The sequence below is a fragment of the Diadema setosum genome, chromosome 7 (assembly GCF_964275005.1).
Source record: "Diadema setosum chromosome 7, eeDiaSeto1, whole genome shotgun sequence".
NCBI lineage: Eukaryota > Metazoa > Echinodermata > Echinoidea > Diadematoida > Diadematidae > Diadema > Diadema setosum.
Window position 1 is genome coordinate 5,878,797 of NC_092691.1, and position 144,179 is coordinate 6,022,975.

A 144,179-nucleotide genomic window follows, 5' to 3' on the forward strand; every position below is an offset into this window, starting at 1 on the left:
TGCTGTTTGCTGCGGTTCTTTGGTTGACGTTAATGCGACGGTCGAAGATGAACAAAGACTTTTCCTTGTATCAACATGTGCGACACTGCTATAATCTTGCAAGCAGCATGCTGATATTGAAATTTCAAAATGATCTCGCAGATACCTTATATTCAAGGACAACGCGTACGTAAAGTTGGACCTCATAACCAGTTCGGCGATATCAGAGGGAATGAATTTTCCGTTGCTTTTAGCTGCACACATCAGAATTGCTTTCTCAGAAATCATACGCGTCTGCAGAACAAACGACTGTCTTTCTTCCTCCAGAATCAATACGCCCGTGTCCTTCGAATACCATAACAGCACATTTTCCCCATCGATCAAATCACAATTAACTCTAAAGTTAATATTTTCTGCTTCGTGAATCAGCTGAGTTGTGACTCGAGAGAGAGCTTGGAATTCACACGATACGGAGTCTTCCTCTTGATAGGTGACAACGCATCGCTTGGTTGTCGTACTGTCTGCGACAAATAGTTCGCCTACAGGTAGATTTGTGCTCAAAGAGTGATTCGGAACTGATGACCCATCGGTGGTAAAGTGACTGGATGTATAAGCAAAGAGAGTTACGTCTCCAGACAGGAAACTCACGCGATTAGCGTTCTGCGTCCAGTGACAAGACAGAAGCATTTGTCCACTTTTCTGCAGCAAATTCGTTTCACATGTTGGCGCAGGATATTGAACTTTAACAGTTACCTTAAGAAACACGCAGACAGGCTCAGCATGCACTTCAAAAGAGTAGATACCAGAATCACGTAGAGACGTGTCTTTGATTTCCATGGAGACCTCATCTTCTCCTCTCCCAATATGGAGATGGAAACGTTCATATCCTGGGTTTGATTCCTCGCAGTTCTGTCCCATACAGCGCGTTATTCTGTCTTGGTTATTAGCTATCCACAAGAGTGCATGATTGGCGTAATTTCTGGGAAGTGATGACTGTAACTTTACTGTGTTGCCGATGATACCGGTAATCGATTCTTCTCTTCGATGGCATTCCTCGTTCTGTTGAGAAAATGCTTCGTTACAAAAGGCTGTTAGATAGAAGACAGTTGTTACCAGAATCGACAATGAGCTGTGGCTCCGATCCATCTTGTTTAATCTCCTTGGTCTGTACTATGCAACCGGGAATAAGTAGACTTTTACCGACTCGCGCTCGAAGTTTATAAGCGTTGTTAGCGAGTGCGATGCACACGTGACTATCGCTGAATTGAGTAATCAGATTTATGGCTTAGGCCCTACAGAGCGGTCATTTCATATTTCCTGGAACTGTCAAGAAGACTGTGTTGAAAGGAAATAGATGACAACGTGGGTGGCGATTTATTTCTTTCAGTTCCCACATTGTTTCAATGCTGAAAGGACTTGTAAAATTCATAACGTCCGGTGCAGAATTTCATGCTGGGTTTATTTATTCTCATAACATTATTACCCACTTAATCTCTCTACAGAGCCTACTGTTATGATTTGTAACGTCTTCATGCACCATCATGCACCGATTGACGTTCCTAACATATATAATTAGGGTAATTTTATTCAGCGTGAACGAGGTAAGTCAAGCGCTCTTTATTAATGCAGGAGAAATGAAAATAAGTTAAATTCTAATCATATTTTCTTCTCATCACTTCCCTACCGTGAGGTAAAAAGAAAATAAAGATGTTCTTTCTTAATATCCAGTTACGGCGGCACCGAAACTAAACTTAGAAAATCTTTACTTTTGAAATGATTTTCCTCAAACTTCGCAGATGTATTCTATTGATGCATACATTCCTTTCATCCACTTTTGATGTAATCATGTCTTTGCAAACTGGTTGCTTTCTTGAGAAAATAAAAGATACAGTAGCCCAAGTCCTGTTATAATATTATAAGGCGACAAGTCACAGTGTGAAAAGTACAGGCTCATTTTTTTTTTTACCAATTTTAGGAAAGGTATCTGAGAAGCTTGTGTATGCTATGTCAATGTCTGTTATTCATGAATATGATATACTTTATAATAAACGATTTGAATTTCGATCTAGACACTCAACATAATCATATGGCTTTACTTAAATTTATTCATAATCTGAACATATTGTTCGAAGCTGGTTATGTGGGTATTGGATTTTTTTTTTTAGATCTGTCGAAAGCTTTTGAAACTTTGGATGATTCTACTTTGTTCCAAAAATTACAGTTTAATGGTATATGCGGATTCTTGTTTTAATGGATTAAGCGTTATTTGAGTAACAGAAAACAATTTGATTTTATTTATGGCAATAGCTCCACATTTTAAAGAATTACTACAGGTTTTCCCCAGGATCAATGCTATTATAGTCCTTTACTATTTTTACTGTACATAAATGATGTACAAAATGTGAGTAGCAAAGTGAGTTCAATTATTTTTGCAGATGATACAAATTTTATGTATTTATATCTGGTAGTAACACCATCGAAACAACATGTGTTTTAATAGATAAAGTACCTAAACTAAACAAGGGTTTCTAGCATATACTTTCGTAATCAATATGAAGAAAACAAATTGTTTAGTATTTAAACAGAAAAAGAATAGAATACCAGCAATCATATTTGATATTGGCATTTGTAACCAACAGTCATGAAAGTATTGCGGGACTCTTGTACATCATAATTTCTTTGGCATTACATTTTATAGATTAACATCTTAACTGGGCGCCACAGATGTTCCAATGGAAATCTCTCGTGCAACGGGCGTAATCTATGGGATAAGACATTTTATTTCATATTTGTATTGCCACTTTATTGCCGTGTTCATCTTAGTACTCCTGTTGTACACGGTCTGGGGCCAATGTGCAAGTCTTTCTTTTAAATTGTGCATACACACTCAAGAAAAGGTCACTATACATGCAATAACAAACTATCACCTTTCAACACCTCAAAATGTTTAAAACCTCCAGTTTCTTTGTATGTGACATAATTATGTAAGATACAAACAGCCTTATTTATGTATGTGTATATTTGTAATGCATTACCCTCTGTCTTTGATAATGTTGTTGTGTTAAGGGAATTACGTTTATATGATACTAGACAAACTGATGACTTACACTAAGTATTATTATACATCGCAAAGATACTAAGGACAGTGAAGGAGTACGTGTTTGGAATTTTGTGGCTGATGACATGAAGTTATGTCGATCCCTTGTCTGGTAATATAAGATATATTTGTTGAATGAAATACAGCTAAAATGAATATCTATGTAATGTCTACAATATTTTTCATCATCCGGTCTTAGTTTGCCTGTTCTATTTTCTATTCAGTCCCTTTCTCCTTCTTAATCGCATCTTATAATGTACACAAAATATCGAGTGGGAGCCCAGCCGTAGAAAGGCCAATGGTCTCTGCTAGCTCCTTCATTTTTTCTCTTAAAATATATTTTGTACACTTTCGTTTCTCTCTCTCTCTCCTTCTCAATGTGTAGTATTTTTTGTATGTTTATTGTAATATAATGTAATGTTATTATTCCCACCTTGTTCTTTGCTTTAAAATGAGAATTTGGAAATAAATGAAATGAAATGAAATAAACTGCAATTTAAGGTGTTAGTCTCCTTTGATTGCTTCTATTGCTGCCCCCACGCCAAATTCCAATTAAACACTAGCATCAAAAATGATAAATAGCTTTTGAAAAGTAGCAAAACCTTCCTTGACAAAGTGCTTGATGCTCTTTATTTTACCCCACAAAGTAACTGAGGGGAATCTATGGTTAAGAGAGGCAATTGATCATCACAACATGTAGGATATGATTAGATGTATGTAGGCATTTCGCAGAAATCTCATTTCGAGCTTATAGTACTACCCACGCTGGTGATTCCATAATTATTGTCACATGTTTCACATGTTGTGCACACATGACAGTGAACACCGAAACAATGTGGTGAGGTAAATTCTAATCAGATATTATGTCTGTTCGTAAGAAAAGATAAATCAAACCAGACAGTATGCTACAATGAAATTTTTTTTGAAAATATCAGCCATAAAGATAAAGCTATGAATGAGGAATTGGCAACTCTGTATCTGGGAAGCTGTCCATTAGGATGATAAACAAAAATCAACCAAATTTCATCTTCCTGTCGAGATTTTTTTTTTCTCGGACCTGTTCTCGGCAAAGTTTAGAAAACTTCGTTTTCGCGTGTCCTCCTCAACGGGTAAATTTTCGGTTTGTACCAACTGTATATATATATATATATATATATATATATATATATATATATACATATATACTGACATCAAAGGACTTAACCACAACATGGCGGGGCGGTGCAAGGACAGTAAATTTATTGACAGCTCGATGATTAAAGGGGTGCTACCCAACACCAGCCACGTCTATATGTGCAAGATTTGCTGTCAATATATATATATATATATATATATATATATATATATATATATTTGAAGAGTTTGTTTGCAAAAACCGATAAGTCCATTTTTGAAGATTTTTAAGTACGGTCTCTGTCATAAAGTGCAAAATAATACCTTTTAAATGATATATTGGTCACTACACATAAAGGTACATTTTTGAAGTTATGGTCAAAAGAAGCTAAATTTTTCTTATTATTCTCTTTATTTTTCTTGACCTTTAATCGCAAATATCTCCATTTGACAAATATGGACTTATCGGTTTTTGCAAACAAACTCTTCATTTATTCTTAAGTAGTGAATTATTCTCTGATTTGATTCGTTTGTTTTCATATAATCCAGAATAATTCCTAGATAGAATACCCCTTTAATATTTTCGCGTGCCAGCTAGCTATTATAGTCCGGTGCAGATATGAAAATGAAAGTGGGGTGAGTTTCGATTTGGTAAGCAGTGAAATTTGGTAAGCGGTGTTTTGAGATGCCTCTTTAGTGCTTCCGTAGGTATCCGCTTTATGGTTTTGGTGTGTATAGCTCTCTTTAACTCAAGTGATATTAATGAATGACTCCAGACGATTTGAATGCTCAAAGAATTAAATGAGCAATGTGAGTATAGATGGATATGAAAAGACTTCTATAGGGCTTTTTACACTTGTGTTTCTTAACCCCGGACTTTCTCTGACCCAGGACTATCGTTAGTCCCGTACCAATTTTTTCAGCTTTTTACACTCGCCAATTAGTCCCGTACTATCTCTTGTCCGGGGCTAAGGAGAAAACTGACCTTTTTACACTCGTCTTTCTTAGCCCCGGACTTTCCAAACCACATGAATATTCATAATTACGCTGTGTACTGTACACGTACACGCACGCACCAGCAGCACTTGATTACCTCGTTTCTGATTGGTCAGTGAGGGTCGCACTTCGTCTCCGTCGCTTAGCCCAGGATTATTTTTTCGTTCTGTTTACACTCACTTGCTTGGCACCGCAATTGCGGTGCTAGCACCGCAATTGCGGTGCTAACCCCTGCTATTTTGCAGGGCCAGATAGTACCGTACTATCGGTGGGGCTAGCCCACTTTGGCAAAAACGAGTGTAAACAGAAAGTGGGCTAAGGATAGTCCCGTACTATCGGTGGGGCTAAGGCCCCCCCTTAGCCCCACCGATAGTCCGGGGCTAAGCAAAAATTTACAAGTGTAAAAAGCCCTTATGATGGCCTAAGAACAAATTCAAAAAATAATGTCTGATTGCACACACTATACTACTTTCATCCAATAACACCATCACGCCAATATATAGAAATATAGACAAACAGATAATAGATATACAAATATTTAGATACAAAGATTATACATGTATAGATAAAAATATAGATATGCAAGGATTGCCTCTCCAAAATGAGGGAGAATTTTCGTTTTTAGAATTTAATTTAAGCGATTTTACGCTCAGTTTTGGATAAATATCTTGTAAGTTTTGTAGCGGTACAAAAAAAATGATATGCAGGAACGGTAAATCAACGCAAATAATAAACGGCGCTGTTCAACTGTACTCCCACTTTAATGTTTCTCTCCCTTATTTGACTCGACTTTCGTTTCTATACCATGTTACTCTAAGATTCGTGTAACAAAGACCGGTGAACAGTTTTATTTTGGATCAAATAGCAAGTTAGGACTACTTTTTGTGAGTTTCAGAATGTACTTTCAGTGTTATTTGACCGCGCCTTTTTTTTTTCTTCTGCTGGTTCTCATGTTGTCGCTAAAGGTCCCTACGTATCGTAGTTATGGGACCTAGCTTCCTGCAGATGGGGGTTGTCAGCAGTGCCCTACAGTTTGTTGATTGATTGATTGACTGATTGACTGATTGATCATTGATTGATTGATTGTTCGATTGATTGATTGATTGATTGATTGATTGATTGATTGATTGATTGATTGATTGATTGATTGATTGATTGATTGATTGACATAGGGTGCGTTTGTAAGATTTTTCTTCTGGCCACAAACAGTGGGGTGTTGCATGACAAAGGGTGTGCAAGAAGACCCAGTGGGTGTGGTATGACAAAGGGTGTGCCAGATGATCAGGTGGTGTTGTGTGACAAAGGGTGTGCCATGATACCCAAGAGGTGTGGTGTAAGAAAGGATGTGCCAGAAGAACCAGGGGTGTTCTGTGAGATAGGGTGTGCCAGAAGACCCAGGGGGTGTGGTGTGAAAAAGCCTGTGCCAGAAGACCCAGCGAGTGTGGTATGACAGAGGGTGTGCCAACAGACTATAGTGGTGTGGTGGGAGAAAGGGTGTGCCAGAAGACCCAAAGGGTGTAGTGTGAGATAGGGTGTGCCAGAAGACCCAGGGGGTGTGGTGTGAAAAAGCCTGTGCCAGAAGACCCAGCAAGTGCGGTTGACAAAGGGTGTGTCACCAGACCCTCGAAGTGTGGTGGGAGAAAGAGTGTGCCAGAAGACCCAAGGGGTGTAGTGGGAGATAGGGTGTGCCAGAAGACCCAGGGGGTGTGGTGTGAAAAAGCCTGTGCCAGAAGACCCAGCGAGTGTGGTATGCAGGGGCGGATCCAGGAATTCTGTAAAGGGGGGGGGGGGGGGGTGACTAATATTTCTGGTGCCACTTCCGGGTTTCATTTCATTTTTTTTTTCTTTTTATTTCCTTTGCTCTTAACGAAAATAAAGGGGGGGGGCGTGCGCCGGTTGCGCCCCCCTCTGGATCCGCCAATGGTATGACAAAGGGTGTGCCAACAGACCCTCGGAGTGTGGTGGGAGAAAGGGTGTGCCAGAAGACCCAAGGGGTGTAGTGGGAGATAGGGTGTTCCAGAAGACCCAGGGGGTGTGGTGTGAAAAAGCCTGTGCCAGAAGACCCAGGCTGTAATGCCAAACCGACTGGTCTCCTTCTTTCTCCTTTCTTTGTTAATCCACCCCTTTCTTTCTTTCTCTCTCTCTCTCTCTCTCTCTCTCCCTTTCCCTTGAACCCTTCCCCTTTCTGGTGCCACTTCCGGGTTTCATTTCATTTTTTTTTCTTTTTATTTCCTTTGCTCTTAACGAAAATAAAGGGGGGCGTGCGCCGGTTGCGCCCCCCTCTGGATCCGCCAATGGTATGACAAAGGGTGTGCCAACAGACCCTCGGAGTGTAGTGGGAGATAGGGTGTACCAGAAGACCCAGGGGGTGTGGTGTGAAAAAGCCTGTGCCAGAAGACCCAGCGAGTGTGGTATGCAGGGGCGGATCCAGGAATTCTGTAAAGGGGGGGGGGGGTGACTAATATTTCTGGTGCCACTTCCGGGTTTCATTTCATTTTTTTTTCTTTTTATTTCCTTTGCTCTTAACGAAAATAAAGGGGGGCGTGCGCCGGTTGCGCCCCCCTCTGGATCCGCCAATGGTATGACAAAGGGTGTGCCAACAGACCCTCGGAGTGTGGTGGGAGAAAGGGTGTGCCAGAAGACCCAAGGGGTGTAGTGGGAGATAGGGTGTTCCAGAAGACCCAGGGGGTGTGGTGTGAAAAAGCCTGTGCCAGAAGACCCAGGCTGTAATGCCAAACCGACTGGTCTCCTTCTTTCTCCTTTCTTTGTTAATCCACCCCTTTCTTTCTTTCTCTCTCTCTCTCTCTCTCCCTTCCCCTTGAACTTATTTATCTTCCCTCTCCTTATTTCTTTTCCTCTTCCCCTTCCCTTTCTATTAATTTTCTGCTCCTCTATCGTTCTCTTTCTTCTCCATGTTAAATTTTCTTTCATGTCACAATATAGGACAGCAAGCTTTCAAATAAGAGAACTCTTTCTTTCACTATTCATCTGCGTATTAAAGGGATCGTATAGTTTTGGTTGAGACCTAATTTCAGGTTTCTAACATTTTTTTTTTTTTTTTTTTTTGGTGAGATGACGAGAAACCTCTTATGAAATATGAAAGAGCAAGTAATTCTATGAGGAATTCAACGTTTATTTGATAAAAATTGGTTTTGAAATGGCTGAGATATCAAAAAAGAGCGATTCTACTAAAGTGTGGGACCCATACACTTTATCACGATCGCTTTGTTTTACTTTGTTTTTGGATGTTTCAGTCATTCCAAACCCGATTTTCATCAAATAAGCTTTGAATTCCTCTTAAAATGGTATGCTCTGTACTATATAATAAGTGTTTTCTCCGTATCTCGCAAAAAGTTAAAAGCCCATCAATTCTCATCTCCACCAATACTCTACTATCCCTTTAAGAATGATTATATTTTCTTTCATTTCCATTACTATAGAGGACTTTAGGAACTAGATTCACGGTCATCTATCGAAACTATCTTCTCAATCTAATTTTAGCGTGTACATCTGTTAATAGCTGAAGGCTACACACTCTCGCGGATGGCATTGCCTTTGCCTGTCTCGAATAACACGAGCGATGTGGAATAGTAAACTCGGGATTTGAAACCACTACATGTGCAGCTTTTATTGAATTCTATATAAGCAGAGGGGAGTGTGCACGATTGTTCAATTAGATCATAGCTGTGGAATCGGGACTCATTCGCGAGGTGGAGATGAATAATGAATCAGGAAGTCGAAAAAGCTTGTAATTGGTGGAGAAAACAAGTAATGAACTCCAGTTACTGACAATTTTTTTTTTAGCTCCAGCATCTCTCACTGTGACGATAATAACGGACAACGTGGACAAAACGGAATGTGTGTTGTTTCCTTTGCCAAATAACAGTTGGAAATCGGAGTGTAGTTCATGACAGGAATGTATAGACTTACAATGTACGAGTGATATTTCATCAGTGTCACTAAATCATGTGTTCGCAAATAACCTCCTAATGAAGCTCATTTGCCTGTGAAGTAGTAGAAACTAAAGTCTGCATTACCCTTTACATTTCATTCTTTTTTTTAAAGAAGAAAGTACAGACAATGACTTTAAGCGGAAAATGATATGCATCCATAGACCATAGCAATAGCAATACCTTCAATAGAAGGAGGAAATAAGATTCTCAACAAAAACAGACAAAAAGACGAGCGGTCAACACAAAATGCGTTTCCGTCATTTGTTTCTTCGGAATGAACATGTTTCATCGTCGACGCTTTTTGTGAAAAGTGTACATGGTAACGGCCTTTGAAAACAGTCAGACTTCAACGCGCTTATTCTGGTGTCACACATTTGGCTTTGTGGAGTGAAAACTATTGTGGAACGAAGAGTAACATCGAATTGTTACAAGAGGGATTGAACTTGAGCATTAACCTTAGTGATACATATTGAATATGGAGCTTGATATCCTAAGCGAGCAAGGTAGTGGCCACCATCGCAATATATCGCTGCTGTCTTCGACTGCACAGCCTGCCTCGTCGGGCTTCGAGTTCACCGACTACCGTCAGCGCATCGCTGTCTCCGTGATGCTCCTTGCTATCTTTTTGATTGGAGTAGTCGGTAACTCTTTAGTCTTGGTGGCAGTCGCAGTGTCTCAGAAGCTTCGAACCTCTACCAACGCTTTTGTTGTGAGTCTGAGTGTCACCGATCTCTTTTCCTGTCTTGGATTGCCATTTCACGTCGTAAATGTTCTAAGCACCACAGGACCACTGCTCCCTGATGCTCTCTGCAGCATCATCGGTGGAATCGCTATTTCTTCCGCCATCGCCAGCGTGATCACGTTGGCGCTCATAGCAATCAATCGCTGCGTTATTATCACCACCGAGCGCAGGACGTATGAGAGAATCTTTTCTACTGGAAACATGACGGCCATGATCCTGTTTTCTTGGGTTTTCCCTCTCACCACAATGGTGTTACCTCAAGTTGCAGGTTTTGGGAGAATTGGTTACACCAAGAAATACAAATTGTGCCTTATGGATGGAGACAACAGGTACGCTTTCATTTATGAATATCTCTCCGCTTTCATTCAACTCGCCTGTTTCATTATCATAGTTGTTGCATACGGTAAGATATATATGTGTTTACGACAGAAAATGTTCTTTGCACGTAGAACTTTCCACATTTCAAATGACGGGAACACGGACGGCAGCATAGCAACAACAACAACAACTTTCACCGATCAGCATTCCACGTCGCAGACCACCCCAAGGCATGGGAGAAGTAGTGACGCGTGGGAAGGGAATGGCCTGAAGATTCCGTCGAAGAGAGAGATACAGATCACGCGAAATCTGTTCTACGTCATTTGCGGGTTCTTCGTTTCGATCGTTCCGTATGCGATTACCATGACAATCCCGAACAGCGGTAGGGTGCTTGTGTACATTGCGTTGCTCTTGTGTGCATCGAGCATCATCAACCCAATCATCTACGGCTTCAACCACCCACATTTCCGTATCGTTTTCCGCTCGCTCCTCGGATGCGATTTCGACCGGATACCGGAACCGTCTCCATTCTTCCGTGCATTGCGAAAATGAAAACAATGTGTACGATGTCCTGTCCTCACTGGTTTATTATGTTTTTAAATGCGATTAATCAAGTTGTTTGTGTCTCCTGTCACTTTTGCTCTTCGTGACCAAACGTCTGGCTTTAAGAGGAATTCCAAAATTAAACTGCGTGTTTAAATTGCAGAATATTGTCTTTTTGCTTGAGATGGTAATCTATTCTGTCACAACTTCTTGGAATAAATTTTCGGTCATAGGACTCTATAGCTACTGCCATCTGACAAGTCAAAAAAAATTCTTTAAACAGTTATTGTAACCGTCGTGGTCAACGACTGGCGTGATGTCTGTCATCATCCCATTGCTTTACTTGTACCTCTCCTTCTTATACCTTCTGAGGAGTTAAGCCCATTCGTTCATTATTGTACGCACGTATGCTAAGATTCTTATGTTTCTTTTTATTTTTCTAATTATTCAGGGTCTGCTTTTTGTGCAAGTTTCCTCCATATTTAGTCCTTCATATTCCTTATTAGTGCGGGCTTCTTCAGCTCATAATAATGAATTCATGATGATCAACTACACCATGTAAATCACGTGTATCTAAAGTTACTTAAAGACGGTGATCCCTAACCTCGGAGATAGCTATCTTCGAGGATAGACTCGTAACAGGGAGGTGGCCACCTCCCTGCTCGTGTAGTTAGGCACCGTGTAGACGAACTCGTTGACAGTTCTTTTGATGTTAACTCGAAGATAGCCATTTAAGAATTTATCTTGGGGTAGCGCTCTGTCAACGAGCTGCGAGGGGTCCCTACCCGTATCAAAGGGTGTGTGCAGTTGTGGTCGAAGTGAGGATCTAGCTTTTAACATTTTGCGAGATATTCAGAAACCACTCTATGAGATGTCAAAGAGCATGCAATTCTAAGAGGTATCAAAGGTTCATTTGATGAAAATCGGTTTTGAAGTGGCCGAGATATCCAAAAACAAGGTGAAAAAAGAGATTCTAATAAAGTTGTGGCCAGTAGTCTTTTATTATTATTATCACTTTTTTTTTGATATCTCATCCATTTGAAAACCAATATTCATCAAATGAACGTTGAATCCTTCTTAAAATTACATGCTCTTTCATATTTCATAAGAGGTTTCTCATTATCTCACTTAGGAATGTAAAAAAAAAAAAAAAAAACATGAATCCCCACCTCAACTAGTACTGTACAGCCCCTTTAAGCATCGTGTGGACATAACTTGTTCATATGAACTTGTAGATAAGCGTAGTTATACGGGAATCAGTGTGCCTATAATATCCTCGAGGATGGATCATCCCTTCGAGGATAAGATTCGTCGTGTGAACGCGCGTCGTAGTTAGGGTACCAGAGCTGCTTATGCTTGTACATAGCTATCCTCGAGGTTATAGGGATCATCGTCTGAACATAATTTATACGTGTTTGTATATGTGCAACATGCACTATTATCATTGTCTGCATTTGTATCAGTGTTTCATGACATTTTACATTCTTGAACAAGTCGACTATGCTACTTTTCAATAATATTATTTTGCATTATTTGGATATGGAAACAATCGAAATGAAATGAAATATCTATAGGGCAGGACAAACTGCTGTGACAACCTACTGATGGTCCACACTTGCTTATTTATACGTCCACTTCAATCCTTCAGTAGCGACTAGTATTGCAGATAATACCGCTGTGAGATTTTAATAGTCGTGTATATAAATGGTGGCTATGTCTGCAACTATTTTTTTGTTACCACGAGTATGGAGAAAAGAATATCCAACCACAATTAATGGACCTATAATACAAAGGCTACAACTTTCGGTCAGTTCGTCCTCAAGGGCTTTCTATCCCTATAGCACATACACCACTGGAGTGCGGATGATGATTCATTGTCAATGTCTTGAATAACCATAATCAGGAGAATATACTGGGATGAGAGCAATGTTATCAAGCACGCTTTGATAGAAAACATCGGAGTTTCTTATAGTGAAAAGTAGTCGTGAAAATATTAATCGCTATATTTGAGTATGCTCAGGACCTGTCACTATATTTGTTTCAAGTCTTGCTCCTGAAATATTTTGCACAAATAAACTGGAAGGACGAATAGCAATTTGATAATTATACTTTTTTTTGAAAGTGGTTCCTGTTCAGTTAATCGCTTTAACCTTACACATATAAAAAACAACAAGCTACACAAATACTGTAAATATGGTTGCAGTCCTATGTCATTTTCCAGCAGCTGCTAGACTAGTAAGTTTACAAATTTTACTCTGCGAAGTAAATGTATAATAACCTTATGTTTTGGTTTATTTCTATTCTTAAGCCCTTTTCACACTTGTGTTTCTTAACCCCGGACTTTCTCTGACCTAGGACTATTGTTAGTCCCGTACCAATTTTTTCCAGCTTTTTACACGGGCCAATTAGTCCCGTACTATCTCTTGTCCGGGGCTAAGGAGAAAACTGACCTTTTTACACTCGTATTTCTTAGCCCCGGACTTTCCAAACCACATGAATATCCATGATTACGCTGTGCACTGTAACACGCACGCACCGGCAGCAATTGATTACCTCGTTCCTGATTGGTCAGTGGGGGTCGGACTTCGTCTCCGTCGCTTAGCCCCGGATTATTTTTTTTTTCGTTCTGTTTACACTTACTTCCTTGGCACCGCAATTGCGGTGCTAACCCTGCTACATGTATTTTGCAGGGCCAGATAGTACCGGACTATCGGTGGGGCTAGCCCACTTTGGCAAAAACGAGTGTAAACAGAAAGTGGCCTAAGGATAGTCCCGTACCAACGGTGGGGCTAAGCCCCCCCCCCCCCCCCCCCTTGGCCCCACCGTTGGTACGGGACTAAGCAAAAATTTACAAGTGTAAAAAGCCCTTATGTGTGGGAGACCAATTCAAAATACGTACGCAAAATAGATGGACATTGAAGTAAGCTTGCATTGCAGCAGGAAGGTAAACATGTCACAAACAGCAGATATACACCTTAGGCTACATACATTTATAGACAGAAAAAAAGCAAATAGCCACATGGGGAAGAGTAGTTTGCATTATGTTCCCGATATAAAAGTACTAAGTGTTACAAAAAAAACAACAACAACAAAAACATTTCCCACCTTTGATCCTTAATAGTTCGAAAATTATGCATCATATAAGACTGTCATTGATATGAGTAATGGCTTAATAGTGTACAATTTTGTTGGATGTGATTTTAATATGAGAGCATGAATCAATTTTATTAAATCCATGATTAATCTTAAAGTTAAGTTACAGATTTTGGTCAAATTTGGACCCTCAGTAATAAAGTACTGTACAAAATTGAACTTTAAACAGGAACCAGTGATGTGTATGTGCGTAATAGTGCGCTTATACAATGACCCTGAACAATAGAAATGAATACCACGAATACTATATATATACCTTTTCAGAGCTCTGCCGACTAGCAGAAGGCGTCTTAGGCGTTTTCACATCAGCCCGATAAAATTCCAAGCTCCAGATATTTTTCGCAGAAAATAGTCAGCAAAATAGCGCGCTATTTCGAAACATCGGGCTGATGTGAAAACGCCTCTTGTCTCTTGCGCCAAGCATGCCAAGGCTCATGAATTCTTTATTAATAATTCATGATGAATTGCCCTGGGAAAATCTGAATTCATGGTAAAGGTAAAATGTATGCACATGAAAAAACAAACAAACAAACTAAGCACGTGTTTTATGTGCTTGCATAACTATACATTACAGGATGAATAAAGAGTAACTGTGATAGTGGAATTTCTCATGAATATGTTGTGATAGAGCGTTAAAACCCTGGCCATTGTTCAGGACCTTTGTCTGGGTGTTAACCACACACTTGACCCCTGTGCAAAACTGAAGTTTTATACAGAGGGTTAAAGATAGAATACGAAACCCAACTTAAAAATAAATCTTGAATTAAATGAAACTGATTTTATAGGGCTTACTTACATTTTTAAATTACCTCAAACAAAACTGTACACTATTCAGCTATTGCTCATATCAATGTGTTTCCTGATATGTAATTTTTTTTAGCTATTAATGATCAAGCGTTGGAAATGTGTGTGTTTTTTTTGTAACACCTAGTATATCAATGACATGGCCTCGACACAGGCCTCTCTCTCTCTCTCTCTCTCTCTCTCTCTCTCTCTCTTTTCAGTGATTTCTCTTTGTCTCACTTTTCATCATGGGAATTACGGGAAGTGCATCTTCTCGTACTTCACCTAGCTAACATACAATGTCAGCATTTTAAGAGTTTTATGCATAATTATAATTTATAGGCACACGCAACTGCCTTAGGTAGACCCAATGCCTCGTACATTGTAGTAAGCCACAGTTGCCAACTACGCTTTCAAAGTGGTCCTTGTCTCTACCAGGAAATTGATTCGCAGAGTTGATTCCTTTTTTTTTTTCAGAAATTATTTTGTGGGTTTTTCCGTGTTTAGTGACGTAGTCTTTTTTTTTTTTTGTTGTTGGTGTAACCATTTTCGTTTTCTATATTGTGATAGCTGTGTAATGTATACGCATTACTACTCGTGTTTATTTCAACAAAATCTATGTGTAATGTATGCTCATACTATACTCGTGTTTATTTCAACACAATGTTGGATGATATCACACTGCAAAAAGTCCGGTGTTAAATAGTGAACACCGAGCTGGTGTTAAATTTTCGGTGCTCATTTATGGTGTTAAATTAACACCCCCGGGTGTCATTTCCAAATTTTAAACTGTTTTTTGAAGAGTTTCTTAGTAACTGCACTTCTTGTTGATTTTTAATTTAAACAAGACGATCAAGAATTTTACATTAAAATACTAGATTTTTGAAAAAATGTGAAAATAAATTTACACCAAAGTAACACCAGCTGGTGTGGTCCCTTATTGAAGCTGGACGGGTGTTAAACCATTGATATTAACACCAACAAATATCAAATCAACACCATGTGGTGTCATTTTTGAATTAACACCAGTACAGTGTCAAAATAACACCAGATACAGTGTCAAATTAACACCACGAAGTGTCAGGTGAACACTTTTCAACACCATCACAGTGCATTTTTAACACCTGTGGGTGTGGTCCTTTATTGAAGTTTGATCGGTGTTAGATTTAACACCCGTGGTGTTAAATCTAACACCCATGTTTTACAGTGTACAATGGCAGCGTGTTGAGATTATTATGTTTTGTTTGTTTTTCTTATGTCATGAGGAAATGAGCGCTGTTACAGAAGAACAAAGACAAAATCACTCCAAAAAAAAGAAAGAAAACGAAACCGATAGGACTTATCAAAAGGTCCTATTTATCTTTGAGAGCAGCGATTTAAAAAAAAAATCAAGACATCACTTTTGATGCATATGTGTAGGTCAGTTGTATCATAAAACATCCTATACCCATATAAAAAGTTTGCAATATAGCCTAAAATATAAGGAGATATCACTATTTTTCTCATTAAACCATAACTATAGACGGTTTAGTCGGGAAGCATTGTTTATTATAACTATTGTTCACATTTTACAGCGATTATAATGATGGTGAAAATTTTTAATTGGATGTTTCTATCCCTAACTCACATTTTAGAACTATTTTTGAAGCACTAATGCTGGTTTTTTGTTTTAGCTGCAAATGGTAAATTATGTCTTTAAACTCTTGTAGAAGTGCCTACTGCACTTTTGGGTATAAAGAGAAAATCTTTAAATCTGTGCAGATTGGTCCATCACTTGATGCTCAGCGTTATTCGCATTCAGGGGCGGATCCAGGAATTCCATAAAGGGAAGGCGCCTTTACAAAGTTACTAACGGTGCACGTGCCCCCCCCCCCCATCATTTTACTTTGTATTTCTTTTGTTTTAACAAAAAAGAGATAATAAAGAGGGGTACGGGCCCGGTGCGCCCCCTTCTGGATCCGTCACTGGCATTGCTTGATGTTGTTGAATATAACTATGTAGGCCTTGTAAAATGTTTGCTGTTGTTGCATTTTCGTTGGAAATGAAATTAAGCGAGTGAAATCAAATTCTTATATCAAATCGCATCGTCACATCGCTGAAATCGTGAATTTCAGCAAGGAGGTACAAGGCGAACTTTCCAGATTTTATTGAATCATTTCTTAATTCAAGAAAGTGTATAACATACATAATTATGTCAATTATCCATCTATAGATAATTGCAGACGTATACTATACAGAACGGGATGACACCCGTGAAATTAATGCGCCGATATCAACAATCGTTGTATTTAAAATTAACAATCATTAATTACAACAATTATATCACTTCTATAAACCAAAAGAATATAAAATTATCATTATATTCAAGGAAACATGCAAACTTTAAAACATTCGGAGGTCATAGCCGTCTGTCATATAGTGTCTAATACATCGAGATGTGATTTATTCAGTGTATGGGCACCCATCATGAATCTCATTGCAGGCAACAGATACCGAGCATTTGTTATGGGAACTTTGTACTCCGGATGGAACAATAATCCGTCGATGATCTCCATGATTTCTGTAAGTCTGCAAGTGTATATTAACCACGTTTTGTTGTCATGATTACAATGTATGACAAGCCATAAGTAAAAATGCATATTGCTGTCTTTAAACTTTGCACCTAATTTAGAAATCTAAGACATAATACGCAACAATCATGCACAATAATGGGCCTATAGGGGATAAAGACCACAATGTCCTAGAATGCGTTCACATTCAAATACACTCGGAGCAGTCAATCGTTGAGTAGACCCTATGTCAAAACGCTCTAATGTTGTCGTTGTTGGCTTTTTTTCCTTTTTATTAAGAGATTTCACACTGCGTTTCACATTGGACAGTTTCACATTGTAGGACACTGAGTAGGCCCCTACTTTCCAGCAGGGCCACTTAGTATAAATGGGAAGAGAGACGTCAATCTGTTTTCAAGGGGAGGGGAGTGGGCATGGCCGTACACAGGCACATTTTTTTTTTTCGGAGTACGTGCGTTAATGTTTGAATGGAACATTCAAGAGAAGGGGGGGGGGTGGGTGGGGAGGGACCTCCTTTTGATGGAATATTTGGGAAATTGTCAATCAAACGGCAAGAAAAGTAGTATTCATGGAGAACGTAACAGCTACAATGGTATCTATCACCTCTTCCCTTCCCTCTGATTTATGCTGAATCAATCATTTTCATGATTTTCCTTTTTTCAGAAAAATATTTTAAAATGAGTTTTTTCCTTAAAATCTCAATCCAGTTATTACAATAACCCACAAAAATGGTATCAACTTGTAGAAAATTTAATTCTCTTTCATATGACATCACATTTGTTGAAATCTGATGTTTCTATCGAATTCTATCTTCCAATTAACAAATTCAGTAAATATGGCGACCATCTTGGACGCCATCTTGGATTTGGAGGCTTTCGCAACAAAATTTTTGAGGTAGACCAGTGGAATGTTGTTTGTTACAATAAAAACTTGAAAATAAGCATGGTTTACTTAGTTTGTAGAGAGAGTGGAACTCTCTCGTTAAGTAAGCGAGTTTTGGGGGTTTGGCCCTCCGGTTAAATGTATCTATGAGATGCAAGAGGCGGAGGGAGGGTGTGCATGAGGAGGTATCCACCCTCCCACACGAGGGAGCTTTTGCACTTCAGAACTGGCATTCAGCGAACCTGTGAACACTTTTGGAGGACTCATTTGATATTTGGAAAATAGTCGGATAAATTAAGAAAAACTAATATTCAAAAAGAATGTGAATGTCTAGTGTACGTGGTACCTGTCACCTCTTCTCCGCGTGTGTGATGTCTTCATTTACTGTGTGCTAAATCTGTGGCGATACTCGCGGGAGGGACAAGTGCCGTCCTCTTAGGAGCTTTTGCATTTTTAGAACTGAAATTCAACGATCTAGACACGTATCCTTTTTGTATAATTTTTAAGAAAATCTTCAATCAGTAAAGGAAGAAAAATATGGGGAAAATTGTTTGGATATTGAAATCGTCGAAATCTTCACGTATTGTTCCATGTGTGTCACACTGTGTATTAAAGGTACTGTTTACCAACTGGGAGCAGTGATTTTAATGTTCGAGAAAAAAACATTTGATGCAATAATAAGGTCAGTTGTATCACAAAACATCCTACCATAATGAATTTCGCAGTAAAGCTTAGAACATAAGGAGATGTCACTATTTGTCTCAATTAACCATTAGTGTAGACGGTTTAGTCTAGAAACATTTTTTATAATATTAACACTATTGTTCACATTTTGTGTATTACATTTTAACAATGCTTAACATCAATAATACAGATTCAAACTTTTACATTGGTTGTTTCTATCCTAAACTCGCATTTTTAGAACTACTTTGAAGCACTGAAGCTGAGTTTTTGCTTCATTATCTGCAATGGCGAATTTATATCGCTCACGGGCAATGATGGCAGTAAATGATATAACGATAAGGCCATGTGTCAAACCAGCCTAACGAGGTGCGAAAAATGTAATGACAAACACAAGAAATAAACAAGGACAAAAATTAATACTTTAATGTTTGCGTGATTTTTTTTTTGTTATAACTCATATAATCATTGCAAATTTTACATCCGAAATGAAAGCAAAAAAAAAAAAAAGGGGGGGGGGGGAGTCAATGGGCTCTTCGGGAGGGGGGGGGGGGGGAGGCAAGAAAGGAGAACAGGGCCTACTCACTATGCGAGAGAACTCTGCTCAGTCCCAATTGAAGGCGTCATTTTCCCCGAGGGTGCATGCTTCTTGTGGTGCTGGAATACGTCCTGGATAAGCGTTTACGATCATCCAAATCACAGGATTAGGCTTTGAAGTCCACTCTGACAGTGAGGGCGAAAATGTTACCCTTTCACAGTTCGTGGACTGGACAAACACTCTCCCCCACTCCCGTTCCTCTTCCTTCCCTCTTTCTTATATTTCTCTGCATTTTTTTCTTCGATCAATCACATACAAAAATCTGCATAACATACAGGGCCTTATAGAACCTGTAATATTTTCGGGGGAAAAAAATGATTAATGTAAAGGGGCCCGCCGCCCCCCCCCCCCCCAAAAAAAAAAAAAAACCAAAAAAAAAAAAAACACCAAAACAATTAAAACATGTATACACACACACACACACACACACACACACACACAACCCTGGTCGAAAACTCTTATCACTGTAGTGTTCACCCGTGGGAGTTTATACATAATTTTTGCAAATTATTTGGATATTAAAGTAAAGACCGTGTGGACGGCGGACAATGATTATAGTTTAGTGAGGAGGAGAAAAGCAACTTCAACTTGTCGGAAGGACGCCCTCTCGTGTGGGCAGCTTTCGCAAATATGGCAGCGCCCGATGACAGACAGAAATGCACTCTACTGATCGTAAGATTAAGAGACAGCCGAGTTGCCATCTCGTTGACAGATAGAACATAACGAGACCGCCGCGTTGCCACCCCAGTTTGCCCGACATGAAAAAAGAAAAATGCACTGTGAGTATTTAAAGAAAACGACTGGTTCACAGATCTAAGCTTCGTGTGTGTTATATACGTACGTACTAACGTGTGTGTGGCGAAGTACGGAGACCGACTGATGGTTTCATGCTGAGAATTATCTTTTAACATTCTGTTAGCATATGATTGCGACCGTGGTTGAAAGAAGAGATTGATGAAAATTGATTCCTTGGGAATGATACAGTAATATTTGAACTTTATAATCGTTTTCATATCAAGTTGACCCTAATGACGTTGCGTTAAGCGTTAGATAAACGAAGTGATTGCTACGGCTCTACACCGATGATCTCCGTTCAGTCTACCGCGCACACGTGCTGCGCACGTCCTTAACGGACCAATGAACGGATGGCAACACGGCTGGCGCTAGCCGACAGTTGTATATCTGTGCTAGCAAACCACTAACGTTACAGGCCAAAGGGGGCATTTCATCAACGAGTTCGTCGGAGTTTTCACCGACAAATTTGCTATCAGCCAATCAGACGCAAGGATTTCGTTAGCTTTTAACAGTTGTCAGTGTAAATCCTTGCGTCTGATTGGCTGATAGTAAATTTGTCGGTGAAAACCTCCGACTCGACGAACTCGTTGATGAAACGCCCCCTAGCGTTAGGCCATTGTGCACGCACGTAAGAAGTGGCGGTCAAATTCAACTGTGTAAACTTAATTCCCTTCGAACCGACCACCGACAGGAGTAAGTAAAATTATGCAGTGGCATTTCTTTTCTTTTTAAGAAAGATTATTTTCTTTTTCACGATGATTTAGATTAAAGAGACTGTAAATTTACCGTATTGGTTGAGGTAGGAATTCATGTTTTGAACTAACTATACACAGCCCAGTCGCTGCACATGGTATAGTAAGGGTACTAGGTCTCGCGCAGGGACGTAATGATCGCGCATAGCGTAACTGCGTATAGCAAGCAATATTACGCGTAGGACTAAGCGCAAAATTTGCCGATACGCCCATGGAATAAAAATACCTGACAACCGCTAAACATGAGAAGAAAGCAGGTAAGAAATTTTGATTTCAAACAAATTTTGCACCAAATTTCCAATTTTTTGGAACAAAATTTTCACTAAATTTCCAATTTTTTACCTTATAATTTACCTACCTTAGCTTAAAATCTTTTTTTAAGGATGTTGTAGCCTACACGTGTCGTCTCGCTTGTCTCGTTCGTATGATCATAGCCGGTAGAATTTGTAATTTGTTCGATCGATCGTTGATAATATTCTACGAAAGCCGAAGCACGCTACAGCCGCAGAGAGGGGCAGACACTTTCACGCATGAAACTACATAGGGCAGCTGCGCGATCTTTACATACCCCGAGAAGGTGAACGCATAAAAAAAAATCCGACATACAAACGGCGACAGCGCACTACTCCGTCATCGTATCATCAGGAAATTCTGGGAGGTGATTTTTCTGCATTTTCGTGATATTCATTGAGAAATTCAGGTACGATTATGGAATAACTTCTATTATAAGAGCATTTAAAATTTTCGTGCGCGATATCTAGACCCCTCAACCATACAAAATGTACGTCGCGACAATAGCGTAACCGGTATTAGCGGTAACAGCGTCTGGTCGGGCTAGTTTTGAACATCCCTACGTTAAGTGAGATAATGGAAAGCCTCCTAAAAAAAGATTAAGTCCTGTGAATATGAAACTGAAAGAGCATGTCATTTTAAGAACGATTCAACGTTTATTTGATGAAAATTGGTTTTCAAATGGCTGAGATATCCCAAAAAGTGCTAATAATAAAAGGCGACATGCCACAACTTTATTAGGCCTAATGTTAGGATCTCTTTGACTTTACTAGGCCTACTACCCGCGGATTTTGTTACTAGGCCTACTACCAAACGATTTTTATTTAATTTCTCAAAATATGCAATTAACAGTAGAGACTTTAATTCGGCCAGATTATGATATCGGTCCTCTCTCGTTCTGCGTGTGCGTCTCCACTAGATACCTACCCCTAGTATTAATAATAGGGGTAGGTACAGACTGTATGTCTGATCTATGTTGTGCAAAGTCTAAGGAGGTTGAAAGAAGTCCCCGGCTGTACGTGACAAATTGAATGGCGGTGAATGGAGTTGGAACCTATTTTGCGATAATGCCATTCATTCAGCTAAATAAAGATTTCCTAGCAGATAATTGAGTATCTGAATAAAAGAACGACCCAAGTCCATGGAAGGTCATCTCAACTCTAGTAAACTTGAAAAAAAAACTTCATATCTTTTTTATTTGTCCAATATAGTTGTCATGGGAAGGCAACATTGTGTATACAAATTAGTATGGTAACCCTACTACAAATCGACCGCCCTTATTGAAACCGACCGCGTAGTATTGGCGCACACAACGCTTCGTACGCACTTCACTGCGCGGAGACCACACAAAAATGGATTGGCTGTGACTGTTGATGAGGATGCTTGGGAAAACGCGAAAATTCACTGTTCATTAATGGTTTTAATCAAGGACAAAATTTCGAATGACTATTTTCACCAAATAGTCACCGGAATGCGATGACTGGGGTCAGCAAACCCAGATACACACACATCTATGGTGATCAGCTTTGATCGCCAATGTGTATGTTCGCACGAGTTTTGTAGCTGAGCAAGGGCAACTAAATCAAAACAAAGGTAAAAAATACTGTTATTATACAAATTTTCCAACAGAAAGAGAACAAGTGCTGATATACTCTAACCCTTTTATCAAACCCATTTTGGGGGAGTTTATAAGACAAAGAAGCATGAATTTAGGCCATGAAAGCAGGTATTCTTGTCTTCACTTTGGGAACCTGGTATATACCAGGTTCCCGTATCGGTTGCTCCCACAGGAACCTGGTATACCAGGTTCCCATAAGGAATGGGTTCGCGTGGAAATGCCTTCCATACTGTCTCTTATGAGGAATAATATGTGGACGATATACAAGTGTAACTAAGGAACCATAGAGGTACCCAGCTGAATATTTGCACACACATGCATAAATACACACGTAAGTGGATAAAGTTGTCCCCATCAACCCATGGTTGCACATACAGGTCAGGGGTCAAAGGTCATTGGTCAGGTTTAGTTCGCAAAATGTCACAATTTTCACCGTGTCTGCAGTGCAGGAGAGTAACTTCATAAAGTTATAATACACACGTGTTACTAGACATCAATTCTCTGAATCTGGCCATTTGTTCAAAGGTAAGGTAAAAATGCTGTCATTTCACTAGTTTCCCCATCTGGGCAATTCTACGAAAAATGTTACCTGTCCTACAAATCATAAATCTGCAACAATTTGAAAAATAGGGTCTATATGAGCTACAAGGACAAATTTAGTACCAAATGCTAGAACTTGTCTAGTTCTTTCATTTGAGTGGTATTTTGCTACACTTAAGGTGTATTTTAATAGGCATTCTTTTCTTTAAAAAAAAACATTTTGGGGCAAAATTTTTGATAATTTTGGTAAAAACACACAATCTTTGACTCGCATTATTCCATATTATTCAGAAACACTTCAGCACTTGTTTCAAAGTAGTTCATGGTTAAGAATGAACCAAAAAACACTAATATTAGCCTTGTCTGAGATATAGAATGTGTTAAAGTAAAAATAGTGGGACTTTAAAAAGTGGACAAAGTTGTTATGTCCGTAACGCTACATTTGTGAACCTGTAGAGTAAATGCTGAATGTGTTGCACACCATTATCAATTTACAATGTACAACTTAAACTGGACCAGAGCACTCATTTCAGAAGAATATTCCTTTTATTCAATGCTCTGAATCATAAATTTCTCAATATATCCACATGGATGTAAATAATCATGTCCAAAAAATGTTATGTACGTAACGGCAAACGTTTTGTGTAATATGTACCAAATGATTTATATTAACTGATCAAAATTCAGACTGTTGACCTTTCAGGATGACTGGGTTAGAATAAACCATGAACGGATTAGGAATTATTTTGCTAAGTTGTGGAAACAAGCCCACAAAGTCACCAGAAATTCTCTAAATGTAATGTCCGTAACGCTGGAGTTGCCCATCTTCTAAAATGGTTTGATAGCTACATTTTTAGTTACTCCTAAATTCAGACCATACATACATGTAGGCCTATTACTAACATGCTCACTGAAAACATGAATTTCTCCATTTCCCCCAATAATTTTGTGTTATTCAAATGGCAGGACCTTGGTTCTTTTGCATTTTTTTTTTTTTACCTTTCCCCAACTGCTCTAAAGTCTTTTGCTCTTATTTTGCTTCCATTCTAACTAATTCCTTTCTTTTTTCCCAACCTAACTCCTCATCACTGTCCAGCAAGTCATGTTCATTTTGTGTATACATGAATAGGCTTGGACAAGGAATGATGAGAGAAGGCGCTATAGTATGAATGTAAGCATTCATATAAGATTTCACTATATCATATTAAATAGTAACTTCCAAGGTAATTAGGGCTTATCATTTATACACATGTCAAACTGAATTTGGCCAAAAATTGGACTTGGGTCGTTCTTATATATTCAAGTATTCAATTGCAATGCTGATGAGTTTAGCTGTAACAGTATTAAAATCTACTTGAAAACTAAGCCACACACTAAACAAAATCATTATTTCAAAGAACCCTTCCACAAAAGCCGTCTCTTTTTCTACTGATGCAAATGATATTGTATATGGGGAAATTTATGTATTATATTTTCAATCAATGTTATTAGTGCAGAATAACAAACATTGAAATTTTAGCGATTATTGCTAAAATTTGTTGCAAGGTAAATTTGAATAGAGGGTCTAGTATTAAGTCAATTATTTGTACTCATCGACCACCTATTTTTAGATCAACCACTCTCGTGCAATTGGCTTTCTCGCGTATAAGATCAAAAATATGTGTGGGACGAGGCGCTGGAACATTCGAACATGAATACAAATCAAGAAAAAATTGGGGAGATACAGATGAATAACCTGAGGAAACAGGAGGAGAAAAAAAAAAGAAAATCCTCACATTTAATTGTTGGTAACACATATTTGCCCATTCACTGGATTTACATGCTTTTCAATGGGAAAACGGACGGTCGATTAAAATGATGAGCTTGCGCCAGTGTACAGTGAAAAATGTCAATTGTGTTTGTGGCCAAGAACTCCCACGTACGGTACGAGTCAACAATTTGAGCCCGGGGTATGAATCTGCAGTAGTTTCTGCCTCAAGTGGAATGAAATTACGGTGAAAATGAGGGATATTTTCTAAGATACAAGGTATTCATTCAAAAAGCGGTCGATGAGTAGTAGGTCTAACTTCTTGCTGCAGTTTAGCAATTTTCTGCACTGGCTTTCCTTGTGAGATAACACTTAACAGCGTGTAGTGCAATGAATGCATACATCCAGCTGTACGCATCAGGCTTCCGCTTCCATACGTGTTCGGTAATAGGATATTGTTTGGTAATAGGCTACCTGACTAAAATAATACTTTATGGAGGAGAGCGATAATGTCAAAAAAAAAACAAAAACAAACGAACAAACTAAGACTCTTCCGGACAGACGGATCTTTCTGTCTAATGTGAGGTCACCATGTGCACAATTGCTGTAATACAGTGTATGAACCTTTATGTGATCAGCAGTAGTAGCTCACCAAACGTTAGACAGAAAGATCTGTCTGTCGGGAGGAGTCTTTTAGTTTTTTGACGTTATCACTCACCTCAGGAGGGGATCCTCCGGCTTCAACTAGCAGCCCTAGCGCTGTACACCAAGTGGTAATCATGACTACCAACCGAACCACATAGACATACAGTTTTTGTATCACCACCAGTTATTATCTAGGGCGATGATATGTAAATTTTCTTTGTATGTTGTATAGAGGATCTAAACTATAGCTTGATTACTGTAACTTTACATGAGTGATCTTTTATGTTATTGTTGTTGTTGTTGTTTTTTACTGTATTTTTTATTCATGCCCAGTTGACTGCCCATAGGGCCTACTGCGGGGATGTACTACCAGTAGACGCTCAAGTTCCAGGAGCAGGTCAAGAAGTCTTTCCTACGTGTACATACAGTACATGACCCTAAGGCTCTGGCACAGTGTATAGATATCAACATGGCAACACTCCCCTCTCAGGAAGAGAAGGATGCCCAGCTAGAGGATTTGACTGATGTAACATTCTCCCCACCTCTGTATGTGCAACGCTACGAAGAGATAACAAGGATTACCAAAGAGTGGCAGCCCAAGAAGGTATTTTAAAGGGGCAGTCTTTTAACTTTATAATGCATGATCATATGAAAATACTGTGTCAATACTATTAGAAATCGCATATGCTTTTCTTCAACGAGATCTGTGAACTTCAAAAAACTCAGTTGAAATCGCCTAAATCGCTCATTTTTCGGGTAGTCGGGAACGCCCCCAGAAAAAGCAAGGACCGGTCACGTGCCTTGTCAGGTGACACTTTGACGTACGAGGGGGTATTCATAGTGCCGACTGTCTCGCCGTATACCGTACTTCACAGTGCAGTGAGTCTTGTGTATTTGTAGGAAAGTTAGAGAAAATATTTCAAGAAAATGCCGTGGAGGTGTGTCGTCACCGCAGCAAAGACACAAAAGATGGGTGTAAGTCTGCACAACTTCCCTAGGCTAAAGATGACGCCATTCGAAAGAATTGGATCTTGAGACTCATTTCATTTGCTGAAGCGAGCCCAGCAGTGCAGTGCAGTGCAGTGGGATGCATGCAATGAATGGTTCTTCTAACGTTATAGTCGTCAGGTTGTACAGCCTCGTATGCAGTGATCGCTTGGAGGAGTGGAGCCAAGTACATGTAAACTATAGTAGAGGAGGGGCTGTATACTCGGCTAGGATTTGTGCCCAAAAAGAGGATCCTGCAGCCCATAGCTATCCCTGTCATCAAGCTGGGAACTGGAAGCCAATCCCATCGTCAGAGAGCTGAAAAACAAAGCGGATCAGCAGTTCTGAAGCTGGAGAGAAAGCGGGTATGTTCTGTATAGCGTCTAGACGACTCTATAGAGTCGAGATAGAAACACGAGACCAATGTATACAGAGACTCTAAATCTCTAGATCTATAGAGTCGGGTATGTTCTGTATAGACGACTCTCTACCTCTAGCTATCGATGAGTATCGTAACTAGATGTAGATCTATACACAGCCCAGTTGCTGTATAAATCGGGACGGGGTTCGCACGGCGTCTGGTTATGGCCTCGGCCTATTGCTAATATTCTACTAGTATCATATTATTTACTAACAGTTTCATGGTTTAGATAGGTTGATAAGCTCTGTCTGGCGTTCCGAGTGGGACTGCCTTGCTTCCCTAATAAAGCTCTAAAGAGTTGTATGTACGTAGTAACCGAATGGTTGGATGGTATGTTCCAAAACAAATTATTAGATTGAATTGATCTAGGACTGGGCATTATTGTTTGTCTTCACTTGCCCATTTGTCATTAGGCAAGTGAAATCTTCAATATCCTTTTTTTTTTCTTGCCCCAAAATGTTTCCCATATATTAGTTGGCTAATGTAATGTGATTTCATAGTTTACATGTACAAAAAAAAAAGTCACTTTCCAATCAGACAAGGAACTTTCTGCAGTCGTTTATTTTCAGTTGTCGTCATTACAATTTCACTTGCCCTGGTTACAATGTTGAATGTGGGGAAGTACTAATGGCAGTTATTACTTGTGATTAACAGTATTTGTTTCTCCCAGGAGTTCCTACATGCATCTAGTTAACCATGTTCTTACAGGCATACATAGACATTTTTTTTTATTCAATCCTCTCTATGCTATTGCTAATTACAGGGTTCAGCTGGCAGCATTGCATTACAGTGTACAACACAAATCGAGACCGGAGGCAAGCTCGAGGTGCAACAGGTGATCTGCTCTACCAGATTGTGAAGCCAAAATACAAGGCTGGGTCTTCTAGTGTGAAGGTTCGTGAAGAATGGCGTAGATATTTTATGCAATATTGGAAGAAAATGAATTCACGTTACAAGACCAATTACAATGAAGAGAAAAATATTAGAATGGCACAATTTGTCAACTACACATTTTATTATTTGTTTGTCTTTGTAGAAGCATGGCTTTCTTGACCACTGAGTACACATAAAATGATCAATTTTAAAAGGTCCCAAAATGTTTCCCATATTAGTTGACTGATGTAATGTGATTTCATAGTTTACATGTACAAAAAAAAAGTCACTTTCCAATCAGACAAGGAACTTTCTGCAGTCGTTTATTTTCAGTTGTCGTCATTACAATTTCACTTGCCCTGGTTACAATGTTGAATGTGGGGAAGTACTAATGGCAGTTATTATTTGTGATTAACAGTATTTGTTTCTCCCAAGAGTTCCTACATGCATCTAGTTAACCATGTTCTTACAGGCATACATAGACATCTTTTTTTTATTCAATCCTCTCTATGCTATTACTAATTACAGGGTTCAGCTGGCAGCATTGCATTACAGTGTACAACACAAATCGAGACCGGAGGCAAGCTCGAGGTGCAACAGGTGATCTGCTCTACCAGATTGTGAAGCCGAAATACAAGGCTGGGTCTTCTAGTGTGAAGGTTCGTAAAGAATGGTGTAGATATTTTATGCAATATTGGAAGAAAATGAATTCACGTTACAAGACCAATTACAATGAAGAGAAAAATATTAGAATGGCACAATTTGTCAACTACACATTTTATTATTTGTTTGTCTTTGTAGAAGCATGGCTTTCTTGACCACTGAGTACACATAAAATGATCAATTTTAAAAGGTCAAGATATACATTTTCTCTTTTTTTGGGGGGGGGGGGGTGTGGAGGGGCAGGTCTTATGCCTGTTCCACTAATCAGAAGTCATAGAAGGGAGGCAGTCAGTTTTCCATTCCCGAAGACCAACACTCCACATTCCATGACCAATGGCTACTTTGGCATCCTCAAATCAAGTCTTTGCATTGAGGAGGACAAACCCCAATTTTGATATGAATTTGCAAAGATTTTTTTAATGTCATTATCAAAATGGTGGTTTCTGTTCATGACACCTCAAGGACTTTGTTGCTAATAACCAATGCAAACATCTTAATTCCATCTATTTTGTGTGTCCCTTTGTTTCTTTCTGTTGAATTTTCTACAGCACATGTTGATGATGTCCTTTCTGCTGTTGTGGAGTACGATGACAAAACTCCTGCATCCTGCCAGCCTTCAACGCCTCCCCTTGTGAGTGCCATCGTGTGTCATCCAAGGGAGGAAGTTATTGAATATCACAGGAGACAATTTGCACCTGAGAAATGATGTGATGGTTTCAGGAATCCTTGCAATTGAGATTGAAGTTCATATTATGTACAATATGATACAAATTTTTTGTGGAATGATTTTTTCATCTGTTCTTCTGTCAGATGTTGGATACAAACACTCAAAATTTTGTTATGCATAAGCATTCTTATGCGCTCTATTCATGAGTGATCATCTAAAGACAAGATAAGATCACCTTGGTTACTGTCGTGTCCCGTCTGTATAACATGTATGTAGCATTTCATCACAAACAATATGATGCCAACTTGATATAGTGTTTCAAGGACCATTTCTTTGCCAATTGAATATTGTCCTTTTAATAGCAAAATCATAATTCATTTGCAATACAGGAGTCATGTGGATACAAAAGGAAAACTGTATTCTTTTGTTGATGTTTAAAGCATAAATGACCATATTTATGGACAGATGAGCTTGCATTCTTAACACTATTCTGTAGAGATATTTAGTGTTGTATTAAAATGGTAAGTTTAGAAGATTTCTACATGAATGCTGTCCCTTACTATGGTTTTATCATAGCATGTTTGCTGTTATAGATTAGAGCTCATCACTCTTATGATCAAATATTGATATTTTTGACAAGATAATTTAGAATCAGATGTGCATGCATTATAGAACACAACACACTCAAAAGGGATTGAAAAAAAAAATTGTATATACATGTAGTTTTGAGAAGAAATGCAATAATTTACTCTTGGTATATGATTCACAGATTTATGAAAAAGGAGAACAAGATGTGTTCTAAGCATTAGCATTTTACATAATCTTCATCTGTGTTTAAGCAGACTTAGGCCCAGTTACTCAAGTTCGGAGACCTGGAATGCATCCACAGGGAGAATCCGAATTCGTAATGCGATGCTAAGTCTAGTTGGGGAATTATTCTGTTGATATCTATTATACATGTAGTTCTCCATCCATAATCATTGAAGTCAAGCATTAAAAGTTAAGCATTGTTTTTTCTTATGAATATGGTGTCAGGGGTCTTATGAAAGAACAATTGCTAGGTCACTCAGACTCAGACATTCATAATTATTCATGCAGATAGGTACTTCTGAAAATGTGCACACAAGCAAACACCCACATGCACATACCATGTATGCTCACATACATTCACACATTTGTACACATTTTTAAATGTGTGAAAGATTGAATAACATCACTCACCTGTATTGTTTTGTATATGTACACTTGCAATACATATATTATTTCTATCCTAAATTTGAGTTCTGTAGAGATTTCTGTATAGTGAAGAAGAAATCACAAAGCTTTTGATTCAATGTTACATGAGAATGTCTCATAATATTGATATGAAATATACAGTATGTATGTGGAAAAGATAACTCTTCCGGACTGATTTGATGTCAAATGTGGATGTCACTCATGCGTGCTTGACTGACCAGCTGCCATTGATCCAGTGGAATAAATCCCATTTTGTTCCAACATTAGGATATGGAGATAACACACTGGTAGGGTTTTACAATCTCACTCCTGTAAGTACAATACCCCTCCCCTACTTTTCCTCACTCCCTTTTACTAATTTTCTTTGGTCTCCTATCTATACACACATCAACACACACACACACACACACACACACACACACACACCCTTTGCCATACTACACACATACCCACAAACACCTTCAAACAGGCATCACTTGAACACTCCCACCAACATGCAAATCGCATACATATGTACAATGCCATACAAATCTTACCTGTACATATATCTATGAGGGGAATATTTCTATTCATTCCATGAGGGGGAACATCAGACAAACATAGGGCAAATATATCAATGATATATTCATCCTATGTGTGTCTGATGTTGGTGTGTGTTTGTGCGTGTTTGTATCTGATATGCATGAGTGTACCGAGGGTGTGTGTATACACTTGTATGTGTATGTTTGTGCATTTTCATGTGTATGAAGCTAATCTTTTTTTGTTAATAAGGATGAATTTATACTGCATGTATTGTATTACTACAACCGCTACAACTACATATAGAAAACACAACACACTTTTTTTTCCATTTGCTTACAAAATATAATTGGTGTAATCAGCTGGAAGGAATGTTTGACAAATGAATACTGGTTCATGACAGAATACTACTATATGAGCCAGCTACATTCCAGTTCAATGAGTTCGTAACTAGACTTGGTCCTGTTCTCTAAATACAGTGTAGAGGCAGTGAAGCTATTGCCGGAAAGGCTACAGCATCTTAATTGTATTAGAACGTTATTTGTTTTTTGTGACCATGATTGACAACATAGCTGTTCAACATGTCAATTCTACACAATCAAAATTACCTTCAGTTGTATGGTTGTGAAAGTGTCATTTTCCAATTGCTAAAACATGCAGTAGATCTACATTACAAAAGAGAGAGGGGGAGCATAGTAAGAGTAAGAATTGAGACAAGAGTGCATTTGACATACAGTCAAATCTTGTTATAATGAGGTACATTATGGGACCAGAGATATCACTCCTGTATATCAAGATCTTGTTATAACTACAGTTTGTCATATCACTGCTTATAATATTGAGGTTCCACTGAACATGCATCAATAAATTACAATAAAATACAATGTACTGTAGATCATTTGTACAGAGAGGCTGAAGTCCAACAGCATGTTTCTCAGCTGTGTGCCTTGATGAGTTGGTGTTGGACGCTGCATATCATCAGTATACCCAACATACCGGTAATGGACAAGGTGCCTGACAAAGTATACATGTGACATTTCGCAATGTACAAACTTATCTGATGCATTTCTACACTGTGACCACATTCCCGTTAAGCAGATCGCAATGTGACAAGTTGTCACATTCTACACCCAATATCAGTGCTGCATATACAGTCTTATTACAACCTATGAAAAATGAAAGCCTGTCACTATTTTTGATGGATGAGTTTATCAGATTTTTCTAACAGCAGAAGATGGCAATAGGACTCTCACATTTTGGCCCAGAAATGTCCAGCATCATCTCACCAGTTACCGGTATGCAACATGTCTTGATCGCCTGATATTGAAACAAAAGTGAAACAAAATGGAATGCAAAAGGAGTAAAATTTGATAATCCTATTATATGACATCATGTGTTCATCTAGGAATTTATCTTGAGAATAGGATTTAAATTAGACAATGTAAATGGGACCCATGGGGTATGGTAGTCATTATTTTGGGGACGACTGTATAATGGCAGGATAAAATACATGTATAAAAACATGTATTGACTGCCTGAAATTGAAACAAAAATGAAATGAAATGGAATGCAATGGAATGCAAAGGGACTAAAATTTGATAATATATTACATAAGTGTTACTCTAGAAATCGTGAGAACAGGAATAAAATTACACAATGTGAATGGATCTTTCATATGTAGACTTGTATAATGACACCATAAAATTCATTAGGAAATTATCAGGGATATGAAAAAAGCCTAATCTTTATTGCAACATTTGGAAAATAAAATAGGGAATTAAATGTGCCTAACAAACTCACTTGTTATCTGCAGCATTTGTTCAAGCACCTTCTCCATAGGCCTACTGTTGGGTGTCCTGGTAGCTTCCAGTTTCTTTCACCCATTCATCGAGGCCCACAGTTGAGAAACCTGGATGTGCTATAATACAGCGCAGTGGAGCATCGAAATGTCTTTCGTTGTACCGTAATTCTCAATCTTGTCCATTATGTGCTCTGTCTCTTTGCAGCAAACGGATTCCCTGGCAGTGGTCATGTGGGAACACAGCTGCGACAGAGGCACCTGAAAACAAAGAAAAAATGAAAAAAAAAAAAAAGAAGAAACATAACGAACAACACATTCCTATTTCCTTCTTTGTGTTTATTAGTTGGTGTTTTGAAGTAGTACTGCACTGTCACACAATGAGATTAGACTATAGGCCTATTAGTCATTAGTGAAATCATTGTTTGAGTTCTAGGCAAGTGTGAACAAAATATCGTTCATGACTAGGCCTGTAGGAACCCCTACTGCCAGAGAGGTTACCACTGATACCAGACTCTTCAAACCACTGCTTAGCCCAGCCACATACGGTAATTGAAATTGCAGTTATGGTATGGCCGGCAAACACTTGTACCTTATTGCAAACAGCAGTTTTTCACTTATCCTTTCATAACTTGTCTCGTGCTCGGCAATTTACATGTGAAACTGTAGTAGGAGGGCCTAGTGGAAACAAACTTGGTTGGAATTTACCAGTCGATTACCTCATGATAGGAAGGTCCTTGGGGCCAGAGAAATGACCTCCTTATATACCGGGTACATGCGTATACAGGTACAGTACTATGAATTACATCAAAGTTTATACCAGGACTCAAGTAAGATACTGTTAAATGCGGGAAAAAAAATCGGGATCTGAAAAATCAGTTTGTCCTTGTGACATTATGAATGAGATCGAGAGATATGAGAGCTCAAGTATGACATCTGCCTCGCCAGCTCAGTGCATAGCCTTTCAATTCATACCGTCGTTTACCGATGTCCCTCTTCCACTCCAGTTTCACGTTCATGTTGTATTGTAAACAAAATTCTGTTTTGATTTTTCCAACCCCAATCGACCTGCATTCTGTAAAAATTAACGTTAGGCCTAACGTTAGAGTGAACTATCTAGACTCTCAGCGTACTTGATACTAATGATAGTTACCAATTATTATCTTTCAAGTCCCAACCTCGTCGCAGGCTCGTTGCCATCACCCTGTTCCTCGAGCAGCATCCTCACGGGCCACTGCCCCGGGGGGCGATTTTTTTTTCCGTAACCCTAACGCGTCGAAATTGCCAATTGTGGCACTTGAGCAAAGACTATCAGAGTACTAGTTGGTTGCGATACTTGTGTTGCTTTCTTGTATACAGTACCATGGTCGTCTGCTAACCACAGAATCAGATTAGAATGCGAGAATGGCACGCCGCCTTGTGAACTGTCATAACAACGGCTTCGTGCGTGTGTGTGTGTGTGTGTGTGTGTGTGTGTGTGTGTGTATGTTGTGTGTGTGCGTGTTTCCACTTCGCCATCGGCATCGCGTTCTGCTTTGCCGTCTGCTTACACTACTGGTATTCCTGTGGTTTTGTTCGCCGTCTGCTGACACTTTTTCTTTTGTCTCGCAAGACTTGCGTTGTTAATGATAATAATAAATATCATTTATAAAGCGCTTATTACAATGTTTCTAAGCGCTGAGCGTCTCGATGAAAACATTAGAAAAGAGAAATTCAGTCATGGAGTACAAGATGCAAACTCGAAGTTTTCATCAATATCTTGCAAAAGTAAATTGGAAATCTTAGCTTGGAATGAATTATGATATAAGTATTATATAGGTCTATATAGGCGTACAACTGCAGCAATTGCTATTGTTAAAGGGACTGTACAGTACTGGTTGAGGTGGGGATTCATGTTTTGAACATTCCTAAGTGAGATAATGAAAAGCCTCTTATGAAATATGAAAGAGCATGCAATTTCAAGAAGGATTCAACGTTTATTTGATGAAAATTGGTTTTCAAATGGCTGAGATATCCAAAAAAGTGCTAATAATAAAAGGCGACATGCCACAACTTTATTAGGATCTCTTTGTTTCACCTTGTTTTTTGGATATCTCAGCCATTTCAAAACCGATTTTCATCGAATAAACTTTTGATACCCCTTAGAACCGCATGCTCTTTGACATCTCATAGAGTGGTTTCTGAATATCTCGCAAAACGTTAAAAGTTAAATCCTCACCTCGACCAGAACTGTACACACCCTTTAACATTGATCATGTTTATTAGCCACGCAGAATCAGATTCGAAGTGGGCATTATGTCTAATTGGGTAACATGAATACACTATACTTGGTTAATTTGGGTTTATACTTCTCCAACCTCACGATGATTGTGCTTTAAAAAAAAAAATGATTCAGAAAGGCGTAGTAGGCTCCTTTTTAGTTCAGGTTCATGTATATAGATCAAGTAATTCTCATGCACTAACATCCAAGATGAAGATGGGGGAGGGAAGAGAAGCTGGGGGAGAGTAATCATTGATTTCGATCGATATACATTTATAAAGGCATTTTGAAACAGCATTTATAAAGCAAACAGCAACTCATTTTCATCTAAAATTCTAATATCACGTACGGTTTGAATTGATCTATCAATATAAATATATAGGTCTATATTTTTGGATGTTCACTTTATCATTGCCAACCCTATAGTTCTCCTCATCAAGTGCCTCGTTACCTCTACCAAAACGACCATCAGTGAAGGAAACCCAAACCCAAAGAGAAATGTGGATTGAGTGAAAGCAGCAACATTAGTAAAACACATCAGTGACAGTTAAAAGAAAATCGCACAATATTGTAAAAGATGCAAAAGATATGCATTTTTAACGTTTTGATGTTGGTACAACTGGATAAGGGGATACTTGAGTTCATGATATCATGTGTGGACAACAACATGAAGAAAATATAAAGAAAATCATAAAACATGTTTTCACTTTTCTTGCGTAATGAAAGAACATTTGACTATAAAAACCGCTTTCAGAAAGTAGGGGGAATGATTGCTGCCTTTAACATAACTTATGTCAGTATCAATTAAGTTGATGGAATGTGTAATTTTCATGAAATGTGATTTCTTTGTGGAATTCTCTTCATGTTTTCTTTACATTGTTGTCCACACATGACGTCATGGACTCTAGTAGTCTCCTTATCCAGTGATTACAACACCAAAACTAGAAAAATTAATAATTTTTGAATCGATTGTCGGATTTTCCTCAAACTTTTACTAATGTTGCTGCGTTCGCTCAATCCATATTGCTCTTTTGGGTTTTGGTTTCTTTTAATATCAAACAATCATCACTACCATCATTGCTTCAATTAGATTATAAAACTGAGGGATCGATTACAGAAAAGAGTTCTGTGGGATCGACCATAAACATCATTACTATCATTTCACAACTGGATATCATCTTATCATCATCATCATCACCATGATTGCTACTCGTATTACCATCGCATACATATTACCACAAGCAATCTATCCTCCACCATATTGCACTATCAATACTTTTTTTTTTTTCATGTCACCAATCCATCAACAACTTCACGAAATCTCTTGCATATTTTCAGCTTTATCATTATCATCAGTCTAAACAGGGAGGCGAGACAAAACGTCTCACCTCCCTGGTCTAAATAAGCATTGCGACTATCAATATATCCTACTCGAACCTTCCCTTCAATGCCCACATGGCCTAGCACCCTTATTGTAAGTCGATTCAATGAAATGATGAAGCGCAATGATGAAGATAATTAATGATTGAATATTAAAACACTGATTTGTTTGTTTGTTTGTTCGGTGTAAGAACACTAGCCGCATTCACACGTGTTAGCTGGTTATACTCGTAACTTTTTATGAAACTTCATGATCGATATATTATAGAAACAATCACCTGGCATTAACTGGTATCAGATTCCCAGGTAGGTTCATGAGTTTATGAGTAATACACATTTGTCGAAGCGACTTGAAACGATCGTTTTATAATGTGTTGTTATTTGGCACAAACTGATTTCATTTATTCTAATGGTGAAGGATAACCAAAAGAAAATTAAATCTACCCGATATTAGCCAAATTTAAGGTCTTTTCATTAAGTTGGAACATCAAGCATCTACTTACGCGTTTTTATAATATGCATTTATAGGAAACTGATATACGTTTAAACGATGATAGCCATCATATTATGGTCACCTACAGTATATAGCTCCATACCAAGCCTGGACAAAAGTACGGAATCTATCAGCAATGTTGCAGTGTGTGTGTGTGTGTGTGTGTGTGTATGTTTTCTTTGCACCGAAAACTCGAGGGCGGGCGCCTGAAAGTGCAATGACTGCACCTTCCGTGCACTTTGTATGTGTGTCTTTTTGTGTATGTGCGAGTGCGTGCAATGTGTGTTTGTGTGTTTATGTGTTTGTGTGGGTGTGGTAGGTGTGCAGTATATCGTTACTTGCAAAGTTTCGTGTATGCTAACGTAAAAATCGTAATCAAGAGTTATTCTGAAAGAAAATGAAAGCGAGGTCACAGCTGGTCGTTGTTCACGTCTGAAAAAGTAAACATTCTGGTTATAATCATAAAAGTGTCAGAAATTGTGAACTCTATTGTTAAAAAAATGTTTGTTATTCAAACTTCAGCGTGTTTTATGAACACATATTTATATATTTCAAGATTGAGCCTGCTGTGACCTAGTTTAGCAACCATGTCATAAAGCATTACAAATTTTTCCCCTTAAACGTGATACAACAATGCTAGCAACTATATATGAATAGGTGGTAGACGTAGATATAAGGCTTAGGACATTTGCAGGAGTAGGGTAGGTTAGATTTTTATCATGATTTGTACCTTGAGGTGCTCACAAGCGCTTTATTAGATCTTAAACTGAAATACTGATAAACCAACTGGCCACGACTTCAAATTGACGTCAAAATCACGTCCATTTCCCTTGTTCTTGAAGAAAAGGCGTCTTTCAGATGTATTCCTTGTTTTCTTTTCCAATATACGTTAAAAAGTCATGAATTGACGTGTAAACGACGTGCTCATGACGTTCTGACGTACATCTTGTCTTTAGAATTGTGATTTACACGTCAATAAGAGGCCTCTTATATGACCACCAATGACGTCTTTTGGACAACTTCCATTTGAGCAAAAATACGACATATTGACGTCAGTTTGAAACGTTAAAATGACGTCCAGTATCTTTGTTTATTTCCGTCTAAAAGATTTTTTTGACGTCATTCTCGTCTTTAAATTGGTAATTTACACGTCTTTATGACGTCTTTGTATAACCCAGACGTCAGAAAGACGTCACAAATATTTCGTCTTTTAGACGTCATCCATTTGAGCAGAAATACGACTTTCTGGCGTCAGTTTAAGACGTCTAAATGATGTCTGCTTTCTTTGCTTATTTACGTTAAACAAACGACAATTATTGCGCCTTTCTGAAGTCTAAATAATGACGTCATTTTTATATCTTCCATTTGAACAAAAAATCGTCTTATTGTTGACAGTTTCGACGTGTTTCTGACGACAGTAATGACGTGAAAATGTCGTCATTCTGACGACAGTATGTCGCAAAGCAAACTGATATAACTCTATAAAACTCTATAATTAGTAGGCCTAATTATATGACGTTATAAAGACGTCGAAAAACTTACGTAAACATAACGTTAATATGTCGCTAATATAACGTCATAAATACGTCGCAAAACAACGTAAATTTAACGTCATAATACGTCATTGATATGACGTGATAAATACGTTGCAAAACAAACTGATATAACTGATTGACAAATTGCCCTACATCGACGTAAATAAGCACTGAATTGATCAGTGTTTTTAGTAGTAGCCATGATAAAAAATTACTGATCAATTCAGTGCTTATTTACGTCGATGTAGGGCAATTTGTCAATCAGTTGCAATGAAAACATCTCGACGGAAGAAAATCGTGAATTTGAAAAACTGATATAACTCTACAAAACTATAATTCGTAGGCCTAATTATATGACGTCATGAAGACGTCACAAAACTGACGTGAACATAACGTTCATATGTCGTTAATATAACGTCATAAATACGTCGCAAAACAACGTAAATTTAACGTTATAATGCGTCATTAATATGACGTGATAAATATGTTGCAAAGCAAACCAATATAACTCTATAAAACTATTCGTAGGCCTAATAAAATGACGTCATAAAGACGTGGCAAAATTGACGTGGACATAACGTTAATACGTCGTTAATGCAACGTTATAGATACGTCGCAAAACAACGTAAATTTAACGTTAAACACGTTGCAAAGCAAACTGATATAACTATAACACTCTATAATTCGTAGGCCTAATTATATGACGTCACAAAGACTAATTATATGACGTCACAAAGACGTCGCAATAACGTTCATATGTCGCTAATATAATGTCATAAATACGTCCCAAAACAATGTAGCCTAAATTTCACGTTATAATACGTCATTAATATGACGTGATAAATACGTTGCAAAACAAGCTGATATAACTCTATAAAACTATAATTCGTAGCCCTAATTATATGACGTCATAAAGACGTGACAAAACTGACGTGAACATAACGTTCACATGTCGTTAATATAACGCCATAAAAACGTCGCAAAACAACGTCACGTTATAATACGTCATTAATATGACGTGATAAACACGTTGCAAAAAAACTGGTATAACCATAAAACTCTATATATTCGTAGGCCTAATTATATGACGTCACAAAGACGTCGCAAAACTGACCTGAACATAACGTTCACATGTCGCTAATGTAACGTCATAAATACGTCCCAAAACAATGTAGCCTAAATTTCACGTTATAATACGTTATTAATATGACGTGATAAATGCATTGCAAAGCAACGTAAATTTTACTTCACTTATGCGTCGTAAATACGACGTGAATAATACGTCACAAAATTGACTTGAATTTTACGTTTTTAGTTCGTCGCTAATATGACGTCATAAATACGTCGCACAACTGAAGAAAATTTCACGTTAATACGTCGCTCATATGACGTCATAAATGCGTTGTAAAACAAAGTATATATTACGGTATTAAGACGTCATTTAAATAACGCTATGAATACGTTGCAAACTAACGTAGATTGCGTCATTAATACGTGTTTATGACGTAAAAATTACGTCGCAAAATTGACGTAAATTTTACGTCATCAACATGTCACCAATATTAGGTAATAAATACGTCGCAAAACTGACGTAACACATCAGGAAATCCATAACATGACGAGATAATTTCGTTTCAAAGAGACGTTGAAATCACGTAATTTTCTGGTCATTTTCAGACTTGCGACAACTTTGACCATGTAGTTGCGACCAAATTGAGACGTCTTTTTGACCTCCGTCTGCTAGCTGGGATGTTCATATGACTACTTTATTATTAGTGATACATTGTATATGTTTTTCCTAACCAATTTCTGTGCATTTTCTAATGCATCCAGGCTGTAGAAATCGACAACTTTTGCTGATCTGAGATACAACGTCAAACGTTGAAATAGATGAATTTACAGGTCTGTATTTGAAACCTAAAGTAAGGGGAAGTCCAAACTAAAGATAACTTCTTAAAAAAAAAAACCCTTGGCAAATAAGAAAATATTGGTTAAAGATTGAGGAAAACTTTCTTAAGAAAGGTATCATTCTAATTTTCAACAAATTATAATCGATCAAGAAAATCAGGCAATCTATGACGTTTCCAGCGACTTCCTATACAAGAGAATAGAAAAGAAAGTACATGTATGCAAAATTTCATATTCTAACGTAAAGGCATCATTTACCTATTGCATATGAAACAAAAACCCAGCATTGGTGCTTCAAAATAGTTCTTAAATGTGCGTTAGGGATAGAAACAACCAATGTAAATATTTTAACCATTATCATCGATGTTATGTATTTTTAGATATACAAAATGTGTACAATAGTTATAATAAAAATGTTTCCAGATTAAACCGTCTACAGTTATGGTTTAGTGAGAAAAATAGTGATATCTCCTTATATTTCATGCTTTATTGAAAACGTTTTATATGGTGGGATGTGGAATGACCTACACATGCATCAAAAGTGATATCTTGAACATTTTTTAAATCACTGTTCTCAACGGTAAACAGGACCTTTATTAAAATACATGTTTGTATTCCATTTTAAAATCATCCTCTTTAGTTATCACTCCGAATATTTTACAAATAACCTCTGTGACATCAGTTCTATTACTTCATCAAAACATCATGGAAAATACATTTCAAATAAATTTCTCAATGATATCTTTACAAATGCCTACGAAGGAGAAAATTATCAAAATACTCTTCATAAATTAAGTGACGAGCACATCAAAACACCACTTTTCTGCGGGGGAGGGGGGCAGAATGAATTTTTGAACACTGTTTAGGTGATTAATTCCTAGTGGAGTCAACATCTTGGTTTCGAACCAATGTTGGCTCAACCTTATACATGCACGTAGTTATGTCGTGCCACGCTGGACTAACCATTCATGTAAACGTCACATGGATGTTGGCACAATGTTTCATTGAATACTGTCATTGCTTTTAACATCTTTAAACCGTAGATTTTTTATGTTATACAAATGCGATCCTATACACCAACACTTCACAGACAGCTGTTAACGCCATCCTAACAGTTGACTAGCAAATTACTATATCATACACTATCTCAGCTGTTGTAAAACAAAAACAAAAGAACAATCGTATGGATGTACATAATTTATACGGTTTTGTCAAAAAACATAGACTTACATTTTTGTACGTTCACACACGTATACACATATTATACACGCACACACACGCACGTAAATAGCCTTCGAGATTTTTATATACATACAATCACTTATTTAGACGTAAAGATGTATTAATTTATATTGTTTAAAAGTTTTATATAGTTATTATAAATCTGATACATATTTACACACTTGTGTATGTTAATGCACACCACACCCAACACAACGTTGATTTATACAGATTAATATTTCTTTAATGTTATATATTTCTGACAATGATATTGACATTATCTCTTGTGTGTTTATCATGTCTATGTATCCATGTTAAACGTGCATGTGCTCTGTATATTGTATGTATCGATGTAACTTGTATGCATGCTAACAAAACAAATTTCCAGAAACGGACAATAAAATCGAATTGAATTGAATTGAAATGAAATTTCTTTTACCTCACGGCCTATGTACACATCATTATATCAAGCAGCACTATTATCCTACCCCCCCCCCCAAAAAAAAAAAAAAAATCATTCGTGGCTTGTCAACGGACACCACCTGACGCTCACTCCACTTTTGAGGCTGCCGCGTAAGGCAGCCCATAAATAATCTGAACACAAGTGATCGCTGTCAGTGAAAGTGACCAGTGATTTGTAACCTTGATTGAAAAAGGCACCCTCCCGTGTACCAGGGAGGTGAGAGAGGAGGCGAGTCACCTCCCTGCTTATGTTGTACACAATATACCGAGTGCTGAGTTTTGTAAAATGATATACTTGCTAAATGGCTTGCTCATGTGAAACGTCTTCGAATAAAGCTCCAATTTACCATGTACGACTTGTGTCCTCACTTCTCATTTTCCTCTGGAACTTCGATTAATGGGAACGTGTTACTGTTGAGTGTATACTTGCAGTGCGAACAGAATAATACACCAAAACACTTTTAAAAAATGATATTCTTCATTAGAATTTCATCGATATCAGGCCCATGTTTACAATGAAATTAATTTGAACAAAAATAAGCAGCTGAATTCTTATCTCTTGTGCTTCTAAATCATATTTTTCTTACACACAGTATAATATAGGCCTAGGATATACAAATCGTACCATGCGTAGCGTATTACTTGACACAGAGTTCTGCATGAATATCTCAGAAAACGCTTTCTGATTACTTAGTAACTTCAAGCCAATCCATATCTGCCTAACGCACACACTTGTGCTGCTGAATCACCTTCTTTTTTAAACACACACACACACACGCACACACACACACACACACACCTACACACAAACCCGTTTTGAAGGGCGTGCCTTCACATTCGAATCTGATTCTTACGTGTTAGCAGACGACCATGCCACTGGTATATGTGTACATACTGTACAGCAGTGCGTGTACAGCAGTACAGTAAAAAGTCCAAGCGCATGCGTACAAAACCAGCCAAGTACACTGATAGTCTTTGCTCAAGTGACACAATTGGCAATTTCGACGCGTTAGGGTTACGGAAAAAAAAATCGCCCCCCGGCGGCGGGAGGTGAAGAGTCGGGTTCATATACTCCAGAACGGTACGGCTACGGGCGGGATGAACTCAATACAGATTAGATTTAGGGTTGCGTGGGGCTGGAGCTGGAGCTGACGAGGGGCTGCTTTACCTTCGCCTTCATCATCTCGGTGGGGGTAGCAGCCAGAAAGGCGAATCCAGGTCTGAATCCATATTGAGAACACTGTCTTGTTGACCACGTACTGCTACCAGCTTGTTTACCGTGTATAAAGCTAATGCAGCGCGATCGATCTCCGCGGAGCTAGCAAGGTATGCTGTTATCGTAAAAATTAGAGTGCCATCCAGTCTCCAGTTGAAATTTGTTGTTATCATCCATGCACACACACAGAGTCACAATGTACGGTCAGCAGTAAAGCGGCTGTCTGTACGTCTACTTGTCTTTTTCTCTCGCAGAAAATATCTAGTTTTTTCCAAACGTAAACCGGATCCAAAAAGGCAATTATCATGGGTAAAGTGTTCAAAAAAAGTCAGTGGCGTCACTGGGCCTCTACTAAAATGTCTAAACAACATATTCAAATCACTTTTGGGACGCAAAGATTGTCAGAACTGGTTAAATCTTGATTTAAAAATAGATAAAGTTTCACTCATTTTACATTGCCAACGCATTAGACGAACACGGTGGCTTCGCGGGGTCTACCCCCTCATACGTCAAATCGCATAAGCCAATCAGCTGCCAATTTTGGGGGGCGTTCCCAAATCAGTGAACATTTTGAGCGATTTCTTGTTACTGAGCAATTTTTGGTGGATAAAAACGCCAGAATCGTGTTAGTGAGCTCAAATACCTTCTATATAGCTCCAATGTCCGAGTTAAAAGACTCCCCCTTTAAAACTGGTCTGAAATTTCCACGTAGACTGTACATTGTCCTATTTTGAATCCGTTAAAATACACCCCCTCTTCTCCTACCCTTTATTCGGAAAGATATGCATGTAGACGTCTACAGTTATGCAGTGTATGTGAATAAATAATCAACCATGTGAATAAACATGGGTGAATGAAAATAAACCAGGCCCAATTATGATTAGGAGAGCCAACACCTAGGCTAGGAGCATCGCATCTGCTCTTAGTTTTTTAATCTGTCTTGTGTACATGTAATTTGTCTTTTCTGTAGAAACACAAAATATAACCAATGCACAGACCCTGTCAACATGATAAAAGGAACAAATTAATGTATTTTGTCGGTTTTTGATGAGAGGAAAGATGCAGAGAATTTAAATTTGGGGGAGGAGGGGGAGGGGGGCAGGTTAATCAGATGTGAGTGACTGCTATGAATTTTCAAGTGGGATGTCAAGTATAAGTTGTAGTGTCAACATTCTCCTGATGTCAATTACTACAGTATGTATGTGCAGGTAAACCTAATTGAGGTTGCTGTTTAGGACTTGACCTCCCGAAGGATCACAACCTTGTCGTGGTCGGGTGGGCTTGCGTGTCTCAGTGACCCCTAGAGCTATGCCGGCAGGAGACTATTCTCCTGGCAGGGCCACCCAAGCGGGACAGGTCAAAGGGTAGAGACCAGACGAATTGTGATCCCTGGCCCTCCAGGTTGGGGGTTGGGCACAGGGTTAAAACAACCTTGTCCTGCATGTAAAAAGTAATCTGTTACAGAATAGCAACAAAAGTCAAAACAAAAACCAGGCATAATTTGCCTCCAGTGTACTGACTGGTACCAGGATGATTGACAGTGGTCAAAGCGAAAAGGAAGCCACCGACAGGAATGTGGAGGTTGTGGTCGCCAAATGTAGACTAAGACAGCACTCTACTGGACTCCAGAAGGGAGGAGGAAGAGGGGGAGTCCCAAGAACAAATGGAGAAGGACCATGGAGAGAGAGATAAGAGACCTAAACCACATGTGGGGGACATGACAACGTCTGGCCATGGACAGAAGCGAATGGAGGACTTTTGTTGCTGCTCTACAATTTTACATGCCTATGGCATAATGGACCGTATGTAAGTACATGTACAGTAAGTTGAGGATTTAAGAAAACCAAAACTAGTCATTTATTTTTACCCATCGTAAGGTTTTATCTTTTTGTGGCAGGTTGTGGACATTGGATGCGGGGAGTTGAAGGTGATTCGGCTCCTCAAATTTCATGCATACATCCATGAGCTCGTCGGCATGGACATCGACAAAGAAGTCCTGAGGGGGCACCGGTACCTGATCGAACCCCTCCCAGCTCATTACCTCAAACCTCTACCCCATCCCCTGGTTATCTCCCTCTTACACGGCTCCATCACCAAACCAGACAGCAGGCTCCTAAACTGTGACCTGGCAGTGTGCGTTGAAGTGTGAGTCCAATTCTTTATCAAGTACACATGTATTGCATTTAAGCTGTAATCCTTTCCTGAGGGTTCTTCTTTCACAAAGTTGATGTTTTATGATCTGTTAACACATTGAACTTATTGGATTGTTTGAAAATCCAACATGACCCCATGATATGTTGTCATGTAGTTAAATTACCATTATAATTGTGTTGATTGTATACTTGTAATCTTACATAATTTGTGTAGGGCCTCTGAGAAAAACAGTGTTTTTAGCTACTGAAAAAGCTACCGTACTGAAACAAATCAATTTATTAAAAAAAAAAAAGGAAAAGAAATTTGAAAAAAAAAAATCAGCAGTTATTGTAGGTTATGTAATTTGCAAACTTGTTTGATGTTAACTAACGGAGCTGTATGAAGAACTCCAAATTGTACACTTTAGTTAATACCTACAGGAGTTTACAAGATTTTTGTGGTAAATGTTATGCCTTTACTATCACAAAATCTAGCAGTAAGTACCACCACATTGGTTTATTCTTCACAAAACCATAACCAAGTATGAGGAATGTGGTTATTTACATATTTTTACTGTTTTGAGGCACTCAGTTATTCCATTTTAAAGGAGAATGAAACCAAAATAAACATAATATACATTGTATGGATTGAGTGAATTCAGAAATACTTGTGGAATTGGTGAAAGTTTGTAGGAAAACAGACAATCTGGGGGGGGGGGGAGGCTTTTTCAGATCTTGGTCGTGGATTGTTTTTTTTTTTGTGCCAATAAATTAAGAAATGCAGCTCCAAGACTTCTCATTTTTTGGTGAACATATTCTTTTCAATATCCTCAACAATAATATTAAGCAAAAATTTGGCTTCATACCATTGTTGTAGTTATTTCTGATGTATTTGATTGTTTATTGAATTTCTTATGTATTTCTCTTTTTTTACTTTTTGTTTTTGTTGGGGGTTTTTTCGTCAAAATTTGTCACAGAAACTTTTTAAAGCATAATCAGGCTAAAATAAATCACTATCAGCCATTGAAAATAAAAATATTTGTTTTTATATGAATTCATTGCAAAAACACAATTTACATTGGATTTGTACACAAAATCATGTTTTTGAGCAATTTTTGGGTTGACAAATTTTTTAAAAAGGGGCATGGCTTCAAAACGATATGCCCGGGAGCGACAAATTTGGTCTCAAAAATTGCGCGATACTTGAAAGAAAAAAGTCATAAAATGTCGCGGCGAGAGCATCACGCGTTGCGGAATAATTGCACGAAACGTTGAGGGGGGGGGGGGACCAAAATGCCCCCCGGTGGGAATAGGGTTAAAGTTTTGGTGGCAGGTGCAAACCATCTCTGGATGAGAAGACTACTGTAGTTTTGTTATATCATGTATTTCGAGTTTCCCCAACCCGTTGAGGACAAGTCCTGAGTATACTCGAGCAGGGGTCTAAGGGAAATACGTGTTGTAGCAAAATCAGTCCGTGCTCAAGGGTTAAAGGGAACGCAAACCCAAAGAGCAATGTGGATTGAGTGAAAGCAGCAACATTAGTAGAACACATCAGTGAAAGTTTGAGGAAAATCGGACAATCGATGCAAAAGTTATGAATTTTCAAAATTTTGGTGTTAGAACCGCTGGATGAGGAGACTACTAGAGGTTATGACGTATTAATGGACAACAATACAAAGAAAATATAAAGAAAATTCAACAACAATTTACTTTTCTAGCATTATGAAAGAGCACTTGACTAACCGCTTTCAGAAAGCAGGGGGGAATAATCGCTACCCTTAACCCGTTGAGGACGAGACCCGAGTATACTCGGGCAAGCATCTATGGGAAATGTGTGTTGTAGCAAAATCAAACCGTCCTCAACGGGTTAACATATATGTCAGTATCAAGTTGATGGAATTTGGGATTTTCATGAAAAATGAATTTTTGTGGAATTTTCTTTTTATTTTGTTTATATTGTTGCCCACTCATACATTGTACTTGTTTTTTTTAGTTTTAATGACATGTAAATACTCAAGATTGAGTATTTATGCCAGATTCCTTTTTATATTTTCCCTCTTTTTTTTCTTTTTTTTTTTCAAATTAAATTCCATCACTTTCCTCATAGAATTAAATAGAATTTGATGGCCTTTGCTTGGATGGCTAATTGGTCCACCAATTGTTTGCTGGCAAAATACTTTCTGGCCAGACAAAGAAAAAAATGAAGGCCTCACAAATTTATCCAAAAAATTCAGAGACAAAATATCATTACAAAATACATTGGACCTGCAAACTTTCTGGGCATTAAAACATGCTCATCATACATTTGTAGAGCAAGATAAGTGCAGAGTGGTGCAATGTGCAATCAGCATGAGGTATACTCTTTGATCCACTTCTTTCATATTCCTTAGACTTGGGATATGTACATAAACCGAGAGACACTTGCAGCGCCACTGTTACAGCACATTTTGGTAACTGCACATTTTGGTAATTTACCAAAATGTGCCAATAGTGCACCTATACCTGACGGGATCAACTGTTACCAAAATGTGCAGTTAAAAGTGGATTTGCCTGCACATTTTGGACAATGTGCACGTTTTGGTAACTGAACTAAAAACCCATGGATGGGCTTGAGATTTAGAATACAGTCAAGGATTTAAGGTGATATTGACCTTTGTCCACTGGACTGGCTTTCGCAAAACTTTCTATTTTGTTTCACTCCTACTGTCCTATCAAGTATAATTCTAAGATTCTTAAGAAAAGATTCGTAAAAATCTATAACACTCGTACCATCTTCTTAGATATTAGTGTGGTTTTCACACTCCATATTAAACATATTCCAATTCATATTTTTCATATTCCATGTGACATTTTGATTAACTTCTCTATGTATAAAATTATCTCCCATGTACATGTAACTCAATGAGTACAGGGAAATGATCGCTACCAAATCTGTCTGGAAGAACCTTCCAGTTGCAGTAGCCTCCTGACGACGAGGAAACAATGGATAAATCTAAACACGAGGTTTTTCCTGAATGAGGTTCTAATCTTCTACCGGACCCGTCATTTAAAATGACCAAATCATGTTGTAAAACCAAATCTTTGATTAACTTTCCCTTTTTTGTCTGTTTTACAACTACCCCAAATTCGGTTGTGTGAATTAAAATCTCCCACTATCAAAAGCATGGAAGAGTCTTTTATGTTGGTCAAGAGTAAATCCAGTATTTCCTGGTTCGACCCTTTACATGGGTTGTAAAAATTGACCATTAATGAGATATCTCTCAATGAAATGTAAACAGTTTGCAACTCTATATCCTTAGCCTGACAAATTTTATAATCATAGAATCATGTATATAGATAGCACACCCTCTTTTTGTCCCCGCCGAACGAGTTCGAGCAGGGGACTATGAAACGGGCTCCGTACGTGTGTGTGTCCGTGTGTCCGTCCGTCCGTGTGTCCGTCCGTGTGTCCGTGTGTGCGTCCGTGTGTGATCAAAATCTTCAATTTGCTACTTCTCTGTCATTTATGAGCCAATTTTGATTCTGTTTGCTTTATATGATAGCACTACATGGGAGCTTTGAAACTTCTACACAGAATTTCAGTCGTGACCTTTGACCTTGACCTTTGACCTATATTGTACATTTTGCTACAAAATGCTACTCCTTCGCCATTTCTAACCTGATTTCGATTCCGTTTGCTTTATGTGATGGCACTAGGTGAGGGCTTCAAAACTTCTACACAGAATTTTGACCTTTGACTTCTTTGACCTTTGACCTTGATTTTTTGACCTATATTGTACATTTTGCTACAAAATGCTACTCCTTCGCCATTTCTAACCCGATTTCGATTCCGTTTGCTTTATGTGATGGCACTAGGTGAGGGCTTCAAAACTTCTACACAGAATTTTGACCTTTGACTTCTTTGACCTTTGACCTATATTGTACATTTTGCTACGAAATGCTACTCCTTCGCCATTTCTAACCCGATTTCGATTCCGTTTGCTTTATGTGATAGCACTAGGTGAGGGCTTCAAAACTTCTACACAGAATTTTGACCTTTGTCTTCTTTGACCTTTGACCTTGATTTTTGACCTATTTTGTACATTGGCTACAAAATGCTACTCCTTCGCCATTTCTAACCCAATTTCGATTCCATTTGCTTTATGTGATAGCACTAGGTGAGGGCTTCAAAACTTCTACACAGAATTTTGACCTTTGACTTCTTTGACCTTTGACCTTGATTTTTTACCTATATTGCACATTTTGTTACAAAATGCTACTAACGGCGGGGACATATGTTACGCACCGCGTAATTTCTACTTTTCCTTGTATTTTGGGAGTCTCTGTTATTACTAATACAAAAATAATTTGGTATATTTACAAAATTGTAATCATTAAACCACGTTTCTTGAACACATATCAAATGAAAAATACAATCACATTTACTTAATATATTGAATCAATTCACGTCCATGTCCACTCATCCCCTGCGCATTTCATTGAAGGACAAGGAAGACAGACATTATGTATTAAATCAAGTGTGTTCTTATTCGCCATTTTTAAATACACTGGCTACGACTGCCTTTATTAAAAGGCGAATGTCCTCTTCTGATTTGTCCTGGGTAAGATTCAAAATCAAGGAACAAAGTTTTATTACATCCTCGTCTGATGGTTTTACCAAGAAATTTTCCCCCTTGCAAATTTCTTCCTGGGTACCACTGAAAGGGTGGTTTTCTGTTGGAAAGACTGGTATTTCCTTCTGAATCTGGTTTTGGCTTGGGGGAGTGATCGTCTTGGTTGCGAAGGGGGTTGGGGGTTGTTTATGATTTTCTCTGTCTGGGGGTTGCTCTGATTCTTGTCAGAATCAACTTTTGCCCTATTTTATTCTCTGTTGTGTGGCCAAATCTTTGACAATGATAACACCTGACAATTGGTGGAACAAACTGTTTCACTTGGAATTTTTGGAAACACAAAACTATTTCCTGTGGCAGGGCCATTATACCTTCAAAAGATAGAATTACGCTTCTAGTTGGGATAGATTTTGCTCTTCTTTCACTGAGATCATTTTTCATTGCTCTGCCTTGGCAGCCATATTGGCTTGCCACGAAAAGGTGGGAGATTCAAGCCTAAAGGCCTAAATTATGTTTTAGGGTTAGTGTACACAAAATTTTCTTATAAACACAGTCCAGAAAGTTTACTCACCTCGAAAGCTCCAATTTGTCCGGTAATTACGTCCAATTAGGCATAATCCAAAGACAAAATCACAAATTTCGGGAGAGTGATACTACCAGGACACCATCAACCAACAACCAGCAACAGTAAGTCTCGCCTAGCAGCTGTAGTTTCCTCATCCAGCGGTTCCAACACCAGGAGGGTGGGGGGCAAAAACATGACGCACGCCTATGCAGCTGTATGAGGGCATTGCTATATGAACAGGAATGTAATACACAGTTGTATTGCACTCGGTCATAGATGACTGAGCATGTATAAACCTCTCAAATGAGAAAGAGAACAATATATCTCATCGTCGCCCAGCTAATCCAGTCATGCCTCTCCTGTGTCAGGGCTGCACACTAAACCCCTTTTTATGCCTCCGCCACGAAGTGGTGCCGGAGGAATTATGTTTTCGGGTTGTCCGTACGCACGTCCGTACGTACGGCTGTACGTCTGTCTGCATTCGTTTACACGATAACTTGAGTAATATTGACTGGAATTTTACCAAACTTGGTCCAAGTATACAGTATGATATTGGCAATTACTTGATTAGATTTTGGGTGAAATCAGCCAAAGGTTAACGGTCAAGGTCAAATCATGAAATTGTATTTGTTTACACAATAACTCAAGACTGGATCGAGCAAATTTCACCAAACTTTGTCCGAGGATGATGTATGATGGGACAATTACTTGATTAGTTTTTTAGAGAAATCGGACAGAGGTCAAAGATCAAGGTCAAATCCTAAAATTTATCTGTTTACGTGATAACTCAAAACTGGATAAAGCAGCTTTCACCAAACTTGGTCCAAGGATGATGTATGATGGGGTAATTAGTTGAGTAGATTTTTGTGACATTGGCAAGAGGTCAAAGGTCAAAAGGTCAAGGTCAAATGCTAAAAATGTTGCTATTTCCCCCATACGTGTATCTATGCAATGCCCGAAGGTATTTTCTTGAAACTTAGTGTAGACATGTACTACTGCGTAAAGATTCTCCAGAGAGAGTTGCATGTCATAAGGTCAAAGGTCAAAAGGTCAAAGGTTAGATGAAAAAGTTACAATTTCACTTTTCTCGCAAATGGTTCAATGTACACTGTATTTTCATGGAACTTGGTACATTATGCATGTACTGACTGGCAGGGATTATCTAGGGAACTTAGGGGTCATGAGTCAATAGTCAGGGGGTCTAAGGTCAAGGTCAACTCCTCAAAATTTTACTATTTCCCTCGTATACTAGTATATATGCAATGCCTGCATTATTAGTTTTAAAACTTAATATATACAATCATACATGTATTACCTCTAATGGAAATTTGCTGGGAAATTTCCAGCCAGAAGGTCAAAGGTTAAGGGTCAAAGGCCAGGTTTAAATGCAAAGAAAAAAAATCTATTTTGTACTGTAATTACACTCTTTCTTTCTTCATACCTTGAGAATTACTTATTGCATTAAATTATAAAAGGGTCTGTCAGAAGTCAAGTAAAAATCCTCAATTCCCCAATTCCCCAAATATGTGTACCTGCACTCTTAGACAATTATAGCAAACCCAGTTCAAGGAAAGTGAACATTCAAAATATTTTTAACAAACCTGTCATTTCAATATTTTGCCAGTTATGTGAAACTGTCATCACACATTGTAAAGACATTAATTCTGTACACCTATTGGGAGAATCGTGCATTATGGCGGAGGCATCAGTCGCCATAGCGACATTTCTAGCCTTCTACTGGCCCAACCTGTCTGTCGGACAAGTACACTGTAGGTACCCGGTTTTTCCATAACTGGTAAATTCCTGAAAAGGGTTAAATACTGGTCTAACAGTGTTTTTGACTAGTGGTCAGGGACCGACTGTTGGACCAGCGCCAGTGTGCAGTGTTGCATAATATGTCATTGACATAATTAAATACTAGTTTTAGATCGGTATGATGATGCTAGATTTCACACAGATTGTTGTGAAATGCACAATACACTATTAAAGTGAAAACTAAGTTCTGGTAAGGGTTTGAGAACCCGTCTGGCACCATTTCATATTTGCTTGCAATATATCGAAAGAGTCTACAAAGAAACTTACCTGGCTGACGCGGTTTGCCGGAATGATGAGTCGTTTTGGAGTATTTTGAGAAAAATAAAAGTCGGTAAACCGACTTTTATTCCAGAAGGCTCCAGACTAACTCGGTCTCAGGGAAAACTCGACCCTATTTCAGACAATTTACACACAGTTCGTGATCGCCATGTTCATCAGTAGCCTACTCTATAATACTACGGGCACAGGCCAAACGAGGCCTTACTGAGCAGACAGGAAAGTGTGTGCTAATCCTGTACAAAACAAATGGACAGCGCGCGGTCCTCAAGCCTACTAGCAAAGACGCTTTATAATACTAGTACGCACATCACCTCAGTTGCTGAGACGCGCGGTCTTTGAAGTTTTTGTTGTTGTTTATCAATTGTCTTTGATTGTTTTTAGAGGTGCTTGAGAGGCGCACACTAATTTTGCATGCGCGCCAAAGAGGTTTTTGATGCGCGTGTTGTAACAACTCGGACCATTACTGCGAGTAGCCAGAACGCTACAATGTAGTTTATACAGGCCGCTCCCGTATGCATAGTACTGTACAATCCAGAGGGAAAACCAGTAGCAGTACAACTCATCCCGCCGTCAAGCAAAGCGAGGCCGAGTTATCCCCGAGTCCGAGTCTAGCCTGACCCCGTTCGGGTAAGTTCCGAGACTGAATGTTTTTGGTTAATATATCCCATTTTCGTCCTTACCCATCGAATATCTTGTTATTACAGCGTTATTCCGCACATTTCCTAGGCATACGTTCACATTTTGGAGCAAAATTTGACAACTTTTGCAGGCATACCAGAACTTTGTTTGGGCTTTAACAGATTTTGATGAATCAGCCAAGTGGAAAAAAAAAATCACACTTGGGACTCTGGAAAAAAAAAATCCTAACAGCTGCTTTATCCTGTACATGGGTTTGTGTGGGACAGCATATTGTACATGAGCTTTTTCTTGCAGCAGTATTAAAAAACAAGTAAATTTAAATCCTTTGACATCAACTTCCATTCCTTATAAGCTCTTGTTGAAACATCGGATAGCTTACATCTAATATCTCCTGTGAGCTCACAAGAAAAGGAAAAACACAGTTTGTCAAGTTCTGTTATCTGTTTTTTCTTGCAAAACTGTGTGCAAGATCTACTTTCAAAATGTATTTAATATTTCAGTTCTGTTTCATCTTCACTTGAAATATTATTGTCTGCTTTTCTGTGAATAATCTGGGTGTGATTTAACTTAAAATGTACACTTCTTTGAGGCACATATCAACTAAAAAACAAACAAACATATCCACCTCCTGCTGTTAACACCTTTTTTTTTCTAGCCTACAATTCATGGCGCTTACAATTTCAAGGGCCCAGTGATTATGGTAGGCACTTTATTTCTGCTACATATTGTTGTAACTCTTTATGGTACACAGTGTAAACCCCTGTGGGTCACATTATTATTCTGAGACTGCAATACATGAACACTCTTGGAAAGCATTATGTTTTTTCAAATCTGTGTTGTTTCTTTTTTTTCTTTTTGTTTCTTTTATAATAGAAAAGTTCATGCTAGACATGCTATGAGCAAAGTTGTAGAGAAAATTCTAAGCTTTGCTGTGATGTAAATGTTGTGATAAGGCCTAGTTATTACTCTCTTTTCTTGGAAATGGTCAGCAGCTATATGCTATAATGTATGCCCAGGTGTGAGATGCAAGACTTTTTGCAGACACGTGCACATCTTTAACAGAACATTCAAGAATTTTCTTGAAAAATCCTGATGAAACCCCACTATCTAATCACCACTGAACGCAAGCTATCTGTGTGAGGGATGGTATCGTGACTGAAGCTTTCATTGTACTCTATCATTTGGTGATTTATTGATTGGTTTCGGCGTGTTTGTGCATTTTAGCAAAACATGCAAACTTGGCACGCCGTCAGCTGAGTCGGGCATTCGAATATGGCGCATAAAGAGTTACAAGTTGTTTTTTACTGTCCTATGGGCATGCTTGTAATATGGTCTTCCTGTTATGCACTTGTCAATGTAATGACTCACCCCACTACCCCCGGACATGGGTGCGTCATTTCCTCGTTTGGTCCGTCAAATTTGTGACCTAGGTGTCCGTCATTTTACCAGCTTTGTCCGTCAAATTTTTGACCGAGGGGTGCGTCAAAATCCCATCATTGTCGGTCAAATTTTTGACCGAGGGGTGCGTCATGGTACGTCACTTGGCTATGGAAAATAACACGCATTATTCTGAACCGAGGGGTGCGTCACTTGGCTACAGCCTATGGAAAACTGCACGCATTTTTGCACGCTACCAGTATACCGTATACGCGTACCGCGAGTGAAATTACGGTGAGCGTTTTCCTGCGGCAAGTGAAAATCAAAGTCGGGAAGCATTTTGGAATAAGAGGGAAAAATGCTTGCCAGAATCTGGCAAGCAAACAATTTAAAAGCCACCCTTTCTCCTCACATTTTCTATCCAACAAACCCATGAAATCACGCATACTCAATCTCAAGTCAAACCAGGGACTTGTTTAGGCTGTGCGAATCTCTACGTACGTACAGCGACTGGGCTGTTTATACTCGCGGGAATGCCGTGGCGTGGTGTGTACCTGCGCTGCAGTATGCATCCACCGGACTAGCAATGGCCGCGCACACACAGCGCATCTGCACACATGATTGTGATTGTCGTATGGATGGATTGCATGCACAGAATACATACATGTACTACTGTACGGAATATCGTAGCAGCAGCGTGATGTACGGTGAATGACGGTACGGTGCTTGCAGGGCCAGGGTAAGGGAAACTTGCCGAAACTTTTACAAATTATGCTTACGAACCAAAAGAAAATGAAATTGCTTGAATAAAACGTATGCAAAAATCGTTTCAGTATTTTCGGGGGTGCGTCAAATGTACCGAGGATGTCCGTCAAAAAAGTGACCGAGGTGTTCGTCACTTTCAACGTGTTGTCCGTCAAAAAAAGTGACTGTGGTGTTCGTCACTTGCAGCCTTTTGTCCGTCAAAAAAGTGACTCTGGTGTCCGTCAAAAACCCCGGGTGGTCAGTCAAAAAATGACCATGACGCACCCATGTCCGGGGGTAGTGGGGTGCGTCATTACATTGACAAGTGCATTAGTCTGTAAATTCTAATATTTTTCTCCTTTTTTTTCTGTCCCCTTCCTATTTTTGATGCAGCATTGAACACCTGTATCCAGATGATGTTGCAGAAGCTACCAGGGTCATCTTTGGCTTCATGCAGCCCACAAAGGCAGTCTTCACCACACCCAATTCAGAGTTCAACGTCCTCTTTCCTGGCTTGCAGAAGTTCAGACACCCCGATCACAAGTTTGAGTGGACAAGGAGGGAATTTCAGGCCTGGTAGGGACAGCCAAACCACTCTCAATGAGATTCTTTGATAAAGCAAATAACAAATCGTTGCATTGATATCCAGACCTGAAAAAAGTGAAATGTTTTGAATACATTACTGGATATCATTAAAGGGGTGTAGTAGTAGCGCCCCCTAGCGGTTTTATCCTAACCCCCCTGTCTACACAGGGGAGGTATAAAAGGGATTGCCTGTACGTGCATCCCTCAGTTGTGACCTGGAACCTGATTGAAAGACATACTGACTGAGCTACAAGACAAGTTACAGTTGCAACTCACCAGTAGTGCCGGTAAGTAATACCGTTACTACAACAGTGGCGTCACGGACAATTGTCCTACTTCCTGTGCCATTGTTTTCGTGGACATAGAGCCGCAATTTAAGCTGACTCCGCTGCCGCTATTATTTTCGCCAACAGGCGTTGCACTCCTATACCGCACCGATACGCGAAGGGTGGAGCATATGCGACGGAGCCGAGGCGAGAGCTCTTGGCAGCGCGAGGGAGCTTGGCGGTGTCCACGTTCAACGTTTGTCGATTGTTCCTGTAGTGTAATTTGTTTTGTGCTTGTTTTGTCTAATTGTCTTGGTGTGATCGTTTTCATTGGTAATTTTGTTTGAGGAGGAGTGTGAGCCGATTGTTTGAGTGACAGTGAGTGAATTGTTCGCACCTTGCACTAGACCAGGCCCACCTGTCTTCAGGGAGCCCTAAATTCATTGAAATATCATCTTTTCTGGTTGTTCTAGTTGCAAGTTTGCGTTGTTTTGTTCGTTTGTGTGCCTGTGGTGTTTGCTGAAATTATACCTTGGTGTGATTTCGGTTGGTGAGTACGATTGTCATTGCTTGCGTTGTGCCTTTTTCTTAATCACCGTGGTCCAGGTCCAGATTTCGGTCTGCCCTGTACGGTAATTGCGTGGTAGTCGTCTGCGTGATCTGTTTCTCGTTTTAAATTGTTTCACGTGTTTCGTTCCACACGTGTTCGGTGGCTTGGGTAGGTAGAACTCCCTTGCCCCATTCGTTGTGTGATATCACTGTATTCGTTGCGTGTTGTATTCACGTGTGTATATTTGTGTATCCCGGCTTGGGCGAGTTGAGACTTGCCGGCCATCTCGCGCGATAGCTTTGCCGGATAGCTCGTGTGTGCGGTGTGTATTCACTGCACTCGCTAGCCGTTCTGTCAAAGCTTCCAGTGTATATACAGGCTCTGGCGTGCACAGTTCTCCACGTCCATCGTGTGTAAGGAGGGAGGGTATTTCCCTGCGGTGAGCTGCACGCCTGTTGTGCTGGATACCTTGGTATCGTGCTTTCTGATCTGTGTGTTTTCGTATAGCGAGACTCTTCGTGTTTTTTATTCGTGTTCTCTCTCTCGCGCTCTCTCTTCTCTTCGCACGTAGTGCCCCGCATCGCGGTTTTCTGCGTTCTCTCCCTGTCACGCTGTCGTTCTTTTGCTTCTTGGACTGCGTGGTCTTCTATTCTCGCTGTCATTTCTACACGTGTTTTCCGAGCTGTTCGCACTATATTCTTTTCTCACTGTGTTATCTGTGGAACGTTCGTGTTTTCTTCTGGTCGCGGGAGTCTTTCACCCCGCGATTATTTAGTGGCAGCGGATGTCTCATTTTTCTTTCTTCTCGGAGGGGGAGTTTTTCATTCTCTTCGGGAGGAAGGTGTGCCAGTGGCTTATTTTTGGGAGGCGTTAGCTTCTCTGTTTGCACTATTTTTGCTGGGCGGTATTGTCCAGCACTACTGCATTGTTTTTAATTTTGCTGTGATCATCCGGGGATTGCGTTGCTCCACGTTTTCGCTCCGTTGGCATTGTTGTGTTGCTGACGGACATTGGGGTAAGTAGCATTATACTTTCTTTTCTTCGAATTAGTGTTTCGGCTAGTGGTTTTTAGTTTTTATTTTTATTTTTTGGTCACCGAAGATTTTCCTTTCTTCTTGTCGAGTGCCGTTCCCGATCATTTTGTACTCTGTGTCTGGATTTTACTATTTGTGAATTGGGTTGCCTGGCTGTACTGTCAAGTGCCAGTATCAGTCTGGTCTTCCTGTGTGCGTATTCCGTTTGTCGTTTGCACTACTGCTGGCTATTGCTTACTCGGCCTGAGTTTTTTTTTTTGTTGTTGTTGTTGTGTGAGTGTAGGAGTGTACAGTGATTCTTTTTGGACCAGCTCCCGGTGTCCCTGTGTAGGTAACCGGGTGTGAGTGGTTACTCCATTATCATTATTAATTTTTTTTTTAATTATCTCTGTGTAGTAGGGTATCTACATTTCTCGTTTGGGGTTCGTGGCTTTGGCTATCGCATCCCGCCTGCATTTTTTTTTGTGTGGTGTTTTTACTAGTGCTCACTGCTCACCGGTTGTTTTGCTAGTGCAGTAAAGTTTTGTTTTTAGTTCTGATTCCGTTTTTTTTACCTTATTGTGCCTTGGTCCCTGCTGCTCCCTTTCTTTTTGTGATAAGGGGAGGAGTGGGTAGTGAACAATTGTTACTCCTTTGGACAGCAGATACCAAGCATATCAATTATTAAGTTTGATTTATTGATTCGTAATTTTGGTGATTAAGGGGTAGATATAGTGGTGTATAATTACGGAGTGTGTGTGTACAGTGGTGCTCAACAGTTGCTGGGTATATTGTTGCTTCTAAAATAATCCCAGAGGGTATTGTATTTTATTCGTGTAGCAGTGGGTATACGCATACGATTTTGTTAAATTGTTACGTGTTGGTTTAGGACAGCCATTTAGGCACATTTGTGAAGTGAATAGGTTACTTACGGGGGCGCTAGTCATGGCGATGCCCATTAATTATATATCCCGTAGTGATTTAATACGTCTTGGATTGTCGTCAACCCAAGTCGATGGCATTATGAAGCTCCGGGATGAGCATGGTAATGTCACTCAGGACTTGTTGGAGTCCTCCGACATTCCAGGGGTGGAGGAGCTCATCCCGAAATTTGTGTTTTGCCCACGGTTAGAGCCTGAAGAGTTAACGTTACCTTCAGGCGCCCCTACAGCTGACCATGCTGCGACATCCGGGGGAGGAGTCCAGTCTCGGGGGACTTCCCCATACCCTTATGATGTATATCCTCCCCTCAGGGAGGGACAGCCAGGGAAGACCACTTCTTCCCAGGTCAGTCACGCACGCGCAGCAGTGAATAGTCACCATTCCGTGCAGCGTCGAGTCCCACAAGATATCCGTTGTGGGAAGTCACGCGGGGGTGGTGTTAGCTGTGACACCTCGGCCTCCGACTCCCAAGAATGCGAGGGTGACGGAGGGGGACGAGGGTTTCAGCGACGCGGTACCCCTAAAGGGAGGAGTGGGAATGATAGAGAGTATTCCATGGACAGGGAGAATGCCCACTCCCTACCAAGGGAACGTGCACACTCGCGTACAGCGAGGTGGGATCATAGCGAGGCCCAGTGGGGTAGGCAAGAGGCGCGCCATCCTAGCCCTGTCAGGAGGAGTGAGTTTTCTGACTTCTCCGAGGGTAGGCAGGGAACGGACTCGTCTGACAACTGGAGCTACCAACCCCTCCCAAAGACTGTTTCCTACGATGGAACAGGAAATTGGAGGGCGTTTTACCGCAAATTTGAGGCTTTCGCGAATGCGAGAAACTGGAGCCCGGACCAGCGTTTAGATCAATTATGCTGGTGCCTAGTGGGGAAGGCGAGCAATTTCTTTGAGCTTCTGATGAGTCGCGAACCGGAGTTGAAATACTGCGAAGTCATGTACCGCTTTGCAAAACGGTTTGATCGTCAGGAGCCAGCGGAGGCAGCGCAATTAGAGTTCAGCACTGCTCGTCAAAGCGCGGAGGAATCTCTGTGCGAATGGGCAGATCGTTTGAACGAACTGGGAAGCCGCGCGTTTCCAGAACTCCCCGAGAGAACAGTGCAGCGACAACTGGTACTCCGTCTATGTCAGGGGTGTACTGATAAGGAGGCAGGGTGGTATGCCCTTGACCGACAACCCCTGAATGTAGACGATGCTGTGGAAGCTTTACGGTGGTATCAACACTCCCGTAAGGCAGTGTATGGCAAGGCACGTCAAGCCAAATCCATGACGCTTGATTCAGATAATGAGGGAGAACCTCAAGTCTGTAGGGTGGATAATACCCCCTTCCATTCGGGCCGAGGGGGCACCCCAAGAGGGACGCCCTCTCCCAGTATAGAGCATCGTGTAGCTGACCTAGAAAGGGTGGTGGAAAAACTAGGGAAGAAACTTGATCGCTTAGCATCCATGGAGAACGTATTGGAATCCATGGGGAAGAAGCTAGACACCCTGGCATCTCTTGGGAAAAAGGTAGATGAGTTAGCAGAGGGACAGAACCCCCGCAATGCGGGTGGGTTGTCACCCTCTCTAGGGCAGGGGGAGAGGAGACCTCCCCGTAATCCTGGGGGAGCACCGAGCTCCCCAGGAAGGCAACTTATTTGCTTTCATTGTAGACAGGAAGGACATTTCAAGAAAGATTGTCCCCTCTTAAGAACTGAAAAGAGGGTGTCTTTCTTGGAAACGGATGAGGAGTCAAACTCCTCGGGGTCGGAGGATTAGGCCCTACCCCGACCCACATAAATGCGGGCCCATTTCTGGTAGGAAGCTCTGAGAGTCAGGGAAGTAAGGGGGGTAGTAACCATCCTGAATTTGACCCAGTAATCTCCCTCTTGTCTCAGTACATTGAGGAACGGACCCAAGAGGGAGACACCATGCCCCTCAAGGGAGATAATATTCCAAGGGGTGACAACATAGCCGTTGATATCAGTCCATTAGGGGAGCACACCCCTAAAGAAAATGACGAAGTTGTTGTGTGTAAATTGAGATCTACCTCTATGTTCATGGTACCGGTACAGATAGGCAGCGAATCGGTAAAGGCAGTAGTGGACACTGCTGCAGAAGTATCAATCATTTCAGATAAAGTGTACGAGAAATTAGACCCTCGCCCTGAAAAGATCAGGGAGGTGTTTTTACATGCGGCGGGTCGCGATATGCGAATGCCAGGGATGATTGTAGGTCCTATTCCAATCAAGTTAGGGACTTGTGAATGCCGAGTACAACTGTACGTGGCTGCCATTGAAGATGAAATGCTGCTAGGGCTAGATCTTCTCCGTCAGCAAAAGGTGACTCTACACCTGCAGCAAGCCCGATTACAGATAGGGGATGAATTCATCCCCATGGGGCACAGTGAACCCTCACCATATGGGAGAGTATCGCGAGTGTATGTTTCAAAACGTACGATCGTTCCTCCCAACATGGTTAAGAGGATAACAGGAATATTAGATCAACGGTTAGGGGACTTTTTGTTTGAACCTGCCCCAGACGTGTGTGTGATGATACCACATGCTATCCACCCAGCTGGACAAACAGTGAAGATGTATGTCATTAACCCCACTGATAGATCAGTGGGATTGACAAACATGGTGGTCTTGGGGGAAGCCCAGGAGTTGAATGATGCTGGGACCATCATACAGGAATCTTGTGGCGATCCACAAGTGTGCCAACTCCAAACAGGGGAGGCAGATCTCCCTGCTCATATGGAAAGCCTGTATGAGCGCTCCTCATCCTTGCTATCAAGTGAGGAGCAAGCCCAGCTAAAACAGCTGTTAATACAGTATGCCCATGTCTTTGCTAAGGATGAATTCGATCTAGGGAATTTTCAGGCCCTGGAGCATTCTATCGATACGGGTACAGCAAACCCAGTTAAGCAAAAGATGCGGCGTACTCCCTTGAATTTTGCAGGGGAGGAGAAGGCGCATCTTGACCGCATGATAGAAGCAGGCATCATCCAACCTTCACAATCGGAGTGGGCATCCCCTCCGGTGTTGATCAGGAAAAGGGATGGTGGAGTACGATGGTGCGTAGACTATCGTGCTTTAAATGCAGTCACCCGGAAGGATGTCTATCCTTTGCCCAATATTGAGGAGTGTCTCGACACCCTCGAAGGGAATAGGTGGTTCGCTAAGCTGGATGCGAATTCGGCTTATTACCAGGTGAAGCTGTGTGAGAGTGACAGGAAGAAAACTGCCTTCCCAACTAAGTATGGCCTATATGAATTCGTGAGAATGGGATTCGGGTTGTGTAATGCACCTGCTACCTTCTCTAGGGCCATGAACTTGGTCTTGCACGGTCTGACCTGGGAGACAGTATTAGCCTTCTTGGATGATATTGTAGTCCTGGGACGTTCTGTGGAGGAGCACCTACAGAATGTGAAACAGGTCCTGAACCGGTTTGCAAGCTATGGGTTGAAATTGAAACCCAAGAAATGCATCCTTTTCCAGGAGAAGGTGGAATTCCTGGGTAGGGATGTAAGTGCAAACCAAATCGCGCTTCGTGAAGAACATATCGAAGCAGTTAGGGCATGGCCAGTACCATGTAACACTAAACAGGTGGAACAGTTCTTGGGACTGGTGAATTATCACCGCTCCTTCATTAAGGACTTGGCAGCAATTGCGGTGCCATTGTACCGCATCACTGGAAAGAGGGAATTTCAGTGGAAGGCTGAACAGCAGGAAGCTTTTGAGCTCCTGAAGCAGCGACTGACAGAACCACCTGTATTATCCATGCCCAATGCACATGACCGGTTCATTTTGGACACGGATGCATCAAATGATGCAGTAGGAGCAGAACTCCTACAGTTACAAGATGGGGAGGAAAAGGTGATTGCGTATGGAAGTAGCGCACTCTCCCCAGAACAGCGGCGGTACTGTGTAACGAGGCGAGAATTGCTAGCAGTTGTGAAATTCACGCGACAGTACCGCCATTACCTACTTGGTAGGGAATTCACGGTCCGAACGGACCACAGCAGCCTTAGATGGCTGCTCAATTTCCGTTACCCGCAAGGCCAGTTGGCCCGTTGGCTTGAAGAGCTGAGCCAATACGATATGAACATTGAGCACCGTCCAGGTAGGCGTCACGGTAACGCAGACGCACTATCGCGGATAGTTGCAGACTCTCCCTACTGTGAGGGGTATAGGCCGGGGGTTAACCTTGAAGACCTACCATGCAAGGGGTGTGGCTATTGTGCCAAAGCACATGACAATTGGTCACACTTCGAAGAGGAGGTTGACTATGCGGTCCCCCTCTCTGCGAGGCCACGGATACAGGTGGCATGGAGAGCGCTCGATGACAAGGTATGTGTAGTACATGCCTCAATAGATGCAGCTGGTGGGAGTCACACTACCCCCCAGGGTGGTGATGAAGGGGAATCCCCTCCTAGCGGGGGTGAGAATACAGCAAGAGAACTCCCACATGAGCGGGTACGGAAAGAGCAGGAAGCCGACCCCCACTTAACCCATCTATTGCGATGGATGGAAAGTGGAATTGTCCCCGATGAAGCTACCACTATGCTGTGGAGCCCCGAGGAGAAGTATTTGTGGATTAACAGGGAGGTTTTCCACAGGATTGAGGGAGTATTGTACTTCCATAAAGATGGGAGGGATCTCCTCGTAGTGCCACGCTCCTTAGTGCAGGATGTATTAGAATCTAATCATGACCTCCCATCAGTGGGACACGCTGGGAGGGACCGCACCAAGGCCCTAATAAAGGAGCGCTATTTTTGGTACGGTCTGGGACAGGACGTGGCAGATCATGTGTCTTCCTGTAAAGCCTGTAATTTGAATAAGAAATCTAGCAGGTATGGACATAGCCCTATGAGGATGTATCATGCAGGCTCTCCAATGGAGAGGGTACACCTCGATTTTTTGGGCCCATTACCTAAATCATCAAGGGGGAATGAGTACATCCTCATGATGGTGGACCAGTTTACGAAGTGGGTGGAGTGTACCCCCCTTCCCTCCCAGACAGCGGAGCAAACGGCTCGCGCGGCAGTTGAGTTCTTCAGTAGGTTTGGCTACCCCCTTGAGATTTTCACTGATCAAGGGAGGAATTTTGAGAGTCACCTCTTCAGGGAATTGTGTAAGGTGCTTACCATCCACAAGGCGAAAACCACGCCTTACCGCCCTTCTGGAAATGGCCAAGTGGAGAGGTATAACCGCACCTTAATGGATGCTGTGAGGTGCTACATAGGCAAAACCCAGAATAAATGGGATGATTTTCTATCCCAGATTGCTGGGGCACTGCGAGCCACGGTGAACCGGAGCACGGGGTTCACAGCAAATAGGCTGATGCTGGGAAGGGAGGTTAACCTCCCATCTGATGTAATTTATCCAATACCCAGTAAGCATCCTCCTGAATTGAGTGAGTATTCAACAGGGTTGAGAAATGCTATTAGCCAAGCCCATCAGGCCGCCCGCAAGACGTTGAAATCCACACAGAAGCGGATGAAACGTGATTACGATGTACATTCACATCGTAGACAATTCACAGAGGGTGACTTAGTGTACATCCTTGACAGTGCGAAGGTCAAAGGGGTTTGCAAGAAATTGAGCTCCCCCTGGAAGGGACCTGCACGCATTGTGGAGCGGCTTTCTGCAGATTTGTATAGAGTGGAGTTACGTAACACAATCTCAACCCAACACCAGGACCGGCTGAAGCCCTGTCGAGACAGGGACATACCAGCCTGGTGTCGAGGGAAACGCCCTCTTGAAAAGGACATGCTCTATTGTGTGTGCTGGAGACCCGATGAAGGCACATTCATGATCCAGTGCGACTGGTGCGATGAATGGTATCATGGGGCATGTGTAGGAGTAACACCACATGAAGGGGAGGCCATGAAGAAGTACAAATGTCCCCCTTGCCAGACAAATCAAGGTAAGTAGGCTTTTGTGGCTTCTTAAGTAGGTACAAAGTATTGTGCATTAACCACGCCTTCCCCATTTTCTTTTTGTATCCCCTCTGCAGAGTTATGGAGGGAGATCCACCCCCACCTGGAGAGGAACCCATCCTCGACGAGGCACCACCCGAGGCTTTGTTGAGGGCAGCACGGGAGAAGGACCGTCTCCTGTTCCCGGGAATATTGGTGCGTTTTGCACCAGCTGTCACCCCAATGAGGAGGATATTAGACCTCCTCGACCAAGAGTACCTGCGAGCTCTGGAAATGGAGGAGTTTCAGTGGGTGGCATGCCTCCAGGAGTATCTCCTGGACTGTATGCCATACCAAGAGATAATCCTCCGTTTTCCCATGCCTGAGGGACGGGAGGATATTCCCTCCCCAGGGAGCTCATTCCCGAGGGAGATCTATTTTGATCCCCTCACACCCTGGTGGAGTGCATCCATGGCAGAAACTCAGCGGTTTCCAGTGGGGTTGGCTTTCCACCCCTCTTTTCGGAGCCGAGCTTCAAGAGTCTTGCCACAAGGGCAGGGAGTAGTGAATCCTCCTGCAGAGACTGACGGACCTGGGGATGTTTTGACACCCCACGCAGGTCGTGTTGAATCTGAGCCAGCTCCTCCAGGGGATGCCGCAGACACCAGGGTGGCAGAAACACCTGGTTTGGAGGAGTTGATGGATATTGAATCCGATCAGGAACCACCACCTGAGGAGGGTGCTAAGCTACCACCTCAACAATCTGTGCTCGAGGAAAAGGTCCCACCATCCGCCATGGGAGGTCCCGGACCATCCTCAATCCAAGGTCAGGGTGCCAAAGAGGGGAGTCAAGACACACCCTTATTACAGCACCAACCGGTGGAGGACGTTCCTGCATTATCTCAGGATAGTGAGGTAGAGGGGGAGGGCATGGTGCCACCCCCAGTAGGTAATATACAGGCCGGAAATGGTGCTAAACCATTCAAGCAGAGGGTGCGGGTTACATTCGCACGCTCTCAACGGCCAACCGGGCTGGCTACTGTGGAGTCATCTAGGGTGGGAGGTCGATCTAGCCCACCCAAGCGGCCCGCAGACTCAGGGGGAGGACACCTTCCCACAAAGGCTAGGAAACGTTGCCCGGTGGTGGGGTGTACCGTAAAGGTCACCTCCAAATTGAAGTGGCATATATATGGCCACATGCCAGCTTGTTTCCAATTCCGGGAGAAGGAGGCCACCTTCTCACAGGGAGTAATACTCCAGCAGGTAGGGTGCCTACGTTTCCTAGCGCAGACCCTTACGGGATCCGCAGACTTGGAGGGTCTCCTCCAACTTCTGGATGCCAAGGCTCCTTCTCATTTCATGTGGGAGATTCCTGATCACCTACGGAAAGAGATGGATGCACTCATTGCTGGGATGGGATGGCATCGACCACCCACTTTGACAATCAGGCCCAGCAATACTCCCGCAGCCCTGCTGCATTGGCGGGCACTAGCTTGGCTGACAGACAAGCTGTCACAGCGGGAGTGGGAGAGGTTTCTCCTCCTGGGCAGGGTAGAAAATCGCCCTGGCCCAGTGCATACTCAGGCTGCGCCCCCTTCCTCGGTGCCGGCTAGTGGGAGCACAGACCCCACAAACATCACGGCCCATGGTAAGGGTGCTCCCATTAAGCGGGAGGATGCGAATGCCCAGGCAAGGGATGGCATATCTTTGCCTGCTTCCCAGAGGGGTGCGAGTAATACGTCCCCTCGCCCTGCGGAGGCCAGAGTGTCCACTGCCCCGCCCTCGGGAGCAACACCGACCCTCACCTTTGCAGGTGTAACCCGCCGGCCACCTATCCCTGCTGCCTTCGACAGTCATTTTCATCTTGACAGGTTGGAGAGCAAGTTGCAGAAAAAGGGGCACGCTGCAATCACAGCGGAAGGTGAAAGACCTCCGCGGGTCCCTGTGCGGCTCACTGGGGGGGTTATCAATTATTGTGATCCCACAAAGTTTTCCGCAGTGGACATCCCCAGGGAGAGATGCTGGCCGGTATCGGTGGGAATCCACCCAAAACATGCCAACACAGTGGGAGAGAAGGAGGTAGATGAGCTGAGTCAGCTCATCTGTAACCCTAACATCCGGGCCTTCGGAGAAATAGGGTTAGATTATACCTCCCCTCCCCAGTACTGGGACAAGCAACTTTCCCTGCTGAAGGCATGCCTCAAAATTGGGGCAACAGGGAAAGTATTAGTACTGCATATCCGGGGTCGCAAGGACGCCCCAAATGCGGATGAACCCTCCCGGATTTGCCGGGAGGCAGTGCACGCATCCGTCAATCGCTATCAGAGGATTCACATCCACTGTTGCGCATTGGGGACCTCTGAGTTAGTTGCTTGGAGGAAGATGTTTCCCAATGTGTATTTTGGGTTCACAGCCAGGGTGCGATTTTTCAGCCCTAACCAGCTGGAAGCCCTGAAGACGGTGTCAATTCACCGTCTTCTAGTGGAGACAGATTCTCCACATTTACCCCCTTCCAAGGACCTTAAGGTCACCACTCCAATTTATATTGGAGAGGTAGCCTCGCTCGTTGCTCAAGCGCGAGGGGAAGCTGTCGCTCCCCTGCTGGAGGCAACGAGGGTGAATGCCCTCACACTCTACGGGGCGTAAAGGGGATAGGATCCTCAGTGGGAGTTTATACAGCCCCACATCCACCCACCATCATGGCCAGTGGGAGGATTTTTCCCCCACATTTGTAACAGTATTTTGTATATAATGTTTACCTCTGAGGAGATTCCATTTGGTGAGGTATATTTATTGTGTTCTTACCTCATTTTACTCAGGACCAAAGAGTTTTTATGTGTGTGAGTTATTAAGGCCAGGGATTTGCCTTATTTTTGTTGTTACTGCCAAAGTGTTGCCAAAAAAAAAAAAAAAAATTGTGCCAAAGTTTGTTAACAGTATTATTAAAGTTGGTTAAGTTGACCAAAAGTTTTGTCACCAAAGACAAGTAGTGTTATATTTTTAGAGTTGCCAGGGCTTGCCATTTGATGTTTGAATGGCAGCCATGGATACCTTGTTGTCATGGTTATGCAATTGTATTCAGTGTTAAGGTTTTTACTCTGTTGTATGTTAGGTGAATTGGCCAGTAGAAATTGTGGCCGTCAGTTGTGATTTTGTGTGATTATGGTCGTGATTGTGTAGGTTCAGGGTTCCACAGGCTACAGTGATTTTTGGTGATTTCCTCAGGTTAAAGGAATTTTTAGCGAATTTTTTTTTTCGGTCCGCGGGGGGCTGGGTTCATCTCCCTCCCAATAGCTCCGGTCCTTCACACCTCCATTCAGTGCATGAGTGACCTAGGCGGTGGCCCGCTGAACCGTCCTCGGCAGACCCCCGAGGACTGGTCAGATTGCACATTCCCATGGGTGGGGCTCTGTGAGCTCCCCGGTTGTGCGGGATTTGGGGGTTATAGTTATGTTTCTGTTTTGGCCGGGGTTGTTTTTTTCTTATTATGCCCTTTGTTTTTTAAAACGGGGGGGAATGTAGTAGTAGCGCCCCCTAGCGGTTTTATCCTAACCCCCCTGTCTACACAGGGGAGGTATAAAAGGGATTGCCTGTACGTGCATCCCTCAGTTGTGACCTGGAACCTGATTGAAAGACATACTGACTGAGCTACAAGACAAGTTACAGTTGCAACTCACCAGTAGTGCCGGTAAGTAATACCGTTACTACAACAGGGGCATTCCAGACGATTTTCATAATTTCACATCATGTAGTACATAAATTGACAGCTCCATGTAAAGATTTGTGGAATTTACTGTGGTCCTTGAGCAGAGAAACAATATTCTGAAAAATCTTAAACAAATTACAATGAACAGTGTTGATGACATATAGAAGCCTCACATATTTCAGAAATGTAGTAGTGTAATTCCATTTCAATACCACTTGCTTTACAAGTTCACCTGTGTAGAATGTATGCATGCCATCTTCTTTTGTTCTGCTTCCTTGAGCCCCAACTCATGCATTCTTATGGTGAGGCTGCCATGTCATCATCATTGTTCATTGCAATTTGTTGTAAATTTTGAAAACATTCTTATTCCTCAACCCAGTCACTATAAATTCTGAAACTCTGTACTCGGTATAACTAATTTATAGTCGTTCAAATGTAAAAGTCTGAAAATCATCTGGAGGTCTCCTTTAATAACTTTGACACACTTGTGAATTATCAACTTTCAAGGGCATTAATGCATGGAGACTTATGTGACTTTACCCACATCAGTGCTTTGTCACAAAGTATGCAGTGCCCTCTGTTGGCCATTCAGCAGTATACAAATGATGCACAGGACGGAGTGGATTGGTGAGAATTGGATGTTTGAGTTTAACTTAGAACTGTTTAAAGGTAGGGGATACCTTTTACAGACCTCCCAAAATGCAGCAAAACATTAAATATGAACCTCAGGGGACTTGTTTAGGCCACTGCTAAGAAATTTGGAAGTCAACAGTTATCTACAATTTGAATAATGCACAAAACTCAACTACCCAGTAGTTCTGTGTGTCAGCCACACTTAAGCCTTTTTGTTGCAGTGTTCTGTATTTTTTATCTATAAACACAAATCTAAAAGTATAAGAGCTGATGTAATAACATATAGAGTGTGTGGCAAAGGTATAGAAATGTTTGTAAGTTTTGATGAACTTTATTCACAAAATATACATGATGGACACACATGCAGTGCATGGGTCTGCAAAGGTAGCCTAGTATTTAGTAGTAATGTGCTGGAATTTACGGTGAGCCCCGAAAAAAATTCAATTCAAAATCTAACGGTCAATAAAAATGTACTAAATGTTACCTTCCACTTTCAATACTTTATGGGAGTTCCTAAAATGATACTCTCTTCAACATACCACTGTATTTATCCAACTCTTCACTTGAGGCATGCAAATGGGGTTCCCTACCTTTAAACCCACTTGCTGGGCTTGTGGGTTTTAGACAGTTTCCAAAGTTAAATGAGAGCATCCATTTCTTAATCCACTAAACAGGCCTGTGCATCATTTCTTCTATAAAATGGGCCTGCGAATACATTTAAGCCAACTTTTTGCCCCATCATGTATCCGGTACACCTACGTACAACACTGTACGAGGCTTGAGCCATGCGTTTGGATTCTATCGGATGCACCAATGGTTCAGTGTGGTTCAGTAAAAATCAATGCATGATGATTGACCAATCAGATTGCAGAGATTCTAGAACTCATTTATAATCCCACCTAATATTTTCATTCTTGCTATAATACAGTCAACTCTGCACAAGTCTATTGTGATGGGACTGAGGAAAAGGCATCAACTTTGATAGGCAATATTCAACTTCTGCGTGTACAGAGGAATAACACACATACGGCCATGAATGTAGATTGGGACTTTTCTTGAACTTGTTTAACCCTGTTGCCACAAAACGTGTGACTCTATCTAAAAGTAACTCACAAGGTACAGCATAACTGCTTTCTCCACAGAGCACTCGAATGCTCCAAATCTGGCATGATACGGTACAGTACGCATTGGATTAGTTCACTTTTGAGCGCTCAAACACAGCCTCAGCTTCAACGACCCTTGTTGCTCTCTCTTCTCCCTATATGCTGTTGACCTCTGACCCAGGGGTGATAGAGTCTGTGATGAGTACGGCTACTCTGTGGAATACTCTGGCCTGGGCACAGGACCAGAAGGAAGTGAACACCTGGGAAGCTGCACGCAGATTGCTCTCTTCAGCAGACGGCTTCAAAGTCCCCAGAAGACTGCGCCACCTTCAGACAAGGATGAGAGTCTCCAGCCATACTCAGTGGTCAGTTTCACTCCCTTCAGTAAAATAATTTTCCAACTCAAATTTGATCAGCAAATTTGGCTGATGAGCAATATTTCAAATGGTATTCTGTACACTTCTGTGGGGGAAATAAACTGCTACACAAAAGTTAGTTTGTGTAGCAGTGATGTAAAAATGCATAGCAAATTGCAATGCAATACCAGGAATATTATTCCCTGCCCTTGATTTTGATTGATGAGGTCCTGTGCTCAGCATCTGCTCTCAGTACTTATCTGACCAGTAGTGACTGTGAAGGACCTACTGTTGGATATTTGATATGTAATACACATATATTTATGCAGTTTGTTCACATATATAGCCATCCTGATAACAAAAGAGTGTATTATTTCATGTAGAAATTGTCTGCAGTAAGGAACTCCAGATCTTTTTTTTTTCTTTTGGAGGATGCAATAGAGTGGTTTGTCAACATATTCATTTCAGATTTAAAGGTCCCTTTACATCAAATCCATGTTGGATTCCACTGATGTGAATGTCTACACATCCAAAGCTCTTGATCTGTTCTGTGATGAAAGTATGTAGTGTGTGATATTTTACAGTTTGTAAGAAAGAAATGCAGTCCATTTGTAAGGAAGAAAATTATGATTTCCCACCTTGAAGCTGCTCAAAGTGCATTTTGTGGTACAGGAAAGATATTTCAGTGGATATATATCTGTCACTTTGCAGAATTCCTGAAAATAGAACACCAAAGTATACCCAGGTATAGAGACCTATTCAACATGGTGCTGCCAGCTGACTTGTACACTGGTATCAGACCAGTACAAACTCACCACCTGATATTTATGAACCTCTTGATACATTGCTTTTCAAGTCACCAATGCTGCAATTTCAATTAAAGTGTTTTGCATGCATGATTACCCTTGAAGACTTGGAAACTATGTGTTTAAAAGCATTTGAATTTTGATTTGCTGAGGGTGTACATGCACTGAGAGAAAATCAACAACTCTGTGGTACAGTGTAAATATGCATGTAGTGATGTGAAGAAGGCATATGCGTACTTCAAGAACACAACCAATTAAATCTATTCCATCATGTAAGATTGACTGAAAAAAAACCCACATTGTTGACTGATTTCAGGTTGCAAGACAGATTTATCCCTACAGGATGCCTGAAGAGACCACGGCTGAGGACATCCTATGCGAGACGGGGTACCGGGTGAGGCAGCTTCTTGAGGATGCGAGATGGCTGATGGATGAGGAGCTGGGGATGTTTGATGATGCCAGCCAAGATGGAGAGGGCGATGTTAGTGGACGGATGAACTGGAGCACACCACCTGGCTGCCGATCATCAGAAGTGAGACGGGATGCAGGTGATGCGGTGGTCAACGATGGAGCATGTCAGAGCCAGAGGGATGTACACCCTGTAGGAGGATCGGAAGTGGGATCCAGGAACCGGGAGGCAGCTCAAAGTGGAGCTCTTGAAGAGCAAATGCAGAGATTGAGGGTCACGTGTGGAGACAGCAGAGAGCAAGAAGCTAGCAACAGTGAAGAGGGTGGTGTGGAGGGAAAGGGGGGAGGTGGTGGGGCAGATGATGGGGGATTTACACCCTCGATATGTACTTCTGCCCGGGTGCAGGCAACAAGTGCTTGGGCATCTGCAAAGGAGGATTCGGGTGGAAATAGTGTAATTGCGGAACTTCCTAGAGACAGAGTCAGACCATCTGCCCATCTTTATCTTTGCTCTGAAGAAATGGATGAAGTCTTCCAACATCCCACAGATTGTGATGATACTGCCAACACAAGAGACAGTGAAGCTATAAGCTCCGTCTTGCCAGGGATGCATGCTGCAGGGGGTTGCCAGTTTGATATCGGAGGAGAGCGCTTTCAGACATCATGTGCACAAAGGGTATTTGAAATTGGAATCGTGAATGGTGTTGTCGACATTGAGGCATACAGCAGTGGACTGCACATGCGTGCGGATTGTTTCAGGACGTGTGAAGATTTCCCCCCATGTTGTGCAGATTGCAGGTGTGGCTTTTACGACCACTGGGAGAAAGGCGTTCCTGCCTCCCATCGGGACTTGCTGGTGGATAACCTGAAAGTCATGATTCCTCTTCACAGATTACTGAAGTTTCCTATCCTGTGGCAGAAATGTCCTGACATCAGCAAACTCAGGTACATATTATGCACATATGCTTATTTTACTCTCTCCAGTTTATTTCTGTTCATGTGACCTTGCATCACAAAACCATCAAAACGTTGCCCAATCACAAACTCTTTTTTTTCAAAGTTAGACAAAAATATACCATAAGACTAATTTTTTCAGGACATTGAAAGAGAATTTGAGGGCTTGGAGGATACTTGTGTGTGTAAATCTCAGAAGGTAGTAGTACAAGAAATGTGTACTATTCAAACGAATGCAGATATGCAAAGTTTCTGTATTCATTTTCATAATGACCCTGCTACTCCTATTATACCAGAAATTGTTGCTGAGGTTCTATTTAGGGCAGGTATGCACATGCAGTGATCAAAAAACTTTCAAAATTCCTAACTTTTAAACCAGCTTTCTGATATTCCTTGTACTCTTCTTCACACCTGTTGTATCCACATTTACATGTTTAGGAAAGCTTGGCTCAAACATACACTCTTGTGAATTGACAATTAATGCCATCTGTGGTGAGGAGAAAGATGATACAAATTGCTGTATAAGAGGGAGAGGTGTAATGTAATGTGCACAATTGTTGCTATAAGAACACTCCTTTGAATTATGTCTGCACTTCCTTCACATATTTGATACTGGCATTGAATTTTCTATAATTCTAGACATGGGAGTAGAGTGAGACATACATGGAGCGCCAGGATATGGCTTGAATTTGTACAGTAATGGGGCTGTTTAAGGTGCCATACAAGTTAAAGTTCAATCAGTACTTTTTCCTCTATTTTTTTTTTTTTTTTTTGGGGGGGGGGGTTGGTTGACAGTTGGTGTCAATATTAGCTCCTCTTAGAGCCAAAGTACTTCTAAGGTCAGCTGGACTGAAGACAGCCTTAGTTCCTTGTATTGCTAATATTTTGCTCCATTTGTAGATAGAAGCATTTATACTGACTGAAATGTCAACCCCCATCATATTTTGCCAAGATGCAGTAACAAAAACTCTTTTGGGACAGTGATAGTAAGGAGTCTCTTTAGACGTCCCCACTTTGATTATCAAGATGCACCTCTGACATAACCTATTGTGTGATTCTTTTATAGAGGATAAATTCTGTTTCTCTCCTCCTACATGGCAGGGAGATCATCCGGGCATCAGAGAGCTTTGACCTGACCGATGATGGCACAGCCATCATCTGTGACTTGTACGAAGAGGACAGGTGTGAAAGTTTGTGGTCTCTCGGGTTCGACAAGGAGGATGCTGAAGATCCAGACGATGATGAGGATGATGGTCACCGTGGCGACATCCCCATCATTCACAACATTCCTGAGCCTGAAGAATGCTGGGATTGAAGCTTGATAGATGTTGCATTATTAGTCACAGGGATGGGGAGTGCGTAACTTGTCCAGCAAACTCTGTGATGTGTGTGATTTGTGTCACCTGTTTGTCTGATGTATAACAAATGTGCATGTTCCTTCTTTCTGTAGTAGTAGTAGTAGTAGTAGTAGTAGTAGTAGTAGTAGTAGTAGTAGTAGTAGTAGTAGTACTTAGTAGTAGTAGTAGTAGTAGCAGCAGCTCCTTCCAATTAACAACAATTCAGCTTAGGAGTTGTCCATGAAGACACTTTCACAGGAAAATCGTAAACAATTGATTTCTGGAACGGTTCCAGTCTCAAAGATAAACTGTTTGTGGGATTGGTTATGAGAGTTATAAGATTTATGTTGTGGACAAGATTTGTATGGCAGTTATTCACAAATCTATGATAGCATAATCCAGCATTTGTGCTTATCACCCAGTTGTTTCTCTCACTTCTTCAATAGTAAAAAAAGAAAAAAAATAGCAAACAAACTGTCATGTGCACAGGAGAATGACGAGAATGCACGCACTTCAAGGAAGGTGTGCCCAGGAGAACAATGTGAACACTGGCGAGACCTATTAGTGTAACACGTGCATTGCGTGCATTCCTGCCATTCTCCAAGGCACACCCTCCTTGAATCACATGTATTCACATCATTCTCCCTGGATCAGACACACCTCAATAGAGTATGCAGACCTGCATGTGGGTACTACAGAAGAATCTTTTTAAAACGAACTGCCTAGAACCACTTATTTCCTCTTAAAGAGCAACTCCGCCTTAATAGATTTGTGAATTGAGAGAATGCAACAATATTAGTAGAGTACATAAGTGAAAGTTTTAGGTAAATCAGACGATCTGTTAAAAAGTTATGAATTTTTAAAGTTTTGCTCATTCACTGCTGGATGAGAAGATTACTACAACTGGTGATGTCACATGTGTAGAATGATGTAAAGAAAATATAAAGAAAAGCTAACATATTTTCTCTTTTCTCTCATAATAGCAGAGCAAATGACTTGCTTCTTTCAGAAGGCAGGGCAGTGATATTACCCTTAACATATATGCCAGTAATACAAGTTGAGGCAATATGTATTTTTTTTTCGAAAAATTAAATTTTGTTGAATTCTCTTTTTATTTTCCTTACATTGTGACATCATCAACTGTAGTAGTCTTCTTATCCAGCAGTGACTGCACAAAAACTTTTAAAATTCTTAACTTATGAACAGATTGTCCAATTTTCCTCGAACTTTCACTGATGTGTTCTATTTATTTTGCTGTATAATCTCAATCCACATGCATATGAAGGTGAACTTGTTCTTTAATATCAGGGATAAGAACACAAGAATGTACAAAGAACGTCGGGGGTGTTTCATAAAGCTGTTCGTAAAGTTACGAACGACTTACGAGCGACTGGTGATCAGTTCTTGTGCTGAATTATGGAAATTCTGATAAGTATAGCACATCAGAACTGATCACCAGTGGCTCGTAAGTTGTTCGTAACTTTACGAACAGCTTTATGAAACAGGGCCCTGCAGCAAGATTACCTTGTAAAATTCTAACCTTTTGGCACCCAAATGGCTTTGTAAAGGGGTGTCAATTTTCTACACTAGAGCAAGTTGGAATCTTATACATTGTAATACACTTCATGCTAAGGGGAATCTTACTACATTAGGCTTCATTTATGTTTTATTTTTACAGTGAATAACAAGATGCACATACATGTGTTGCAGTGGTTTTGTAACTTTATCTTTGAAATGGAGTCAAACTTCTGAATCCATATGTGACTGTGCATCACAAAACAAACAAAAAGTTGAACCCCTTGATTTTATGTGAGGACTCAAAAAAGGTGAAGTGCATACTTGCCAACTAGTAAGATTTTATCAGATTCAGTAAGATTTTTTGCATTAAAAATAGCAAAATCAGATTTTCTGTCAGAGAAATCAGATTTTTTAAAAATATTTAGATATACCTTTCATGTGTATTTTCTGAAGATTTGACCGAAAGTAAGATTTTTAACTTCAGTTTGCATATAAAATAAGATTTTTGCAATCCACAAGTAAGATATTTCGTCTTGAAATGTTGGCAGGTATGGAAGTGGTTCAACCAAGTCAATCTTGAGTTTTTCATATTTTCTTAAAGAGCTATCCTTCTCACATTATTCTTCACTTTCAAGTCTAATAACTTTTGGAAGGATGACGCTTGTGCAATTAAAGTTGGCATTAATCATGGGCAGAATGTGTTAATTATTATTTATTATTATTATTATTTATTCGGCATAGAACATGCTCAATTACAGCTTAATCTGATAATCCCTTCATTGTTGTTGCTCCAGTGGTTTCCATCCTGTGTTTTGTCCCTTTCATGGCACAGCTACAAGTAGCAGGGCTTGGTAAAGATTAAGCGCTTGAATAGACTGTCTACTTCAGAGCCTCTTTTCTCAGTTCACACTTTTAAGAGTGTCTGCTTTCTTTCCAGTATTTACGTAGGTTAGGGGAGTCCATTTGAACTGAGTTATACAGCATTTTAAAGCTTCATATCTGCTCTTTCAATATCTGCCCTTAACTAAAAATCCATGTCTGGCGACTTTTTGTTGGTTTTGTGGTGCAGGGTCACATATGTGCCTAGTCGTGTCACCAAAACAAAGTAGAAAAACTAGACTTAATATCTGTGACGCCCATTTTGTTTACATGCATTACTTTATTCATGAACATTCAAGATGAGCTGAATTACTTCTGCCTTCACTTCTCACATTCCTGTATATGTACTTAATATTGGATCAACTTCTTGTTTATCCAAGCCTCTGTGTGCGTGTGTGTGTTCCTAAAAGAGGTTATTAATTCACCTCTCAGGGGCAGCAAATTCAGAAATGTTTTATAGGAACATATAGATATCTTTAAGCAATTCACGATACCCATGTATGTACTTATCATCATTATTGTTCGTAAATTTTGTCATATACTTGTACAATGGGTTTTGATGTTGTGTGCAGCCTCACTGAACACTTGCCAAGAATTTGCCTTCACTGGCAAGCTACAGTAGAATACTGTTCAGGGGAACTTTATTAACGAGGAGTTGCTTGAAACCATTGATATTTCATTGCTATGTTGAGCATTTCTTTATATCAGGGATAAAAATGAAAGATTTTAAAAAGGAAATTTACTTCGTTATTTAAACCAAATATCTTTATATCTGACCTTGTTATAATAAGGTTCCACGGTAATGATATTATACCATTTTTATGCCTCCACCACGAAGTGGTGCCGGAGGCATTATGTTTTCGGGTTGTCCGTACGTACGTCCGTCCGCTTTCGTTTACGCGATAACTTGAATAATATTTACTGGAATTTTACCAAACTTGGTCCAAGTATGAAGTATGATGGGGCAACAATTTGATAAGATTTTGGGTGAAATCGGCTAAAGGTCAAAGGTCAAAGGTCAAGGTCAAATCATGAAATTGTATCCGTTTACGCGATAACTCAAGACTGTATGGAGCAAATTTCACCAAACTTTGTTGGAGGATGATGTATGATGGGACAATTACTTGTTCAGTTTTTCAGTGAAATCGGACAGAGGTCAAAGGTCAAAGATCAAGGTCAAATCCTAAAATTTATCTGTTTATGTGATAACTCAAAACTGGATGAAGCAGCTTTCACCAAACTTGGTCCAAGGATGATGTATGATGGGACAATTAGTTGAGTAGATTCTAGTGACATTGACAAGAGGTCAAAGGTCAAAAGGTCAAGGTCAAATGCTAAAATCCCCCATTGCTATTGCTATTTCCCCCATATTTATGCAATGCCCGCAGTTATTTTCTTGAAACTTAGTGTAGACATGTACTACTGCGTAAGGATTCTCCAGAGAGAGTTTCATGTCATAAGGTCAAAGGTGAAAAGGTCAAAGGTTAGGTGAAAATGTTGCAATATCACTTTTCTCGCAAATGGTTCAATGTTTCTTCATGGAGCATGGTACATATGCATGTACTGACTGGCAGGGATTATCTAGGGAATTTAGGGGTTATGGGTCAATAGTTAGGGGTTCAAAGGTCAAGGTCAACTCCTCAAAATGTTACTACTATATTTCCCTCATACATGCATACTGGTATATGCAATGATTGCATTATTAGTTTTAAAAGTGTTTAATATATGTACATGTATTACTTGATGGAGATTCTCTTGGAAATTTCCAGCCAGAAGGTCAAAGGTCAAAGGTTAAGGGTCAAAGGTCAGGTTTAAATGAAAAAAAATATTTTGTACTGTAATTACACTCTTTCTTCATACCTTGAAAATTATACTCAATGCATAAACTTATAATAAGGTCGGTCAGAAGTCAAGTAAAAATTTTCAATTCCCCAAATATGTGTACCTGCACTCTTTAATAGACAATTATAGCAAACCCAGTTCGTGGAAAGTGAACATTCAAGATATTTCTGACAAACCTGTTATTTCGATACTTTGCCAGTTATGTGAAACTGTCATCACACATTGTCAAGACATTGTACTATACACCTATTGGGAGAATCATGCATTATGGCGGAGGCATCAGTCGCCATAGCGACATTTCTAGTTTTTTTCTATTTTCGCAACCAAACCAAAGAAGACCTACCTCTGCCTAAAATGGCTATTTTTTTTTTTTTTTTTTTTTTGCCGTCTGTGATCTACAGGTTTAGTTAATCCAATTGTCAAGGTGAATGTAAATGTGTACATTTATTTTCCTTTATATTGTTAAATCTGTCAAGTCAGTATAAACAAGGCATTCATTGATTAGCCACACACATTTGTGTGTATGTTCTTCTTTCTCTATTTCAACAAAAATTCTAGGGTGCTTAAAGGGATCGTATAGTTTTGGTTGAGACCTAACTTCAGGTTTCTAACATTTTTTGGTGAGATAATGAAAAACCTCTTTAATACGAAATATGAAAGAGCATGTAATTCCATGAGGCATTCAACATTTATTTGATGAAAATTGGTTTTGAAATGGCTGAGATATCCAAAACAGAGTGATTCTAATAAATTGTGGGACCCACCTTTTATTATGATCGCTTTGTTTTACTTTGTTTTTGGATGTTTCAGTCATTTCAAACCCGATTTTCATCATTCAAATAAACTTTGAATTCCTCTTAAAATGGTATGCTCTGTACAATTTCATAAGTGTTTTCTTGGTATCTTGCAAAAAGTTAAAAGCCCAATTCTCATCTCCACCAATACTGTACATTCCCTTAAAGTTACAAATATGTAATGTCAGCTCAGGTAGGACTATAATTTCTGGCATGAGGATTTATATGGTAAGATTTGTACAGACGGCAAAGATATGGTTATGTATGATATTGCCTGAAGGTATGTGAGGTGTAGCACAACAGTTTGCAACTCAAAGTGCACAATTTCCTACCAGTTTCTTTCTCTCTCTCCACCTGTTTTTAATTGTATGAATGTGATAAGACAGAATGTTGTTCTTTCTGGTTGCAGGATAATATAATGAGAAGAAATGTACTGTGTACAGAGTGATCACATTGATATCACTAATCATGAACTGGAGGGATAGTTCAGTGACTTCCACATAATCAAAACCTCTGATAAAGTGGATTGTCATTGCTCCTCATCATGGCTACAGAACGGTTTGAACTCTCACTCAAAGGGAAAGAATAAGGAGCTCCATGTATTCATCACATTAATCCATTGAAGTCTCACACATTAACATTTTGAAAATGGCACTGAAAGGTGATTTGACTGAAGACACAGAAATACTTTGATAACTGCTAAAAATGTTAATGCATTTAAACAGCTTCCTATTCTCATGTGAATGTGTAATTATGTGTTGAAACTCAAAATACAGTGCACTCTTGAATAAGAACATGGGTGTAACAAAATTCTGGTTATCACAAATTAAAAATTCAGGTGTCAAAATTATCAGCTATGTATCATATACTTCAGTTGTTCAGTTATGAAGAAATTTTGATCAAAAAAAAAAATGCCGGTCCCGAGGACTTAGTTACAACGGGAGTCAGCTCTACAGTGGACTTCATAAGGCATGTGACTTTGGTGTGTAAGATCTATGAAGAGTTTGTTCGCAAAAACCGATAAGTCCAATTTTGAAGATTTTAAAGTATGGTCTCTGTCATAAAGTACAAAATAATACCTTTTAAATGATATATTGGTCACTACGTATAAAGGTATATTTTTGAAGTTATGGTCAAAAGAAGCAAAATTTTTTTTATTCTCTTTATTTTTCTTGACCTTTAATCGCAAATATCGCCATTTGGCAAATATGGACTTATCGGTTTTTGCAAACAAACTCTTCATATATATGCACTTATGATGCACTTATTATCACCTTCCCTCTAGTGTACTTTACATCATCTGAACTTTGAAGCCAATTTGCTCAATACTGTAGCTTTCAATAGCCTTCTTGTCCTTCCTGCAGTATAGTGTTTGCCCCTCAAGGTAAATAATAGGCTATTACAAGCTTAGAGTCAGGAGAGCTGAAAGACATATTACAATGTATTCTACCAAAGATGGAACATCAAGGATTTATGACACTAGCATGCTCTCATGGTAGCAGATCACAAGTACACAAGCACAAGCACTTAGTACAGTAAACATAAAGATCCTGTTGCAAGAGACTGATAAGCTGTACATGTTTTGTACAATGTTTCTACCCTCTGAACTTTTGATGGTCAGACGCAAGTGCCGAAAAGTACCAGTTATGAGCCAAATGAATAAGAGTAGCTTTAATTTTAATTTGATGTTATGTTTTATAACACCACCTATGTAAGCCAGTGAGCTAAACATTATGCAAGCCAGTGTGCTACAATGTATGTCGGTCACAAAGCAAGTCACCTGTGGCTAATTTTGTGGAAAGAAGCAAATATATATTCTTTAGTTTTTGATCTTTTGGTCTTAGTCTCTGCTTTTTCTTGACTTGCAATTCTTAAATGAATGAGAATATACTGTGGCTGTGTATGTTGTATATATCCAAAGATTATTTATTTCATGAATTTTCAAGTACCATGTACATGTAGGTGCTATCTTTCAGTTGTAGAAATTCATTTCCACAGCCTTGTCACAAACTAGCCTTCCATACTTGTTTCTTTTACTCCAGTATTAGCCAATGACATAAAACAGCATACTTGCCAACTAGTAAGATTTTATCAGATTCAGTAAGATTTTTTACATTAAAAATAGCAAAATCAGATTTTCTGTCAGAGAAATCAGATGTTTAAAAAATATTTAGATATACCTTTCATGTGTATTTTCTGAAGATTTGACCGAAAGTAAGATTTTTAACTTCAGTTTGCATATAAAATAAGATTTTTGCAATCCACGAGTAAGATATCTCATCTTGAAATGTTGGCAGGTATGAAACAGTGGAAACTCGGTATAGTGAGATTCTTGGGACTAAGACAACTTGTCCTTTATATCAGATATTTTGTTATACATTTTGTATCAGTAGTCAGTAAACAATACAAAACAAAGAAAATAAATCCATTATGTCCAGAGAAATTAGTTTGTTTTGCACTTTTTCAGGTATTTTTTATACATTGTATCACATCACTTTATATTGAGTTTCCACTGTAGACTAAATTGAACCAGACTTGAATTTCCATTCTGCCACAAAAAGTTCCAGCACTTGGATGTTGAAAGAGTTTTTGGTATGTGTACAGTGCACTCCCATTATAACGAACATGGTTATAACGAAATTCCTGTTACAACAAAGTAAAAATTCCAGCCGCAACATTATCCACTCTATGTGATTTTATTGTTTTATTTGTTTGGTTATAACAAAATTTCGATATAACGAAAGAAAACTGCCAGTCCCGAGGACTTCGTTATAGCGGGAGTCCACTGTAAAGAATATTTATGCATGGGTACATTGTACAGTGTTTGTGTGTACGTGTATGTGTGTACGTGTACATGTGTACATATACACAAGGATCAACACTAACCTTTTCCTCCGATGTTGAGTATTTAGTACAATAGAATAGCAATGTAGTCTTCAATATCACACAACATACACTTGTACATACGCTATATACTTACCAAGTCAGACTCATTCTTGTTAACTTTAAAGACGACTAAAATCTTTTGAATGTCGTCACCTCTGAAATTTCATTTATAGGGCTGACCTATGATTTGATTTTAAATGAAGTCATGTGACTTACAATTGGTAATTGCTATCGTCCCTCTACCCATGGATTGCTGCCAAAGGTTTGCTCATTGCCACCATGCACACAGACATTTACTTCCCTCACAAATGACTTAAGAAACAGGACGACATACAATAATACATGTATTTGATTTATAGCCAGAGCAAAATAATAATGTATTTCTTTTTTTTTTAATCTGTACATATTCCGGATGGGAAACAGAGAACACCTTTAAATTTCTGGGGAATTGAGCAAATATTCTTGACTTTCCTTTGTTTTGCCATTGCACACCACAGAATGATTTTTCAACTGGTACATGTACAATGTATTTGACATCTACTCACACACATGATGCATGCAACACAAGAATGTCACCAGAAAGTCACACTCTAGCAATGTATGGCCACTTGTACAAAGTGTATCACATTTACAGGGTTTACATACATTATAATATTCTCAGCTGTATTCATTCATACTAAAATGGAATAGTATAATACTTGTACAATGTATACAATGTAGGTCCAATTTTGAGTTATACCGTACTACAGCTCCATAGAGAGCTGCTACAGTATATCATACAAACTAGTTTCAGGAGAATAAGATAACTACACAGCACAGGAAAACCCCATTATACGCCAAAGTCAAAGGGTTTTGGGGTTTGTATATGGTATTAATCAAACTTATGATTCAGGGTCATTTTTTTAAAATAGCACTGAAGTTTCCCTAAAAAGTAGGCTTCCTATATTGGTACTTTCACAGACAACAGCTTTCCTGCTGTTTTCATTTCTGTTTTTTTTTTTTCTAACCATGCAACTTCAATATTCAAAGGGGAATAATAAACTTCTTATTTCTGTCATATTTTGTATTTTGTACCATCCAACTGTTATGTCAGGCACCATTACCACAGAGCCAGACCTCCTAACCTTTCTGATTGAAAAAAAAAAGAAGGATGATCTGGCTCAAAAGTAGGGAAAAAGAGCAGTTCCCATATGAGTGTGTAGTACGTAAAAAAAAAAAAATAAAAAAAAAAAAAGGAAACTCTTCTTCGATCTTGTCATTGCACATTGCCACTGACCAATTCGATATCCATTTCTTTTCATTACCATGGTATTCATGGTACACATATTCACTGAGATGACATCACATACTCTCAACTTGTGAATACAAAAATGTTTACATATGTACATCATGATTTATGTCAATAAAATATACAGTAGTCATTAAACTGTTTAAGATGTGAAGTTAATATAAATTACACAATATCATAAATCTAACAAACTAATCAATCTTAATTACAGAGTGGAGAGTGACCAATCTCTGCAAATTAAAAAACATACTGAAGCACCATAAGGAGAGCAAAACATTTCAAAGGCACAACTTGAATCCTACAACGGTTAATAAAAATTGAACAAACTACAAGTGTACTGTAGCATGCTACAGTATATTCTAGGGGAAAAAAAGATCATTTAATTATTTAGCTATTATTTTGTTTGTGTAGAAAGGCACACAAAATCTACAAAACACTGATTGAACAGCTGTCATTTCTATTTGTACATTAAAACATTAAATGTGTGCAAAGGTCATTATCTTATCTGTTCTGAACATGAACATTCACGTCACATGAACAACTTTTGGTATATGAAAGTCACAGTCGTCGCTGGGGCAACAAGACCTCGTATCTACAAAATGTCGGATGTTCAGGAGAGCCAAAAAACATGGCGGCCAAAGCACAGTGGTGAATGGGATAGTCATTCCTTTGACATGCCGTGGTGGCTTCATTTTTGGAATAAGACAGTTGGGATTTGGACAGGACATCACTTAACCCATTATTTGACCATTAATCCAGAAAAGTCATTTTCACCAAAATTGCAGATACAGGGTCTTGTCACCCCAGCGACGATGTGCCAGTAAAGTTTCTTGTTCAGAAATTATGGTATTAAACCTGATCCAAATACAAATTATGAGAATGAAGCCTGGTACAGTACATAACGACTTGACTGATGGAAAATAGGCTGTAAAGCAAATGGAGCATTCAGCATAAAAATGCCATATCCTATCTCCATCCACAAATCTCTACACATCTCTGTAATGATTAGTATACATTTGTACAATCATTGTACTAGTACAACTGGTCTAGTTACTAAGACTAGCCACACTAGCCACCAGCTGGTCACTCCTTGACCATCTCGACATGTTGCACGCGAATCTACATCATCAGTAAAAATGTATTTTGTCCACGTTGCCACAAAGCTGAAACTGACAGTTCCATTAAAGTCAGTCAAAGAACGCACACCTTGCTCTCCTCTTTCTCATCATTCTCTGGTCTCAACACAACATGGTGTCCAAAGTAAAAAAAACCGCATGATTCATCAACATGGATAGAATGAAGCCCCCAGAGCCGTTTTCCTTACAGGGAAATATAACTGAGAATTGGAGAAAATGGAAGCAGAGATTTGATCTGTACGTAAAAGCCAGTGGACTCAATAAGAGGGATGCTGAAGTAGACATGCACACTTCTTCATGTGATTGGTGAAGACGCATTGGAAATATACAATATGTTTAATTTCCAGCTCCAGTGCGCACAACAGATGCGTCGCCAAGTGCAAGTGGGAGCCAAGATGCTAGCAGATCCAGCCCATCTATGCCACAATTATTGGAGAAGTTTATAGAGCATTTCGAACCTCAATCAAACATCACATACAATGTACGTATGAGCGTCATGTGTTCAACACTCGATTCCAGATGGGAGGTGAAATGATTGAGCATTTTGTAGCGGACCTACGAAAAAAGCAAAGTCATGCAGCTTCGGAGACCTCCACAACAGTCTAATTAAAGACAGAATTGGAGTAGGAATCAAAGATGATTCGACGCGGGCAAGACTGCTACGCGAGAGAGACCTTACATTACAAAAAGCGATTGACATTTGTAAGGTGTCGGAACTCACTGCACATCACATGACTGAACTGAAGCCAAGCTCCGCAGATATTCATGCCATTATAATCGAAATCCAAAACGACTAAGCCATGTCCACGATGTGGAAGTAAACATCCACCATGCAAGTGTCCTGCCTACGGAAAAACGTGTCACGACTGTGGAAAGCTGAACCACTTCAACTCAGTGTGCTGATCTCCATCAAAGAGAGGTGAAACAGCTGAACGAACTTCGAAAAACGGCAAGCAAGGTGACAGCAGACACCAACCGGTCCACAATATACGAACCGACGATGAGAGTGACGTCGACGGATCATCCTCGGAAAGTGACAGTCTCCACATCGATGTCGTTGGACAAGACAAGCGCAAAAAGGAATGGTATGTAAATCTTGTGTTTCTTTCTGAGATAAACAGGCAGAGTTCAAAGGCAAATGACAACATGAGTACAAAGCATGCCAAATTCAAAATAGACACAGGAGCTCAATGCAACATACTGTCGATGGGAAGTTACAAAGCATTGGATAAATAAGCCAATACTGGCGAAATCAAAATCCAAGCTTGTCTCCTACACTGGGCACTCCATCAAAATGAAAGGGAAATGCTGTATTCTCACTTGTGGGCGAAAAGAAAAATATCACAACGTAGAGTTTAAGGTAGTAGATGGAGATGTGCCTTGTATCATTGGACTGGAGTCTTCTTCAACCCTTGGACTCGTCAAAAAAGTCAACACTGTCAAACCAGATGATTGTTTCAGCCAGTATGATGATGTATTTCATGGCCTAGGTTGCATTGGTACCCGACAACACTTGGAGGTAGATGAAAATGTCAAACCTGTTGTCTATCCACCCAGAAAAATCCCTGCTGCACTCAAGCAAAAAGTGAAATATGAGCTGAAAAGGATGGAAGACATGGGTGTTATTGAGAAACAAACAGAGCCTACAGGCTGGGTTAGTTCGATGGTAGTAGTAGTGAAAAAGAACAAAGACAAAGTAAGAATCTGCCTTGACCCCCCGAGACTTAAACAAAGCTCTAAAACGACCACACTACCCAATGAAGACCATCGACGACATTACTGACAATCTAGGTGGTGCAAAGGTTTTCAGTACTCTAGATGCTAACTCTGGTTTCTGGCAAATTCCGCTCGATGAGGAAAGTTCCAAACTCCTCATTTTCAACACTCCCTACAGTAGGTACAAATTCACTAGACTACCTTTTGGAATAAATGCAGCAAGTGAAATATTCCAGAGAATCATGACGGACATATTTTGTGACATAGAGGGAGTCGAAGTGTTGGTCGATGACATTCTCATCCATGGCCCCCTAAAGACGTACACGATGCTAGACTTAGAGAAGTGCTGGGGCGGAGCAGAGTGAAAAAGATACGCCTCATCACAGTAAAGTGTCACATCAGGTTTAAACAAAGTGACGTACATGGGACACATCATATCACATGATGGCTTTATAAAGCCTGATCCAAAAAAGATTAAGGCAATCCAAAACATGCCTACTCCACATGACAAAAAGGGAGTACAATTTCTTGGTATGGTCTACTACCTAAGGAAATTCATTCCCAACATGTCAGAAAAATCAGCAGCATTCAGACAACTGCTAGAAAAAGATGTAGTGTGGCATTGGAATGAAGAACAAGATCAGAGTTTCAAATCACTAAAACAAGCTGTGATCAATGCCCCAGTACTGACCTACTATGATGTCTGAAAACCGGTCAAATTGAGCGTTGATGCATCACAGGCAGGCACGGGTGCTGTATTACTGCAAGAAGGACATCCAATTGCATTTGCATCGAAAGTGTTCACAGATGTGCAAACCCGCTAGGCGCAAATTGAGAAAGAGCTCGCCGCAATTGTTTTCGGCTGCAAAAAGTTTCACCAGTACATTTTCGAACGCGCTGTGCAGGTAGAAACTGACCATAAGCCTCTCGAGGCTATTTTCAAGAAGCCACTGCATGCCTCACCACCCAGACTGCAAAAAATGTTGCTGAATCTTCAAAAATATGATCTGCATGTCACATATGAGAAAGGAACAAACCTTTTCATTGCAGACTGCCTCAGTAGGAATTTTCTATTGGAAATGAGCGATGATGTAGATACTGAAGAAATCCCAATATGCATCGTAAACTGACTTCCTATTGAGGACGAAAGACTAGATGAAATTCGGGAGGAATCAAAGGAAGACCCGCTGATGCAAAAACTATTGGTAAAAAGGGCAACCATCAATGGCTGGATGGCCCATGAACAAAAAAGATGTCGACATCAAAATTCGACAATACTGGGAGTACCGTGAATTGCTATCTGTTGAAAACGACCTGCTGTGCAAAGATGGGCGACTCATTATCCCAAAAGTGCTCAACAAAAAGATGACTGAAAAGGTACTTACCATGCCCACCAAGGCATAGAAAAAACCAAGAAAATGGCGCAAGACATTATGTTTTGGCCAAGCATGTCATCACAAATTGTGGACACAGTTGCTACATATGTACATGCGAAATATGCAACATGCACAGACAAGAAAATGCTAGTGAGCCCATGCTTGGTCACAAAAAAACCAGGCCATCCGTGGCAAAAAGTCGGCTCTGACATCTTTGAGCTAAATGGAAAGTCCTATTTAGTTTTAGTCGACTACTATTCTAGTTTCTTCAAAACATTCGAGCTTAGGAATATGACAACATCATCTGCGTCATCAGCACTACAAAGTTCATTTTGCCAGATATGGCATTTCACGCGAACTTGTTTCAGACAATGGCCCATGTTTTGCTTCAGAAGAGTTTGCTCAGTTTACTACTGAATACAACTTCAAGCATGTCACAAGTTCCCCACACTACCCAAAGTCAAACGGAAAGGCCGAAATTAAAGCACTGTAAAAAATCGCTAAGAACATCATGCGCAAGTCGGATGATATTCATTTGGCTCTTGTACAGTACTGCAACATGCCAATTGAAGGCTTGAATGCATCCCCAGCTCAGCTTTTCATGGGTAGATGTACGAGAACAACCCTCCCCATGAATGACAAATTGCTCAAACCCAAAACACAGAAGAATGTAACTCAGACACTAAAGCAGTGACAACAAAAACAAAAGAAGTTCTATGACAAAAACACAAGACCCTTTCCCAAACTTCTTACCAGAGACACAGTAAGAAAGAGAAACCCAAAGAATCCGGAAACATGGCAGAAAGCTACTGTTGCAGATGCATGTAAAGAGCCACGATTGTACATAGTACAAGCAGGAACAGCACAATACAGGCGCAATCGCAAAGATCTCATAAGAACCAAAGAGAGTCTGAATCCTTCATACCAAGACTACGACTACAGTGACAGCAATGACTCCACCCACAAGACCCATAGCCTACGTACCTCATCAGACCCCGACAGTGGACAATACCCGACGATCACTGCCCACTGACAACTACATCACAAAGTATGGCAGGTAAGTTAGACCCCCTAATTAGATACATCACAAGCCATTACCCTTACTCGATCTCCTTCATTTGGGAAAGAAAGGAGAGTGTTCATTGTTATTTCCATGAGCATCGGCTATAATGTTGCATCGAACACTGTTCAAAACATTTTATCAATTCATTGCTTTAAATTATATTATTTTATGTTGCCGAATCAGAATTGAAACTGTGAGACGCACAATTTCACTCCTGAAGGTTATGACGTATGTGTGGACAACAATATAAAGAAAATATGAAGGGTCTTCCACAAAATTTCATTTTTCATGAAAATTACAAATTCAATCAACTCGATACTGATATATGTTAAGGGTAGCAATTATTCCCACGCTTTCTGAAAGCGGTTAGTCAAGTGTTGTTTCATTATGCTAGATAAGTGAATTTTTGTGGAATTTCCTTTATATCTTCTTTATATTGTTGTCCACACATACATCATAACCTCTAGTAGTCTACTCATCCAGCAGTTCCAACACCAAAACTTTAAAAATTCATAACTTTTGCATTGATTGTCCGATTTTCCTCAAACTTTCACTGATATGTTCGACTAATGTTGCTGCCTTTACTCAGTCCACAGTGCTCTTTGGGTTTGGGTTCCCTTTAAGCTCACTTTCCTCAAGAATGCTGGTGCTAAAAAAAAGAAAAGAGTGGCATTGCCTTTGAAGAAGGCTAGATACTTCAGATGGGGGCCTTGCTCTGCTTTGGCAGTAGCTGTTCTGCCCATGACAATTCCCTTTGTTAGGTCCATGACCCATCCTCATCCAGTCTATTTTCAACTCGCTGTCATCTCTTTGTCCACTTGGCACAGCAGCCAGTCAGCTTCTCAAGCATGGTGAAGTAGTTGTATTTGATGTCATAGGCCATGTCATACCAGTAGTTAACTGAAAAGTGAGAAAATAGATTAGAGTAAAAAAAAAACCAACAACAACAAACTATTTAAAGGCATGTCTTGAAAATAACCTAATCTTCACTGAAATATGTAGATCATTTGGCGACTTTGTATCATATAAGGCTAACAGAAAGTCACAGACACATTTTTTTTCTTTTCTTTTTTTGTGGTGGGGGTGGTGGTGGTAGTTTTGTTTACATTTTGAAAGAAGGAAGTTTCAGTAGAGAAAGGATCTACAGCTAAATTGCTATATCATAACTAAAATTAATGAAGTATGAGAAAGAAATTACCTACCAAACTTCAAGAATACTGCTCATGAGAAACCAGACTTCAAAGTCAATGGTCAATTAAGCGCACTCTTCATTGCACCATGAGTGACAGTGACAGTGACAAAATTCAACACAGATGGGGGGCGGGGGGGGGGGGGGGGGTGTTGAATGAAGTATATCATTTCACCTCTGAAATAAAGTAAATTTTACATTAAAGATTAAAGAACTTTGATAACTCCATATCTTTGGACATTATCAATGGAAAGCACTCATATGATTGATGGTCATGTGACAGGGTTCAAGCAATCAACTCTATCCCGCAATGTATTCTGTAATGTAGCCCACAGTCAGGATCTTTAGGTATCATATTGCTTTGAACTCTAACTCCATCATATACCTGCAATAGTCCTGTCCTCCTGACTGACATGATGAAACCAGAGCGACGGCAAGTACAGCATCTCGCCCCGCCGTACCGTGCACCTGATCTGCTCAACACGGCCATACTCTGGCCACTGGACAAGGTCAGGGTTCAGGGGGTCCACAGGTATCCATGGAACCCTTGCACCATCTGGGTCGGGTATTGTCTGAAACTGACCGTCCACCTCCTTGTATGTTGCCACTGGGTAGGTCTCTACATTGGTGACAGTTGGGAGTATGGTGATGAGTGAGAAACTGATCCTATACTTGAGGTCATGGGACACAGTTGATACAGCTCATGTGACGTCAGGAGATATTGATCAAGAGTGTCATGTTTCACAAGTGGTATACATGTAATACAGTGCACTCCCGTTATAACAAACACAGTTGTAACGGAATTCCGGTGTAAAACAACGAAGTACACATTCAGGCCGCAGCATTCTCAGCTCTACGTATTTTTATTGTTTATTTGTTCAGTTATAACGAAATTTCGATGTAACAAAAGAAAACTGCCAGTCCCGAGGACTTCGTTATAACGGCAGTGCACTGTACTGCAGGGGCCCGTTTCATAAAACTTGTCATCAGTGACAAATTGTCATAGATGTGACAAGCTACTGAAATCCTTGCATCTGATTGGCTGAGAGCAAATTTGTCATAGAAATTTAGCAGTTGTCACTGATGACAAGTTTTATGAAACAGGCCCCCTGAACTGTCTCAGCAGATACTGCTGTAACATAGTAAGAATGTAAATGAATCAATTTTTATTCTTTCAACAAAGGACTTGGAAGTCTCTTCCCAGCACAATCTTGGCACAAACAGCTGCTGTACATCGCACAAAATATATTACATTTCCATACATGTGCATATTGGGGAGGCACTTTCTAATTGAAGACATAAAGAATGATAACTGACAACTCGAGGGGGCCTGTTGCACATAATGTTTAACCTGAGAAAAATTCTGGTAAGAACTGACAACTCAGGTTAGCATGATGCTGCCTTTGACTTTAGCACAGGAAAACCCCATTAAAAATCAGCCCGAGTTTTTTCAAGTAAAAAGTTTTATTCAACAGGCCCACGCTGTCTTCTCCATCATACAATTACATGTACATGAGATCCTATTTTAAAATTAGGGTATGAAATCTGAAGAGAAAAAGCAAGTCACAAGAATATGAGACACTTGTAGCTGGAATTATTACATCCAACACCAGGAACTGAAGCAGGCTTTGTAAAATGAATTTGAATACTACATGTTTTTTTCTCTCTCTATTTGTAAGCACAGATATATAATAAACCAAACAAATTTTCTCTAGTCCAAAATTCTGTAATTTCTTTACTAATGCTAATGAAATTCTACCATCAAGCTTGAAGCACCATAATCATACTCCTAGAGAGCACATCATCGTTATAACGGCTCCTCACCGTAGGGAATAAACGGTCTCTCTGTTGGTGGATGAAGGATGAACGTCTTGGAGCCCTGGAGAACACAGTAGAGATTTTCATAGTGGTCCTTGTGCACTATGGTGTGGTTGCAAAAAAGCAGAGAATAACTGTTATACAGGGTCTGACATTAGTGGTGGCCCAATGGCGGCCTAGGGCCACCAAATTTGGAAAACAGTTACATTTTTGTGGCCCGATAAGGCAACTAAGATGCAAAATGGAATGATACATTATTCTGCTTTTATTCCGGCCACTACATTCCTTTTTTCGGGCCACCAAAAGTTAAAATCAAGAGGTTTCAGCACAAAGAAATGGTTTAGTGTCAACCCCTGTATTACAGTAAATCAATCTTCATATTCATTCAGGGAAAAAATCAAAGAGGGTACAAATATTTGGAACAAAATTACAAAATAAGAAGTGAAAAAAAAAATTGTAAAAAAATTGTCATGCAAATACAGCCATAAACACAAACAGTAGCAATGCAGCAAGCATGACAGAGCACATAAGGTCATTAGTAAAAGGTTGAAATTGCAATCTGCTCGTTGATCTAGCTTCTAATAAAGGCTTAAAAAAGAAAAAAAAATGAGCTCCTAACATCACAGAAATTAATAATGGGCAATGCCATGCAGAAAGTTCAAGTCTTTTTTAGAAAAGTTTGTATGGATTCCCCCCCCCCCCCCCAAAGAAAAAAAAAAATAAAATAAAAAAATAAAAAAATGAAAATAATAAAATAAAATAAATAAATAAATAAATAAAAAATAAAAAAAAGAAATGAAAAATAAAAAATAAAAAAAGAATTTAAAAAAATCTTTAGAAAAAAAAAATTTACAAAAATCTTTATAAAAAAAAAAATTTATAGGTTTTTCTCCATTTCTCCAACAACAGCAAAAAAAAAAAAAGAAAAAAAAATCCACCAAAGTCGGCACAATCAAATTTCATGATAAATGTATAAAAGGCATAATTTCTAAATCAGAAACAAACACTCTACAAAGATCTAGCGTACAATAAATATTATTATGCTAATCATAAACAGCAGGAGCATGGGGAAAAGAATAAGATATGGGGAGAAATGACAGAAGAAACAATAATTATGATAATAATTAGACTAACTTGATGTCACTGCATCATGTCCTCCCATCCAGAAGTTGACTGCATCAGGTTTCTGTCCTGAAAAGAAGTACATGGTATTATGGATAATGCAATTCAATACAAGGATGCGATATTACACTTTTTGTCAAATACTCTGTCACACCGATGCTTGACTTCGATGAATTTCTAAAAGGTTCATTTCCTGAAAGCCAGCATCACTCATGTAGTCCATACTATTATACTGTACTTAAATATACAAAATTGATTGTTTAAAAGTAAAATATTTGTGACATTTATAACATTCCAAGCAAATTGCAATCATTTTAATCACCCCATGCAAACTGGAGGCCAATGATAGTGGTAAAAAAAATGAAGCTATGGATTTTCACCAGTTTTTCCTCAGCTGTACACTTTCCTCATCTCAAAGCAACCTCAGACCAGAATGTTCACAAGACTCATTATTTTTCAACTCTCAGCAGCATCCTCAGTTCTGCTATATGTGACTCAGCACCTCAAAACAAACAAAAAGTCGCAAGACATGAATTTTTAGTTAAGACCATATTCTGAAAGAGCAGACTTTAAGCTTTAAAATGATGTATAACTCAAATCAAATGGACTCCCCTAACCTATCTAAATATTGGAAGGAAAGCACAAACTCAGGAAAAGTGTGAACTGAGAAAAGAGGCTCTGAAGTACAGTGTCTATTCAAGCGCTTAATCTTTACCAAGCCGTCCTGGCTGTGCGATGAATGGGACAAAAAATAGGAAGTAAACCACCAGAGTAACAACAATGAAGCGATTATCAGATTAAACTGAAATTAAGCATGCCTCATTAACACATTTTGTCCATAATTAATGCCAATTTTCAAAGCAGTAGCATTATCTTTTCAAAAGTTAATAGAGTTGAAATTGAAGAGTGTGGACAAGGTTTTTCAGAAATGAAAAAGGGATTCTAAAGACACACCTAATCACACTGTTCTACCAAAAATGTTCGAGATAAACTACTCAAAAAACACACTTTCCTGCCCGTTTTATGATACCAAATTTTAGCATGATGTAAAAGAAGACCCGCTCTTTCAGAAAATATGAAGAAGTCAAGTTCGGCTAGGTTGACCCATTTCACTTATTTTCAGTCCTCACGCAAAATCAGTGTGTGGGACTTTATGTTCGTTTTGAGGTGCACGGTCACATATGTCTTTTTACCCAAAATGTCATCGCTTGCCCCATCACACTGCAGAACTTAGCCTGCTTTCCACCAAGTCAGTGTTAACAGGAAATGAGCTAAAATTCCCAAAACTAGTGGGACTAACAAATAGAGAGTTGAGCCCCACAGCTTTTTCCTGAGACAAAGGCACAAATTTTAGCACTGACATAAAGGACTAGATAGTCAGAATATTAGCTTCTTCTTTTTCTGATCAAGTTTTACATAAACCCAGTGAGTATGAGCTTAAAGGGGATGGCTAGTAACTGATCAGTGGGAATCAGTGGGAATGCTGAGGGATGATTGTTCCAATCCTTGTGGGATTCATTTAAGAGTACATTATATATCTATTCTTGTGTGAAAATTATTTGCTTCAGAATGGTCTCATATTCAAGTAATGTGCAGTTTAATGTTTCCAGGTAAGCGTCCCTGGTCAGTGACGGGGCATTAATCTGCACATTACTTGAATATGAGACCGTTCTGAAGCAAATAATTTTCACACAACGGTAGATATATAATGTACTCTTAAATGAATCTCACAAGGATTGGAACAATCATCCCTTAGCATTCCCACTAATTCACACTGATCGGTTACTAGCCATCCCCTTTAACTGTCATAATGCAAGGAAATTTGCAGGACTAAAGGGTAAAAAGTACAACCCAAGTTCTTCACTATGAGACAAAGGCAACAATTTGGGCAGTGATGAAAAGGTTCACACAGTTGTTAGAATGATAGCCTCTCCTCTTTCTGATCAAGCTGTCACACATGGTGATTGGACTCTCAAGGGTTGTATTTGGATGTACAATATGTATGACAAAGAGGTGAATCCGTAGCACATCATCCTCTATTAAAGGAGGGGTATCCACTCACCTAAGGCTTCCGTGGCCCATGGGATATCTTCCTTGACATCTTCCACCAGCTCCTTCATGTCCATCGTTAGGTTGGAATTCTGCTTCTGGACGTAAAAGACACCAGCGACATCAGACTTGCCCTCCATCACATCCAGGAATGCAGGAAATGTCATGTCTCGCTCCTCCGGTAGAACAAAGAATCCATCATGGACCGCGTCACCATAACCATCTGGAGTGACAGCAACTGTCACAACTTTGTCTTTTAATTTCTGCCTGGGAGTAGCATGCAAATAGGGAGAACTTACTTGAAATTATAATTGTAATGTATGACTTTAATCTGTAATGATCATTCCTTCAAAAAGGAGTTTATCATGCATTATTTCCATTTAACAACTGTTCCTGATCTCTCCATTTAGAGTACTGGGAAACAAACACTCCGGTTGCATCTTTTAGTCTTAGGATTCACCGAAAACATATTAAACCATTTCCTTCTTATTCAGAGGATAACAATGAATACATGTTTAAGCTGATATTTTGTCACCCTACTACTGCATACATGTAGAAGGAGTCAAGATATATGTGCTATAACAGAGTCCTATTGAATCACACACAGTCATTACAAAACCTTTCCAACATCATACTGCACATGTACAAATAAAAAAATAAAGAATTTGACAAAACCTTTTTATAATAAAGAATCTGTAGGTCCTACCCCTTTCAGATGCACATTTCCTGATTCGTCAGACGTATTTGACAGAGAGGAAAAGACTGAAATATTAAACTATTTTTATGGAGAGTCCTGAAATTAAAAAAAGGTACAGTCTTATGTGCTGTTCCATTTGGGTTTATGACTGTTCACCTGCTTTACACCGAGCGTTTAGCAACAAACCTCAAATATGGGATGGTCCATTTGTGGTATGCAGGGAAATCCGTGAATGCATTCTCAATGATGACTGGCTGATTGGGGCAGACGTAGTCTCTGTAAAATGCAAGGGGTGATGGTGGATGTGGCAGTCTTGGTACCTCTGGGGACAGGTATAATTCTGTTTGCAGGAGAAACAACAACACACAAACATTGAAACCATCATGACATGAAAAGAGGCAATATGAAGTGACACCACTACCTATCATTATCTGTCACCATGATATGGAATATCACAAGGCATATTCCTCATAGAACAGATATCACTGTGTTTATACCTGGACAGAAATATCATCAGATATGAATGATGAAGTGAGAGAGGACAGGACACTTATGCTAGACGCCCCCTTTCAACAAGGAACAAGAAAGAAGATTCAACTTGTTGATATTTTTTTTTTCTCTCTGATTCAGGACAAAACTATTTTCTTGACCAGGAAATGCTTCAATGGCACTTTCCATCGCTGTTGTAAAGACTGAAAAAAAAAAAAAAACCCAACATCAACCTTCACCCATAAATTGGCTATTCTGATTGGTTAAGGGGACATCTCAGATGATTTTTATGATTTCACAGCATTTAGTACGTACATTATAACTTGATAGTGCCATGTATAGATTAGTGGAATTTATTGTGGTCCTAGAACAAATTATACTCTGAAAAACCCAAGACATATTACACTGTACAATGATGAAGACATAGAGGTCCTCCTCACATATTCTAGTAATGTAGTCAATGTAACTCCATTGCAATACCACTTGCTCAACAACTTCACCTACGTGTAGAATGCCACGCTTTCTTCTTTTGTTCTGCTTATTTGAGCACCAAATTATGCATTCTTATGCGAAGCTTCTACGTCCTCATCCTCGTTCATTGTGACTAGTAATACAATGTAAATTTCGAAAACATTCTTTAATATTCCTCATCCCAATCACTATGAATTCTGAAACTCTGTACCCAGTAAAACCAATTTATAGATGTTCAAATGCTCACGTCTGAAAACCATCCAGAAGACTCCTTCAATGCAGCAAACCGTCTGGCAGGTTATTCTCTTTGTTTTAATGCAGTCAACACTCCGTCTGCTATTGTTGTGTAATGATACACAAAGTCATCACTACCCCCTCCCACATATACCAGTTCACCTCCGCCAGTCAATGACCCCTACCAATACTCTCCACCTCATCCAGTGAGTCATTGACCTTCATCATCCCTTGAGTACTTCTAGCCCCATTTAATTTACGACCAGGCTAAGCCAAACCTAAACATCCTGCCCTTCCTCCATTGATTACTTAGAATTGTTGTTAAATCCAAATCCAAGAATACTACCTCCTCTTTAAAACTAGTCCCGCCTTTGTTCCTATAACAACCAAAGTTTTGCCCAATTAAAACCCCTCTTTAACACAAAGACTCCACCCCCATTCACCCATTCATAGTGTGTCACAACAGTGTAACCAGTAACCAACAGTGTAATCCTTGTGATTGAATGTATGAAGTGGATTACAAGTTGTATAATATACAGAGAAGAGACTTGGATTCTGACGCTCGAAGAGAGAGGATAGCCTCCAAAACGCCTCTCAAATAAAGTGCACATGGAAACTTAACTGAACTGTGTCGCCAGTCCTTTTTCTGCGTGTACCTCTCAAAAATATTAACGGATCCCGAGTAGCGAAACACCGCTACACAACACTATTGTCATGTAACCTGGCAAATTGCAAACCAAAACTGCCCGCACGTGCTCGACTTTCTTTCGCTGTTCAACTTTTCCCTGCCTGGTTGTAAAGTGGTCTACAACTTCCTGGTTGAATACACTTTTTTCTGTTAATTTCACTGTAAGAAAAAACCCATGCACACTTCTGAATACACTGATCTTTACATGACATAATGATAAACAAACAAAACTAGCTTGCGGTAATGTTCACTACCCTCAATCTAAACACAGGTTCTGTTCTACTGTGCGTGAAACTGGCCATGATCTGGGTCGCATAAAAAAGATAAATCTATGCATTATCAACAGATACTATCAGACTCGGTAATAAAAAGAAAAATGCACATGATAAGTATGGAATGTCAGGGTTGATGTGTTTCTCAAAATGTTTTGATGGTGGCACTGTCTATTACACTTGTATCCCTTATATTGCGGGTTATGCATTTGCATTGTTACCGTGAAAGACACCTCAAGTGACACTGGTCCTCCAGTAAATTGCTGATGGTAAACCTCTGCTGACTACAAAGAAATTTTTTTTTTTTTTTTTTTTTTTTGCGGGGGGGGGGGGGGTCAATAATACCTGCTAAAATTTCATATTTGTGCTTACGAAAGGATGGGGAACTTAATATTACACTAAATCTATGACTGACTGATTTTTTTCGTAAAGTGTGAAATTTATAACAACAGAAATGTACAGCACTATTATCTAAATTATTATCCTGCGACAAACCTCTCGCTTCCTGTGCCAAGGTGGTAAAACATTCCTCCAGAGAGTCCTTGAGGGCTTCAGCGTTGGCATCAGCTGCATCATTGGGGCAAGCTTGCTTTTCCTTCCCGTGGCAAGACATCATTTTTCTCTTTTATTACCCCTTCCATTCCCAAGCTACACATGGCATGGCTCCCCCTAGGAGACAATGTTGAAAAAGAATTGGACAAAATTTCATCAAACTTATTAATCACACCTTGGCCCGAATTCACAAAGGTGGTACAAATGAAACCATGGTTTAAACCATGTACAAAAACCATGGAGCACCAAGTGTCGCATGGAACATTTCGTTACGAAATTAGTCATTTCGTCAATGAAATGATTATTTTGTAACAAAATGACAAAATTTTGTAACTATATATATAAATGACAAAATTTTGTAACTAAAAGAACATTTCATCCATGAAATGGTACTTTTGTTAACGAAACAGTCATTTTGTCGACGAAATGACCAATTTCGTAACGAAATATTCCGTGCGACACTTAGCGCTCCATGGCTTTTGTCCATGGTTTAAACCATGGTTTCATTTGTACCACCTTCGTGAATTCGGGCCCTATAGTGTCTCACAAGGCCTCTAGTAATTTTTTTAATTTGCAAAAATTTAGACCTGTAACAATGTTAATTCTTTTAAATCATGCAATGGCAAATTCAACAGAGAATATTGTCCACTGTAAACTTTGCATGTACAATGAAAGTGTGCTTGTAAGTGTAGGTCTGATGATGTGTTTAATAGCAGATACATGAAAATCTGTTATGAATGCACTGTAAAAAGTAAGATTTGCCAGAATTGTTGATCCAGGGCAGGGAAGATAAACAAGCATACATACATGTATAAGGGTACTAGGTCTCGCGCAGGGACTTAATGATCGCGCATAGCGTAACTGCGTATAGCAAGCAATATTATTCGTAGGACTAAGCGCAAAATTTGCCGATACACCCATGGAATAAACATACCTGACAACCGCTAAACATGAGAAGGAAGCAGGTAAGAAATTTTGATTTCAAACAAATTTTTCACTATTAAAAATTTCCAATTTTTTGAAACAAATTTTTCACTAAATTTCCAATTTTTTACCTTATAATTTACCTACCTTAGCTTAAAATCTTTTTTAAGGATGTTGTAGCCTAGACGTGTTGTCTCGCTTGTCTCGTTCGTAGGATCGTAGCCGATAGAATTCGTAATTTGTTCGATCGATCGTTTATAATATTCTACGAAAGCCGAAGCACGTTACAGCCGCAGAGAGGGGCAGACACTTTCACGCATGAAACTACATAGGGCAGCTGCGCGACCTTTACATACCCGGAGAAATTGAACGCATAAAATTAAGTCCGAAATACAAACGGCGACAGCGCACTACTCTGTCATCGTATCATCAGGAGATTCTGGGAGGTGATTTTTCTGCATTTTCGTGATATTTATTGAGAAATTCAGGTACGATTGTGGAACAATTTTTATTATAAGAGCATCACAAATTTTCGTGCGCGATATCTAGACCCCTCAACCATACATGCAGGCCAGAGCAGGAATTCCGTAAAGGGGGGGGGGGGGGGTATTAGAGTACACACTGGAGAGCTAAGGAGCAAGGCGGCGGCCAGCTACGTGAATAGACCCACTAGACTACGGGATAGGGGCTTAGCTGCATGCCGGAACTCTCCGGGGGCTACGATCGAAGAAGGTACATGTACATTCCCCATCAATCTGTGCGAGTGCAGCTACTGCAGAAAATGAAACTACCTGCGTCCTTGCAGAACAGAAAGACGTAGAATCTAGTAAATGTAATGTAAATACCCATAAAATAGTTCTCACATCCAATTTCTACAATCAAGATTGGTTTGACTACTTACCATGCTTACAGAGAGGTACTTCTGCTGGCTGTGGTCAATAATTATCTCAACGCCTGTCAGCCTGCTCGCCATGCGCCATGCATTATGCCATACGTAAAATCTACTAGGAAGATATCTGAACATACAAACTGATGATACAACAATGCAAAGGATGTGGACAGCAAAGTGTACGCCCTTTATGGTGGACAGTAAAGGTGGTTCACCCTGGCCCTACCCTCCCTCCAGCTGCGCACCTAGCATATAAATAGCAGTCGGCACCTGCATAGCAGCAGATGGCGCCATTCATTACGTAAGCCTCTGTCACACCATAGCTCCTTGGTCACACCGGGGGTCCGTTTCATGAAAGTCTTAAGAGAGACTTTCTCTCTCCTAAGTCACACTTAGGAGAGACTTTGCTAAAAACCGTTTCATGAAAAAGCTATCGCATAAAGCTATCACATAAACTCAGACTTAGGAGAGACTTTTTCTACAAACCATTTCATGAACGAAGCTAGCACATAAAGTCTCTCCTAACTTGGCAAAGCTATCACATAAATCTAGGAGTGGTCAGGAGCACTCCTAAGTTTATGTGATAGCTTTTTGAGAGTCATTGTATCAAACTTTTTTCTCATTTTTGGAGTTATTGACCCCAAATTTGGCATGTGTGACCACTGTCAAAGGTAGATGTGCAAGACATCTTTTTCGTTAATATCGCGTAATGCTTTGCCATGGCAACGACATATTTTCATAAAAATCATACAAATTATTGTGGATTACACTACTACACTCAGTTTTAAAGCAATGCAGTTGAAATTCAGCATAGAATCAGATCAATGTAATGTGTAGTTGTGCAAGACGCTTTTTTCCCTGTGTGGATGTGAAGAAATCTGTTGCCATGGCAACAACAGTTTTTTCTATACCAATCATACAAAGAAATATGTGGATTGATCTAACTTCGTATAGTTTTTTAGCATTTGACCTAAATTTTGGCACATGTGACCGCTACAGTATGTAGATGTGCAAAACTAATCTTTTGTTGATGTTGAACAATGCGTTGCCATGGTAACAGCAGTTTTTTTCACTTAAAAGCATCTAAAATATTGTGAATTCAGATAAATTTGTCAGTCTTTGAGCAATGGCTTGAAATTTGGCACATGTGACCGGTATAGTACGTAGGTGTGCAAACTTCATTTTTCGTCATTGTTGAACAATGCGTTGCCATGGTAACAACAGACTTTGAATAAAAAGCATACAAAACTATTGTGGATTCAGCCATCTCCCTCAGCTTTTGAGCATTTGGCTTGAAATTTGGCACATGTGACCACTATGATATGCAGTTGTGCAAACTTCAATCTTTCATATATAGATATGGAACATTGTGTTGCCATGGTAACAGCATTTTCAATGAATATAATACAAAAATTTGTGGATTCAGTTTACTCCTTCAGTATTTGAGCATTTTACTTGAAATTTGGCACATGAGACTGCTAAAGTACATTGACTGATGTGCGAATTTCTTCTTTGATCGTTGTCAATGTGTTGCCATGGTAACAGAGTATTTTGAATGAAAATCATATAAAAATACTGTGGATTCAGCTAACTTCCTCAGCTTTTGAGCATTTGACTTGATATTTGACACATGTGACAGTCATAATATGTATTTGTGCAAACCTTTCTTTCAAATTTTCTTCCATTAATATTGGACAGTGTGTTGCCATGGTAACATCATTTTTTAATGAAAATCATAGGACTTACCAGTTTATTCATCCAACTCCCTCAGTTTTTGAGCACTTGATTTGCGATACGTAATTATGACACATAATTTAATGACGAACAGATTTTTTTAATAAACAAAACATGACTTTATTCTATGTTGAACAATGCGTTCCCATGGTAACAACTTTTTATAAAAAATAAAACCGTATAAAGTTAGTGCTGGTTGAACGAACTCCCTCAGTTGGAGGTGGGGGTAAAAATCACAATGAGTGATAGTTCAAGTTTCTGCAGGTATATTCATGGTTTCATACTTGGATTTGATTTTACTCATCAATTGCCACAATTGAAACACATTTCATTTAAAGATGCATAATGATAAGCGCCGATAATGATTCAATTATTTAATTCATTCACCACTATCAATTTCATACTCATTAACCCTATTAAGCCCAAGCTATTTTGACCCTTCCCAGGCCCAAGGGGGGGGGGGCACATTGTGCCCCCCTATATAACTTTGTTATTGTTTGATGTCTCATCGTCATAATATCTAGCACATGGGTAGAGCAACTCATACTCTACATGACCGCATACTTGAGTTGTTTCAAGGTCACCCATAGAGGGCGCTATTTATCAAAATATAAAGAAATACATCGGAAATATGCTAAAAACATGATTTTTTTGTATAATTTCTCTATCCCCAGTATATATGTCTTATCATAGACCAATATTTTTCATATTTGCCACAAATGATGTGCAAGTCAAAGCTGATTATTTGTTATGGTTGAAATTTCTCAAGGTCACCACATGGGGGCGCTATTCATAACAAAATAAAGAAATACATTATGAGACCTATGATGTATTGTTTGGGATAGGTACATGCATAGTAATCATATTTCATATTCCCATAATATTGGAATTTTAAGTTTGCAGATTGATAATGTGATAAACAAATGATATTAGAGGTATAACTTGGGTGAAGGAATCAAAATGACACAAAATAGAACGTCAATCTTTGGAAAATACTGTTATTTTCAAGCATCTCTATTATATCTATTGTTTTATGCTGTTGGCACAGAAAAACAAAGGAAATAATAGTAAAAACATTTCAAGGCCATAATTACTTCACATTCTGCTTCTTCAGCAAATTTCAGCCAAGAAACGCCCATTTCATACATTATAATATTGTAAATTTGAATTGGAATAGAAAAATACGCAAAAATCTGACTGAGATGGTTGTCAGTTTATGGTTGCCATGGCAACCAACAATATCAAATATAGCTAAATTATATATCAAAACGTTCGGAATAAGATTTTAGGAAAAGTCACCAAATTTGGTTAAAATTGGATAAAGGGCGAAGGAGTGGCGAATGAAAATCTGGTAGGGGGGGCACAATGTGCCCCCCCCCCCCCTTGGGCTTTATAGGGTTAATATTAGTTCTACACAATTTAACTACATGTCATGTGACAGATTATGTAACTGCAGAAACTATTGAAACAGTTGTTGCTGTCAAATTTTCATATTCTGGTTGCCTGATTCATTGGAAAATCTGATCTTGAAAACATGTATTTCATTATTCAATATCGTCATAATCACAGCACAATTATCATAACCACAATGATGATACTGGTAAGAGTCTTTGTGAAATTATTATCACTCACAGTATTTTCTGGTATTACACTCTACTTCATTTCTACATAATAAGTTATTCTTAATTATATCTTTCTGATCAAATTATAATTGCCCGCATAGATATAATTTTCTAACTTGGTTACATAAAGTTTGCCGTCACACGCCTGGAAACAATAACAAAAATAATGCACTGCAACGTTCACTGATGTATTTATGTTTGGATCACTTATACCTCAACACATCTTTCATAATCATTTGAAATATTTTCATGGGTTATTAATCAAATTGTGAAAGCAGCTGAACTTCAAGCAATTCTATCATTGCAAATATTTGGTAAGCATACAATGATATGTGATGCAATCCACTGTTTTTGCACTCTGAGGTTCCCTACATCAGAATACTAATTATGATAATAGTACTAATAATAATGACCTTGTCTGCTACACAATAGCTTTTATTCATCAAAGCAATCAGAAATCAGACTGTTATGTGCTGACAGAGATTTGCATTTGTCCATTTTAAAATGGTTTCTTCCACTTTACTATAAATCTTCTTTTCGTTTTTTTTTTAATCTTTTTTTTTATTTATTTATTTATTTTTTTTTTTTAGTGTGCTTCGATTCACCCGTTTGCTTTTCACCGACTTTTTTGCATGCTTAGCTGTTCTGTTTTGTTTTGCAATGCATTTGTTTCTCTTTTCTTCTAAGGGGGATTTGTCTCATTTCTGGTTTTGGTTAATGCCTGGCAAAGCACTTATGCCATCACCAATGGACTCATCTATGACAAAACTCTGAGTGAAGTTCAGCAGTCAAACTGCAATAGTCTGATTGTAGCTTCATATCTAACACTGCAATTGTGACTCTGCATCACAAAACCCCCAAAAAGTCACAAAAAGTCACCAAACATGGATTTCTGGTTAAAGGGATGGTGTAGTTTTGGTTGAGACCTGGTTTCAGATTTTTTTTTGTGTGTGTGATATAATGAGAAACCTCTTCTGAAATATGAAAGGGCACATAATTCCAAAAAGAATTCAATGTTTACTTGATGAAATTGGTTTTGAAATGGCTGAAATATGCAAAATAAAGCGATTCCTAATAAAAGGTGGAACCAACCTTTCATTAGAATCGCTTTTACTTTGTTTTACTTTGTTTTCGGATGTCTCAGCCATTTAAAAATCGATTTTCATCAAATGAACTTTGAATTCCTCTGAGAATGGTATGCTCTGTAGCACTTCATTATTGGTTTCTTAGTATCTTCCAAAAAGTTAAAAGCTCAATCCTCTTTCTGAAAGAGCAGACTCTAAGATTTAAAATGATGTACAACTCAATTCAGATGGACTCTCCTAACCTATTTGTATATTAGAAAAGCACAACCTCTGCAAAATCATAATCCTTTCCATGTTAGTTCCGACTTCCAGTTGTTTTGCTGGTTGTGAAACATTGATGTGTATACTACGTAAAAGATTACAGGCGAAATAATTAATGAAATCATCGTGATGTTCATTTTATTTCACACTGTATTTTACAAATGAATAATTTCATTCTTTCAGAATGGTCCGTTATAATGAGGAAGAGATAGTCGTAAAAAGGATCACAAATTCAACCATGTCATGTACCTTTCAAGGACACATGTACAAAATGCGAAGAGATTTTGGGGAGAAATATACAAAATGCATTTTCAACCCCTGCTGGTGCAAACATCATGGAATACAGCCTAAATAATTAATAATGTAATCATCGCGATCACGCTGGGCGGACACAGCGTAAAATAAGTTTAATAATGCATGTTACTCTGCTTGCACCCATGTTCAGAAAAAAAGTAACACATGTTTTTAATACAATGTGATTTTGTTTATTAAAATTTTATACTGTGTTTCACAAATGATATTTTCATTCTTTCAGAATGGTTCAATACACGAGGAAGAGATACGTGTAGAAAGGATTACGAATTCAACCCTGCCGTGCACTTTTCGAGAAGGCATGCACAACACACGCGAAGAGATTTTTCAGAAGAAAAACAAAGAACGCGTTTTCAACCCCTTCTTTTTTTTTTATTCTTTTGGTATCAACTCACAAATGATTCCTTTTTATCCTTTCTCAATAATAATGATCCATTTACTTGTGTAATAACAACACAAAGACTGCTCATAAGTTTGATTGCTTGGTATATGTGACTCCATGCTTATGTTTTCTTTGTTTTTAGTGCGTACGGTTATAACGAGGAACCGGTTATAACGAGACAATATTGGCGGTCCCACGGACCTCGTTATAACGGGGTTTCACTGTATATACATTGATTTTGAAAGATTAAATTCATATATATATATATATATATATATATATATATTTACAGCCGTAAAAACTATCATATGTTGCATTCAACCTGTCTGCATCACCCTCGGCAAGCTCCATGCCTTGAGAATCTATATGAAAGAAAAAAGAAATACAAATATGGAAAAACAAATATTGGTTACATACTGAAATTTTATGACACGCCATTCATCCCCTCTGCCTTACATTATACAGAGTGTTAAATATGTGGGCTTACAGTTGAATGAATACACACACGACTGGCACACATATCATTACACAGAACTACTTTTCAGCAATTTCTTATACAGTATATTAGAAACAGTTTAACAGCATCTACGAAAAAAAAACTAAGAAAATCGTCTGGGATGTCATACACAAGAAGTAGTGTAGCAGATTCTTCCTGATAACAAAAAAGGTGTGACACAGACTCAAAATGAGAATGTGATTGTGACTTTAAACACTCGTCTGACAGAACGTTATACATTCATGACTTTTTAAAAAGGATTGTAACTTATGTCAGGCAAGCTAGGGGTTCCAAAATAAACAGAAAGATGATTCAATGGGTTATGCAATAAATCAGCTGCATTGCTATGTCAGTGCATTAATCAACTAATGTAAGCCGTACTGAATTCCCAATTGTGGCTGATATAGACATAAACATTAAATCAACTCCCAACTGGGGTGTATAAATGCACTAATTTCTTCATTTCTCGTATGGAACAGTTCACATATAGAGGTGACATTGTTTGTCCACCAAGTCTACAATAATTGCTAAAATAAGAAAGACCGAATTACCTGTAACTGATATGTCATCAACAGAGGTTGCCCTTTTTCAACTGTTATTCAAGTTGTTTATTTTGTAAAATCTTTATACTTTCAAGTTTAATTTGAGAAAAGCATACCTGTGTTCTGTCGTAGATAAGATGCTGCTATACAGTTTGTAGTCCAATGCACTGACTCTGACCTGGGTGAAGTTCAGCTGCAGTTGTCTGTCCCAAGGCTTGGTGAGGTTCAGCTCTCTTCAGGCCTTTGGGTGTGCAAATTTAAGAACAGTTAAATACCATACAAACAGAAACATCGGATGCACAAATGGGATAGTTGGAAAATATTTGAGATGAGTGTACATCTTTATTAAAACAAGCAATAATAACAAAATGTTCATTAATGATTATCAATTTTGTAAGATATATTATGTGAACAACAAGTTGTAATTGCCAGTTTTCAAAGTTTGAATCACTATGTAATGAGCCCCTGTTAGCAAATTGTAAGAGTATGAGGTAATTTTAGTAATGAATGAGAGGGTAAATTAATAACAAGCATTCACTTTATTCAGTTGGCAGCAGAATTATTCACCCCCCTTGCATTATGGACACTATAGCAAAATAAATAACATTACAATTACTAAATCATATACAAGTGGTGAACAGATAGTTTATGACAAATGCCTACCTGATCAATAGTCTTTGATTTGCATATAGTTAGAAACTTTGATCATTCATGCATGAAGAGATAAGGTCCAGTGAGCACATTATGGTCATTTCAGACCTTTCTGTGATCACTGAAGCATGACGTGTTATGGTCTGATGATAACGATTAATTTCTTTTGTTTTTATGGAATTTTAAATAGTATCTTGCCATTCTATGCACAACTCTTAGCATTTCATTGGGTTATATTCATTTTGACATGACTTAAACTTTGAATTATTAATATCACGGCTAAACCTCTGTACAAACTCTATGGTGGCAACTTTCACTAGAAATGAGTTCATTTAGATATTTTTGTACAACGAAAAATGCCAATTGAAATATTAAGAATCCTACATCAAATTCCATCATATTGTGTCACCTATCAAAACACTGAGTGAACAAACCATATTCAACGAAGCATTTCAGTGATCACTGAAAGGACTGAAAATGACCATAAATGTGCTCATTGGACCATATCTCTTTATACATGAATGATCAAAGTTTGTAACTATATGCAAATCAAAGGCTACTGATCTGTTATTTACTTGTAGCAAACTATCTGATCACCACTTGTATGATTTAGAAATGATCTCAGTTATAATGTAATTCATTATGCCAGAGTGTCCAACATGCAAGAGAGGGGCTGAATAATTTTGCTGCCAACTGTAGATGTAACATGTAACATGTAACTGTAACATGATTTCTCAACTTGCTTCAATAGCTAAAAATAATCATTTAACACACCAAATGAAGATGGTGGAATATCCATGACACTGTCACTTGACTTTTCCATTTGCATCTTGCCCCCAGTCCTTAACTCTGAAGTGGATGAAGTTCACATGTTGTCTGGTCCTTGGCTGTTTGGAGTTTATTCAATATACAAGAACAGTTAATATCTTACAAACAAAACAATAGTGCAGGACATGGGACATTAGAAAGTATGTTAGAGATGGTTGCTTTGCCTTTGCTATAACAAGCTATAGCAATCATATTGAAAAGCCCTACCATTGATTTTGAAAGAATGAATTCACTAGTATCTACTGATCCATAAGCTATAAATAGGACTTTTCACAGAGGCCCGGTAGCAAAGAGAAAACCGGTCCGGTCGCAGACCATTTTACGATCTCTAAAATCATTTTGTCGTGTTGTTTGTCACAGCTAAATCATAAAAATGTCTTTTGGAAGTCGATATTTTTTTTCACGGATGGCGACCGATTTTGGTCTGCCAATTAAAGAACAAGTTCACCTTCATAGACATGTGGGTTGAGTGACTGCAACAATATAAGTAGAACACATTAACGTAAGTGAGAGTTTGAGCAAAATCGGACAATCCGCGCAAAAGTTATGAATTTTTGAAGTCCCGCTCAGTCACGGCTGGATGAAAAGACTACTATAGCTTGTGATGCCACATGAGTACAACGATATAAAGAAAGAATAAAGAAAATTCAACATATTTCCATTTTTCTCGCATAACAAAAGAACACTCGACTTCTCTCTTTCAGAAGGCAGGGGGAATATTACAGTAGCAAGTCGAAGAAATGTGCACTTTATTCAAAAAGTAAAGTTTTGTGAAATTCTCTTTTTATTTTCCTTATAGCTGTACGCATGTGACATCATACACTAGTAGTCTTCTCTTCCAGTAGTGACTGCGCAGATACTTAAAATATTCGTAACTTTTGAACGGATTGTCCAATTTTCCTCAAACTTTCACTGATGTGTTCTACTGATATTGCTGCATTCTCTCAATCCTTATGTATATGAAGGTGGACTTGTCCTTTAAAGGTTTTCGACACTGCGTCAAAACTTTTTGCCGCGACTATTTTTTTTTTAAAGTACCGACTGGTATCTAAAATCTTTACAATTGGTCTGCATGCAGTGATTTCTAACTCTTGGCATGAAGATCTTTAGGCAACCAGTTGCCAACCATTAATTTGCCGACCAAATTTACAAAGACTGACAGCCGACCATTAACTAACTTGATTTCGACGAGTGGTTGCCAACCAAATGTCATGATACTGTGTATGTATCTTTTCTTTTTTCACTTCTGAAAACCATTTTCTATAGTGTCTGCTGTCTAGTGTCTACACACGTGTAGTAATTGTCGCCGAGCCCAAAATGAAAATGAGCAATCAATCGATGGCCAATCTCTGACAGTCTTCATTAAAATCGTCGACTACTTTTAAACCTTTCTGCGAGCGGCCGCCTATTCATCATCCTTTTTTCTTTCTTTCTTTCTTTCTTTCTTTTTTTTGTTCGCAAAACGTTCGTAAAGCGTTCTCCAACCGGTCGTCAAAATTATTGGTTTGCAAATGGTCGCAACTACCGCTTGGCAACCGGTCGGTATTCGGTCGTCAGCAACCAGTTGCGGATTCAAAATTCGGGGATTTGGTGTCTTACTGTTTGTGGTTGCTGGATGTCGGTGACTGTATCACATTGGCGAAAAACATTCCATATTCCTGTTGGGTATGGAGTTCTTCCCCTGTCACACTTTGCACACTTCACATATCGTTTCACATGTGTTTGCATTATCCGGCACAGTGTGGCAGGGACTTTTTAAGCCTTTTTATTGATATTGTAGAAATAAGGGAGTAGGGCTCATGCATTGAGGCCTCTACGTCCCGCTATAAGGAAGACTCACAAAGTATGTCTAATGCTTTTGAATATATGTAGATGTATTTTATCATTCTACAACTTTAATTCTCTTATTGCAAGCGCAGAGCAATCCCGAACAACCAGACCATCAAGTCCTCTTCATTATCGACGAAACCATACTTCAAAGGTCATGAGTTTAATGTGCAGCGAACTACTTTGTGCATACACTATGCAAACATGAGTCGGAGTCGGACAGACAAAATAATGGATGGATGGACTGTGTTTTATAACTCAGAGCATGATCAGGACAATATACCCAGACCATATATTTCATGTTAGTGATGATGTTTAAGCAAAAATTGGGGTTAGGGTTAGGTTTAGAATTTGGTTTATGGTTAGTGTCAGGGGAAGGGTCTACCTATATAGGGCAATTGTCAAGGGACAACTAACTCAAAGGCACAATGCCTCTGGTGTTATAAACAGGCGCCGAAAACAAGCCATTTTCAGCGTGGTTGCCAACCAGATTTGGCATGCATATATTTTTAGCTACTGAAACCATTCTCCAGCTTGTCTGTGATCGCTTGCCTACCCACGTGTATCATGTAGTAATTTTTGTCGAGCCCAAAATGAAAATCAGCAATCGATCAACTGTCAGTTCATTTTCACTTATTTATCGAAGACTGCTAAGACATCTTAAAGGATGAACATCGATGGTACAATTTTAGAGCTCAAGATAGATATAAACATACATGTACATTTGAATTATAGCGCTCAACAGGAGTAGAATACTCCGGCAACTCTCGCTCCCCTCCCCATCTCGTAAAAATGATGTGTATATTGATAGATAATGAAGATCTCTTCTGTCCATCTTGCATACCATAATTTATTACATGCCTTGTCACAGGCTTTTGATATACAAGGCGGCGTCAAAGACTCCAACTCTCCGGCTTTCGAAGGGAGATCTCCCGCCGAAAACCCATTTTTGCAAAATCTCCCGTTCTCCCGCTTGAGATTTAATTTCTAATATGGCTCTGTGTCTCCCGCTTGAAATGATTTCTTACTTTTTGTCTTCGTATATGTTGAAAAATAACCTTAGATAGCACGAGAGAGCATCAAGAACACTAATCATGAGAGCTTCCAGGGCCCAAGCGGGCCCTGGACCCTGGCCACAAGGAACTTCGAGCTCGTGATATGCGCTTCGCCACACCAAGTTGGAGTCTCCCGTTTGTTAGGGCTTTCAGGCGGGAGAATCTCCAGATTAGAAGGTGCTTGGGGTTGGAGTCTCTGCTGCGTGCAAATCATGGTCACTGTCGCCAAACTGATGGTATGTGACATAATAAGAAAGTAGATGAAATTTCTACAGAATTTAATTCTCCCTATTATAGTTCATGTGTTTCAGTAAAAAATAAGTCTTATGCGAATATACTGTTACAAACAAAAAAAAAAAAATTCTTTCACGACATCTTCACCACGAGCAAACCTTTAACTGAACTGCACGTTCATCAGAGTAAATTTTGTCTTCCGGGTCTTTCTGGTTTTCCCTAAAGTACTCACTCACACCGCATGAGAGTTGTGACAGCACAATATACTTTACGAAACCAAACGCTTTATGAACCAAGAGTTTTCCTGAATAGGTAGGCCAAATGTCTAAATGAGAGAGCTAGAACACTAGAGCTATGCTATTGTCTTTAATATACTATCAGCAGAAAACTCGTGAAAGGACAATCGCGCAATTGATGTTCAAAGATCGACTGGTTGAAAATTGTAATCTGTCATTACATTGGTCTGCAGATTTTACGGGATTCCTGTTCATTCATAGATTAAGTTCTTTATAAATAATGGTTCCTTCAGTCTATACACTTCTTCTAGTGTGCGTTTCGAGCAGCTGTCTTATTCCACTGTGCTTCCCGTTTAAAATAAGTTGCAATCCGTCTTCTTCATCCGTGCTTCTGGGACATCGCTTCGATGTTAGCTGCACGATATCATCGCAAGAAAGTTATGATTCAAGCAAATTGAGATTAACGGTAAGACATGACAGACTGAGAGAAATCGGAAATTGCTCTTTGCATCGTGAGGTTTGCCAACTGAGACTCCAATTGAAGACCAGGGATGCATCATTGGTAATACGTCAGATGGACAGTGGGAACATTGTGTTGACTTTCACGATACAACATATTACACAAGATGACGCGGGGAAAGTCTACATACAAATTTACGAAATTGGGAATGCACCAATTTATCAAGGCATGTTGTTCGGAGTTACTGTTGCACCCTCAATCAACTCGACAATGGCTTCCTTTACAAAGGCAACATTTTCATCCACTACACCTAATGACGAAAAACAGAACAAGTGGGATAAAACAAATGTCAACATGTATATCTGTGGAGGCATAGTATTCGTTTTAGTTCTGATATTAGGTATAATGATTGGCTCGTGGTGTGCGGTAAGGAAGCCGCAAACAGAGAACATCGAAAGAGCTGTACGGAGGACGAGAGATGAGCATGGCAGTGGCGATGGCAGTATGGAGCTGTCTTCTGTGGCTGTCATCCAGGATTCCCGTCGAGGAACCCGCCGTGTCGCACATATTATTACGAGTGAATCCCAACCTCCACAGAGTCACAGGTCGAATGTCTGTTGTATCAGGGAGGAATCCCCTGGCCAAATCCACGGCAGAGGAGTGACAGATAGGCCTGCCGGTTATTTCACGAATAACACGTACTCGGCAGCATTTCGACCAAAACGTGAGGACCATCATCAGTCGGCTGAGAATTTGAAAGTGTGTTCAGACGACGCTTATGGAAGCTCAAGTGACTCCGAATATGACACCCTCCAACATTGTCCAACGTTCGACAGTCACTGCTCGGACAACTATTCACGACTATCTTATGATTTGTAAGGCAAAACATCATCTTTAATCAGCTTATAACTAGTGAATGCGATGACTTTACAGAGGAAGGAACATTTATTTTTGGCCAGAATACCTGATAGTTCTCTTTCACTAATTTTGAGATCTTATTGTGCATCTAAACAGTATCCACCATTTACGTCTTCAGATGATTGAATAGGGGTCATCCCATGAGCTAGACAACCACGATTTACGCGGCCGGCCATGAGCTGAATATTGAAAAATGTCAATGAGTCAAAATTATATCTACGATTCATACAGTCCACGAGCTAGACACTATGACCATAGACCTATTTCCCTAGTGTCTGCCAGCCCGTGGACCATTTAGTTTGTGAGCTTATTTTGTAAAATGTCGAGTTCATGCATGGGCGTTGGCCATTGATAGCGTTAGATCATGCATGGGCCGTATATTTCGTGAGCTGGATAACTCGAGAGCTATATAACTGTGTTTGCACGCGTGTAATCCTGAAGTAATCGTCGCCGAGCCAGAAATGTAAATCAGCAATCAATCAATTACTGCCTTCACTGTCACCTATTTATAGCAGACTGCTTTGAAAGACATCTTCGAAGTTATAATCTTGGAACTCAAGAAAGATATTAACGTACATGTACATAAGGCTGTGAAGGATGTGGGATGGTTTACATCCTTCCCACTCTCCCATCCCCCCTTCACATTAAAAACATGTGATGCATGGCTATAGTGCTGATGCAGATCTCAATTGTCCATCCTCCACACACATTGACACGATAATTTCTTTATACATATCACACACCTTGCATATAAACTGTCCGGAATGCAAATGATGGTAATTGCGGTCGAATTGATATATCTCTGACATAGTGAGCAAGCGGATGAAATTTCCACAGAATTCAAGTCTCGCAGATCGTTCATGTGTTTCAATATAAATGATAAAGTTATGCGATATTATAATTCGGGAAAAACTAACAACAAAACTTCTCTAGCGACATCCTAAACACAAGCAGACATTATAACTGGACTGCATGTATACATTGTAGCATATTTTGTCTTCCGGGTTTTTCTGTTGTTGTTTTTTTCCTCCATGTATTCACTCGTACTAATGAGAGTTGTGACAGCACAATACTTTATACGAAACCAAACACTCTATCAACCAAGCGTTTACCTGAAGGGTATAGAGTTCTAGGCATATTGCCCTAATGAGAGAGCTAGAACATTAGAGCTATGCTATTGTCATTGGTATAATATCTATCAGTACTCGTGAAAGGACACTCGCACAATTGATGTTCAGAGATCGACTGCTAGAAAATTGTAATCTATCTTTACATTGGTCTGCAAACTTTAAGGGATCCCTGTTCATTTATATTAATTTTCTTACAATGCTTCCTTCAGTGTCTACACTTCTTTTAGTGTGCGTTTCGAGCAGCTGTCTTTTTCCACTGTGCTTCCCGTTTAAACTAAGTTGCAATCCGCCTTCTTCATCAGTGCCTCTGGGACATCGCTTCGATGTAAGCTGCACAATGTTATCGCAAGTAAGCTATGATTCAAGCGAATTAAGATTGACCATCAGACACGACAGACTGAGAGAAATCGGAAATTGTTCTTTACTTCGTGAGGTGTGCCAATTGAGACCCCAGTGGAAGACCAGGAATGCACCATTGACAGTACGTCAGAAGGACAGTGGGACAATTGTGTTGAATTTCACGATACAACATATTACACAAGATGACGCGGGGAAAGTCTTCATAAAAATTTACGAAATTGGTAATGCACCAATTTATCAAGGCATGTTGTTCGGAGTTACTGTTGCACCTTCAAGCAATTCGACGATGGCTTCCTATTCAAAGGCAACATTTTCATCAGGTACATCAGCTAATGATGAGAAATATAACAAGTGGGATATAACAAATTTCAATATGTTTATCTATGGGGGCACAGTTGTCGTTTTAGTTCTTATAATAGGTATTTGCGTTGGGGCTTGGTGTGCAAGAAGCAAGCAGTAAGCAGAGAATATAGGAAGAGCTCGGCAGCATTCCACCATGGAGAAGCATGAGGACCAACGTCGGTCGGCTGAGAGTGTGAGAAGCTGTTCAGACGACCCTAATGGAAGCTCAAATGACTCAGAATACGACACCCTCCAACATTAAACAGTCAGCGCGCGGAAAACCATTCATTATCAATCTTTAATCATCTAAAGAAAGGAGTGTAATGACTTTACGGAGGAAGGAACATTTATTTTTTGACAAGAATGTTTAATGATTATGTCTATATCACTCATTTTGAGAACTAATTGTGCATCTAAACAGTATCTACCATTTTCGTCTTCAGATGATTGAATATCGTCATCCCATGAGCTAGACACCCACGAGTCACGGGGCCCATGAGTTGAATATTAAGATACAAAATGTCGATCACAATTCGGGACTACATCTAAGAGTCATAAAGTACAGCCCACGTCACTTTAGACACTATGACCTTAGACCGATTTATCTAGTCTCTGTCAGCACGTGGACCATATAATTCGTGAGCCTATTTTGTAAAACGTTGTGCTCATGCATGGGCCTTGGTCATTGATAGCCTCTAGCTCATGGGCTGTATAATTCGTGAGCTGTATAGCTCAAGGGAAGTATGACTCGTGTGTTTTATTTATGTATAGCTCATGACGTGTACCCGATTTACAGGCTCCACTGGCCAAGAATGTGGTGTTTGATCCACAAACTCAAGGTATTTTAAGACAGATAAAGATTTCTTTCCTCGTTTAGATTAATTGAGAACAGTGTATTGATATAGAGGACCATAAACATGCATGGATTGTATGCTCCTTGTCTGTAATATCAGAACACTTAATATAATCTGGTAAAGAGTGTAAACACGGTATATATCACGAAGGTCTCTCCTATTACCTACTCTCTGTCACAATCTTGCCATTGAGTTGAACTGAAAATAACTAATTAAATTTATATCACTAGAAGTGAACTCGAATTGGAATATATATATATATATATATATATATATATATATATATATATATATATATATATATATATATTATACATTCATGAGATGCGCAGTTATGGCAATGGGAACACTGGTTTTTGCTTGGCCATTAATTGCATATAACTTAATATGAAGAAAATATATGGCAGACTTTAGTATTAATATGATTATGCAAAAGAGGACAGAAATAGAGAGTTGTAGGGCCTAATGTAGTCATCGTCGTGTAACTTCCATTGCTGTATGTACTTGTGGCAAACAAATAATCAACTGTGTAAAACCTGAGATATCTGATAGAGTTCGAAATCATATTGGTCAAATTTGGTGACATAAGTATTATTTTCTCTATACTCCCTCTCTCTCTTCCACGTTGTTTTTACAGATCCAGCTTGCCTTTGGTAAATATTCAACATACAATTGCAAAAGAATTGCACAGTGTCACCACCTACATAATAGCTGAAATTATAATTATTCTGAAATACTGGTATAAATCACTTCATGTCATGGGCATTGTTTGCAGCTGTTCATATCCATGTTTCACATTATTTGCAAATAATATTAGATATCAAAGAATTGCGAGTTTGACTTGGGTGGCGACACGTACAAAAATACAGTAGATAAGCTAGTAAAGAGAAGGATGTTTAAGTGCATTTTTTGTGATACTCAAGAATGAAAAGATGTTTGGTTTTTTTCTTGAGTAAGCGTGTGGAGAAGAGACAAAGTTTTCCTCTTAAACTTTGCCGAAAAGGTATTTCCTGTGTACTTTAAAGTTATAAGTTTCCTTGGCATCACTATATCTATTGGATGATCAAGCAACCTTTGTCACCTTTCGGCTGCGCCCTTAATGATCACAGTGAGATATGAAAACATAATTAACGGATATAACTATGCCTATAAAAGGATACACGTAGGTAAGGAAGTATGAAGTCAAAAGAATAAGTCAAAATCAATGTATTTTCAAGAGACTGCGAAGATAAAAGAAATAATTATGATATGCTGAGAGTTATTACAAAGCATTTGATATCTGTAAAGGATACTAATTTCAACCATGTTATTTAGCATTGGTCATGTTGGTAATGTAAGTTCTTAAATGATGATAAATGACGTGACAAACCCCCATGGCAGTTTATACTTTCAGTTTGAAGGTCCCCATCGCTTTTACTTTCGCAAGTTTCTCTCTGACGTACCCTTTAATTCCAAATATTAAAGTACCTTATCATGCACAATGTCAATAGCTTTTGACGTGGCATTTCCTGAGAGATTTCAATTGATAAATCTTAAGGTCCGAATTCACGAAGCTGGTTTAAACCTAGACCATGGTCTAAAATACGCGTGAAAAAGGCGTGTTCTATTAAAAGGGTAATCCAGTCCAAGTATAAGTTAATCTGATAAGAAAGAGTAAAATATTACGACTTCAACGGTAAAATGTTGATCGAAATCGGGTGAAAAATATGGGAAATTATGACATTTTGAAGTTTTGCCAATTTTTCAGGAAACAGTTCTTGAACGGTCAATATGAACATAAACTATAATGCAAATGGCAAAGTGAGCATGTAATCCCCTCACAACTTGCCATAGTTTGTATATAGTTTTGAAATTTCAAGTTTTTTTTATTATTCAAACGCAATTATGCCCGAGACTCAAATCCTGATATATCTAACTGATTCAGAAGTTATTCAACCAGGATTAACATCATGTTTCACAGTTCAATGACAGAAACACTGAATTTTTGTCATTTTTTTTTTTTTTTTTTTTGTACACGATCAATGGAAGATTGTGAGGTTGGTCAGCTTATTCATTTGTGTATTCATATCCACTGTACAAGAACTGAAATTAGCAATTTCATATAGCTTCCTTTTCATCGATTTCAGTCAAATCTTTACCGTTAAATTCAGGTATTACTGGTAGGACTGAGCAATGTTGTGTGTAAACATACCGTCCCCTCTAGCAAGAGGCAAAACACTCTGTCCCTCTGATAGGACATAAAATGGAGGTCCCGTGTATGAGAGAGCAACAACTCATGCACGTAAAAGATCCCGCTTCATTCACTCATCGCAAAGAGCAGGGTGTTTAACCCGGTGAAGTGGTCCCACCTCACATCCAACTGGACCCCATGGAAGACCAGCTTAACGTAGCTGAATATGGGCTATCCAGCCATCTTGTCAGATGGAAAATGAACAAACAAACAAACAAACTACCTTATTTTTGGACTGGATTTCCCCTTTCAGAAAGAAAATGGATCATCTGTCTATAACGGGCACTCTTTTCGTCTCCCTTGAGTGGCCGCTATAGGCAGTTTTGATTCTAAAATATGCTTCAAACGATGGAAAGAGAGAGAAGAAAACAAAACAGGCAAGCTATGACTGAAAAATAAAATGTATAGGCCTATATATTTATATTTATATTTATATTTATATCTGTATTATTCACAGACATAATGTACACATTTGTTTAAATTTCTGCGAAGACTTCAATTGTAGTTAATGAGCAAATATACATACACTTAAAAGAGGCAAGAGATGAATAATAACTTCATTTCATCAGGATCGAATTCCAAACATGTACTCCTCGGTATTTAACAGATCTTGGCGATGTAAATCTAAGAGAGATATAAAGGTCTTCAGTTTTTCTGGTGTTATACAAATATACACAAATTATCACAGACACGGGGTAATGAATTATGAGTATACATCAAACGAAGCGGATTATCTATAATTTACATAAATTGTGTCAACTATAGCAAGAAGCTGGAGCTTTAAAAAAAAAGATGTTTAGAAGGTGTTTCTTTGTTCATTCATCTACTTGTATACTCAATTCTTGTGCACAAATTAAATCAGAAAGTTCTTTGACAATCACCTCCAAACTTTCGTCATCTATGTACTATGTCGTATAGGCCTAAATCACGATCAATCTTATGAAACAGCGTGATCAATCATCCGTGACGTCAGTATAATTTCATTAACTGAAATCACGTTTTCAATCATAAAACCTTCACGAAACGGAAATTTTAATGAAATCCACATGCATGCCACGTAGCTCAAGTCTAGTTATATCCATTCATGTCATTGAAGTTTATCTACACACGATGGAATTTTAATTTGCTGTATTCGAGCTCAAATTTTGTTTGCATTCGTTCTAGGTCATTTGGAGCATTTGATAAAAAAAAAGGAAATTGACGGACGCGTACGCGCATGCGCATATGCGCACGCGCAGCTCATTCGCAATAGAATTTCAGAGTTTTGTAGGGGGGGGGGGGGTTTACACCGATCAGATGCCTAAGCCCGCCGCACACTATACGACTCACGACAATACGACCATACGATCATAAGACCCAGTCGTATAACACGACCTGCCAACTCACACTATACGACCTGACCTTACGAGTAGACTTACGACTGTCCTGTCTTCAGTACATTTTACCATTGGGTATTAAAGCGCACGTACGACAGTGCTCACTACGTGCGCTTGCATTTTACTGTATCGTGATTGGCTGAAAGCCCACGACCGGTCGTGGAAATTCAACATGTCAAATCTGTACGACTGGCGCTTAGACCCAGTTGTACGACTGAAACTGGCAAGGCTGGTGATGTCACACTTCCGGCCTTAAGGTCGTACGACCGGTAGAGTGTGCGATGGGCTTTAGTTTCATGTCAATTAGGCACAATATGACGTCATATGGGCCCGTCAAATTTGCAATTCCGCTTGACCATCAATGGCGCTATACAGTGCAAATATGCAATAAAAAACACTAAGTTAAGTTTAACTAAGCTAAGTTTAAATCCGTTCTAGCTACTTGGATGGACCATGAGCCCCATTTTTTTTTTTTTTTTTTTTTACATATTCTGAAAGCTGATGAGTTATAGATATCATTTCATGGATTGACTATTCTGGAAAAGTAATTTAAGGTTATCAAATTCCTCTATAAGATAAGACAAGCGAGATTTCAAAATGACGTCATCAAAAATTAATTTCAAGTTCATCAAGAATATCTCACTTTCATTTTCATCCGAATTTTAGTATTTCAGCTGCCTAACCTCAGATTTTAAATTAGATGCCGTCATCACCAAAAAAAAAAAGAAAAAAAAAAGTCGATTGAAGGTAACCTTGCAAAATGTAACCATCGGATTTTGTGTTCTCTCTAATTATGGTAGTCCATTTCTTCTGGAAATACTAATTGGCATGCCTGTGTTCATCTAGCACTAGCTCTCCTCTCCTTTCATGAATTTCTTCTAGACTGTAATACGTTCTACCTGGCATTTTGGGCTCTCGGTAATATGTCCTACGTTTTTTCATGGGCTGTCTGGATCACGTCGAAAATGTCGGTTGAAATTGAAACTTAGTTTCGATGTCGGGAGATATTGGGCAAAAAAGAAAAAGAAAAGGTGTTTTGTATAGGGAGGCGCAAGACAGAGAAACGTCCCTGGTTATGTGCAGGGCAGTGATTTGGCTCAGTCGGTAGCTCGTCTGCCTCCACATCCAACAAAAGCGTAGAGCAATCCGTGTGTCGAGTCCGGCAAAGTCCGAATTCCTGTCATTTGAAAACAAAAACTGCGTTGCCAATCACTTCAATTACTAGTTACGTATGCGGATTGAAAGGATCACCTAATTGGTACAGGACTTGACAAATTTCAGATCTCGTTTACCACCCACGAAGGAGTATACGAGTCCGACTCGAGATATACTTAAAAGAGGAGACGGAAAGTGTAAGTATCTGATCGTTTCTGCTCCAAAACTCAAAAGCTATGTTGTTCATAACAGGGCCGGCGCAACCGGGAAGGGGGCGCCTCCACTCCTCCACACTTTTTCCATAATACATTTATATTAGGGTTGCTTACCACTTAGCCCCCACCCCCCCCCCCACTTTTTCGCAGATAATAATATAGCGTTTGTCATTTTGTTGTTCGTCTTTGCTTGTCAAAAGCCGATGTTGTTAAAGGAAAGGCATCAAAAACTGTGAAGGGATTTTAGTAGGGAAATGGCATCCAAAGTTGTGAACACTTTTTTTTCTTCTTTTGGCTCATCAGCCGGTTAATCCCGGAAGTAGCACCAGGATAAATATGTTAAGCCATTTTTTTTTTTTTCGATTTCGCTTGTCAGCCGATTTTAGGACCATTGATGTCTTCCCCACTTACTCCATTCTCAAAATAATCTTGACGTCCCTGTTCCCATAAACTGGACTCCTCACTTTTAAAGACGTAGCGCCGGTCCTGCTTATGGCTTCTTACGTATCCAAATAATGTCTCAATTAATGTATCTCGGTATTAACACGAATATGATATCTGGTGAGAAACAAGAGCTTGAAATTAAGGAAATTCACATTGTTGACAACGGCAACCATGGAAGGCAGCAACCTAAATTTTCATGGGAAGTCCCGTAACATGATGGCTGTGTATAGGCTGTATATGTTCTCTGTGCAGGCAATTGTGATTGGGTAGTCTTATTTCATTGCAAACGTTAATCAGGGCTGCTGATCCAATGACACTTATGCTTAAACCACATACATGTAAATGGCCAGAATCTCTGTTTTCTGAAACTGTACACCCAACGTTCGTGCGACCTTCCGTTCCCGAGATCTTGTGTGGAGGAACTGCGAGACTGCAAAACATGCTGAATTGGCCAATATAGACTGCTCGGCATTGACAATTAAAATCGACTCATAAGGTAGTTTTCTCAAAATTTCTGAAAGTTTCGTGACTGCTTCAAATCTTACAATAATGATATAAACACATGAATGATTCCTGGCGTGTACACTTTGTGGAGAGATGTGTAGATTTTTCAGTCGTTAAGATGTTGTGGCAATGGACAATGGACAATGGACAATATGACCGCGGGTATGGGGCTGGTTGGATGACCCCAAAAGAATGTCCATACCTGTATGTATGTATGTATATATATATATATATATATATATATATATATATATATATATTAGGCCTAAACTATAAACGTGCGTCCTTGGTAAAGCGTTGGTAACATAAATTCCGTTTATTGTTACAATTTTCTCTCAGTTTGTAAATCACATGACAAAGGGCGATCTGCTCGAAAATATGCGAATTGAAAATAGATTATGTACAAACACACACACACACACAAACACACAGGCTATTATGTATATATATATATATATATATACATATATATATATATATATATATATGTTTTATATTATACAACACGTGATCCTAAACGTGTTTTACGTGTTAGATGAGAAGGTATTTCATAATAAAGACTTAGGTGTATAAACGACTTTTCAATTGAAGACACACGTTATGACCAGTGCTGATAAGGAACAGATGGAATGGCGACAGCGAAGCTGTGTCGCTAGCAGAGATATTTTGTGGAAGTGCAATCCTTTGACATTTTGACAGGGTACTGGAAAGATCCTCAACTTCTGGAGCTCATTTTCTCTTTTGTTTTTTCGCTTCTCTTGATAGCAGTTGTACTTTGATTTTTTTTTTTTCTGGTTGCCTCCATTTCAATTTGTTTTGGTTTTTCCTCTCCGGTAGGTATGTGATTGACTTCTTGACTGTAATTGAAAGTGATATCACAGTCATTACACATATCTTAAAGGATTAAAACTGACAATCTTGAGCAAAATTATCAGTCTAGTCTTGCTTATAAAGAGTGTTTCTGTTCCTCTTTGGAATTTAAGTTGGACATTGAATATAACCGTCGGCCCTTTGCATGCTATCATATCAAGGTCATTCAAACTTGTCTTTGTGTTCTTTATGTTTGAGCTAACTCCTTTCCTATGTATATATATATATATATATTTTTTTTTTTTTTTACCAGAATGATGTGTACAATCTAACACATGTCCCAATAATAAGATACGAACAGACTTCGTATTAGGTGGAGGTTTCGAGCCATCAACATATTGTCAGTAAACTGGTAAGGTATAGACAGGGGAAATGTATACGAAAGAATGACATTAGAAAGGCTCGATATTTTTGGTGGCGTGGTTTAATTATAACATAGATGGGAAAAAGAAAAATTCCACTAGAAAAGATGATTGTAAAACTGTCGGTGTCTGAAACGCCTACTGAAATCATGGGTATTGAGATGTTTTTTCCTCTTTTGAATTTTTTTTTCCTCCAATGTAATGGTCTATGGTCTTTGAAAAAGAAGAATAGTTAAGATATATGTGTCTCATGACCAATAGAATTAAACCATTCTTCGAAAGTTAGGTAGGAAGTTAATGATGCTTTGTTTCTCTTAAAAATCGAACAATAATTGAATTCAGTTGAAAAGACTGAGGTCCTTTCACCTTTTTTTAATTGCAACACAAATGAAATTGAAATCAAAAGGGATTATTCCTTTTCTTCATTTCCTTCCTTAAATTTCTTACTGTTTGCTCAGCAAAATATTTCAAAGCACACTGTACATGAAACAGGTTGGGCAGGGTTTCATTAAAAAAAAAAAATCTTTTGTGCAAGGGTCAAAGTATTCTCAGTGGCAGGTGTGGGTGAGGTCATCAATGCCAGTACACCCACACTTTAAGTCGTGGGCTAAAGGTCGATTTAAATCATGCAGCATGTATAAAGTGGTATCTTAAAATACACTTTCATTTGTTTGTTGCTGTTTCGAAGAGGGAAGTAAATCAAAAATAATGACTGTTGACAGCTTTAACCTGCTTGATGAAATAGTGTACCTCCTGGATATCAATTTTGAACAGTGGCATATGGAAGTGCATTATCCCATTATCACAATTTAATCAACCATGTTATTTCGATACCAAAACCAAGTGTATAATGGACGCTCCTTAAGTGATTAAAACGGGCAAGGTTTCATTGGATGCCTGCAGACATCGACATCAGAAATTTCTCCAGGAACCTTCTTTGTACGCACGAATCTGCCCAAGTCATCTCTTTGGAGAGAACCATTAAGGGCACCATCTTTCAGGGTAGCTGCTGGCATATGAACGTCCCATAGTGCGCTACTGATGTGATGAGGAGTAGATTGTGACGTCTTTTGCCTAGCCTTCGCATATTATATCTTACCAAGTTTGATTATCCGTAAGAAAGGCGCGCTTTTCAGTCATGACTTCCAGAACGACATCAGCATCATTGTTTTTCATTCTAGTTCTGTATTACCTATTCCCGGCTGCTAGATGTACTCTGAAATTACACTGTAAACAGTTGGGGAAAAGTTATGAATCATCAATGATAAACTATTGCTTATGTCATCTAGATGAGGGACTTCGTGGGAATGATGAAATCGTTTGGTCCTTCTTGAATGGAACTACTATTGGAAATTGTACTGGAACCCAAGAATGTAGCGCACAATCATTACGTGCTAATGGAAAAATATTTATCTATGAACAGAAAACTGCGACAGCGGAAAGCTTGGCGTATGAATGTTCCACAAGAAGGCAGAATAATTCAATGATAAAAGTGACGACAGCAATTTCTTTTCCGGACAGGAAGGTGTTAGACCAACAAATTAATATCGAACTGTGGAAGCCATTGAGAGGAATGAGTGAATATGAACAGACATGGAGGGGCGATACAACACTTGCGGAGCTCATTCAAGGCAAAAGAGAATACTCTGTTTTACAGAAAAGTGTCAAAAGGAGTTGTAGAAATTCGGGGAATTCGAAATTTCGTCAGAAAAACAACAACAAAGAATCTGCGGACTCTGCTCAAGAGGTTATTGTTCACCTCTCAATTAAACCAGAAAACGAAACAAACAAATGCAATTTGACTGAAAGCTTCAAGGAAGGAACCTGTAGTCTGCTTATCTCTCATCTTAGTTATCAGTGTTCTTTCCCAATACTTACACATCTAGACATAACTGACAAGACTTGGATGCCAAAGGAGGACCATGAGACCAGTAGTTCGGCGCAGGTTGAACCTGTTGGAACTCCCCGCTTGAACTCTAACGAATATCTCGCAACGCTATCTATATCAACACAGGACACTGCTGATCGTAAGAAGACTGGTGATGGTAAGAATGTTGGTAGAAACCATTTTATAGTATCAGGAACGCTATCAGTGGTAACTGTGGTCATTCTTGCACTTCTTTTTGCAGTGGTAGGGCAGCAACTTAGACAAAGAAACTGTCATCGACCGAGACACCTCGAAACAAATCGATTTGACAGTGGCACTCGAGAATCAAACAGGAGAAGCACTGGTGACCAGACTTTGCCAAGTAATTTTGATGATCGTCAGGTCAGCTTTGAAACTGCATCTTGCCAGGAACGAAAATCAGATGCTCGGTTTGACGGTTATTATTTCTGTTTAGACTCATTGCCCCAAGTTCCTGATGGAAACACAAAGCTTGCAGAGACCAGGAAAGGTGATGAAGTCATAGTAGAGGACATTGCTCAAGAACTACCAATGCGTTGCTCGGAAACAGAAGAATGTCGAAACAAGGGAACACCATCTATGGCTCATGTTCCTGGAGATCATGGGAAAGAAGATGATGACACTTCCACTTATTGCGTAATAGATGAAGAGTTTGTTTGCAAAAACCGATAAGTCCATTTTTGAAGATTTTGAAGTATGGTCTCTGTCATAAAGTACAAAATAGTACCTTTTAAATGATATATTGGTCACTACATATAAAGGTACATTTTTAAAGTTATGGTCAAAAGAAGCAAACATTTTCTTATTATTCTCTTTATTTTTCTTGACCTTTAATCGCAAATATCTCCATTTGGCAAATATGGACTTATCGGTTTTTGCAAACAAACCCTTCAGATGATCTTTACATGGGAGCTTTCAGCGTTCCATCCGATGATACCTCCATTTCTTCATCTCACCTACCCGTAGGAGCGTCTTCCCTTGTTTCACAGCGGTTTTCATCACATATTCCGAATAGCGAGACTTTACTTGCGGTTGTTGGTCCAAACACCAGCCCTACGGAAGGAAATGTTTATGACAGACTGACAAGACCGCCGTTTCAAGCAAGACATACATCATAGTTACGTAGACATACACTTGCACCAAGATGCATGTTTGTGAAAATAATGTACAGCTGTACAGAAGAAACGAGGTGGACGGATAGTGATCACAATATGTATAGGAGTAGGTTTTCAATACATAATGAATTATCCTAACACTTTGTCACTTATGTCACGTAACCACTTCACTGCAAGTGCAAAAAAGGTAAAATGAGGGCACTGATGTATAAAAAAAAAAGCTGAATCCGAGAGTTCTGACCACTAGCTCAGCCGCCATCTTGAATTCCAATATTTCTGCGAACACGAAACTTTAGGAAAATACCTAACTTGAGTTGTGAGTATCATAGGGCATTGGAATTTGGGATATTGTACATGAAGGTTTGCTAACATGCTGACTTCAATAAAGTAGTAATTTGAATTTTCTGACAAGCTGCATAGCAGGCACTTTGAAATTTGCTACATGGTTGCCATGTTGACTGAGTTTGACTTGTGGGTTGACAACAACAAAAACAGAACAAATATTATGCTGGTGGACATTTGAGAAAGATGTTAAGGAGTTCTTTTTAGTAATATTATTCAACAGGGGCGGATCCAGGAATTCTGTAAAGGGGCGGGGGGGGGGGGCGCAACTAATATTTTTGTTGCCACTTCCGGGTTTCATTTCATTTTTTTCTTTTTATTTCTTTTGTTTTTAACGAAAAATAAAGGGGGCGTGCGCCGGTTGCGCCCCTCTCCTGGATCCGCCACTGTTCAAAAATGAATAGATTCTTGATTCTTACGTTAGTGTGTAAAAAAAAAAAGATAGTTGTCCTCTCAAACTTTGTTGTCAAAGCATAATTTGGTTAGCTCTCCGTGACTATGATACGGGCTTCCTTCTATCAATTACATAACCAAGTTGTCTTCTGTGATTTAGCCGGCACAATCGAAAGGGGAAATGGAAGCACAATAAACTGCTCTGACATTTTTTCCTTAATACAATATATACTTTAACCAAAATCTTACATATAGGAAGAATGCCATGTTAAATCCCAATGATGTTGAATGTGAATTGGTTATAGATGGAAGAAATATGATATGCTCAGAGTTATTACGAAGCGTGTAGTATCTGAAAAGGATAGGCCTGCTTACTACAACAATTTAACATAGTGGTAAGTTTCTGTTTTCTGTATAACACTAGATGACGCGACCTACCATGGCTATTTATACTTTCAAGAGTGACTGATAGAAGCCCGTAGTCAGTTATTTCTTCTTCTTTTTTTTTTCTTTTTTTGGATCTTCATCACTTTTACTTTCGCAAGTTGCTCGTCCAAACAAAAGATAAAGTACCTAATTATGCTCAAAGTCCATGGCACTTTGACGTGGTAGTCCTGATAGAGCTCAGTTTATAAACTTTAAGAATCAAGTTGTGTGTATATATTCTTGTTAGTACTCCAATGCCTGATGTTCGATGTTGCTATACCTGTGTTTTGCGTGAGAGAATTGGTGTGTAATCTGTTAGAGGTTGCAATAAAATATAATTTAAAGCAACTTACGAGTGACAATTATTATTCACTCAATCCACTGATGCCAACTCCTCCACTTGTTGTAAGAAATGTCACTAATATTCTGAAATATACAATTTATGAAAATCATTCTTTAAATATTGACTCGGTAATGTTCATGACCTTTGAATACATTATTTGCAATTTCAAATAAACCTACAATGGTCTGCAAATGATTCATGTTACCAGTTTATACGATTGTGTCCTTCAAATTATACATCTCTCACATATTACACTTGTTCTGCTATCAGACAAATAATGACTATGTGTTTGGTAAAAAAAAAAAATAGTATGCAATGCGCTTATTTTAATATCATTTCTGTCTCTACAATACAGCATTCAAATTTATGGACGTATATTCTAAGACGTCGAGAAGCATTTCTTGAAAATCATGCAGCAGTCATTTTGTTTACTCTGTCTAATAGCTGCAAGTGACCATGAATACTATTTACAGAGGCCTGCTTTTCTAAACATTATAGAGATCAATCCTCTTTCAATCCTCTTTCAATCCTCTCATTTAATCCATCAATCACTTAATATCCAGTATGGATGGCGATATTTTTGCTGGTTATTTCGGGCTATACTACATTTCTTCTTTTTTTTTCTTTTTCTTTTTTGGTAACCAAAATTTCAGTTTGACGATTTCAGTGGCTTAAAGGGGCCACCAGAGAAAAAAAGTTAGCGTCGAGTATAATTTTTTATAATAGTCCACTTGTTGGCCAGATATTATCAATTTATCAATAGCACCAGAACAGAGATTTTTTCTTTTCCCCCGAAGTGGTATGAAACTGCATACTAAGAATTCCTTTCAAATTCATAAATTTTCGGGCACGTTATCCTTTTGCTAAGTGATTTACAGACTGACAACCATGACAATAAACATATATATCACCACCTCGTGACCATGTATGTTCTTTTCTACGCATCTACCCTGCTGGAAAGAACTCAGTGTTCCACAATAGGAGAAACACCGTGTAAACAGTGTGAACACAGCGTGAAATCTCTTCACACTGTTAAATTCGAGCGTTTTAACAGTGTGAAGACAATTTGAGTCATCAATTCACAGTGTTAAACAAAGCATTGCTACGTGAACACTTTGTAAAAACCACACCACAGAGTGAAATCATCTTCACACCGTTGAACTCCGAGCGTTTTCACGTAGATGACTATGTTAACACACTGTGAACACACTCTTGGACACTGTGTTCTTTTCAGTATATTTATATGCGTATACTAATTATAATCTAAATGATCTAAATTATGATATCGTGTCTGCAGTTAGATGAGAAAGTATTCATCTACAATAAGTTAAAAGACTTAACAGTTTCACACTTTATAACCAGTGCTATCAAGGAACACATAAGATGATGGAATGCCGACAGTGAAACTGCATCGCTGGAATATGGTTGTGTTTTACTTTACACATTTTGACAGGGTATTTGGGATATTAGTGTGATGGTATTGGTGTTCATTTTCTATATAATTTTTGCGTTTTGCTTGTTGCTGCTTCTTTCCGGTTATCTCTATTTCTACTTGTATGGTATTCCTCTCCCTCATATACAGCAGACAGTAGCTGAAAATAAAAGTGATAACGAGAAATCACACAAAGGTCTTGGAGGATGAAACTTGACGATCTGCAGCAAAACTATAAGCATAGTCATAATGAGGAGTCTCTTTATCTGTTCATCCTTAGAATAGGAGGCGGGTATTAAATAATATGGCTGTAGGCCCTTGTATGCCATTGTATCAAAGTCATTCAAACTTATTCTTTGTCTCCTTTATGTCTCGTCAAACTTTATTTTGTTCATTCATTCTTACAGCATAATGCCTTGCGCAATACGAAATAGACTTCGTGCGAAGTATAAAAACTAGTTTTGAGCTGTTATCACATAGTCAGTGAAAGGAAAATTAATTATACAAATATATAGGGAGAACTACACAAAGTAATGACTATTAGAAATGCTCAATGTCTTTGACGAGGTGGCTTGATATCATGGATCGGAATGGAACAAAAATTCCCCTCAAAATGATAATTGTTATTAAACTGTCGATATTTCATAAGTGGATATGCTGGTATCAAAATGTTTGTGATCACTCTTTTTTTCTCTCTCTCTCTAAATGAAACGGTGTGTGACCTTTGAAGAACGACAAAAAAAAAGACTTGAGATTGATTTGTCTCAACATAAATGGTATTGTCACGCATTTTCGTTAATATATTCGATGTAACATTATGTGTATAGCATTACATGCATCCGTTGGCAATAAACTTCAACATAATAATGGGACATTACTTTTGGGACTTTCACAGAATAGGAAATATATTCTGCACATCTTTTACAAATACAAGTCGTAGTTATACACTGGGGAGGAAAGTGTCCCTCATGGATACTTGATGTAACGTTATGTGTATAGCATTACATGTTTTTCATTGCTTTCATGATTATTGTACTGTACTACTGCCAAGGAGACCTTCATCGCTAATATCTGCAGTGTATGCATTCCTAACAAAATCTCGAGAACCAACAGTCACATAATGTTACATCAAATATCTTAACGAAAATGCGTGACAGTATGAAATGATTCTTTGAAAATAAGATATAAGGAAGGAAATTAGGTGCCTTGCTTCTCTTTACAGTACACAAGAATCACACTCAGATAGAATAATGCCATATGGCTTCTCTGTGACTGCATTAAACATAAACAGAGTATCATATTTCATTAAATACAATATCATTATCATATTGTATTTATCATTACTATTATTGTAAAGTAGTTGGAGTGGTACACACACTCTGTAACTTTCCCTCTTCCCCTACCCTTCCCTATTTCTCTCTTTCTCTATTCCCTATTCTATCCAGAGTAGGTAAGCATATAGTCTCCATACCGTCAAGCCTCGGCTTATTTTGGAGACCCTTCTGTTTAAGTTTCATAAGCTGTTTGTATTTGTTTTGTATAATTGTACTAAAAACTATGTGTCGATATACTGTTTGTCATAAATGACATGTACATAATCATATCTGATGTAGCGGAATTAAGCAGAAATAAATCAAATCAAAATCATATCATATTTTCATATCAATCATCAGCAAAATACTTCAAAACACACAATTGTTGTTCTTTAAACAGGCTGGCCAAGATTTCATTAAAATATTCTTGATTGGGAGGTCAAAGTAATTTCAAGAGTAATTCAAGTTCAAGTCAGATTTATTTTCATTTCCATCAAATAAACAGAAAATTATATATAACGTATAAGCAGAACTTATTTGTAATAATTCCAAAAAAAAAAGTAAATTAACAAAATACATGTGACAATTAGTAACAAAATGAAGAAAACTTTTTGTATTTTAGATATATATAGGCATATCGTATATGCATATAGTACAAATCAAATAAGGATGGGAACGGAAATGGAGGGTCCCACTTAAAAGCAACGCTTGTGATATGGGACCCTCAGAAACTATATAAGAGAACGAATAATGAATTGAACTACGAGCAGATATAACAAAAAAATCAAAGGAACCTATGTCAACTGACATGAGATCGAAAGAGGAGCAAAAAAAAAAAGAGGAAAAAAGGAGGGAATGAGTCATCAGTTAGAATACCTACACACTTTCAGTTGTAAAGGTCGATTCAAGTTATGCAAAATTGTGAAGAAATTCATATCCTTCAGACTACAAGTGTCCTTTGTTTGTTGTTCTTGTTTCCGGGAAGCATGAGAATCTACATGCGCATGCCTAATATCGAAAAGATATTTGTTGACCGCAGTTTCAAAGAGTACTGCAAAGTGTACGTCTCGGATATCAATTTTGAACCATGACATATGAAAGTGCATTTTCCATTATCACAATTCAGTCATCCATTTTTATTTCGATACCAAAACCAAGTGTTAAATGGACCCTCTTTAAGTGATTCAAACAGGCAAGTGTTCATTGCGTGCCTACAGACATCGACCACAGAAAAATTAGCCGGAACCGTCCTTGTCCGAATCTACCAATAAATCGTCTCTTCAGAGAGAACCATAAAGGGCACCATCTTTCAGAGTAGCTAGCACATGAACGTCCCACAGTGCTCTGCTGATGTAATGAGGGGTAGAAGACGTCCTCTGCCAAGCCTATGCAGCATATCTTCTTAAGTTCAGTTATCCGCAAGAAAGGCAGGCTCTAGCATCATGACTTCAAGAACATCATCAGCAACATCGATTTTCATTCTAGCTCTGTATTACCTATTCCCTGCTGCTAGTTGCAGTCTGAAAGTAAACTGTAGACAGTTGGGGGAAAATTATGAATTATCCTTGACCACAAGCTATTGCATTTGCGATGCCGATGAGAGTCTTCGTGAGAAAGATGTAATCGTTTGGTCCTTCTTGAATGGAACGACTATTGGAAATTGTACTGGAACCCAACCATGTAGCGCAAGATCCTTAAGTGCTAATGGAAATATATTCACACTTAAACAGAATACTGCGACAGCGGAAAGCTTGGCGTATGAATGTTCCATAAGAAGGCAGAACGATTTAATGATAAACGTGACGACAGCAATTTCTTTTCCGGACAGGACAATGTTAGACCAACAAATGAATGTCGATCTTTGCCTATGGAAGCCACTGAGGAACAGGAGTGAAAATGACCATACATGGAGGGGCGAGACAACACTTGCGGAGCTCGTTAAGGGCAAAAGAGAATACTCTGTCTTACAGCAAAGTATCAGACGGAGTTGCAGAAATTTGGGACATTTAAAATTTCGTCAGAAAAACAACACCAAAAAATCTACAGATTCTGCTCAAAAAGTTATAGTTTACCTCACAATGAAACCAGAAAACGAAACAAACGAATGTGATCTGACTGAAAGTTTCAAGAAAGGAACCTGTAATCTGTTTATCTCCCGTCTCAGTTATCGATGTTCTTTCCCCATAATCACACCTCTTGACATAACTGACGAGAGTTGGATACCAAAGGAGGACCATAAGACCAGTAGTTCGGCGCAGGTTGAACCTGTTGGAACTCCCCGTTTTAACTCTAACGAGAATCGCGCAACGATATCTTCATCAACAAGGCAAAGTGCTGATAGTAAGAATACCGGTGATGGGAAGAATGTTGATAGATACCATTTAGAGTCAGGAACGCTATCTGGAGTGGTAACTGTGGTCATTCTTGCACTTCTTTTTGCAGTGGCAAGGAAGCAACTTAAACAAAGAAACTGTCATCGACCAAGACACTTCGAAACAACTCGATTTGACAGTGGAACTCCAGATTCAAACAGGAGAAGCACTGGGGATCAGACTTTGCCAACTAATTTTGATGATCGTCAGGTCAGCTTTGAAACTAGCTCCTGCCGGGAACGAAATATCACCAAAGTTCAGTTTGACGGTTATTATTTCCGTTTGGACCCATTGCCCCCAGTTCCTGATGGAAACACACAGCTTGTGCAGACCAGGAAAGGTGATGAAGCCATGGTGGAGGGCGTAGCTCTAGAACTACCAATGTGTTGCTCGGAAACAGAAGAATGTCGAGACATACGAGTACCATCTATGACTCTTGTTCCTGGAGATCATGTGAAAGAAGATGATGACACATCCACTTATTGCGTAATAGATGATCTTGTCATGGGAACTTTCAGCGTTCCATCCGACGATACCTCCACCTCTTCATCTCACCTTCTCGTGAGAGCGTCTCCCCTTGTTTCACAGCAGCTCTCATCAGAGCGTCTGCCTGGCTGGACGTTGTCTACTGCTGTTAACCCCAACACGAGCCCTACGGAAGGAAATGTTTATGACAGACTGACAAGACCGGCGTTTCAAGCAAGACAAACATCATAGTTACGAAGACACACATTTGCACCAAGATTCCCATTTGTGAAAATTGTACAGCTGTATGAGATAAACTATGTAGACGGATAGTGATTACAACATGCATAGGAGTAGGTTTTCAATACATATAAATCTGTCATTCATGTCATGATTTTTGTAACCATGTCGTACGAAGAGAAAAGGTGCAAAAAGGGTATTATGGTGGCACTGATTTAAAAGAAATTGCTGAATCCAAGAGTCCTGACCACTGGCTTGGCGCCATCTTGAATTCCAATATTGCTACTGAGACGAAACATTTAAAAATACCTAACTTGAGATGTGAATGACATAGGGCATTAAAATTAGGTACATAAAGGTATGCTAAAACACGCTGGCTTCAAAAAAGGAATAACTTGAATTTTCTGACAAGCTACATAGCAAGCACTTTGAAATGTGCTACATGGTCTCCATGTTGACTGACATGTTGACGAGTCCTGCTTACTCCGCGAGTAATGCGCACACGGTAGCTTGTCCGCATCCTTACATAATACTTGGGCCAAAAAGTATGAGTACCTTACGGACTAGCATACATCGGCCGAGAATTTGTAAACATGCTCTGACGACCCTTTTCGAAGCTCGAGTGATTCGGAATACAACACCCTCCAACGTTCGACAGTCAGCGCACAGACTGTCGAGGACTATCAATGACTTCTTAAGAATTAATACTAACTTTAGTCACTTAAGAGAATGAATGCAACGACTTGACAGAGAAAAGAGCCCTTGTGTTTCGACACGAATATTTGCTTGATGAACATTATGATAGCTTTATCACTCCTTGCAGAAATTATTGTGCATCCAAGGAGTATGTACCCTACGCACCTTTCGATAATAGGGGTCATTCCACGAGCTATAGACACCCAAGAGATACAGCCCGCAAGCTACAGGCCGACTCTACGGCCTCTTTTCCTAGAGTCTAGCTAGTGGACCTACAGTGTTATGTATGATGTCGAGCTTGCGGGGCTTTGTTCTAATGATATCGTCTAGATCGTAGGCTGTATATGACTCTTGAATAGTAGGCCTATAGTACTCATTGACCGTGTAACTTATGTCCTGTATATGTGTCCAGCATGTAACGTGCAAATGATTGATATGTCCTATTCGTGACGGACGTGGTGTTTGATCCACAGACTCAAAGTATGTATTAAACGAATAGATATTTCTTTCATCAAGGTTAACTAAGCACAGTGTAATTATAGGAGGGACAAAAACATTCATGTGCTCTCCTTCTTGTGCATTTGCAGACCATTTTTAACCTCTAACCTATAGAGTGTGAACTCAGAGTATCATCTTGAAAACAAGGAAAAGTAGAAATTACGCGGTGCGTAACATATGTCCCCGCCGGAAGTAGCATTTTGTAACAAAATGTGCAATATAGGTTAAAAAATCAAGGTCAAAGGTCAAAGAAGTCAAAGGTCAAAATTCTGTGTAGAAGTTTTGAAGCCCTCACCTAGTGCCATCACATAAAGCAAATGGAATCGAAATTGGGTTAGAAATGGCGAAGGAGTAGCATTTTGTAGCCAATGTACAATATAGGTCAAAAATCAAGGTCAAAGGTCAAAGAAGACAAAGGTCAAAATTCTGTGTAGAAGTTTTGAAGCCCTCACCTAGTGCTATCACATAAAGCAAACGGAATCGAAATCGGGTTAGAAATGGCGAAGGAGTAGCATTCTGTAGCAAAATGCACAATATAGGTCAAAAATCAAGGTCAAAGGTCAAAGAAGTCAAAGGTCAAAATTCTGTGTAGAAGTTTTGAAGCCCTCAACTAGTGCCATCATATAAAGCAAACGGAATTGAAATCGGGTAAAAAATGGCGAAGGAGTAGAATTTTGTAGCAAAATGCACAATATAGGTCAAAAATCAAGGTCAAAGGTCAAAGAAGTCAAAGGTCAAAATTCTGTGTAGAAGTTTTGAAGCCCTCACCTAGTGCCATCACATAAAGCAAACGGAATCGAAATCGGGTTAGAAATGGCGAAGGAGTAGCATTTTGTAGCAAAATGTACAATATAGGTCAAAAAATCAAGGTCAAAGGTCAAAGAAGTCAAAGGTCAAAATTCTGTGTAGAAGTTTTGAAGCCCTCACCTAGTGCCATCACATAAAGCAAACGGAATCGAAATCGGGTTAGAAATGGCGAAGGAGTAGCATTTTGTAGCAAAATGTACAATATAGGTCAAAGGTCAAGGTCAAAGGTCACGACTGAATTTCTGTGTAGAAGTTTCAAAGCTCCCATGTAGTGCTATCATATAAAGCAAACAGAATCAAAATTGGCTGATAAATGACAGAGAAGTAGCAAATTGAAGATTTTGATCACACACGGACGCACACACGGACACACGGACGGACGGACGGACACACGGACGGACGGACGGACGGACGGACACACGGACACACACACGTACGGAGCCCGTTTCATAGTCCCCTGCTCGAACTCGTTCGGCGGGGACAATAAATCCCCCTCCTGACCTAGTCTCTATGCCAGTCTGCGACTGGCTTAAAAAAAAAAAAAAACATCATTAAATTTCGATTATTGGAAGTGAATTCAAAATTTGATAGAATACATTTCCTTCACATTGATGAGCTGCGCATTTTTAATTTTTTTATTATTATATATATTTCACAATGGGAGCACTTATTTACTTATGAAAAAGGTTTCAAATTCGCTTGGTTATTAACTGCATGATTCTCCATGCAAAGTCAGTGTATGACAGACTTGATTGTTATTAATTATTATAAGGACTTGTAATGTCATCAACGTCATCTAATTTTGATTGGTATCATGTGCATATGACAGACACATAACTATTACCGTATAAGTTGTGATATCATTAAACTCAAAAACCTTATTTTTTGATCAGATTTATTGACATTATCTCTATAACGTCTCTTTATTCCATTTCGTTTTTCACATAATTATTCGGACAGATTGGCGAACCCACATACAATCACCAACGAATTGCACAGAGTGTAATAACGCATCGCGAAATACAGAAAAGCAAACACTGGAATAATTCACTTCATATAATGGGGATCATTACCAGTAATTCTATGTTTCGCATTTGCACATTGTAGTCTGTAAGTGGCAGAGAATTATGAGTTTGACTTGTGGCTTGATAACAACAAAAACAGAACAAATATGCTAGTGGACATTTGAGAAAAATGCTTAGGGGTTCTTTTTAGTATAATATTCAAGAATGAAAAGATCCTTGATTCTTAAGTTAATGTGTAAAGAGTTGTCTTCTCACCTGTCACAGCATATGCTTTGGTTAGTTCTACGTGAATAATAGGGGATTCCTTCTATCAATAAAGGCCCTGTCACACATTTCCGGGTAAGCTACGCGGGCTTGTAGCGTGTAGGGATTTTCCAGCACGCAGGAGGATTTTCTGCCGGCGGACAAGGACGTTGGCGAGTTACGCACTTGCGTCTTACTTACCTGCTACTTGCGTGTATTCCTTGTGACCTGTGACAGAGCTTCGAAACCGATCCTTTTTCAGTTACGAGCGACATACGGGGACTGAGAAGTACGTGCGTGAGAGTTACCTGCGAGGTGCTGCCGCTAAGGGCTTCCTACTGGTGTTCTGCGTGTACCTCTGCGGGCAAACCCCCGCTTCTCATCCGGAACGAGTTTTGAGCATGCTCAAGGACTCATCTCGCCGTGTCTGGGGAAGCCTCGCGGGTTGACTTGCGGGGAGAAAATTTGCTACCCGGACCTCCCGGCAGTTGGCCCGCACCTGATAGTACATAGCGTGTATCTCGGTGTTGCGGAAGTCCGATTTACCCGCAGCCAAGTTTTGAGCATGACCAAAACTTTTTCCGGGTGAGTCCGGGATCGCCAACAGAGGTCCACCCAGAACACCAGTAGGAGGCCCGTAGTCGCCGCAAGTCACAGGCAGTTGACCCGCTTGAAGTACGTAAGTTGCCCGTGGATCTATGCTTATGTGGGTCATCCTGTTGGACTTCTGCCATATCAAATTCCTTTAGAGGTATTCCTCCACCGAGGTGTCAGCCCTCGTAACTCGCCACCCACGCGTCTGACACGCGGGTCACATGGAATGAACGTAAGTAGAACGTAAGTAGCACGGGTCCAGCAAGTAAGACGCATGCAAAACTCCCACAAATCCTTGACCGTCCGAAAAAAGAAATGTCCTGTATGCTGGAAAATCTCCACACGCAACAAGCCCGCGTAGCCTGCCCGGGAAGGTGTGACAGGACCTAAACATGGCTTCGGGTAAATAGGATTTGCGCGCGCACCTCCGGGCAACTACGAGTGAGATACGTGCTAGGTACTGTCATGTGCGGGCCATATACGGAGATATCCGGGTAGCAATAATTACTCTCCGCAAATCACACGCAAGGCTTGCCCGGAAAGGTGTAACAAGGCCTTTACATAACCAAGTTGTTTTCTTCAATCTGGCCGGCACAATCGAAGGGAGAAATGAAAGCACAATAAACGGTTCTAATATTTTTTTTTTCCTAAATACAATATATACATGAACATAACCGGACCCCAAAGATGTTGAATACGAATGGCTATAGATGGAAGAAATGTGATATGCTGAGAGTTATTACAAAGTATTTAGTATGTAAAAAGGATAGGCCTACTTATTTCAACAAATTAACCTAGATAGTGGTAAGTTTCTGTTTTCTGTTTAACAATAGATGACGTGACCAACCCTTGGCTATTTATACTTTCAAGAGTGACTGAAGGAAACCTGCAGTCAGTTATTCTTTTTCTTATCTTCATCACTACTACTTACGGAAGTTGCTCGTTATGTCCATACAAAAGATAAAGTACCTAATTATGCACAAAGTCTATAGCACTTTGACGTGGCAGTCTTGACAGAGCTCAGTTTATAAACTTCAAAAATCAAGTTATGTGTATATTCTTGTTAGTACTCCAATGCTTGATGTTCGATATTGTTATACGTGGACCTGCGTTTTGCGTCACAGAATTTGTGTGTAAGCTGGTAGGGTTTTCACTAACATAGAATTTAGAGCAATGCACGAATGAAACCTCTTCACCTTCTCCACTGATGCCAACCCCTCCAATTGTAACTGGTAAATAAATGTAACTGGTATTCTGCGATCTACAATATTAATGATAGATATTCTTTACCTGGCTCGGTAATGCTCATGACCTTTGAATACATATTTGCCATCCATTTCAAATAAACCTGCACTGGTCTGCAAATGATTCATATTATTAGATTGTGTCCTTTAAAGCATACATCTCTCATATACATTCGTTCTGCTATCAGACAAATCATGACGTTTTATTCGACGAAAATATACAATGAATTCATTAATTTAATTCTGTCTCTGCAATACGCAATTCAAATTTATGGACGTATATTCTAAAACGTCGAGCAGATTTTTTTTTTCAAAATCATGGAGCAGTCATTTTGTTTACTTTATCTAATGGTTGCAAGTGACCATGAACATTATAAACAGAGGCCTGCTTTTCTAAGCCTTAAAGAGATCAATCCTCTTTCAATCCTCTTTCAACATCTCAATCAATCCATCAATCACTTAATATCCAGTATGGATTGCTATATTTTTGCTGCTTATTTTGGGCTATACTACATTCTTTTTGGGCCACCACAATTTCAGTTTAACGATTTCAGGGGCTTGAAGGGGTCACCATCGAAAAAGGTTAGCGTAGAGTATATATCTTCATATATCATAATAATTCACTTGTTGGCCAAATATTATCAATTTATCAATAGCACCAGAACAGAGATTTGTTTTCTTTTCCCCCGAAGTGGTATCAAACTGAATACTAAGAATTTCTTTCAAATTCAAAATTTTCGGGCACGTTGTCCTTTTGCTAAGTGATTTACAGACTGAGAACAATGATAATAAACATTATATATCGCCACCTCGTGACTATGTATGTTCTTTTCTACGCATCTACCCTGCTGGAAAGAACTCAGTGTTCCACAATGTGAGAAACACAGTGTGAACAAAGCGTGAAATCTCTTCACACTGTTAAATTCGAGCGTTTTAACAGTGTGAAGACAATGTGAGTCATCAATTCACAGTGTTAAACAAATCATTGCTATGTGAACACTCTCTGGAAACCACACCACAGTGTGAAATCATCTTCGCACTGGTGAACTGGAGCGTTTTCACGCAGACGACGATGTTAACACACTGTGAACATACTGTGGGACACTGTGTTTTTTCCAGTAGGATATATGAGCGTATAATAATTATGATCTAGATTATCCAAATTATGATATTCCTGTCTACAGTTAGATGAGAAGGTATTCAATTACAATGAGTTAAAAGACGTAACAGTTTCACACTTCATAATCAGTGCTGTCAAGAAAAAAGCAAGTATAGGTGGAATGCCGACAGTGAAACTGCATCGCTGGAATATGGTCGTGTTTTTCTTTACAAATTTTGACAGGGTATTTGGGCTATTAGTGTGATGGTATTGGTTTTCATTTTCTATATAATTTTTGCGTTTTGCTTGTTGCTGCTTCTTTCCGGTTGTCTCTATTTCTACTTGTATGGTATTCCTCTCCCTCGTAAACAGCACACAGTAGCTGAAAATAAAAGTGATAACGAGAAATCACACAAAGGCCTTGCAGGATGAAAACTGACGATCTGCAGCAAAACTGTATAAGCCTAGTCATAATAAGGAGTCTCTTTATCTGTTCATCCTTAGAATAGGAGGCGGGTATTAAATATGGCTGTAGGCCCTTGTATGCCATTGTATCAAAGTCATTCAAACTTATTCTTTGTCTTCTTTATGTCTCGTCAAACTTTATTTTGTTCATTCATCCTTACAGCATAATGTCTATGCCTTGCGCAATACGAAATAGACTTCGTGCGAAGCATAAAAACTAGTTTTGAACTGTGAACACATAGTCAGTGAAAGGAAAATATACAAATATATATGGAGAACTACACAAAGTAATGACTATTAGAAATGCTCAATGTCTTTGACGAGGTGGCTTTGATATCATGGATCGGAATGGAACAAAAATTACCCTCAAAATGATAAATGTTATTAAACTGTCGATATTTCATAAGTGGATATGCTGGTATCAAAATGTTTGTGATCACTCGTTTTTTTTTTTCTCTCTAAATGAAACGGTCTGTGACCTTTGAACAACGACAAAAAAAAAAGACTTGAGATTGATGTGTCTCAAAATAGATGGTATTGTCACGCATTTCCGTTAAGATATTAGATGTATCATTATGTGTATAGCATTGCATGCATCCGTTGGCAATAAATTTCAACATATAATGGGACATTACTTTTGGGACTTTCACAGAATAGGAAATGTATTCTGCACATCTTTTACAAATACACGTCGTGGTTATAAACTGGGGAGGAAAGTGTCCCTCACTTTTGTTAAGATACTTGATGTAACATTATGTGTATAGCATTACATGTTTTTCATTGCTTTCATGATTATTGTAGTGTACTACTGCCAAGGAGACCTTCATCGCTAATATCTGCAGTGTATGCATTCCTAACAAAATCTCGAGAACCAACAGTCACATAATGTTACATCAAATATCTTAACGAAAATGCGTGACAGTATGAAATGATTCTTTGAAAATAAGGTATGAGGAAGGAAATTAGGTGCCTTGCTTCTCTTTACAGTACACAAGAATCACACTCAGTCAGATAAAATAATGTCATATGGCTTCTCTGTGACTGCATTCAACATAAACAGATTATCATATTTTCATATCGATCATCAGTAAAATACTTCAAAACACACAATTGTTGTTCTTTAAACAGGCTGGCCAAGTTTTCATTAAAAGATTCTTGATTGGTGGGTCAAAGTAATTTCAAGACCAATTCAAGTTCAAGTCAAATTTGTTTTCATTTCCATCAAATAAACAGAAAATTATACATAACGTATCAGAAGAATTTATTTGTAATAATTGCAAAAACGTAAATTAGCAAAATACATGTGACACTTAGTAACAAAATGAAGAAAACTTATTGTAATTTTAGTTATTATATAGGCATATGTATGCATATAGTACAAATCAAATAAGGATGGGAACGGAAATGGAGGGTCCCACTTAAAAACAACGCTTTTGATATGGGACCCTCAGAAACTATATAAGAGAACGAATAATGAATTAAACTACGAACAGATATAACAAAAAAAAATCAAAGGAACCTATGTCAACTGACATGAGATCGAAAGAGGAGCAAAAAAAAAAAAAAGAGGGAAAAAAGGAGGGAATGAGTCATCAGTTAGAATACCTACACACTTTCAGTTGTAAAGGTCGATTCAAGTTATGCAAAATTGTGAAGAAATTCATATCCTTCAGAACACAAGTGTCCTTTGTTTGTTGTTCTTGTTTCCTGGAAGCATGAGAATCTACATGCGCATGCCCAATATCGAAAAAGATGATTGTTGACTGCAGTTTCAAAGAGTACTGCATAGTGTACGTCTCGGATATCAATTTTGAACCATGACATATGAAAGTGCATTTTTCCATTATCACAATTCAGTCATCCATTCTTATTTCGATACCAAAACCAAGTGTTAAATGGACCCTCTTTAAATGATTCAAACAGGCAAGGGTTCATTACTTGCCTACAGACATCGACCACAGAAAACTTAGCCGGAACCGTCCTTGCCCGAATCTACCAATAAATCGTCTCTTCAGAGAGAACCATATAAAGGGCACCATCTTTCAGAGTAGCTAGCACAAGAACGTCCCACAGTGCTCTGCTGATGTAATGAGGGGTAGAAGACGTCCTCTGCCAAGCCTATGCAGCATATAATTATCTTATCAAGTTCAGTTATCCACAAGAAAGGCAGGCTCTAGCATCATGACTTCAAGAACATCATCAGCAACATCGGTTTTCATTCTAGCTCTGTGTTACCTATTCCCTGCTGCTAGTTGCACTCTGAAAGTTAACTGTAGACAGTTTGGAAAAAAATATGAATCATCCTTGACCACAAACTATTGCATTTGCAATACAGATGAGAGACTTCATGAGAATGATGAAATAGTTTGGTCCTTCTTAAACGGAACAACCATTGGAAATTGTACTGGAACCCAAGCATGTAGCGCAGAATCATTACGTGCTAATGGAAAAATATTTATCTATGAACAGAAAACTGCGACAGCGGAAAGCTTGGCGTATGAATGCTCCGCAAGAAGGCAGAGTATTTCAACGATAGGAGTGTCGACAGCAATTTCTTTTCCGGAGAGGACGGTGATAGACCAACAAATGAACATCGATCTCTGGAAGCCATTGAGGAGAATGAATAAAAATGACAAAACATGGACGGGCGAGAGAACACTTGCGGAGCTCGTTCAGGGCAAGAGAGAATACTCTGTTTTACAGAAAAGTATCAAACGGAGTTGTAGAAATTTGGGAAATTGGAAATTTCGTCAGAAAAACAACAACAAAGAATCTAACGACTCTGTTCAAGATATTATTGTTCACGTCACGATTAAACCAGAAAACGAAACAAACGAATGCAATTTGACCGAAAGCTTCAAGAAAGGAACCTGTAATCTGTTTATTTCTCATCTTAGTTATCAGTATTCTTTCCCAATACTTACACCTCCGGTCATAACTGACGAGACCTGGATACCAAAGGAGGACCACGAGACCAGTAGTTCGGCGCAGGTAGAACCTGTTGGAACTCCCCGCTTGAACTCTAACGAGAATCTCGCAACGACATCTATATCAACAGAGGACACTGCTGATCGTAAGAAGACCGGTGATGCTAAGAATGTTGGTATATACAGTTTCATAGTATCAGGAACGCTATTAGTGGTAACTGTGGTCATTCTTGCACTTCTTTTTGCAGTGTACAGGCAGCAACTTAAACAAAGAAATGATCATCCACCAAGACACTTCGAAACAAATCGATTTGACAGAAGAAATCAAGAATCAGATACGAGAAGTAGTGGTGACCAGACTTTGCCAAGTAATTTTGAAGATCGTCAGGTCAGCTTTGAAACTGACTCCTGCCAGGAACGAACAATCACAAATGCTCAGTTTGACAGTTATTATTTCTGTTTAGACTCATTGCCCCCAGTTCCTGATGGAAATACACAGTTTGCAGAGACCATGAAAGGTAATAAAGACGTGATGGAGGACGTTCCTCGAGAAGTACTAATGTGTTGCACGGAAACAGAAGAATGTCGAGACAAAGGAGCACCATCTATGGCTCACGTTCCTGGAGATCATGTGAAAGAAGATGATGACACATCCACTTATTGCGTAATAGATAATCTTAACATGGGAACTTTCAGCGTTCCATCCGATGATACCTCCATCTCTTCATCCCACCTACCCGTAGGAGCGTCTCCCCTTGTTTCAAAACAGTTTTCATCTGATATTCCGAATAGCGATACTTTACTTGCGATTGTTGATCCAAACACCAGCCCTACGGAAGGAAATGTTTATGACAGACTAACAAGACCAACGTTTCAAGCAAGACATACATCATAGTTACGAAGACAAACATTTGCACCAAGATACATGTTTGTGAAAATAATGTACAGCTGTAAAAAAGAAACGAGGTGGATAGTCACAATCTGTATAGCAGTAGGTTTTCAATACATGTCTTAACACTTTGTCACTGATATTATGTAACCATGCACTTCACTGCATGTGTAAAAAAGGTAGAATGAGGGCAATGATGTATGAAAAAAAAATGCTGAATCCGAGAGTTCTGATCACTGGCTCAGCCGCCATCTTGAATTCCAATATTTCCGCTAACACGAAAATAGAAAATACCTAACATGAGTTGTGAATGTCAAAGGGCATTGGAATTGGGATATTGTACATAACGGTTTGCTAACATGCTGACTTCGATGAAGGAGTAATTTGAATTTCTGACAAGCTGCATAGCAGGCACTTTGTAATTTGCTACATGGTTGCCACGTTGACTGAGTTTGACTTGTGGGTTGAAAACAACAGAAACAGAACAAATATTATGCAAGTGGAGATTTGAGAAAGATGTTAAGGAGTTCTTTTTAGTAAAATTATTCAACAGGGGCGGCTCCACGAATTCTGTAACAGTCGGGAGCGAAACTTATATTTTTGGTGCCACTTCCGGATGACATCGTTATTTATTTTTCTCATGAAGACCCACAAAAAGTACAAATAGTTTTGAAAAAGGAATTATATGTTTTAGATAGTTGGATGTGTAAGAACAAATTGAAAATTGATTATGATAAAACTGTGAGTGAATTGGTAATAGATATATGTTGAGAAGATATAATAGATTTGATTTGAGTATAAAAGG

At 39.3% G+C, this 144,179-nt stretch overlaps 4 protein-coding genes and 1 long non-coding RNA gene across 5 annotated transcripts; 4 read left to right on the top strand and 1 right to left on the bottom strand.

Moving 5' to 3' along the window:
• Window positions 1-9,613: 9,613 nt before the first annotated feature.
• On the top strand, window positions 9,614-10,750 carry LOC140230626 (G-protein coupled receptor moody-like). The gene has a single exon (XM_072310766.1). The coding sequence runs from the start codon at window positions 9,614-9,616 to the stop codon at window positions 10,748-10,750; it is 1,137 nt and encodes a 378-aa protein (XP_072166867.1).
• A 10,066-nt stretch (window positions 10,751-20,816) lies between these two features.
• On the top strand, window positions 20,817-74,141 carry LOC140230627 (uncharacterized). The gene is made up of 7 exons (XM_072310767.1): window positions 20,817-20,896; window positions 26,130-26,400; window positions 45,333-45,580; window positions 55,990-56,172; window positions 70,484-70,667; window positions 71,781-72,817; window positions 73,928-74,141. The coding sequence occupies exons 2-7, from the start codon at window positions 26,266-26,268 to the stop codon at window positions 74,139-74,141; spliced, it is 2,001 nt and encodes a 666-aa protein (XP_072166868.1). The 5' UTR covers window positions 20,817-20,896; window positions 26,130-26,265.
• Window positions 26,510-30,991, top strand: LOC140230591 (uncharacterized). The gene is made up of 4 exons (XR_011901404.1): window positions 26,510-27,148; window positions 27,968-28,098; window positions 28,606-28,736; window positions 29,289-30,991. It is a non-coding gene; the product is annotated as an uncharacterized lncRNA (long non-coding RNA).
• LOC140230322 (uncharacterized) lies at window positions 64,963-67,506 on the top strand. Its single transcript, XM_072310476.1, has one exon. The coding sequence runs from the start codon at window positions 64,963-64,965 to the stop codon at window positions 67,504-67,506; it is 2,544 nt and encodes an 847-aa protein (XP_072166577.1).
• A 14,827-nt stretch (window positions 74,142-88,968) lies between the features above and the next one.
• Window positions 88,969-100,207, bottom strand: LOC140230747 (bifunctional peptidase and (3S)-lysyl hydroxylase JMJD7-like). Its single transcript, XM_072310884.1, has 8 exons — window positions 100,068-100,207; window positions 98,186-98,359; window positions 95,723-95,876; window positions 94,853-95,106; window positions 92,803-92,859; window positions 91,675-91,770; window positions 90,236-90,469; window positions 88,969-89,561 (listed from the first exon to the last, which is right to left on the bottom strand). The coding sequence occupies exons 2-8, from the start codon at window positions 98,304-98,306 to the stop codon at window positions 89,464-89,466; spliced, it is 1,014 nt and encodes a 337-aa protein (XP_072166985.1). The 5' UTR covers window positions 98,307-98,359; window positions 100,068-100,207; the 3' UTR covers window positions 88,969-89,463.
• Between the last annotated feature and the right edge of the window lie 43,972 nt (window positions 100,208-144,179).

Excerpts from the sequence above, each read along its gene's own strand:
- LOC140230322 (XM_072310476.1), top strand. The coding sequence starts at position 64,963 with ATGGAGGGAGATCCACCCCCACCTGGAGAGGAACCCATCCTCGACGAG.
- LOC140230626 (XM_072310766.1), top strand. The coding sequence starts at position 9,614 with ATGGAGCTTGATATCCTAAGCGAGCAAGGTAGTGGCCACCATCGCAAT.
- LOC140230747 (XM_072310884.1), bottom strand. The coding sequence starts at position 98,306 with ATGATGTCTTGCCACGGGAAGGAAAAGCAAGCTTGCCCCAATGATGCA. Across the intron at positions 95,877-98,185 it reads CTTGGCACAGGAAGCGAGAG|AATTATACCTGTCCCCAGAG; the intron begins GTTTGTCGCAGG and ends TCCTGCAAACAG. Across the intron at positions 95,107-95,722 it reads TGGACCATCCCATATTTGAG|GCAGAAATTAAAAGACAAAG; the intron begins GTTTGTTGCTAA and ends TGCTACTCCCAG.
- LOC140230627 (XM_072310767.1), top strand. The coding sequence starts at position 26,266 with ATGGCAACACTCCCCTCTCAGGAAGAGAAGGATGCCCAGCTAGAGGAT. Across the intron at positions 26,401-45,332 it reads AAGAGTGGCAGCCCAAGAAG|GTTGTGGACATTGGATGCGG; the intron begins GTATTTTAAAGG and ends TTTTTGTGGCAG. Across the intron at positions 56,173-70,483 it reads AGGAGGGAATTTCAGGCCTG|GGGTGATAGAGTCTGTGATG; the intron begins GTAGGGACAGCC and ends CCTCTGACCCAG.